The sequence below is a fragment of the Heterocephalus glaber genome, unplaced genomic scaffold (genome assembly GCF_053883595.1).
Source record: "Heterocephalus glaber isolate CG9 unplaced genomic scaffold, H.glaber_assembly_v1.0 deba00001429, whole genome shotgun sequence".
Lineage (NCBI taxonomy): Eukaryota > Metazoa > Chordata > Mammalia > Rodentia > Bathyergidae > Heterocephalus > Heterocephalus glaber.
This window is the reverse complement of record NW_028258294.1, coordinates 34,062,629-34,177,649: the sequence shown is the minus strand read 5'-3', so window position 1 is coordinate 34,177,649 and position 115,021 is coordinate 34,062,629. Positions and strand designations below refer to the sequence as shown.

Genomic DNA, 115,021 nt, shown 5'->3' with positions numbered 1-115,021 from the left:
GCTAGGTATTATTTTTATCCCCATTTTATGCTGAGCAAACCAAAGCTCAGACAGTTTATAACTTGTTGTGGATTACAAAGCAAGAACTCTAGAAAACATTTGGGCATACTTGACTTACTTGGCAAATATGTAATGTCTACTGTACTCTGCTCTAGTTTTGTGGTGGGTGCTACTATTATAACAGTAACAGGATAGATAGACCCTGTCGATGGGTTGGGGATTTAGCTCAGTGGTTTCACTGCCTGCTGCAAAAGCGCAAGGACTCGAGTTCGATCTCCAGTATAAAAAAAAAAAAGATAGACCTTGTGGAAAAGAAAGGCAATGTGGGCATGAAACAGCTGTGGGAGTGAGAGAGGGGAGCCCAAAATTCGAGCACGGTGGTGCACACCTGTTATCTTAGCACACAGGAGGCTGAGACAGGAGGATTACCACCAGGGCCACCCTGGACTACACAATGAGTTCAAGGTGAGACTGTCTCAAAACAAACAAACAAACAAACAAACAAACTCAAAACCAAAGAGAAGGGGGGGCCTGAGACAGTTTGGGAGCAGAGAAAATCTTCCTGAGCAGATAATGCCTAAGCTGAACTGACGGGTGAATAGGGTGAACCAGGTAGAGAGGACAGGCAAAGAATCCAGAGGGAGCAGCATATCTGAAGCCAGAGATAAGAGAAAAGGCAAGTCCAGAACATCAGGCAACAGAGAGGAGAGAAGGAATGGCAAGAAGTAAGACAAGGAACTCAGTGGGGGCTGAGGGAGGGATTCATGAGCCATGTTATGGATTTTTATGGATTTTCTGAGGGCATGGGAAACAATTGAAGGGTTTTAAACAGAGGAGGGACAGTATCAGAATCTTTAAAGTTTTTAAACAAAAAATGTTCTACTCATGGAAGTAATATATGCACGTGTCAAGAACAACAAAGAATACAGGAGGGCTAAATACCAACTGTCCCTCCCCCACCTCGCCTCACCCTATGCTTCTTCCTAGAGAACACCACTTCTTAAAACATTTCTTCCTCCTCTCCTTCTTCCTCTTCTCTTTTCTTGGTGGTTACCTTCATATTTCTAAGTGTATCAGTGTTATCAGTTGAGTTCTCTGGAAAACACAGCTTGAATGGAGATTTGTGTGCAGCTGGCTTGCGGAGGGAGGGCAGGATCAACACCACCCCTGAGGGAAGTGGGGAGGGTAGGGAAGTGAATCTGGGGAGAGAGAGAAAGCGAACTGCATGAGATAGCAACAGAGGTCTCAGTCAACACCATGGGAGTTCTCAGGCTATCATGGCCCTTCAGTCTTTCTGAAATGAAGCAAGGGACACACCATCCACTTGTTAGATGTGAACCGTTCCCAGAGACAAGTGTGAACTTGGGTAAGGCAGCTGCTTTTGCCTGTGACAGGGCTCAACTGTGATCCTCAGGGGACAGCAATCCCAGCAGCTGGGGGAGTGAGCGGTCCTGAGGGGGCACCTGGATGGTGCCATGTAGCATCCAAACAGTTTACTCCTGCTTTGCTGGGGTCCATTTTCTTCATAGAATAATTTCACCCCATCCTTAAACAGCTGCCTCAGGATTCTGCTTGATCCCTTTACTTGGAGAAGCTTATAAAAGGAAAGTCAATGGGACAAGTGGGACAAGTCCCACTACAGCTGTTCTGGTGGCTCCATCTGATAGTCATCACCTTTGTCCTTTGTTACTCAGTCTAGGTCACTCCCAGCCCCAGCTGGCACCTCTGCTGACCTAAGGGAAGACATAGCTGGAAGAGTCTGAGTCCCTGGTCATCACAGCCTATTCAGGCTGCAGCTACTGCTCTTGCCCACTTACCATCAGCATTGCCTGGTGGGGACCAAGAGGTGTCCAAGGAGCCCTTGGGTTCTATCTATTCTCCCAGCTCCCCGCAGGCCATTTCCTGCTGATGAGGAGAGATGCCCTCTGCTAAGAAAGCAAATCATTTTTTTGCCTTCTGGTCTTTTGGCAGAGGTGTAGCTGTGTACCATGGTTCTAAGGGGGTCACTGGGAGTAATGGTGCTCACTGATGCTCCTATTTCCAATCCTCAGTTCCTGGACACAACGGTTCCACTTTTTGGGAACAGAGTACTATATTACAGTCCTAAGTTTGAGATATACACCACATCCTGAAGGATAGTACCCATCCTAGCAGGCTGTCATTTCTAAATTGATACCTTAGCTATGTCTTTAGAAGGGTAGTCCATTGATCCATCACACTGGCAGCTTGGGGATGCTGTGGTACAGGATAGGACCAACGTATTCCACGCTCATATGTCCACTGGCACACATTTTGGTAAAGTAGCCTGTTGTTATGTATGCAAGATTCAAGGCTGACGGGTCAGACAGCGTGTGAACTCTTGGATAGTAGGGCTAGCTGAGGCCCTGCAGGCAAGAAAGCCAAACCAGTATCACAATATGTCAAATGAATTGAGCAGGCCTATCAAATGAATTGAGTCCTTTTCAGGTTTGGCTTAGAAAGAGTCCAATGTATTAATCACTTCTTGGGCTTTTGGCTAAGAGCAAGTGAAGAGTCCAATGAATTTCATTCACCAAGGGGTGATTGGCTGGCTTCCTTCAGGATGATGCCCAGTCTGGAGCCCAGCCCCTGACTCTGTTTTGGTAGTGGTAGTAGATAGATCAGCTTTGGTGAGTGGGAGCCCACTCTACCACATTCGGGTGTAGCCTCCACCATTGCCACCACAGATGGGCGTTAACCTTTGACACAAAGATTTTCACACTTTATAAGGATTCCCATAGGTCCACACGTGTGCCCCTTCCCCATCCTTCCCTGTCTCCAGTCTTTTACTATTACAAATCATTCATCACTGTCCATGAGTCTCCACATAGTCTAACATTAGGCTGCTTTCCTTTCCACATAAAGTGGATGTCTAGGTGCAGTGCCACAATGTTTTGCCCTTTGGGAGGATTCCCTTCACTAGGGCTCTCAAGGCTACCTCTGGGTAGGGCTGCAGGGCTGCAGCACTCCAATTTGGGCTTCCATTCACATACTGAGCTGACATGTGTCAAAGCTCAGGATCTGTTCCCCTCTGTTGGCTGTCCCAGAGGATGACCCATCATCATCCATGGGTTGAGATGAGAGGAAAGCAGTTTGGATAAGGTAGGCATCTGGGCAGTGCACTATAGCAGCTGCAATTTGTGTCCTTGTATTCACACCTGATCCAGATTATACTCATTACATTTTACAATGGGTTGTTGCTGTACCACCCACTTTGTGACTTGGTGCCTCATTTGTAATGGGCAGTTCTGGCTTAATGGTCAATTGATGTCCTATAGTCAGTCACTTAATTTCTACCAGTTTACCTACTCTGGTAGGTCCTTGTGGCGAAGGACTGTATAATCATTGCTGTATTTTGAACATATGTCATGGTGTTTTAATGGCCTTTCTTATGGAGGACCTGGCTTTTCTTTTAGTTGATTGGTTCTGGATATGAGAATTAGCTCAGCGCTAGAAACTCAAAAGAGAATTGTAACTTTTTATTGAGGAAGCTCACCTCAACTGTCTGCTCATTTAATCTTGGATTTCTTTTGGGAAAACATATACACATTGCCAGATACAGTATGTATAGGATGTACTTACATTAAAAAAATTATTATTTAGAGCCAGGGATTTAGCTCAATGGTTCCGCCCCCTGCCTCGCAAGCACAAGGACCCGAGTTTGATCCCCAGTACCAAAAACAAAAAAAAAGAATGCCATAGACTGTTGTAGTCATTTCCAAGATCCCTGTGAATCAGGTCTCTAAGTTGCCACTTAGACCTTATGGCCACCTTACTTTGGAAGTTAAATGTTGCCATTTCTTCTCTGGGACCCTATTGTTCCCTTTTTTCTGTTTTGTTTTAATTTTTTTTTGATACAGGGTCTTAATACGTAGCCCAGGCTGGCCTCAAACTCACAGTTCTCTTGTTTCATCCTCCTGAGTGGTGGGATTATAAGCATTTGCTACCATACCTGGCCTCATTCCCATTATTAACTAGGGAGCCAGGTCTGTGGTGGAACTTGGCCTACAGAAAGTGGCCAGTGCTGAGCTTCTCCATAATGTTGGTGCTCCAGCAACAGAATGCTCTTTGCTGATCCTCTAAGTATCTGCCAAGGGACAGAGTCAGCTGGTAGGTTTCCCAGAATTATATAGCAGATTCAATCTAGCATGCCCAGTGCTCTGAGCTTCTTCAGTCTTTTGTCCATGTTGGCATGGCAATTCTGAGTCTCTACTTCATTTAGTGTGGGCCACCACTTTCAAAAGCATAGGCCTTAAATCAACTCCCCAGAGCCTGTATCAGGTGTTATATTTCCCCGGTCACAAGAGAGTGCCTCACAGTGACAAAGCCTTCTCTATCTGGCTTTACATTCTTCTACTAGACTCATGTACCACTCAGAAGTAAACTCATCTGCTTCTTGTCAGTCAGGTCTGGCAACTACTTTGGCATATTAATCTCCCTTCCCATAGCAGGCCCAGGACTTTCTTGGTTGAGTCATCTTGAGATGTGAATCCAGTGACTGATCTGATGGCCAGGAGAGGAATGAAGGCAGATGTTAAGGAGCCTTAATGATGTCTTTTGAGGCACTTTTTTACATGAGGCCTCATGGATTAGGGAAATCTGGAGAGTCAAGGGTTTCAATCATGTTTGACTGGTCTCAGGGTCCCTGTTCTTCCTTATTATGGCCCTGACTTTGGCATAAGACACTCACAGGCTGATAATTTATTTATCCTTCTCTGAAATTCTTCTACTTTTCCAATTAGGACTTGTGCCTGAGCTCAGTATGCCTGCTGGCTGGAAGAGATGAAGTCCTCCTTAAAAACTGTAGCGGGAGATGGAGCATGTTTATCATTATGCTCTGCTTTAATTTGGTGATGAAGTGACCTGAGCCTGTCTTCCTCTCTTCTCCTTCCTCTCCTTTTCTCCTCCCTGTCCTTCTTTTCTTTCTCCTCCTTTGGTATTTTCACCCCTTTGCATTTCCAGTTAAATTCAGAATCAGTTTGGCAGTTCCACTAATGAAAAAAATTGTTGAAGGCTAGGGATATAATTTGGTGGTAGAATGCTTGCCTAGCATGCACAGGCCCTTGGTTTGATCTTCACAAGGATGTGCACACACAGACACACACACAACCCTGCAGAGTTGGAATTTCTTTTATGAATTTTGTATTAGTATTACATTGAATCTGGAAATGAGTTTGGGGAAAATTGACATGTTTAATGACTGTGTATTCCATTCTGTGAACATGGCATTTAGTACTGCTTTCAAAAATATTTTATGGCTTTCTGTGTAGAAGTTTTGCATCCTTTTTTTGGGTAGAATTAGGCCTAAGCATATTATGTTTTTGATGATATCATAAATTATATTTAAAACTTTTCATTTCCTATTTGATACAAGTGTGTGGAAGTACATTGGAATGTAGTAAATTCTGATTAGGGTTAACCACAAGACAAGAAGATTACCCCAAATTTGGAAGGCAAAAGTAAAGTAGTAGCTGTGCTTACTCTAAAGATTATGTATGTCAGGCCTTTTTGCAGCCCAACTAAATTTTTGCAGATGTGCTGGTCAGTGTGTGTGTGTGTGTGTGTGTGTGTGTGTGTGTGTGTGTGTGTGTGAGAGAGAGAGAGAGAGAGAGAGAGAGAATAGGCTCCAGTTGATCTTTATGGGTTCCAGTTTCCTTTCTTTTTCCCGCTTCATTCGATCTTTCCCTCCTATGAGCAGGTGGCCAACACCAGTTGCAGCACACATAGACTAATAGACATTTTTACAGCTCAATTGTGTAAGATTAAACCTCTAAAATAAATCCTTTATTCTACATCATTCCTATGCTTCTGCTTCTCTGATCAAACCTCAAATATCTCCACATTTTATTTCTAAATTATGGTGGGTTTTCTAGGTGCACAATCATGTCATCTGCAAATTTTTCTAATGCTTATATCTTTAGATTTTTTTTTCTCCTTGCTTTACACCTCCACTGTGGAATGATGGTGAGAATTTGTTTTTTTTTTAATGGTACCAGGGATCGAATTCGGGACCTTGCGCTTGCAAAGCAGGAAGCGGAACCACTGAGCTAAATTCCCGGCCCTGATGGTGAGAATTCTTGACTCAGTCCTGATCTCATTTCCTTATCAGATATGGTGTTTGCTGTCTGTTTCCCCTCTTCTTTTTGTACAAATATTTTTTATCATGTTAAGAAAGTTCCATTCTAAAAAAAAGTTCCATTCTATTCCTAGTTTACTAAGTAAGAGTTTTATCATAAGTAGTTTTGAATGCATTAAATGCCCTTTCTTTTTTTTTTTTTTGGTACTGGGGATCAAACTCGTGTTCTTGCGCCTGTGCAGCAGGCGGTGAAACTATTGAGCTAAATCCCCGGCCCTAAATGCGCTTTCTTTCTTTTCTTTTGGTACTGGGGATCGAACTCAGGACCTTGCGCTTGTGAGGCAGGCAGTGGCACCATTGAACTAAATCCCCAGCCCAAATGCCTTTTTTTTTCTGTAAGACAATCAATGATATTTCTACTTTATTCTGTTAGTTGGTGAAGTATATTATTTATATTAAATTTTGTTTTTAATATTTTTCATGTAATTTGTGTATGATTTTCCTTTCTTGAATATCCTTGTTAAACAAGTCTTGGTATCAAGGTTATGCTAGCCTCTTCAAAGTTAGTGGGAAAATGTTCTCTCTTTTTAAACTCTAGAAGAATTTTATGCGATTATTTCTTTCACTGACTAATTGGATTGGCTGGTGAGGCTCTCTGGGCTCTGGAATTTCTCTATGTGAAAATTTCTTTATTTCTCTATTTCTTATGTGAAAGTTCTTTCCTAATACACAAGGTCTCTGATGTTGATGGTTTGGTTTGTAATTTCTGGACTTTACAATGATGCAAAAATGATACATATGCAGTAGATATGATACTTCAAGTTTTAAATTTTGGCATTTTCCTGAGCTAGTGATAAGCAGTACCAGCCCCATGATGATAAAGCACTCTACGGTGCTGTGTGGCCAGCATGTTTTGGGTATGTTTGTATTTTCACATTCTGTATGTGTGTGTTCAGGAGATACTGAACACTGTATTATAAGATGGGCTTTATGCTAGCTGATCTTGCCATCTGCAGGCTCATATAAGTGTCCTGAGCATGCCTGAGGTAGGCTGGGCTGAGCTATGATGTTTGGTGGGTTAGGTATATTAAACATAGTTTTCCCTATATCATGTACAGGTGGTACAAATTCCCTATGATGAGTGTTATCATTATGCATATCTAAAATGTACCAATAAACGTTTCGCTTAAAAAAATACTTTTCCCTAGTGATACTTTAAATTTGCAATGGGCTTGTCAGGACATAAGTTAAGGAGCATCTTTATGTATATATTTGGACCTATAAATAAGTACTGTTTTGGCTGCATTCCATGAATTTTAATATGTTGTATTTTATTTAATTAAAATAATTCTCATTTCCATTTATTTATTTATTTATTTATATTTATTTTGGTACCAGGGATGGAACTCGAGGCCTTGTGCTTGCAAGGCAGGCGGCAGAACCACTGAGTTAAATCCCTGGCCCCTCATTTCCATTGATTTATCTTTGACCTATGAGATATTTTGAAGTAGGGTTGGGGATTTAGCTCAGTGGCATTGTGCCTGCCTCCAAAGCACAAGGGCCTGAGTTCAATCCCTGGTACCAAAAAAAAAAAAGTGAAGTATATTGGTGGAATTAGCATAACTATAGATATTTAATTTAACAGGGCACACAAAGGTTTCAGAAATAGACCCTAACACATATAACCAATTGATTTTCAATGAAGGTGCCCAACAATACAAGGGAGGAAAGGTTATCTTTTTCAACAGATGGTCTTGGAAAAACTAGATAGATAACTGTGTGGAAAAAACATGAACTTCAACCCTTACCTCAAGCCATGTATAAAAATTAACTTGTGATGAGTAACATCTAAGACTATGAAACTTTTCAAAGAAACTGTAAGGTAACATCTCTATGACTTTGGAGTAGGCAAAGATATCTTTTTTTTTTTTTTTGGTACCGGGGATTGAACTTGGGATGGTGCACTTGTGCGGCAGGCGCCAGAACCACTGAGCTAAATCCCTGGGCCTTAGGCAAAGATATCTCAAAGAAGATACACAAATAATAATCATAAAAGGAAAGGAGAATAAATTATACCTTACTGGGATTTAAAACATTTGTGTTTCAGAAGACTCTGTTAAGAAAATGAAAAAGTATTGGGTGTGGTGGCACACACCTGTAATGCTAGCACTTGAAAGGCTGAGGCAGAAGGGTCCTTGTAAGTTTGAGGCCAGCCTGAACTACATAGCAAAACCTGTCTTTAACAAAAAAACCAAAGCAAAACAATAACAACAACTATATATATATATATATATATATATATATAGAGAGAGAGAGAGAGAGAGAGAGAGAGAGAGAGAGAGAGAGAGAGATCATGAGATTAATACAAGTTACCTTTGGCCTCTAGAATTACAAGAGGTGCTCAAAGTGGTGGCCATTAGCTTCTAGACATTTATCAGTACGATGAACTGCTGCTTGGGTAACCTTGGTCACTGAGATGACTGCACATGCATTTTCAATTTCTTCTCTAAGGTTCAGAAGTGTGGTGGCTTTTCTGTGATATATGACATTCTCCAGGGTTCCCCATATGAGGGTATCACCATCTGTTGAAAAAACATCACACTTTTTTTCTTTTCCTGAAGTATGTATACATTTTTTCTGGACTCTATATACATATATATTGGAAAGAAACAAAGAGATTGCTGGGGATTTAGCTCAGTGGCACCACACCTGCCTCGAAAGTGCAAGGCCCTGAGTTTGATTCCCCGTACCACAAACAAACAAACAAAGAGATAAAAGGGAACCTACAGAATAAGATATACTTAGGAAACATTAGCCAATTACACATTTTAGACCTCATTTGTACCCTAAGTCAAATAAGTAAGCAGAAGATATTTTATCACCTTTAACACAATAAGCCTTCTGTATTGTTGGATTCTGCATCTACAGATTCAACCAATAGCTGATTGAAAATTATTAGAAAAAAAAATGCATGAACATGAACAGACTTTTCTTCTTGTTATTATTTCCTAAACAATACAGTGTTAGGGCTGGGGATTTAGCTCAGTGGTTTCGCTGTCTGCTGCACAAGTGCAAGGACCCAAGTTCGATCCCCAGTACCAAAAAAAAAAAAAGAAAAAAAAAAGCAATACAGTGTTACACCAAATAGGTATTATAAATCATCTATAGATGGTTTGAGTTACATGGGCCAATATGCATGGAATGTATGCAAATGCCATGCCATTTTGTATAGGGATTTGAGCATCTTTGGATTTTGTTATCTGGGATTTTGGAACCATTCTTTCATGGATGCAGAGGGAGGACCATAACTAGAAATTTTAATACTGGATATTTGATATATAGGAGATATTAATTCTTTTTAGATGTGATAATGGCATGGAAATGTTAAGATAATAAAATGGGAGGTTGTTAGACTGGGGTGGCTGTAATACTCTGGGTTCCTACTAAGCAAACTAAAACCTAACTCTGTTTAATTTCTTTTTTGGGGGGGGACCGGGGATTGAACTCTGGGCCTTGCGCTTTTAGCAGAAAAAGCTTTTCTTTTCTTTTTTTCTTTTTTTTTGGTACTGGGGATTGAACTCGGGACCTTGTGCTTGCGAGGCAGGTGCCAGAACCACAGAGCTAAATCCCTGGGCCCTTAATTTCTTATATATGAAAACCAGCCACTCATGGATGGCTAACTGGGGATTAGTCATATTAAACTTAAACTTCTCACTGCATGGTTCAAATAAGACAATTGCTCAAATTGTTACCAACCAGCTAATTTTTTGCTCTGTTTCCACAGTCATGCTAAACAATCCTTCTCCTTCTGCTCCTTCAAGCAGGGTACCAACCACTTCCAGCTGGGAGCTGCCCAATTCATGAATTACTGTCTGCTCAAATAAACTCTTTAACTTTTTAATGTGCCAGAATTTATTTTTTGACGTGTTTTTTTTATTATTCATTTTTGTTACTGGGGATTAAACCCAGGGCCTTCACACTGAGCTACATCCCAAGCTCCTTTTTTTGTTTTTTATTTTGAGACAGAATCTTGATTTGCTAATTTGCCTAAATTGAGTTTGAATGAATTTGTGATCTTCCTGCTTCAACCTTCTAGAGTGCTGGGATTACAGGTGTGCACCACCACACCCCCCTCCAAAAGTTATGTTTATGTGCTAAATTATATGATATCTTCAATTTTCAAAATAATATTGGGTGGGTAGATGAAGTCATAAATGAAAAAGGCTAACCATGGCTTGATGGTAATTAGGGTTGGGAATAATTACATTTTTGTTTACATTTTGTATACATTTGTATATGTTTAGAATTTTGTCTACATTTTGTATATGTTTAGAATTTTTTTGTCTACATTTGTATATGTTTAGAATTTTTCATTGTGAAAAGCTAAAAAATGCCTTTGATTTTGTGGAGCTCTGTGTGAATTCATGAGGAGGATTCAAAATAGAGAATGAGCCCCCAGATTGAGCTCTAGTTTTTCTGCTTATTTTCTAGCCAGTGTGAGCTGGGTAGCTGGGTAAATTACTTCATCTGTGTCATGCTAATTTCCCCCATCTGTAAGAGTAGTGAAAATTAAGTGATATCATGTATTCAAATGCTTTTCAAAGACCTTGGCATGGGCCGGGGATTTAGGTCAGTGGTTCCGCTGCCTGCCTCGAAAGCACAAGGTCCCGTGTTCGATCTCAGGTACCAAAAACCAAACAAGCAACAACAAAGACACGTGGCAGGTCCTATTATCCAGACTGTGAGCTCTTTGAAGTCAAACATGACATCTTTGAATATTTTCTTAGCACAGTGTTGGGCACATAACAGACGTCCTTTAAGTATTCAGCCTCGGTTTTCATGTTCAATTAAAACAGTATTTTTAAATAAATGAATGAATGATGTTCCAAATTCTGTTTCAGATCTCAACAGTATACCATCCTTGATCATTTAGTCAACAATTAAATTTACAATGAATAAGTGAATGAAAAGTAGGTGACACATTCTGAAAATTATTAATTAATGTAATAGTTTAATTTCACCTTGTTACCCTTGCTCAGATAGAATCTATTATAATATGTTATAGATTCTCTTTGCTCTGCTCCTTTAGCGGTTGTTTCTAGGCTGAAGAGAGGAAGGTGGGAAGCACTTGTTCAGTAGAGTTATCTTGAGCCAAGCCAGAGCCGGGACTGAGTTTTAGGTCTTTTCCTTGTAGCATCTTTAGGCCCACCAGAGGGAGCTCCACACTGCTAGAGTCGCGGAGGTCTGGGTTACACAGGAGCCATTCACTCATTTAGCAAATGTGTTATTGAGCCTAGCTAGTGCGCTGTATGCCTAGCATTTTCAGGTGTAAGACTTGGCTTCTGCCCTTATGGGACGGACTCAGCTACGAGCGGGGGCTGACTTGTGAATAATAACGAGGTGTAGGTGTAGCGCAGCCAGGCCTATCATAAAGCGTCACAAGGGAACGGTTAACTCTGAATCTGGAGTCAGGGAAGGCTTCGCAGAATGTGAGTTTACTTTGAAAGACAAATACAGTTTGATCAGAACACCAAGTTTTTTTTTTTTTTTTGGTACCGGGGATCGAACTTCGGTCATTGCGCTTTCGAGGCAGGCGGCAGAACCACTGAGCTAAATCCCCGGCCCCAAATACAGGTTGATCATATGGACACAGCAGATAAACAGTTAGGGCAAATACGTGGAAGGGAATACAAACAAGTAATTAGTTTGGCAAAAAAAAAAAAAAGGTTTAGGGAGCCTGGAAAATAGGGGGACGTTCATGAAAAGCCTTAATCTGTGAAAAGAAGCCAGGCGTGATGGTGCATTCCTGTAATCCCAGCATGTGGGAAACTGAAGCAGGAGGATCCTTATGAGGCCAGCCTGGACTACATAGTGAGACCGTGCCTCCAAAAAAAAAAAAAAAAAAAAAAAAAAAATCCCTGAAAAGAAAAAAGGCAGTTAATTTTATATCAAACTCAATAAGTTGAAAAATCTTAAACTTTAGAAGTTTCCTTTGTCTTATGCACAAAGTAACTTTTAAGATTCTTTTTTTTTGGTACTGGGGATCGACCTTGGGTCCTTGTCCTTTTTAAAGATATTTTTTAAAGGATCCTCAGAGACGGTTTATATACTTCACAGGATCATCATTCTGATGATTTTTGTTTGTTTGTTTGTTTTTGGTTTTTTGGCCCTCCACTCAGTCTCTTGACTTGGTCTCCCTCTTTCCACCGAGCCGGTGGAGGGCTTTGCCTTTGACTCACCTGAGAAAACTTACACCCCACTGTTTTCTCGGATACCCTGCTGCTCTCTTTCTACCCAGGAGTGCTCTGAGCCAGAAGGACTAGGACGAGTCCAACCTGCTTGCTCCCTTACAGGCATCAGGCCTCCAAGGGAGGGAAGTAGAGGGAGGCAGTGGGGCTGGAAGCCTCAGCTCACTCAGCACCTTGGCAGAGTGCTGTGAGGCTGTTGTCTCTGAGGCTTTCTCAGAAAGACTGGGTTTTAAGAACCATAGGGGTTTCCAGTCTGTAAAGTACTTTTCATCAGAACAATGGACTCTTAAAATACAAAGGGCTGGCAGGGTCCCCACCCCTTTTTTGTACTGGGAATTGAACCCAGAGCCTTTCCATCAAGCTATATCCCTAGTCTATTATTATTATTATTATTATTATTTTTTTTTTTTTGAGAAAGGGCTCACTAAGTTACCCAGGCTAGGCTCAAACTTTTGATCCTCCTGCCTCAGCCTCCCAGAGTGCTGGGATTACAAGTGTGCACTACCATACCTGTCAGTTTGAGGTTTCTTACTAATAGCGACTATGGACTATGGTTAAATTGTTTGGCTGTTACAAACAAATTCCCACAAATTCTGCATGTAAAAATACCAAAGAAGCTAACGAAACAAAAACTAAAATGGTGGTGACATTTTGGCAAAACCACTTCACTCTGGTTTTGTCAAGAAATAAGGATTTTGAGGCAAAGTGCATGCTTCCACCGTTATCCCCACAGTACTCACCTCTGTTAACTGGAGCAGTTTCCTCGCAAACATTCACTGCTGGATGTCAAAAGGGACCTGGCATTTTTTTTTAGAAGCCAATAAACTTTTAATGACTATAACTGTTTCAGGGAACTATTACAAATATTTTGTGAGAATGTCCTTTCTCTTTCCTGGTTTGGGATTCTCTTGGTTCTTGTATACTTTTATTAAAATGTAAATTGGGCCAGGGATTTAGCTCAGTGGTTCTGCCACCTGCCTCACAAGTGCAAGATCCCGAGTTCAATCCCTGGTACCAAAAAAACAGACAAACAAACAAACAAAACCTGTAAAGTCATTACCGTAAAGACTTCTTCTATTTCCAGTCAGGTTTTCATTCACACACTTGAGTATGTGACAACAAGTGTGCAATCAGATGCATTTTGAGCTAGTGAACATACCTGTGTGACATACACCAAGATCAAGAAATAGTGGTTACAGGGCCAGAGATTTAACCCAGTGGTTTCGCTGCCTGCTGCGCAAGCACAAGGACCCGAGCTTGATCCCCGGTACCAAAAAAAAAAAAAAAGAAAGAAAAAAAGAAATAGTGGTTACAGAACCCCAGGAGCAGTCTGTCCCCACTAGTCCTCATCCCAAGGATAACCACTGCCCTGTCTTTTACTACCTTAGATTCATTTTGCCTATGTGGAACTCAACGTAAATGACATTAGATAGTGGCTATTTATAGAGTTTTAAAAACATGCAAATTCATTGCCAATATTTACAGGATGAAGTATTTCATGTAAAAATCTAGAATTTCTTTTTCTTTTAAAAAATATGTGACAGGATCTTTGTGGTGATGGAAATGTTGTTTTACGTCAGTGTGAACATCTGGTTGGATGATATCACACTAGAGCTTTTCAAGATGTTGCCACCAGGGACACTGGGTAAAGGGTACTGGGGACCTCTCCAAATTATTTCATATAGCTGCATACACAGTCACATCTCAAAATTGAAAATTTAATTTAAAATAAAAAAATAATATACTAAAAAGTAAACAAAACCGACAGATGTGAAAATACTAGGGATGACTTTCTTGTGGCAACAACTGGCTGGAGCTAGGGGCCTGTGGATGGGCTCGGTGCTGTCACTCGCCACTGTCCCCACACACTGTGTCAGACCAGTCCAGCTCGAGGCATTCGTTAGCTGATTACTCCCAGGTCTGGGTCGGTGCCAGGTAAGAAGCGGGAGCAACAAATGGGCTCTTTTTTTTAGGTATGTACTATTTCAGGATTACATTTCATCAATCCATTTCCCCAAGGAGTCTTACCAGATTTTGGTATATTAGCCTTGTCTATTTGACTTCAGTTTTCATTTTATATCTTTGGAAGGATCCTGGGAGGGGCTGTGCGGAGCCCGGCTAGCTGGATAACATTTAAAATCAGAATCACCATCATGAAATCATTTTTAGTGACATTATTTCCTGATTTTTAATTTCCTATGTGCTTCCCAACTGGCAACATTTAGTTACTGACACTGCAACCTTGTCTGCTTTTTGGTACCAGGGATCGAACTCAGGACCTCACGCTTGCCAGACAAGGGCTGTGCCTCTGAGCTAAAAATCCCCAGCCCTGCAACCTTGAACAAGTCACTTTATCTCTCTGAGCGGCAACATCCTCATGAAGATTGGGGTCATCTGTGTTTCCTAAACCAGGGTTCAGGAAAGTCAAGCCTAGGACTGCATTTTTTCCCAGTCCACATTACACTGACATGTGTTGCCAAGGTCCATGGCTAGGGCAAGACTAGTGACTCCTGCCAGGCAATCTGTGACACCCACGCTCTTCCTCGCCCTGTCCCGTGAGTCCTCTGATCATGGCTTTGGATGCTCTTGCATGGTCAAATTATTTATAATAACTTTATTTTCATTAAAAAAATTTTTTTTGAGTCAGGGTCTCACTCTGTGGCCCAGGCTGGCCTTGAATTCATTGTGATCTTCCTGCCTCAGCCTCCCAAGTGCTGGAATTACAGGCATGTGCCACCCTGCCTGGCTTATAATAGCTTTAAATACTCTCCCTTTTTGTAGTTATCTCCTTGAGGGCCAGTGACATTTCCTGGGGAGTCTGCAGACTATGCTTGGGGATGTCTTGTCCCAAGTTTTTTCAGTAATCAGAAAGTTCTGGAAAGCTTAATAAGTAAGGGGTTAAAAAAAAACAACTGGTTCCACATTAGCACACTAAAGGCTATGAGAAGTACTTAGCTTCCAGCCAAACAAAATTGTTTCATTTTGTTTGACCCAGCATTTCCTCTTGAATATGAAATCTTTTTTTTTTTTTAATTCAATACGTACTAATACTGTGAAGAGTGGTGTTTGTCCTGATGCCAATTCAGGGGATGTTGGGGGGTCAGGTCTCCAGTTTCTGAAATTCTGAGAGTGTGTTCCTTGATTCTTTGCTCTCTTCTTATCCATGTTTACCCCTGGGAATAAGCCTCCCTTCTTAGTGCCTGAGTTACGGACCCCCTAGCTCTCCTTCCTGTGAAGTCAACCTGCTCATGTGCTGTCCCCCTGAGTGTCTGCAGCGCACTTTGCAGCACTCAGATGGCTGCTGTGAAAAACGTACAGAACAGGAAGAAGACTTCCAGTAAATCAAAAGGGCTGGACGAAGGCTGCTGAGGTGAGACCAGGGCAAACAGAACTGCTGATGAGGACTGCAAGTCAGATCTTGCTGCGTGCTTCAGTCAGCTCCTACTTGCAGGTAGTCTGTGAGTGGCTAATGGCACGTTCAGCGTTCCTCCAAGCGCTGATGTGTGTTTTCAAAGGTAAGCGTACTGTCTCAGTGATGTTTATGTAGCAAGATGCTGGATGGTGTTGAAAAAGTTTGAGATTTTTTTTCTGTTCTGCCTGGCACAGTTCAGCTCATGTGGAGATTGTCTTTTAATTAACCAACAGCTTCTCCTCCACCCCCCTTTCTGTTCTGATTCAGGGAGTGCTTCCAGCAACCACTTTTGCTCACCTATGCTTAAATCCTTTATGTGTGTAAAATTCCGTAATAATGCCTATTAGAAGAAAAGTAAAATCTCTTCAGCGTTACTGACAATGCTCTTATTTTAAATTTCCATCACTTGTAAGACTTTCCCTGAACTGATTAGAATTTCATGAAAAACCCTTGAAAACAATAGAGATAAAAGACTCTCACCTTAAATCCCCGGAGTTGGTGTTCTGCTTTTTACATCTTAGGCTTATTTTGTAGAAGAAGGCCTGTAGAGTTCAGAACTAAAGCCAAGCTGTACTCCTTTGTGGCTATGTGATCTTGGGCAAGTTACTAAATGTTCTTATCTCATTTTCCTCACCTGTGAAATGGAGATATTAGTAAAGTACTTTCTAGGGTTGGTGTGAGATGTAAAGATACTAAGATGGGCTGGGGGGTGTAGCTCAGTGGTAGGGCACCAGATTGGCCTGTGCTAGGGTTTGGGTTCCATCTCTAATTCTGGGCAAGGGGAGAAAAAGATTAAAAAGAAGTTGTTTAATAGCTGGCATTTATTGCCGTCCCAGGCTCTAGCACGTGACCCAGAGTTTCTGCACTGGCCTTGCTGCTTGTCCTTGACTCCACGATTTGACACAAGTGCTTGCTTTTCATTTTTCAGGATTCATATGAATTTAAACTCTTCAGTGAAGCCTTTGCTGTCAGTTCATCCTTCTTGTGCTGTTACTACCTGGTAAGTACTTCATTATGCACATCACCTGGATTTTTGTTAGTTTGAAAGTTTCTTGAGGCTACAATCTTATCATTTTTTTCACCACTGAATTCTTGAAGATAGTGCCTGACACCAGGTAGTTGCTCAAAACTATTTAAAAAAAAAAAGAGGAAGAGGAAAGAAAAAAACCGATGGGATTTTGGCAAGGTCTAAAATCCACTTTAGATAAGGTTTCCCAGTTTTTTTGATCAAACCTTTTCTTTTGGAAGAGATGTAGAGATAAGAATGTATAACATTTATTGCACTTACTTTTGCTTCAAAATCTTCCTAATTAGGGTTGGTGGTAGTGGCAGGGAGGGAAGGGGGCCTGGCTGGTCGAATAGTGGCCTGCAGTTACCAGGAAAGACTGACTGCAGACTCATTGGTAAATTCTAATGAGGAGGCTGGTGGTGTGGGAAGAGCAGAGTTGATCTGGAGTTGACTTGCAAGTCAGTCTGGCCTGGCTTTGACTTGGACTGCATCATAGCTATGGAACCTTAGTCATGCTTCTTGTTCACCAAGTTGTAGACTTTGGTCAGTTTCCTCTCTCCTTGTCAACGGCTGTGCCGGAACTCTCTCCTCAAGACTTCTGTTCCCTTATCTCCTTCCCTCACTGTGAGTCAGTGACTTTTCTTCCCCATTTATAATCAGAGCAGGAGCAATTAGATGAGAACTCCCTTGTGGAAGAGGGAAAAAACAAACAAACAAACCTCTGTAAACACACACACACACACACACACACACACACACACATGCACGCACACCAAAAACAACAAAAACCTTCAACTTTCTATCCCAATCCTTTTGTCTTCAAAGTTAGTGGTATCTGTGGCCATCCCAAGGTTCCCCTTTATTTCCACCGAGCACATGAATTCTCTTCCAAACTGTGACACTGGACTGTGAAAGAGACATTATAATGGAATAACAAGAGTGAGCCAGAATGGTCCTAAGCAACTAGAACATTCTTCATCTCTTGTTGACAGTGGAAGAGGCACACTTTCTTCTGTCTCTTGGATCATCCCTAGCAGCATGTTAACATGTGAAAATCATTCCCTTCCTAAAACCAACAAATAAACCCCAACTAGACAAATAAAACTCTTCCTACCCACACCCCCTTCCAACTGCCTCCCAACTGCTCTGCTTTATAAGGTCCATCCTTGGAAGAAGGAATTCTTTCTTCAGCAACCAGTACCCTCAATCTCCCATGTGATGGCCTGGCTTCTGGCTTTTCTGGGGAAACTGCTTTTGGCAAGGTCACCAGTTTCAAAATCTCCTGGACACTTCAATGCTCATTTGACTTGAATCTCAGCAGCAGTGGACATTTTGTGCATTTGTTAGCTTTTTGAAACACCCTTACCCCTGGCTTCCAAGATCTTGCTCTCTTGTTGAGTAATTTTCCTCCTCCTCCTTTTATCCTGGACGCAAGTATTCACTCTTTTGAGATGTCCCTCTCCTTAACCTTTAAAAAGTCAGTGGCCTCTAGATTGTGTCCTAGGACTTTGCCTTTCCCACCCTGCTCATTTCCACAATTACCTTCTAGAAGGGCAAGACCTCAGGCTGGCATCTCCAGTCCACTGCTGTCTTCAGCACCCAGAGCCACACCTCCTGTTGAGCACTCTCAAAAGACAAAATGATAACAAATTTAGTTTGAGGACCTTTTTGTTTGAAGGCTTTTGAAATTCTAGAATCTGGCATTTGATAAGATAGGAGTGTTTTAACTTTATTTTAGATTAACATGTATTAATTAATTAATATACATATTAATGGGTTTCAGAGTGACTTTTCAATGTCTGTGTACAGGGCACTCTAATCCAAACCGGCCTTCCTTTATCCTTCCAACCCCCAGCCCCAGCCTTTGCCAATCTTTGGTGATCAAAATTCTACACTGAAGTCAACTTTTTTTTAGCTTTCACATATGAAGGAGAGGAGATCAACTTTACAGGCAGAAAGAGCTGAAGAAAGTAAACACAGAACCCAAAGCAAATTGGAAATCCCTGCAGTATTTTCTTGATAGGGTTAGAACAGAGCTGACTTCTTCTGTGTGGCTCCATCGACTGCATCTCTTTTGATTGGTTGTTCTGAATCTCCTGTTGTCTTTAAACCTGGCCCGTTTTAGAGTTGAGTCTGATTACACAGCACCCTGCAGGAGTGACTCTGTGGTGGTTTGGTCTGGTCTGCGGGCGCCTAGGCAGGAGGCTAGTGCGAAACAATGGCCTCCCGTAAACCTTGTTTGAACATCTCTGCTTGGCTCCATGGGGACCTCAAAAGTACCAATTCCTCAGCTTCTCTGTTTCAGAGAAAGGCAGCCACCTCCCACCCAGGTACCTTTGCCAGAAACTGGAGAATGAGCCTTCAGTATTTGTTCTCCCTCACTCCCACTTCTGCCATGCCAATCCCCCTCCATTCTATCTCCCAAATGTCTTGCAGTTCCTCAGCTTCCCTGTTTCAGTTCAGGTCCAGTCCCACCCTGCCAGCTGGGCTGCTGTTCTTGGAAGCAGCCTCTTGCCTCACCTTGCTCTTCTCTCACTACCACATTCAATGACCTTCTGATCACTGCATTTGGTGACCTTGACAGATCTGACACTTTTCGCATAAACATTTTCAGGATCTCCTCACTCCCTTTAGGATAAACCCTTAACCCTTATCAGAGGCCTCGTAAAATCTAACCAGATTAGATCTCCAGCCTCATCTCATTCACCTTGGTCTTTCACTCTCCTTTGTTTTGTTTTCTCTCCACCCACATTTGATTTTTCTTTGGCCAGAAAGTCTTTGCTTTCTCTTCCCTCCTGGGCTTTGCACCCATTCTGTCTCCTGCCTGGAGGACCTCTCAAGTGTCTGCCTTCCATTGCCTACCTGTATATGTCTTCAGAATCTGACACAAAAATATTTGCAAGAATAGGTCATGTTGTATGCTGTTGAGTGATTGATTTATTTTCTTCAATCTTTAGAAGCACTCTGTGATGAAAGTTTCATTAGCCTTACGGAATAGCTGAAGAGACAGGGACTGAGACCCACATACCAGTGAAAGCCATCATTTTATACACAAGCTTGATGATTTCACTTTGTCTTGATGTTGTGCAACCATTATTACTATACTTCTCCAGAACTTTTTCATATTTCCAAACTGAAACTCTACACCTGTTACACACTTAACTCTTTTCTCTTTCCCTTTCCCCCAGCCCCAGGCAGCCCCATCCTACTTTCTCTCTCGATGAATTTGACTATTCTTGGTCCCCTGCTTAAGTAGAATCAGACTTACAGGTTCTGTCTTTTTGTGACTAACTTATTTCACTTGGCATAATGTTTTCAAGGTTTATCCATGTTGAAACATGGGTCAAATTTCATTCCTTTTTAAGGCTGAACATATTAATATGTCTGTGTATGCCACATTTTGTTTATTAATAATTCATACTTTGATGGATATTTGAGTTGTTTCCACCTTTTGGCTCTTGTGATTAATGCTGCTATGAACATGGATGTACAAAAAAAAATCTGAGCTTTTGCTTTCAATTCTTGTGTGCATATATTGAGAAGCAGAATTTCTATGTTGTATGGTAATTTTATGTTTAATTTTTTGACAAACTATAAACTGCTTCTATAGAAGCCACACTAATTTTACCTTCCTCCTAGCAGCGCACAGAGTCCAATTTCCTCCCATTCTTACCAATAGTTACTGACTGTTTTTGTTTTTGTTTTTTGGTACCGGGGATTGAACGCGGGTCCTTGCGCTTGCGCAGCAGGTGGCGAAACCACTGAGCTAAATCCCCGGCCCATTACTGGCTGTTTTTTATTTTTATTTTTTTTATAATAAACATTCTAATGGGTGCAATCTTTGTGATTTTGGTTTATATTTCCCTAGTGATTAATAGTGTTGAACTCTTTTTCTGTGTTTTTTGCCATTTTGTATCTCCTTTGGAGAAATCTCTATTCATGTCCTTTGACCATTTTTCAATTGGGTTTATTGTTTTTGTTGAGTTGTAATTCTTTATATTGTCTGGATAGTAATTCTTTAGCAGAAATGTGATTTGTAAATATTTCCACCACTCTGTGGGTTGCCTTTCATGACCTTTTAATGGCTGCACTGGATAAAGACAAAATTCTTTATGAGGCTCACAAGGCCGTGTGTGGTCTGGTTTTCCTTGTCTTCTGTTCTCATTTTCTAGTCACTGCCCTTTTACTCTGCTTCAGCCTCAGAGGCCTCCTGGCTTTTCTTCAAACACTGTAAGCATGCTCCTACTTCAGGCCTTCAGGGCTTCCTCCTTCTGCCTGGAATACTCTTCCTCCTCACTTCATCCAGATTTTTCTTAAGTATCTGTAAGACCGAGAGCCTTACCAAACGCTCCGAGGAGCTGACTGCAGCGAAGAACACCCGGGAAGGAACACACTGGACAAGTTGGAAAGTAAAACAGACCTTAGTCTGGCCAGACGGCACTCCCAAAGCAAAGTAGCTTAGAGAGGCGACTAGCCCAGAGTCCGAGGCTCTTTTTATAGGGGGTTGCAGAGGTAGTTAACAGGTGAAATTTACAGACAAGGAACAAAGGTTAGTGGTCAGCTGACATGTACTGATGGTCAGCAGATGTTTGTAGATTGTTCTATAGGTAGCGGTGTCCAGAACATCAGTTTCGAACAGAGTTGAGTAATTTACTTTGGGACCTTATGGCTGATACAGATCTTATCTAGTGTCCTGGAACTAACAAACATCTTTATCTATTTACTCACATTCAGTCACAGTTGGGGCTAGGGGAGTTTTATGATTACAGAGTTATGCAGTCCCACATATCATCTAATGTTGAGAGTCATTTTACATAAATTTTGGGGAAAAATGATTTCATAATTAAAGTATGACTATAGCTGTCTAAGGCCCAATGTCACCTTGCCTGTGAGCTGGCTATGGCATGTGGAAACATAACTCCATTTTGCCTCCGGTCAAAAGTTGAGGCATCAATTGTCCATGATACTGTGATACTCAAGGGGAACTGTACATCAGCTGAAGACATCCTGGTTCTTTGAGAACTGAGTAGTAATAAAAAAAAACCCAGAAAGGTTTCACCTGAGGGAAGGACAGCTTCTTTATTAGCCTGCTATCTTGGCCTACCTACTATTGTTTAAGAATATTCTCCTTACCACCTTCATCAACATAAGGTCTCATGACCTAAGATCCCCATCAGCATAAGATCCACATCTACATGGGATTATCTCTGCCCCCTACATCACCTGATACTTCCTCCAATTATTGTGTGTACCCAATAAATAATGGCTAGCTCAGAGTGTCTGTCTTTGCCCACTCTGAGGCACTGACCTCCCAGCCCCCCATATACTTGAGATTATGCAAGTCTCCATTGTCTTTTTTTCTTTAGCCCTTGCCTTCCCCCTTTCTAGGCAGAGGAATGTTCACCCTCCAATAATCTAATCAGAGAGGGCTTCACTGACCACCCCATATTCCTTTATTTACTGTTGTATTTCTTGTTGCTACGAAAATGCCCGATATGTCATTGTGCTCAAAACTTGCTTGTTAAATGAATTAATAATATAGGGCTGTGATTCACACTTCAGACCCCATAGTTCCTAATCAATTACTTTGGATGTTTACGCTTCTGGGAAGGCTCCTGAGGCTGGCTTAAAGACCCTTCTTCTGTGCTTCTCTTTTTTTTTGGTACTGGGGTCCAAACTCAGGACCTTGCACTTGCAAGGCAGACTTGGTGCCACTGAGCTAAATCTCTGGCCATGGTTTATGTCTTATACTCTAAGTACTTTGATGATAATGATGCACCGTGTAATAACTATTGTTATCCTCTTATTTGATTATGAAATTTTATTTTATTTATTTCATAAACAAGATCTCTTTATCCTCTGGGAGATTATTTAAAGTGATTTTTTTTTTTTTGGTACCGGGGATCGAACTCGGGACCTTGTGCTTGCGAGGCAGGTGCCGGAATCACTGAGCTAAATCCCCGGCCCTATTTAAAGTGATCTTCAGAGACACTCGCTCTGTCCAGCCCATGCAATCTATCTAGCTTCCCTGTAGAGTAAGCAAAGGGTTAAATTTCAATGTCTCTTCCTTGGGCTGCTTAACAATGGCCTGATACCTCTTCTCTATAATTAAGAGAGGAGTCTGAGCAGAGGCATTACCAGAGAGGTGGGTGTAAGCTGCCCTGAGGTGAGGAGGTAGGACAGTGTTCCTCCCACGGTTTCTCAGTTTCTCTGAACTCCGGGAGCCCAGTCTCAGAGCCAGATCTGCTTTGGAATATATCTAGGAAACCCGAGGTACAAGGAGCACCAATGGGAATGCACCTACTCTCAGGCCTATAGCCCACCTGTCAGCCAGGACTCTGCCTTCTTGACTTCCTCTTTCATTTTTAGCAAGTTCTCTGAAGCAGAGAAAGTTTTGAAAAAGAATGCTTCTTAGGGAAGGCTGGGAGTCCCTGAGTCTTCTGAAACTGGTACTAAATCTGCCTTTTTCATTCTGGGTCCTTGGCCAGGGGCTCATGAGAAAGCCAGGAAAGTAAGTGGTGGTTGATGTCTCAAGGCTGCCATCTTCCTCCTCCTCCTTCATTTTTCTTTTCTTCTTTTTTTGCTTAAATTCTTTTATTGGTACATTTTAGGTATACAATACATTTACATTTATCATTAGGTGCTTGTACCTGTACATGATGTATCTTGGTTCTTATTTTTTCCCCATTGCCTGTGTGCCCTTTACCCCCTCCACCCTTCCCTATTTACAAAGACTTTGTTTCCATTTTTTTCTTTTCTCATAATTTTTCCTTTCTCTTCTTTCCTTTCCCCTTCCCCTCCCACCACCCCTACCCCTTTGGACCTTTTCTTCCTATTTCAAATTATCAATTATTCATTTTAATCATTTTAATCCTTATTTATACTTTCAGTTTCTCACACTAGAGAAACTATTTGGTATTTACACATGTGTGTCCTGTTTATTTCACTTAAGAGTATGGCCTCAATATGCATCCATTTAGCTATAAATGTCTCTAGTTTCTCATTCTTTATGGCTGAGTAGTACTCCACTTTATTAAAAAACCACATTTTCTTTATCCAGTCTCCAGTTGATGGGCACTTGGGCTGTTTCCAAGTTTTAGCTTTTACAAACTGTGCTACTATAAACATGGGTGCACATATATCACTGTGGTGTGATTCTTTTAATTCTTTTGGGAAGATACCCAGCAGGGGAATAGCTGGGTCAAATGGGACCTCTAGCCCTCGTTCTTTGAGGCATCTCCATACTGATTTCCACTGTGGTTGCACCAGTCTGCACTCCCACCAACAATGGAGAAGGATTCCTTTCTCCCCACAGCCCCGCCAGCATTTGTTATTGGATGATTTCTTGATAGCGGCCATTCTTTCTGGGGTGAGGTGCAATCTGTGTTGTTTTCATCTGCATCTCTCAAATGACCAGTGATGTTGAACATTTTTTCATATATGTATTTGATGCTTTTACTTCTTTGTCTGAGAAATGTCTGTTCATTTCAGATGCCCATTTTTGAATTGGGTCTTTGAATTTGGGGGGTCTGATTTTTTTCAGTTCTTTGTATATTCTAGATAGTAGTCCTTTGTCTAAGGTATAGCTGCTAAAAATTTTTTTCCCACCTTGTAGGTTGTCTCTTAGCTCTGTTGGTGGTTTCTCTTGCAGTGCAGAAGCTCTTTAATAAGATGAGATCCCAGTTGTTGATTCTTTGTGCTAGTTCCCATGCTACTGAGGTTTTGTTCATAAAGTCTTTTCCTATGCCAATGTCTTCAAGAGTTCTACCTAACTTATCTTCCCGCAAGCTTAGTGTTTCTGTCTTAATATTTAGATCTTTAATCCACTTCAATCTTGATTTAGTGCATGGTGATAGGTATGGGCCTAGTTTTAATCTTTGGCAGGTTGAAATCCAGTTTTACCAACACCATTTATTGAACAGGCTATCTTTCCTCCAATGAGGGTGGTTGGCTCCTTTGTCAAAGATAAGTTGGCTGAGTATGTCTGGAGTTGTTACTGCATCTTCTAATCTATTCCACTGATCCTCAGGTCTGTTTCTTTGCCAGTACCATGCTGTTTTTATCACAGTAGCTTTGTAGTATAGTTTCAAGTTGGGGATTGTGATACCCGCTGCCATGTCTCTGTTACTTAGAATTGCTTTTGCTATTCTAGGTCTCTTTTGGTTCCAAATTAATTTTTGGATTGTTTTCTCTAGTTGTGTGAAGTATATTGTTGGAATTTCAATTGGCATTAAATCTATATAGTAGTTTTGGAAGTATGGTCATTTTCACTATATTGGTTCTTCCTATCCAGGAACAAGAAGAAACTTTCCATTTTCTTATATCCTCCTCGATCTCCTTTTTCAGAGTGCTGTAGTTTTCAGTGTAGAGGTCTTTTGCTTCCTTTGTTAGATTGATTCCTAGATATTTCATTTTTTTGGATGCTATTGTAAAAGGAATTGTTTCCCTAACTTCTCTCTCAGTGAGTCTGTTATATGTGTATAAGAAGGCTATTGTTTTTTGAGTGTTGACCTTATATCCAGCTACTCTACTGAATCTGTTGATTAAATCTAGAAGTCTTTTGGCTGAGTTTTTTGGGTCTTCTATGTAAAGCATCACAACATCAGCAAATAACTTCATTTTTCTTTTTAATGGTTCTGGGATATACCAAAGCAATTCCACTCTCAGTAGATCCTTCTTGGGTCTCTCTCTCTCCCCCATGTTTACTGGTTTATTATAAAGGATATTACAAGGGGTACAGGTGAAGCAGTGATGCATAGGGAAGGGAAATGGGAAGGGGCACACACCCTCTCTGATGAGCCATCAGGTCACATATTAGGCACCCCCAACTGGGATATTTGTCAGGACCAAGTCCTCACTCCTCAGATGCTCCTGTGTGTCCATCCTCTCACTGGCTTGCTGCTTCTCTCTGTGCTCTGGGGTTGAAGGGTTGCTGCTGGTCTCTGTGGATGTCATGTGCTCATCCATTTGCCCTAATAGGAAGGACTGTTTCTCCCCTGTCTTTCCAGAATTTCTATTTAGCCCTTAAGGATCGAATTCAAAAGTTACAAATATTGTAAATATTTGTTTACATACATGTTATTTCTTCCCAACTTCTTTTGATTGTTATTTTCTCCCAGGCAGAAATACCTTATTCTACTTTGTATGTCTAGCCCAGCTTATAGAAAGCATTTAGTAAGAGTCTTTTCTTAGTAGGACATATAGATAGAAGCAACATTTTTTTGTTGTTTTGTTTTTAGTACCCGGGATCGAACTTGGGACCTTGCTCTTGAGAGGCAGGTAGTGGAATCACTGAGCTAAATCCCCAGCCCGATAATAGCAACTTTTGAGTTAACAAATGCTGCATTTGAATCACACTAAACACTAAATTATTTGTTTCCTTGCTTCACAGAAAACAGATTTAATCTTGTAAAAACAAAACAAAAACAAAACAAGAGGTCAGGGATTTAGCTCAGTGGTTCTGGTGCCTGTCTCGAAAGTGCAAGGTCCCAAGTTTGATCCCAGGTACCAAAAAAAAAAAAAAAAAGAGCTCTATCAAAAACAAAGAAGAAAGACAAAATTCCATCAAAAGAGAGACAAATCATAGACATGAAAAAAAAGCAGCTTTTTTTGGGCCTAGGAATGATGTTGCAGGCCAACAACTCTTTGTCTTTTGAGCCCCCAGTGAGTTTCATACTCCCTGAGGCCTACATGGCCACTGGAAGTATTTTGGGGAAACGTGTAGTGTTGGGACAGATGAGGTCCTTTCAAAACTATGGGTATGTCACAGATTTTAATGACAATCAGAAATTTTCTCTGGAAATGTTTAAGGCAAAAGTGATAGTGAGGCATGGTGGCGCATGCCTGTAACGCCAGCATTTGGGAGGCTGAGGCAGGAAGAGGCCACAAGTTCAAGACCAGCCTTGGCTACATAGTGAGTACAAGGCCAGCCTGAATTACACAGGGAGGCCTTGTCTCAAAAAGGAAAAAAAAAGATATCTTGGAAAACTTCCCTCTTCCCTAACTCTCCCCTCCCCCCTTCCTTCTCCTTCTCTTGTAGTGTTGGGATTGAACTCCAAAACCACACACCCAGCCCTACTTTTCTTCTTTTTAATCTTGGATTAAGCTCCTCCTTCTTTTCTCTCATTTGCATAGACATCAATTACTACTTAGGCTGTATGTAGATACCTCCAATTTTTTTTTTTTTGTAGTGCTGGGGATTGAACCCAGGGCTTTGGGCACTCTAGGCAAATACTCTACCACTTTGCTGCAACCCCAGTTGATGTCTCTCAGTTTTGCTCAACTTTTTTTTTGGTAACAGAGATTGACCTCAGGACCTTGTGCTTGCCAGTCAGGTGCGGCACCACTGAGCTAAATCCCCAGCCCAATGACTCTCAGTTTTGATCAAAGTCCTGCTGCCTGGCATCTGAGGAACTCTGAGGGACAATTGTCCTTTTTTTATTTAGCATTTTCTCTTAACCAGCTCAGCCCTTGGCCTCCTTCCTCGCCCAGGGCGGGGAACAGGTGAGTTGAGCCTCTCCTGCTAACTGGAAGGAACTGGGCGTCGCTGAGCACAGAGCCAGGAACTTGACCTCTGTGAGGAATGGGATATGGGCAGCTATGCCTCTCCTAGCAGGGCTGGCAGTCGGCTCTCAGGAGGCTGGCTACTGGGATGGATTCTTCTCCCACAACAGGCAGTCTGTTCAGCTCTTCCTGCCCCGATTCCTCTCCTGCTGTGGGTTACTATGCCCCTGAGCTCTTTGGTAACTCTACCTCTCACCAAATTTTGCAATTTGCTGTAGATTTCAAAACCCTAGGCTCCACTCTCCTTCCTCTCAGGTTGCATTTCCTTGCAAAGTTGAAATCCAACCAAAAAGATCAAGTTTCCTTTAACCCTTTTTCTTTCAGACTCTTGGAGCTGACCTCTTCCAATCTACACACCAGAAAGGCTGTATCTTGCTGATCACCATGTTGAAGTTTCCCCAACATCCCAGCATACTGAGTTTAGGTTGCTCAGAATGACCTAGAAGCCAACAAAGCAGACACTCTCTTTCTTTCTTTCTTTCTTTCTTTCTTTCTTTTTTTCTTTCTTTCAGAAACACCTTGCTAGCACACAGCTCGTCTCCATTTGGGGCAGCCACTGAGCTTCTCCATTCTAACAGAGTGGATTTTTGTTGTGTCTGGTTTGGTTCCAGGGTCACATCATCTTTCTGCTGGACCTTTTTTTTAAAAAAAAATTTCTGTAATTTGCCTCTCTTTTGGTGAAATTTTCTTTTTTGTTTTGTTTTTGCCATACTGGGGATTGAAGCCAGGGCCTTCACACTGAGCTACATGACCAGCCACTTTTTATTTTTTAATTTTTAGTTTTTTTTGAGATAGGGTCTTGTTATGTAGTTCAGGCTGGCCTTGAACTCCTGGTGACTGTCCTGGCTCAGCCTTCCAAGTGCTGGGATTATAGGTGTGCGCCACCATTCCCAGTTTATTTTTTATTTTATTTTTTTTATTTGTGGTACTGGGGATTGAACACAGGACCTTGCCCTTCCCAGGCAGGGTGGGAGCCACTGAGCTACAGCTTGGCCTCTTATTTTTTTTTTTTTTGTACTGGGGATTGAACTCGGGTCCTTGTGCTTGGACAGCAAGCGGCGAAACCACTGAGCTAAATCCCTGGCCCTGGCTTCTTATTTTTAAATTTTGAGATAAGGTCTTGCTAAATTGCCCAGGCTGGGCTGGAATTATGATCCTCCTGCCTCAGCCTCCCAAAGTGCTGGGATTACAGACATGTACCACCACACCCGATTTCTTCTCTTTTTATGATGTTTTCCTTTTCTTTCTTCCTCACTTTTGCAGCGTTGGGTGGAACCGAAGTCCTTGATCATTTGAGGCAAGCACTCTACTACTGGGCCACTCACCCAGTCTAATGTTTTTTTGCTCAGCCTACTCTTGCTCTCTCTTCTCTATTCTAGGGCTCAGCTAGGAGATTTTATGAATAACTAGGAGTCCATAGACTGCTAATCTGGGGATCGATCAGGGCAACGGCATTCTGAGCAGGCTCCTACCGGGTCCAGCCTACTTCCTAACCACATGTACAGCCTTTGTTTCCCTCCCACGACTACCTCATTAATCTGTGCCTCTTTCCATACAGGGAAGCCCTTTTCAACGCTTCAGACTTCTCTGACAGATGGCTGAGCTAAAATTGATGAAATTTGAGGCACAAAACAGGTATTAAAACCTTTTTCCAGGGTCTTCATGATTAGCTATATGAACTGCTAATTTGTCCAAAGAGCAGTCAGAAAAGTTCGTTTTGCCACCCATTGGCTGTGCAAGCTTGGGCAAATCATTTACCTCCTCTGGGCTCTCCAGGTCCTCACAGGTAAAAAAGGGGTTACACCGGGCTGTGGAGAAGAAAACACGCAGGAAAGCGCTTCCCAAACTGCGCCGAGAGGGTGGGGAAGTGAGTGAAGGTGCTGCGCGGATTCTTCTGTAAATCCTTCAAAAGGGAATGGATCATCGAGCGCGGGGCTTTGGTTTGGCCGTTTATTTCAGCGAGGTCTCAGGGAAAGCGACAGGCTAGAAAACGTGCAGAAATCCTCCTAGCAATTTGGCTAAAATTCAGGGTTATCAGCAGGACGACTCCGACCCGAGGGTCCTCAGAAACTGGACGCTCGGTTTGGAGGGCTGTCGGGAACCCGCCGGTGGCCAATGTGGCTCGGACACAGTTTTAAAAGGGTGTGTGTGGGCCAAACCCAAAGCAGCCTGGGACTTTTCGGGCTGGCACCACCTCCTGCTCCCGAGGGCATCCAGAGGCCAGGGCTCTGTTGGACAATTGTAAAGTAAAGAGAGGACTGGGGCGTTTGGAACCTTTGTGCAGACGTGCTCCGGAGGGCCGGGCGGAGAGAGGCGGGGAGGCCCCACCTTTCATTCCTGCACTGAGCCGGGCTGGCTGGGCGGGATGAGTCACGGCCGCCTCACCTGCCTCGCTTGGGCGCTGCGGCTCCCTTAGGTGAAGACACAGGCTCTGCTCTCGGGAAAACAAGGCGCGGCGCCTCGCACTGGCCTTGGCAGGGTGCTGGAGCCCTGCGCCTGCCCGGTCTGGTCTCCGGGACCAGGGCTGGGCTTCCCTCATGCATGGCCAGAGCCCTCCGCGCGCGGTGCTGCTGCTCCTCTGCTTACAGCTAACAGGTAAGAGCTGGCAGGCTGCTCCTTCGTCGCCTACTCTAACCGAGATAGCTGATAGCTGATAGCTGATTGTCCAAGTAGCTAGAGTCTTGTGTGGGAGCCTGAGACCCCGTTGCAGTTTACTTCAGTCTGGACCTTACTGAAACTGCAGCTACTGGGTTGTTTGGGGGGAACTGCTGTGGACAAACAGGTTTAGGTGGGTTTGGCTGTGATTGGGGCACGGAGAGGGCTTTCTGATCTCAGGTTACACACCGTTTTAGTGCGGCCGCTCTCAGTCCCCACTGCTCAGCAGGACTTGGCGCTTGGGTTCCTGTGTGTGGGTCTTGCCTGGGACTCTCCTCCCCAGCACTGGGAAAGCTGAGATTATTAGAGAGAGACCCACTGTGGTTTTGAAACTGTCCCAGCACACACACATTCCAAATGTAAATATGTAAAACATCCCACGTGGTATAGAGGTTTCAGAGGTGCAGGCAAGCACAAACTGTAGGAACTGATTAACCCAATATCTGCGCAAGACCAGGTACAGCACGAAATATACATAACAAGGACCCTTTCTGGAACACCAACCTGCTAGGAGATCATTCTACACATAATATGTAATGCTTCATCTTAACACTTACTGTTTCATCAGTGCTATGATTTGCTTTAATTCTGGGTTTCTGCTCTCAATTTAATTTGACGATTTTGGAGTTTGTTCCTGCATTTTTGAAGTCGGCACTGTAAGGAGCTGGAGAAAGTAAGAGCAGGAGGAAGGTTCGCTGTGTGGTACTGACAGTCACCATGTGAGATGCGGGGTGGGGGTGGGGGGTGTCAAGAAGCACGGCCCGGGATTTAACTCAGTGGTGCTGGGTCTGCCTCGTAAGCACAAGGTCCTGGGTTCAATCCCCGTCCCGTAAAAAAAAAAAAGAAAAAAATTAGCGCATGAGGGAGGAGTGCGGCCTGGGTGAAGTGAGAGAGAGCTGCACGTCGGCTCTGCCCTGTGCCCTCGCAGGCATTACTTAGAAAGTGTCAGCGGTTCTCTCTACACTGCACCTGGTAACTGTTCTGCTTCCCCTCATTGCAGCTCTTTGGCCCATAGCAGCTGTGGAAATTTACACCTCCGGGGCGCTGGAAGCTGTTAATGGGACAGACGTTCGGCTAAAATGCACTTTTTCCAGCTTTGTCCCCGTGCATGATGCGCTAACAGTGACTTGGAATTTCCGTCCTCGAGATGGGGGCCCTGAACAATTTGTAAGTAGATCATTGTCATTTTTTGGGGGACCCTTGGCTAGGAACATATTAAGCCCATCCATTTCTCTTTCCCCTTCTTGTATTTTCTTTAAGCATCAATAACAGGGTTAAGTTGGGAAATCATTTCTGGGACAGGGACTGATGGAATGAGAGGCTAGTAGTGAAGGGCAAGCAAGAGATACGAAAAAGTTACAAACTGGATAGTTAGGTCTGCTGTTGTTTCTCTTCTGCTCCCACCATCCTGCCTCCTTGCCCAGGTACCCGATGAGAAAGCCTTTTGCCATTTCTCCTCTATAGGTATTCTACTACCATGTGGATCCCTTCAAACCCATGAGTGGGAGGTTCAAAGACCGGGTGGTCTGGGACGGGAATCTTGACCGGTACGACGTCTCTATTATCCTGTGGAAGCTGCAGTTTGACGACAATGGAACATACACCTGTCAGGTGAAAAACCCACCTGATGTGGATGGGCTGATAGGGGCGATCCGGCTCAGCGTTGTGCAAACTGGTAGGTCATGGGGGTGGGGGGTTGGGTTTGGGAAGGGTGAGAGGTGGTAGAAAAGAGAGGGGCAAACTTGTGATGATTCAAAGGGTAGAGAAAGGGCCTAGTGCTTCGGAGCTGAGAACTTCAGAGGGAGACTGAAGAGTCCTTGGGTAAAAAGAGAAAGGCTTTGTCTAGTTGTGGAAAGAAACAGAAAGCAAAGCAAAGGGACCCAGGGAATCTGTTAAAAAATGGCTTTGAGATGGTGAAAGGGAGAGGAAGCAACTCTGATAAAAGGCTAACAATAAGTCCGTTCATTCTCTTATTTATTCAAGATACTTATTGAGTACCTGCTCTGCGCCAGGCACTTCCAAATGCTTGTCACATCTGTCTTCTCTAATCCTCACACCACCCAAGGAGGCAGATAGCAGTCACGGTAGCTAACGTGAACCGAGTACTTCCCACATGTCAGGCACTTTACATGACACACGTTATTCTTTAGGTACCTCATCAGTTTATCATGCTCACAGAGGTTAAGTCACTTGCTCACAGTCATGTAGTTGGTAAGTGGAGTAACTTTGGACTCAAACCCAATTAACCTTTGACTCTAAAATTGTGCTCCAAACTAGTGTATTTTTAGTGCCTGCCCCTCTGTAATGGACAACCTAGAAAATGGTTCTAGGGAACAAAGAACAAAAACCACAATACTTTCAAGTTGCATATCTGGGTTTAAGTCATGGCTATCACTTACACAACTATATGTGTGAGGACAGACAAATGAACATTTCCCAAACTCCTAACTATGCTGAAAATTAGAACAGCTTCCATTATTAGGGGTAGGCACTGTATGGAACAGTTTACATGAATTATTTTTTATAAGAACTCAGGAAATGGATTGTTATCTCTCCGGGGGGGAAACTGCAGCTCAAAAATGTTAATTACCCCAAATCACACAGCTAGTAAATAGTAGAGCTGGCATTTTAACTTAGCTTTCTCTGGTATGAGCTCTTAACCAACACAGTATTACTACTAGTCCAAATGTATAAGCAGTGTACAAAGTAGTATGATTTCCTCTTTTCATTCTTTTTTTTTCTTTGGTACTGGGGATTAAACTAGGGCCCTTGCTGCTTTCGAGGGAGGTGGTGGAACTACTGAGCTAAATCCCCAGCCCTCCTCTTTTCATTCTTAATACAGTTTAAAACCATCCCTCAAGGCCCTCCCAACAGAGAGCTGAGTGACTTGGAGAAGTCACTCAAAAGTCACTGAAAGAAGTAATATAATGCCTTCAGATCTCAGTTTCTTCAGTTAGTCAAGAAATCAATGGGTTTTAAACATGCCAAGGTAGACAGAGTTGACAGGGGAGTCACTCAGGAAGTTGACAAGATGGTAGAAGACGAAGTAGGAACAGAAATCTATCAAGAAGTGGAAAAAAAAAAGTGGAGGCCACAAACGGAGTTTTGACTGAACAATTGATAGTTAATCTACCAGTGTGAGCTTACCTGTTTCTGCCCAGTCATGTACAGTGTCCACCAAAAATTAGGGCCATCATAGTTGAGGTATGTGTCTGCTGTTTGTAAAGAAGTTAGTCATATTTTTAAAAAACAAAATGTTATTTCCCAAGAATGGTTGTAAACGCTGGGCATGGTGGTGCATGCCTATAATTCCAGCATTTGGGATGCTGAGGCAGGAAGATCGCTGAGAGTTCAAGGCCAGTCTGGACTACATAGTGAGACCCTATCTTAGAAAAACAAAAAGGTTATAAACAAATTTACTTATCCAGCTATATCATTGAATTAAAAACCCCTCCTTTTATTGTCTCTTAAAAAAATCAAAATCACTACTCTGGCAGTGTAATTAAAGCCATAGCTCTTTTTCCCACAAAAAAATGGAAACACATACAACAAAACATGAATTTTGTGGGCTTGTGGGTCAAACCTCCCTCCCTTCTCTCCATCATTCTTGAGGGACTCCAGGTTGGAAACTCCTGGGCTACACATTCTCTAAGGTCATTCCTGGCTCTGAGGGGTTATTGAAGTTTAAGTCAGAAATCAAGTTAAAGGACAGGAGAACCAAGTTTCATGGGGTCTAGTCTGGTATGGAGGCTTCCCTCTGGGTTCCCTCCTTTGCCATTTATCCAGTAGATTAGTTATTGATTTATTTAACTATCTTCCCAGGGGGCAAGAGCTTCTTGAAAGTAGTGTCATTTTTTTGTTTTTCATTACTGCCACAGTGGCTGGGCATCTGAATAAATAACTGAATGAGCGACAGAGGTGAGATACAGTCAGGAGAAATGAGCTGGGCACTAGGTTTGATTAGGTGAGCATAACATCACCACACTGGGCCGTTCACCTGAGTCAGTGGTTCTCAAAACTTTAGTAGGCATCATAATCACCTACAGGACAGGTTAAAACACAGATTGCTGGGTCACCACCCTACTGTTTCTAATTCGATACTTCATTTCAAAGTTCTCAAGTGCAACTGTGTTTCTACTCCTGTTAGAATCACTAACATAGTCTGTGTGGCTTTCCTGCTGCTACTGGGGTTTACAAAGTAATGTATTTTACACACAGAAGTAAGAGAAAGGATTCTATTTACTAACAAAATGTATGCCTATTATGGCTTTAGGTTTCACTATATTTCTTTGTCTTTTTACAATCCCAACTTGATCACTTGATCTTTTTTTCTTTACAGTACAGTTCTCTGAGATCTACTTCCTAGCTCTGGCCATTGGCTCTGCCTGTGGGTTGATGGTCATCATTGTAATCCTGGTAGTCCTCTTCCAGCATTTCCGGAAAAAGCGATGGGCTGAAAGAGCTCACAGAGTGGTGGAGATAAAACCGTAAGGCTGGGCAGTTATGGGAAAGGCTCTTCCTAATACTTTCTTATGGTGACTCTTGGTATGTTGCAATGGGGCTAAAGAATTGTTGAACACATGTTCTTCCCTTTGAGTAAATCCTATGTAAAAGAATTGTGATTCACTGCATAAATAAATGAATTAGGGTGTGAAAGCTTTACAAAAGGTTTCTTAATTTTACAGAAGATTTCATCATAGGATTTCTTAACTATGTGGGATTTGATGTTATAAAAATCGGCTATGTAAAGCTTTTCTAAGATATCCCTGATTATTATTTTTTTAAGTACTAAGGCATGTAAGGCAAGTACTCTACTACTGAGTGAGCTACATCTCCAGCCTATTTTATTTTATGTTGAGACAGGGTCTCACTAAGTTGCCCAGGCTGTCCTTGAACTTGTGCTCCTCCTACTCAGCCTCCCAAGTAGCGATTACAGGCAGGTGCTGCCTCGACTAGCTAAAATATCCCTTACTTTATAGCCTCCTCCTTTTCCTTTTGGCAGCGGGACTGACCCAGGGCCTTGCACATGCTAGGTAAGCACTCTAACACTGAGCTACACCCCTACACCTTACTTTTAGTGATGCACACCTCCTCCACCCCGTTACTAGGGATTGACTCAAGGGCCTTTGCACTGAGATACACCCCCATCTCCAGGCCATTTAATTTTTAAATTTTGAGCCAGGGTCTTGCTAAGTTGCTGAGCTGCTAAGCTGGGCTGGAACTTGTTTTGTTTCTTTGAGACTTGAGTTTCAAGTTTCTTTGAAACTTTCTTTGACTCTTTGAGTCTTGCTATGTAGCCTAGGCTGGCCTCAAACTTGTGGCAATCCTTCCACCTCAGCTTCTCAGAGTGCTGGGACTACAGGTGTGTGCCACCACACCCAGTTGGCTAGGCAGTCAGCAGGATCACAATGAATCAGTGCATTAGAGTCTGTTTTGCTGATCATAGGTGCTCAATATTTTTATTTTTTTGGTACCAGGGATCGAACTTGGGAACTTGCCCTTGTGAGGCAGGTGCCAGAACCACTGAGCTAAATCCCCGGGCCCCATAGGTGCTCAATAAATGAATCTTTAAACGGAGATAAACTTTATGTACCATACAACTCACCCTTTTACTATTCACGAGATTTGCAGAAGCATTTTAACACCCACCTCTTCCTTTAGCCATTACTCCCTGTCTCCTCTTCCATTAGTCCTGACACCTACCCATCCACTTTCTGTCTGTGAGAGTTTGCGTATGCTGGACATTTCCTATAAATGGAGTTAATACAATATGTGGCTTTTTACATCTAGCTTCTTTCATTAGTATAATGTCAAAGTTCAGTGTTGTATATATTAGTACTGCATTCCTTTTTATGTTTGTATAATATTCCACTGTGGGTTTACTCTATATTGTTTATCCATTCATCAAGTAATGGGCATTTAGGTTTTTTCAATACTTTTTGGCCATTAAGACTAATGTGGCTATGAACATTCATCTACAAATTTCTGTATAGACATATGTTTTCAATTCTCCTAGAAGTTATTGTAATTACTGAGTTATATGGTAGCTCTGTTTAATTTTTGGAGGAGCTGCCAGTCTGTTTCCTCAAAAGCTTCATTTTACTTTTTATTTTTGTGGTACTGGGTATCAAACTCAGAACCTTGCCCTTACAAGGCAAGCAAGGATGGTGCCACTTAGCTAAATCCCAGCCCCTTCATTTTATCAGCAATACACAAAGAATCTTTTTCCACATCCTCACCACTTGTCTTTTTGATTATGGCCATCTAGTGGACATGAAGAAGTATTTCACTAGATTTGGATTTGTATCTTTCCAACTGTTTAATGGCCTTTTGTATATCTATCTGGAGATAAATCTGTTTGATTAGTCTGTCCACCTTAAAACTGGATTGGTTATTTGTCTTTTTATTATTTAGTTCTAAGAGTTCTTTATGTTTTGGATACTAGTCCTTATCAGATATATGACTTGCAATTATTTTCTGCCACTTTGTGGGTTGTCTTTTCACTTTTTTTTTTTTTTGGTGCCAGGGATCAAACTCAAGACCCTGCGCTTGTGAGGCGGGCCCCAGAACCACTGAGCTAAATCCCTGGCCTCTTTTCACTTTCTTGATAATATCCTTTAAGGCACAAAGGTTTTAAATTTTGATGGAAGTCCAATTTATCTATTTCTTTTATTGCTAGTGCTTTTGAGTTATATCTAAGAAACCACTGCTTAATTCAACATCATGAAGATTTATACCTATATTTTTTCCTAAGAGTTTTATAGTTTTAGCTCTTTGATCCATTTTGAGCTAATTTGTATATATAGTTGATGCAGGAATTCTGATTCATTCTTTTGTATGTGTATGTATAGTTGTTCCAACACTATTTTTAACCCTCAGTAAATATTTACTGAAATGAATATAATTGATTTTTCAAAGAGCCTAAGAAACCCACCTCTTGAGTCTGAGGGTCTGATTTGAATAGAAATATAATTGGTAAAGATAACTTCTAGGCCAACATAAAACTTTTCTTTTTTGAACAGGAGTAGAAATCAGAGCTAGGATACTAGTGATAAAGTATGGTGTATGCTTTAAACTTCTGGAGTTCTCAAATTGGAGCCCAAGTTGTAGTCCCTCAGTTCAGATACCCAGTGTCCTGTGGAGGTGTATTATCAGGTGGCAGTAATGGGTTAACTCTCTGTAACCCTGGATCTACTCCCAGGTAAAAGTAATTCTTCCTAAAACTTGGGGGAGAAGATACTTTACTCGACATGTCTCTAGGATGGATTTACCTCCTTTGCTTCTTGCCTTGTTCACCTGACATTTGGTTTCTGTTTCTTTGGTACAGTCATGAAGAAGAAAGGCTCAACCAAGAAAAAACGATCTCTGCTTCTTTAGAAGACACAGACTAATATCCCTAGATGGTAAGGTTCACAAGCAGGGTTGATCTCTTTCCTCAACTTTCTGATCTGCCTGGCCCATTTCTGAAGTGGGTCTCCCTGATTATTTTATGTGTCATTAGGTATTTCCTATAAGAAATTTCAGGCTTGGGTCAGGGAGATAAGTCTTCTGTTGGTCCCCAAAAAGCTTCTTCTTTGAGTGTATTTTGTGCTAGACTCGATTGCTGTTAAAAATGAAATTATTTATTTATTATTGATTGATTGATTGGTGGTACTGGGAATCTAACCCAGGACCTTGTGCATGCTAGGCAAATGCTCTAGTGCTGAACTACGTTCCCATGCCAATGTCTTTTTTTAACGAAAAAATTAATGATTTTCTTTTTTGGTACTGGGGATCGAACTTGGGTCCTTGTGCTTGTGCAGCAGGTGGTGAAACCACTGAGCTAAATCCTGGGCCCGAAAAAAATTAATGATTAAAAAATTGTAAACCAGTCAAAACATTAAGAGAGTGATACAATTAACATGCCTGACATTTGTTAGATCTCTTTATTTTTGGTTTTTTGAGACAGGGTCTTGCTATGTAGTCCAGGCTGGCCTCAAATTTGCGGCAATTCTCCTGCCTCAGCCTCCTGTGTGCTAGGGTTACAGGCTTGTGCCACAATGCCCATCTATCAGATCTTTTATTCTATTTGGAATTGACTTCAGTTCCTCCTCTCACTTAGTTATTGGGCTATGAATTTAGTTTTAGTAGTGTGTAATTTTGTTCAGTTTTCAGGTTTGTCAGGCTTAAAGATAGGATGACTTCCTATGCTAGGAATTCTCCTATTCTCTGAAGTAGGTCCACAGTTAATTTCTAGAGGTTGTAAATCGACATGCAAGCTGAATTTTACACTCCTAACATAATATTCTTGACATTAATAACTTTATCTTGTAAAACTCTGTTTGGCTCTCTTAAATGAGAGGAAAGTTTTATAGACTATTATTAATGTGAAGTCACATTTTTATAGGCTGACATTCCAGTGACAGATCTCAAGTATGATAAATCAGAACATGAAGAAAAGTGATTATATTGTAAAAACAGAAAACTAAACTTGTATAAGGGGATTCTTACCAAAGATTATTGTCTTTTTAAAATCAAGCAAAAAAAAAAATCTAGCAGATTCTCTAACGAGTCAGGGTCATGGAGAATAAGGATGGGGACTGTGGCCTATTTTAGAGTAAAAGAAATTTAAGAGACTAAAAATCAAGTGCAATGTGTGATCTCTGACTGGATGAATACAAGTTTGAACAAACTAAATGTAAAAAAAATGAGAAGTCTTAAACAAGTGAGGTCTTGACTATGAAAATATTGAACATGAACAACATTAGGTAATTATTGTTAGTTTCTATTAAGTGTAATAATGTTATTGTGGTTATGTAGGGAAATGTCCCTATTTTTAAAAATGCATAGTAGAGCCAGGCATGGTGGTGCAGGCTTATAATTTTGGCACTGGGGTAGACTGAGGCAGAACGATTTCAAATTTGAGCCCAGCCTGGTCAACTTATAAGACCCTATCTCAAAATTAAAAAGAGACTGGGGATGTAGTTCAGCATGAAAGCCCTGGGTTCAATCCCTGGTACTCCCCACCCCAAAAACATACTAGAGTATGTAAGAGTCTCAGTAATTTGCTTTAAAAAGTCTAGTTCCCCCAGAAGAAAATAATACAAAAAATACTTTAAAATTAGGTGATGGATGAATTCCCTCACTATCTTCTCCACTTTTCTACACATCTGATTTTGTTTATAAGGGAGGGGGATGGAGAAGGGAAAGAATGTATGAATGTGGGCTGGGGATGTAGCTCAGTGGCTCTGTGCCTGACTGGCAAGTGCAAGGTCATGAGTTTAATCCCTGGTATCACACACACACACACACACACGCACACACAATGAAGAATGTATGAGTGTGAGCATGCTGTGATCAGCCTGGTGTTCATGCAGGGCACTTAGAGGCTATGCATAAATGACACTTACTCTGAGAACCCTGTAATAAGGCTCAGGAACCTTCTTTTATTAAAATTAAATTAGGAGAGAATAAAAATATTTTCCTTCAGAAATGGAGAGTAGGGTTGGGGATTTAGCTCAGTGGTGCTGCTGCCTGCCTTGCAAGTACAAGGTTTGATCTCTGATACCAAAAAAAAGGAAATGGAGAGTAGATCATGTATGTAATTTACACTGTAAGTTACTCTAATGTATTTTTCCCAAATATATTATCAACTTAAAATTTTTGTTTTGTATTTTAGGAAGCTGAAGATTTCCAAGATTTCCTGAAGTTCATGGAAATTTCTCTTCGGTGTTTCCAGTTGTGACCTGTCTTCTGACAAGTTCTGCAGAACATACCACCGAGATAAATAACATCTCTCTGCAGGCAGCACAGAGCTCTTGAGCAGATGCCAGCAGACTCACACACAGTCTCATTGTTAAGCTTTTATTTAATTTCAGAGTACAAATACTTTTCAAATCCACATTAGCTTGTATAAACTAAGAAGCTACATTTTTTCCCTTACAACACCCCCTTATGGGGTATGACTTGTAGAAACACATACTGGCAACAAAAGGGATAAAGGCCAATTTGTCATGACATTTCCTTTCACACATTAGTATCTTGAGAGCATCACCCTTGCTGCTAAAGTTAATGTTTTCTTTCCTTCTCACATTTCCATTAAAGGGGAGCTAAACCTCTCAGCCATTTTTTAATTAACAGGAAATTCCAAGGACAAACTGTTAAGTGTGATTTTTATGGTTCTCCTCAAGTATGGGACACGCCTTTGATGAGATTTTTTGTTTTTGTCAGTTAATGTAAGATTTAAAATAGCGCAAGTCCAAATCATTCAGTAAGTGCAAAAGGTTACATAGACACTACTGTATTGGCAAATGCCACCTCAGGATGTATCATGTGTCATCTTTTTACTTTATTGGGAAAATAATTAACAGTGTAGGTCTTTCATGAGCTGTGACTGTTTAGCTTTCTGCCCTGCCCTTCTATTCAATTATCTTTAACAACAGAGCAAAATCTATGCTCGTTTGCAGACTGGAATCAGTAAGCAGTTTAATGGAAGGGTTCTGAGATAGTATACCGCAACTTTAAAAATTTAGGGCTGGTGAAGAAGACCAACTCTAAATGATGATAATTTTGTACAGTATTATACAAAGTTCAGAACTGGATGAGCTTATTTAAATATTTTCTCTGTTTATTGATTGTAATTCACTTGCTTAAGGGACAGAGAATTCGGTACAGAGCAAAGAAATACCAAAACTACTTCAACTAACTGAAACTATTCCCCCTTATATTGGTAGGTACACTTTGTAAGTGAGCTGTGGAAAGAAGAGAGCTTTTACAAAAGTGTCTAGTTATCCATATCTTTACAAACTTACACATTTGTTCAAAGGATAAAAAACACCTACAAGTTTAGGTCAAAGATAAATCTTTTTTGGTATCAGGGATCGAACTCGGGACCTTGCGCTTGTGAGGCAGGCAGCAGAACCACTGAGCTAAATCCCTGGCCCAAAGATAAATCTTTATAGCCTGATATTTTCAGTTTTCACTGATTAAGCTGCTGATACTTTTTTTTTAAACAAATTGAAATTTTCACAGGTTATATTTAAAGATGCTGGATCTTGATATTTTTCTCAATATTATTTCTTTAAAATTGGTATAATTTACATGTGAACCTCAATTCTGAAATTCATTCTATACTTATCTCATTCTGCCTTTTACACTGCCTCAAAAGGTAAACTCTCAATACTCAGTTTTGAAACTAGAAATTAGATTTGAAATCTATTACCTCTAAATAACATTTTATATTTTTCTTTGTAATTTAACTCTTAAAGGGCCGGGGATTTAGCTCAGTGGTTCTGCTGCCCGCCCCACAAGCTCAAGGTCCTGAGTTCGATCCCTGATACCAAAAAAAACCCCCAAAAACAAACTCTTGAAAATACAACAACTGGATATTTCTTCAGATGTCTTGATGATGCTCCATAAGTGAAACAAAGTAGTTAAAAACTTTTTCCAGCAATCTTATAGCTCGTGTCTTGGCTAAATACTCAAGGGGTAATATGGCCTTGTTTAGTATCTCCTTCCTGAAGAGCACTTTTGTATTGTAATTTATTTTTTATTATACCTTAAACACTATGTAAATAAGTCTTTAGTAATAAAGAATTATAAATTATACAATTTCTATGCTTGTGTGAAAATTTTACATACCAGGTTAACAGAAAACAGTTGTATGAGGTATGATCTAAAAATACAGTGAATGTTTAGATTAAAAAGTTATTACAGTAAAAGATACACTGCTATAGCCCTTTCAAAATTCACCCCCTTGCTCCCAATATAGCCCATTGTTCTTGGCGGTCGTCTTTTATGAATGTCTTTAGTTGCACTGTCCTGGCTGCCTCAATGTCCTGAATTAATTCAAAACATTCACCTTTTATGGTCATTTTGACTTTGAGGAAGAGACAGGTGTTATATGATGCCAGATCTAGTGAAGAAGATGATGACACTGAAATGTTTTTGTGAGCCTGCTTGTGCATTGGATGGCATGTGGGAGCAGTATTCAGTGTATTTTTGATCACATGTCATAAAGACATTCATGAAAGATGACTTCCAGAATTGCTTCAGAAAATAGCTCTGCATGGAAGATTCCTTCCCTTCACTGCACAGCAAGGCAGTGGAGGTCTGGCAAGAATGATGGGTAAGTGTGCTTGAAGCTAGGGGAAGTATTTTGAGGGGGATTAATGGCAATGTTTTTTATTGTAAATTTTCCTTAATTTAAATATTCAACTATTTTTTTGATTACCCTTTGTATATATTTTATCTTCACTGGAAAGTTTTCATAGTAGAAAGAAGCTGGAAATCAATAATGGATAGAATTAGCTGGATGTGGTAGTGCACACCTGTAATCTCAATACTCTGGCAGGCTGATGCTGCAGGACTGCAAGTTCAAGCCCAGCCTGGGCAACTTGGTGACTTAATGAGACACTGTCTCAAAATTAAAAATGAAAAAAGGTTGATGTAGATCCCTATAAAGGCCCTGGGTTCAATTCTCAGTACAAAAAACAAAACAAAACAATTGATTTTATTGGGTAAACAAAAACATGGATTTCTATAGAATTTTCACATTGCTTTGAAATTGGATAGCTGGAAATTGGGCATAACAATACTGCTTAGTTTGGAGGCTCTTGAAAGAATGGATCGCCTATTCCATTTGGTACTCTTGCATTATTACTCCCTCAGTTGAGCTTTCAAGTGTAATAAGGGGATGGCAGTTGAAAAATGGGAAATTAAGGGCTGGAAATGTAGCTCAGTGGCACCGCGCCTGCCTCACAAGCGCAAGGTTCTGAGTTTGATGTCTGGTACCAAGAAAAAAAAAAAAAAGGGAAATTAAATTTTCCCCAAAGCTGAAGCATATCATTATTCCCCTCTGCTTTCATTAGCCATATGGCAATTCCAGAATAGGGTGACTAAGGACTAAAGCACTATTCTGTACTTTTTTTTTTTTTTTTTTTGGTACTGGGGATCGAATTCAGGACACTGTGCTTGCGAGGCAGGCAGCAGAACCACTGAGCTAAATCCCCAGCACCACCTGTACCATTTTTTTCAGAAGTATGTGATACTCATTTAACTCCAAGTACTTTGATAACATAACTTTTCCAACCAAAACATAAACAGACTCCAGTTACCTTCACTTCTAATATATGCTGTAATGATTTGATCATTGTTGCTGTCAATAGTAATTTAATAAACACCCAATTCTGGATGCTGAAATAGCTACATAAGGATAGGAACCAAACAGACTTGAGGCACATATTGGCCACAAGGGACTAATATATATTTATTGACTGACTGACCCAATATACTCTCCTAGGTCTTTTGATTTCTAAAGTTATGATAATCTATTGTGAGTTCAACTAAAATAATCTCTAGGGGGATAAACATCTGGAATACTGAAAATTAAGATTCTTTAGTCCGGGCCAGGGATTTAGCTCAGTGGTTTCGCCGCCTACTGAGAAAACGCAAGGACCTGAGTTCAATCCCCGGTACCAAAACAAACAAACAAACAAAAAGATTCTTTAGTCCTGCAGAATTAAAAAAAAAAAAAAGCCAAATTTCCCAGAGCCTGTAATCTACTTAATTTTAAAACAAGAAAACGGCTGGGTGTGGTGTTGCACACCTGTAGTTCCAGCACTCGGGAGGCTGAGACAGGAGGATCGCCGCAAGTTCGAGGCCAGCCTGGGCTACATAGTGAGTTCAAGGCCAGCTTGCGGTACCACATTGCGAGACCTGGTCTGAAAAAAAAAAAAAAAAAAAAAAAAGCAAGACAACAACTAGCTCTAACCTGAGCGTCAAAGAAACGCTGGTTAGTGACAGCTAGTATGGTACTGGAAAGAATGCGTATCCCTGCGGCAACACGGAATTGCCATTTTAAGTGTTCTTGCTGCTTCCCATAGACGTCATTTCCGGTGTTATCTGTGTTGTTACCGGGAGCTGTAAACAAGGTGTGCAGATATCTGGAGAGCTGTCGGGATGCAGCAGAGCGGAGCCGCGGCTGGAAGCCGTGGCTGCGCTCTCTTTCCGCTGCTGAGCGTCCTATTCTTCCAGGGTGAGTGGGCCGGCTGGCGGGGCTCCACTTCCGGCCGGGGGGGGGGCGGTTAGGGAAGATGGTCGCTTTTCCGGTTCCGGGTGGGGGTTCTCAGGAAAGCCCCTGTTAGGTTTCTGAGAAGGAAGGAAAGGAGGTGTGGCAGATGTTTTCTTCTGGTAAACAGTGCCCACTGCGGAGAGTTGGTATCTTGTCAGACTTTCCTGAGCTGTGGGAGCTCAGCCGGTCACCTTGTGTTACTTGGCATTGTCTTTAGGTGATAACACGACTCTGGAACCATAAAGCTTTGGGGTGCTGTCTTGTATGAGATAGCAGTGATTGTGTGCTGAAGTTTTGAGAGCTTTATACCTTGATTTGAGGCAGGCAATTCTAATGGTCAGTAGTTTGTTCCAGTAAATTTGAGAAACAAAATCATGACCGTAATTTTTCATGTTTTTGTAAATGATTAGCAGGGGCTAACAAATAAAGTGTGTATTTGTCACAGAAGGGGTTTGATTTTATTATAATAGACAAACATATTGAAGAAAAAGTTGCCTTGGTATTTTTGAAACATTAAAAAAATATGAGAAGAAACATATTCTCTTGAAATTTTAATCGTTTAACTAATACCAGAAGTATACTATTGACAAGATAACGTATTAAATTTTGGACACGTTTGGGTTCCACGCAGTTTTCAAATTGTATAAATTTCAGTCCAACCTAATTAACTTCATTTTAGAGTGCAATTATTTCCTGGATTTTGTATGTGGCTTTTTTGAAAAGTAGAAATTAATATAGCTAGCTAGCATTAGAGTGAATTGTTAACTTCACAAAATTTCCCAATAAATAATGGGGATTTCTAAAAGCAAGCTTTAATATTTTATGATGTAAAGATTTCAGGTGCCCTAAATCTCATCAGGTAGGTCTGGGAAGTTTTTATTTATCTGGTGACTAATACGCTGCCAGCACACTCCCTGATACCTCCCAGTTGCCCGTGTCATCCAGCTAAATTCTTTTTGCAATATAGTATTTAGGCTACCTTATTGTCATTTCATGTAAACCCCTATCTCCCTACCCCGCCATGAGAAATGTTCAAATATTGTCCCGTTAAAGGAAAAAAAATTCTAGAAATGAATGTTTTTTGTTTTATTATGTTTTTTTGAGAGAGTCTTGCTATGTAGTTCAGGCTGGCCTGAACTCACTATGTAGCCCAGGTTGGCCTCAAACTCATGGCGACCCTCCTGCTTCAGCCCCCCAAGTGCTGAGACTGTAGGCATGATGAGTGTTTTCTTAAACCTAATGCCATTTCACATTGAAGAGTTCCTTCAAATCCAGTGTACCAAGTAATCCCAACATTCAAATTAATTTTATGATCTGTGTACTTGTTGAATAGATTTATATTTCACTTTTTAAAAATAAGTTTGAGATACAACTCACAAGCTATACAATTTACCCCTTGTAAAGTGTTCAGTTCAGTGGTTTCTAGGATTCAGAGTTACATGGATCCTACTACAATCAATTTTAGAACATTTTTATCACTCTAGAGAGGAACCTTGTACCCATTCCCACTTTTCCCCAGCCTTTGGCAACCACCAGACTACTTTCTGTCTCTAGAGACTTGCCTATTCTAAACGTTGCATATAAATGGAATCATCCAGTATGTGCTTTTTTTCTTTCATTTAACATGTTTTCAATCCATTTTTTAAGTGTTAGGTGATAGGCCCTGGTTTCATACCAGTGTTCATTTGCTTCCTCTCTTCAAAGATAAGACCCCTTAAATTATTAGCTTGGTTGGATTCTCCTTAAGTTATAAGCCTGGTCTCACTGTAATAGTTGTTTAAGTGTGTAGAAATGATAGCCTATGGAGCCTAGTCTTACATTTGTCTTTTTTCCATGTGAATGTCCAATTATATGAATCAAGAATTGGCCAATTTATATTTTGAAAACGGGGACGTATAAAATTGTAATCTTCATTTTATCTTGTTTATTTAATTTCTCCCATGTAAAAAATTACTTATGTTAATGCAATTCTCATTTTCAGATTAATTTTTGGTTCATTTTAATGGATATGTTTATAATTAGCATATTTACCTGGTCAGAATGCTTTCTGACTTAGGTTAAAAGATAAATAAATATCTATAAGGACATTAGACTAAGATGGAAGTTTCTGAATGACTGTAACACTGGATTAGAAAGGGGAAGGCTTGGGGCTGGGGATTTAGCTCAGTGATTTCGCTGCCTGCTTCGCAAGCGCAAGGACCTGAGTTTGATCCCTGGTACCAAAAAAAAAACCCCAACAAAAACAAACAAACAAAAAAAAGAAAGGGGAAGACTTAGAAAGGGATTTGATAGGAACTGTCAGAGATGTGGCGGGGAGGGGGGTAGATTGTATGTAATAATCAGTGTGGAGAATTGGTTGGAGGGAGATTAGAGGGATTCTGATTTGTAATTCTAACTCAGATCTCTTCTTTACTCTAAACCAGGCATTGGCAAAGCTTTTCCATAAAGGAATAGAGAATCAATGTTTTCAGGTTTGAGGCACATAATCTCTATTGCAATTATTCAGTTCTGCAAAAAGTGCAAAATGTGCCATAGACAATATATAAATAAATGCACATGGCAGTATTCTCATAAAACTTTGTTTACATAAAGGTGCTGAAAAAACTTTTTAGTTGTTTATTAGGAACCCCCTGGAGGTAATGATTGGTTTAGGCCCGTGTAGGTCACCCACAAAAAGGACAGTGCAGTCAGATATTAGTTATTCTTAGGTTGCCCTCTCTTGTGAGATCAGTTTGCTTCCATTTGGTCTGTGGGTCATAGTTCGCTGATCCTTACCCTAAACCAATTCCTTTGATATTATCCCTTGGGCATTTCCATCTCAATGACATCTAAATTCATCCAGAATCAAGTCCATGTTCTCTTGCTAAGCCTGGTACATTTCTTGTCTTCTTTCTGTCAGTGATCACCAAGTCAGAGACCTGGGAGTCATTCCTGACATCACCTTTTCTTGAATATTAACTTCCCTCATGGGTTTTTGTTTGTTTGTTTTTGTTTGGTGCAGAGATCGAACTCAGGAGCTTGCCATTGCGAGACAGGCACTGTGCCACTGAGATAAATCCCCAGTCCCTAGGCCCCTAACTTCCTTCCAGGTTACTGCATATGTGTAATTTTTTTCCCCCTAAAGGTGATACCAGCCCAATACAGAAGGGGTCATCAAGAGCAGAGCTTTTCCTGAATGCGTGCAATGTACCTATTTTTTTTGTTTTGTTTTGTTTTTTGGTACCCGGGATGGAACTACGGTCCTTGCACTTGCAAGGCAGGCAGCCACACCACTGAGCTAAATCCCAGGCCCCTGAATGCCTGCAGTGGAAAGATAGATGCAAAGGGAGTTAAGGGTGTTGGAAATACTATAAAGAAGGTGATAGGGAGAGACTGGTTGGTTAATGAGCACATTTTGTTCCCATACTAGAATTTATGGTGAGCTATCCACTTATTTCTCTCCAGTCTTTCTGTGCTTCTGAATCTCTTTGAATTTTTGCCCTGGAGGTGCTTGCATTTAATGGAGGAAATAGTTGTTATAAATTAGGTGCACTCAATGGCATATGACTGGGGTAGCATTATGTAGGAGGTATTATAAGAACATGGAAGAAAGAACCAAGAGGGAATTTGGGAAGGTGCCACAAAGTGGATCAGTATTTGAGCTGGTTTTGAAGGTATGTGAGTGTTGGGGATGTGGAGAACAGCCAGACAGTGTCAGAAGCGATGTTCTTCCAGACAAAGATATGTTCAAAGGAAGGCACAAATGCAGGGGCACAGTACATTTGGGAAATGTCAGGACATTGCAGGCATAGCGAAGGGGATTGGATGGGTAAGTGGCAGAGTGGCAGAAGTTTGAGCCCAGATTATTATTGTTTGGATTTTATTTATTTATTTATTTATTTATTTATTTATTTTTGGTACCGGGGCTCAAACTCAGGTCCTTGCGCTTGTGAAGCAGGCAGCGGCAACACTGAGCTAAATCCCCGGCCCTTGTTTGGATTTTATATCATAGCACAATAGGATATTATTGAAAGTTTTAAAGTATGTGTAGTGTTTTTAAAAATAATGATAGCTAACATTTATTGAACATTTTTATGCTAGGTGCTGTGCTAAGCATTTCATATGCTTTTTGTGTTTTTTTGGTACCAGGGATCGAACTCAGGTCCTTGTGCTTGTGCAGCAGGTGTCAAAACCACTGAGCTAAATCCCCGGCCTCATATGCTATTTTTTCTCCTTCCAGCACTGATGATTGAACCCAGGGTTTCATACTGAGCAATATCCCCAGCCTTAAAATATTAAAAATAATTTTTTTTTGAGATGGGGTCTTGCTAAGTGCCTAATTTGCCCAGGCTGGGCTTAAACTTGAAAGCTTTCTGCCTTAGCCTCCCAGAGTGCTAAGATTACAGATGTGTGCTGCCACACTCAACTCATATGTTATCTTTTAAAGTTTTATTGGATCTTCACAATGATCCAGTGAAGTAGGTCTGGTTATTATTCCCTTTTACCAAATGAAGAAATTGAAGCTTGAACAGGTTAGGTAACTGTGATCAAGGTCTAATTGCCAGAAAATAGCTGAACTAGAACTTGAGTCCAGATCTGGCCAATTCTAAATCTATACTTTAATTCTTTGTACTATACTTTTGACTTAGGATAAGGGGATGAAGAGACAGTATAGATCAGTGGTGGTGAACCTGTGTTACATGTGCCACAGCGGGCTGTTTGTTATCATTGAAAGTTCTGAAAGATTTGCCATCACTGGTATAGATTATCTGTTCATTTCCATCTTCCAGTTTTTAGACCTAGTTCTTGAGCCATGAATAAAGATTTTTTTTTCACACTGAGGAATCAGGAATGAGGGCTTGAGAGAGATTGGGGATAGAGGGATGAGGGCTTTCAGGGAGAGAAAAGAGCATTTGCAAAAGCATAGAAGAAATGACAAATTTAGCATGGTAAAGACAGAAAGGATGCTATGGAAGAAGCAGAAGTAATTCTCATCTTTGGGATGGGTTGATTCTTGTTAAAGCTCTTATTAGTGCACTCAGTCTTGGTCTCCTCCATTTAAGAGGAATGTGACCAGACTAGATTGTCTAGAGAAGAATGAGAAAATGATTCAAAGCAAGCAGAGGTAAAAGCAGAGGAGCTGGTGACTCAGAACTGTCTGTGGTAGGAAAGGTTGAGAGAGTGTAGGAGAACTGGAGAGGTGAATAATGATGATGATATCAACGTGCATTGGGTGCTTAATTGGGTTAGATGGGCTTTTCAGTGCTGTCCATGTTTTCACTCATTTAACCTTCACAGTGAACTTGTGAGGTAAGTACGACTGTAATTCCCACAGGTTCATGATAGCAAAGATGTAAAGTAACTTGCTAAGGCTGCAGAGCCAGTAAGTGATAGGGCTGGAATTTGAACCCAGGCTCAGTGGTTTAGGAGTCTGTGTGCTTGCTCACAACACCAGCCTGCTGGTGCCAAGGAACTACTGGGTATGAATGGTTTAAGAAAGAGGAGGTCACTAGAAGGTTTTAAAAATGTTACCTTATTTTTACATTTTGTTTTCCTTCCCATAATTTTCTTTAAAAGTTTTTCTTTTGTGGTACTAGAGATTGAACCCAAGGCCTTCACACTGAGCTACATCCTCAGCTTTTTAAATACATTTTTTTGAAACATGAACTTTCTAAGTCACTAAGTTGCCTAGACTGGGCTTGAACTTGAGGTCCTCCCAATTCATCCTTCCAGAGTGCTGGGATTACAGGCAGCATGTGCCACCAAACCCAGCTCACAAATTACTTTCCTTTTTTTTTTTTTTTTTGAGATACGCTCTCACTGTGTAGTTCAGGGTGACCTTGAACTCAGTATAGATGCCAGGCTGGCCTTGAACTCATGACAGTCATCCTGTCTCGGCCTGCTGGGTTACAGACTTGTGCCACCATGCTCAGCTTCATACTTTATGTTTTTTTTTTTTGGTACTGGTGATTGAACTCGGGTCCTTGCACTTGTGCAGCAGGCGGTGAAACCACTGAGCTAAATCCCCGGCCCCATAATTTACTTTTAGTATGATTCATTACCAACTTTAAGAAATAAGAGGGAAAAAATAGGAGGGAAACTAAATAGAACATTGTGGCAGTAAATCAAAAACAAAAACAAGACCAAACTGTTAAATTACTTTCTTATTTTTATTCCCCGTTCTTATCTTGCTGGTGCTTGAGGCAGTGGTAGTTTCATGCTGCAATCACGTTGTACTTGGGGTAAGTCCCTCTGACCCCATGCAAGCTGCTGTGTTCCTGGAGCAAGTGTGTGTGTTTGGGGGCTGGGGTGTGCAGGGAGATTCAGAGCTGGTGGTGGTGCTGCCTTTTAGTTTGCTGTGGGTTGCCCTGCTTGTTTGTACTTAATTTGGCCACAATCCTGTGTTTGGAAAAATGCTGGTGTGACCAGGTTTTAAATTTTTACCCAAGTGTTCTATCTATGATTTAAGATTGTAAAATGATAAATGCTCTCCTAGATTGATGCAGATACTGGCTCCTTGTCCCTTGTGGACTTGCCTGGGAAGGTATTGATTGCTCCGGCTTTTTGATGAGACCGCTAAAAATGATAAGTGGCATGCCTGTGTTGTTCACTCATATCTGTATGTTCCATGAAAAGAAATACATTTAAGTATTTGCTTCTGCTTTGATTAGGTGTTCACATTGTCATTTCCTTGGAGATTAATGCAGACACTCATGTCCGAGGTTACGTAGGAGAAAAGATCAAGCTGAGATGCATGTTCAAGTCAACTTCTCATGTCACCGACAAACTGACCATAGACTGGACGTATCGCCCTCCCAGCAGCAGTCGCACAGAATCTGTAAGTGTGCTCTTTTCAAAAAAGTTTCCTTGAAGCAAAGCTTTTGTACATGGTGGGGGGGTGGTTGGGAGGAGAGAATAAAATAAAATAAAATTTATTTTAAAAATCATTTACACTTTAAAAAAAGTATTAAAAAATTTCCTTGAGTCTTTTGGGTTAGCAGTTTTTGAATCCTTTAATTGCAAGTCACATGCACACACAAGGCCCTCTCAGAACAGAAAATGAACTTTTATGTAAATGGAAAGAGGTGAGCTTCTGCCTTCTGTGTCACTCATTTGATCATGTAGGACTTTTTATTTTTCCACATAAGAATTTTGCACATATCCTGTAAGAAAAAATTGTCAGAAACCAAGAGAAAATATGGTTTAATTTTGTTCCTTTTTTTTGTTGTTTCTTTTTTTGGATGATATTATAGTTTCATCTTTAGATTTGATATATTAAAAAGGTTACCTGCAGAACTATTGGCTAGAAAAATTCATCAGGTCTCAGTCACAGACATCCTTTCTCTTAGAGCTGCTTATTTCCTGTTGAGTGTAGTTGTCTCAATGGGTGTGTATCTGTTTGCATATCTGTGGTCTGTAGATTTATCTTGGCTTTTCCTCCTAGCATACAAACACCTGCAGTGATTTATATAGCTGCCTTTGAAGGAAATGGTGGGACTTTGTGTTGGTGACAGAAGTTGTTAGTGATAGATGGTCTTGTAATATTAGAAGCAGTATACTTTAGTCACACATATAAAACACATTTATGGTTCAAATGCCATTGTTGGCATCTAATTGAAGATTACAGTGCTAAAACAAACCTCTTTCTTTTTATAGTTCCATCAGTATCCTTAGCTCAGAATGCATGCTACTCAAGAATGTGAATGTCATAACCACACGTCTGATTGGATTTTTCAAAGTATTCTTAATTTACTTATTCTGTTTTTCTTATTGGAGAAACTTTCCCTTCATGTCAACACGTAAGCTTTGAATTCTATTTTAGGAGCTATTACTGAAGACTATGTAGCTTGGATCTAGGTAGGTGACTCTAGTGAAGGAAGGTATGCTATAGTCATAGTTCCTTTTTCTTTAGACTTAAAAATAGTTCACTTTATTCTGAGTAGTCAGGAATCTATGGTTGGCCTTATTTGGCTCTACCTCCTGTCCAAAAGTAGGGCAGAGCAAGCAATGGGGGAGCTTCTTGGGTCAGAAACATTATACACTAACAGCAGTTCGCTTGTTTGCTTGTTTTTTGTTTTGTTTTGTGTTTTGGTACCGGGGATCGAACTTGGAACCTTGGGCTTGGGAGGCAGGTGCTGGAACCAGTGAGCTAAATCCCCGGCCCCTAACAGCAGTTCTCCTATAGTATTGTTTTCTGTGAGGCTGGTCAGAACATCAGCAAACTTACCCAAGCTGGAATTACTGGACCCTTAAGGTCACACACTGTAATGATGCAGTTACATGGTTAGTCAGGATTCTATCAGGTTAATCAGTTAGCAAGGGTTTCAGTATCACTGATTTAACATGGAACTTATAGGTTAGATTAACCTTGAAGGTACACAGCAGGCCATGTTTTGTCTATAAGAATTTCAAACACTTTTAACTAATTAATTTTTGTCAATAAGGAGTTTCAAACACTTTTAATTAATTAATTAATTAATTTTGGGTGGGACTAAGGGTTGAACCCAGGGTCTCTGCACAGAGCTACATCCCTAGTCCTTTTTATTTTAATTCTTTAAAATTTTGAGACATGGTCTTGCTAAGTCACTAAGTTGCTTTGGCTAGGCTCCAACTTGTGACCCTCCTCCTCAGCACCCAGAGTGCTAAAATTATAGGCATGTACCTTCACACCTGGCAAATCCCTTTTACCCTGATGCTGATAATCAGTGGTAGGCCTTCTTTTCCTTCTTGGAGCACTCATTATGCATATTATTTCTTAATAATAAGAAGAATATAAGTTTCATGAGAGTAGGGACTATGTGTGGTTCCCTCTATATCTTTTTACTCACCATTCTGCCTAGAATATAGTTGTTGTGTACTAAATATTTTAACAATGAACTAATAAATGATTCATCATCTTCTCTGGGAAATTACAATGCAAAATTGGGTAATTCAGTGGTTACAAATGCATGATTTGCTAAGTGGGATGGTATTAAGCAAACAAAGAAAGAGGAAAGCCTTACATTTTACATAAGAGAAAAAACTTATATTGTTTTGTAGCACCTGCCTGGCTCACCTTCAGGTGTCATTAGGTGCTTTTGGTGATGAGGTATCCAGTCACCAAATCCAACATAGCATTTTAAAAAATTCAACATACATTCATTGAGTGCTTATCATACATTTGAATTGGATTTATATTAATTGCCAAGGTAGATAACTCGAGAGATACTGGATTGTATTACATCCTCCCAGTGATTTTGAGAATAAGCAGAAATCTCCCTTTTTTTTAATGCTAATTTTTGTCTTTGAGTAACTCACATAGTTTTTTTGTTTTGGTACTGGGGATTGAACTTGGGTCCTCGCGCTTGTGCAGCAGGCGGCGAAACCACTGAGCTAAATCCCCGGCCCTATAGTTTTTTGATTTTGGTCTTATTTCCCTTTTTATAAATTTGGGATAATTATACTTGCCTCATATAGTTTAGTGTTGTTATGAGCTTCTATTGAGTAAATGTGAAGAAGTCATTTGCAAACTAAAGTACTACATAAATATTAGATTTTATTTTATTTATTCATTTATTTTCCAGTACCAGAGATTGAACTCAGGACCTTGTGCTTGTGAGGCAGGGACGGCACCATTGAGCTAAATCCCTGGCCCTTAGATATTTAGAGCAATGTATTTCAACTTGTTGACACTGCGAGCAGGTTAATTCTCTGTTGTGGGGGCTTCCCTGTTCATTACAGGAAGTTTAGCAGTATCTCTGGCCTCTACCCACTGGATAACAGTAGCTCCTCTCCCTGTTGTGACGGCCAAAACTGTCTCCTACTCAGTAGCAGAGAAACAAGTAACCAGGGGCTTGTGGGTAGCTTAGTGGTATAGCTCTTGCCTAGTATGTTTGAGGACCTGAGTTCAGTACCCAGCACTGAAACAGACAAACGAACAAGGAAATTGATTTAAAAATGGGCAAAGGCTCTGAATAGGTGTTTCTCAAAACAAGAGACATTAATAGCTAATAGATGTATGAAAAATGCTAAACATCTCTACTTATCAAGGAAATACAAATTAAAACCAAATGAGAAACAACTTCATACCTTTTAGAATGACTATTATAAAAAAGACAAATGATAACAATGTTGACAAAGATTGGGGAAAAGGGAACCCTCATACACTGTTGGTGGGAATATAAACTAGTACAGCCATTTTGGAAAGTAGTATGGAGCTTCCTCAGAAATTTGAAAGCACAGTGGTAGAGCTTAGTATGTATGAAGGCCTGGTTTCAATTCCCCACAATGAAAATAAAAATCACATTTTACCCCATAAATATATACAATTTTTATTTGTCAATTAAAAATAAATAAAATTTAAAAAAGATCTCCAAGCCGGTGTGGTGGCGCATGCCTGTAATCCCAGCATTCGGGAGGCTGAGGCAGGAGGATCACCAAGAGTTTGAGGCCAGCCTGGGCTACAAAGTGAGTTCAGGGCCATCCTGAACTACATAGCAAGACCCTGCCTCAAAAAACCAAAAAATAAAAAAATTTAAAAAAAGATCTCCAGATATTACCAAGTGTTTTATAGAGAGTGAAATTGCCCCTGATTGAAGGGTATTACTTTAGATTTTACAGAGAATTTAGAAGAGATTCAAGGGTTAGGGCCTGAGAATTCTCAACAGTCCTTTTTCTAATCAGTTTTATTAACTTTTCTTTTTATGATGGAGGTGAAAAAAGCATTTAAAAATTGCCAACTGAAAAACCCATTATACAGTTGTATTTTACTTTGGACCTGCTTAGCTCTACATTTTCAGTTCACTTTCCAAATTAACTCTTTCTTTCATGGTGTTGCTTTTTAGATTTTTCATTATCAGTCTTTCCAGTACCCAACCACAGCAGGCACATTTCGGGATCGGATTTCCTGGGCTGGCAATGTATACAAAGGGGATGCATCCATAAGCATAAGCAACCCTACTCTAAAGGACAATGGGACATTCAGCTGTGCTGTGAAGAATCCCCCAGATGTGCACCATAATATTCCCCTGACAGAGCTAACAGTAACAGAAAGAGGTAAGCTGATTGCCACCAACCTTCTTCTGCGGGGCTCTGTCACTACTCTGGTGCTTTCTGGAGTACTCGCTAATAAGTGAGGCCAATTATCTGGGTAAGCCAATTGGATCGTTGGATCATTGTGTCAAAATGGCTATTTTTTTTCTATCCCAGTAAGTCTGTTAAGTTGAATTTTTGATCTTTATTTTGAAAACTGAATTTTCTCTTCAAATATTGGCATAGTTTCCCCATTATCTTTTTTTCTTTTTCTTTTTGTACTGGGGACCGAACTCGGGACCTTGCCTTTGTGAGGCAGGCGCCAGAAGCACTGAGCTAAATCCCCGGCCCTCTTTTTCATTTTAACTTCAGGTGACCAAAGGTCTTGTGTAATGTATGAAGTAAATGGAGGGTTATTACCTATGTGAAATAGAAGTCATTCTGGTTTCCCTAATGTATTCATACTCCCAGTAATGAGACAGTATTCTTGCCCATGTCTTGAAAGGGCACTCCCTCTAATGATGGGAGGTAATACATTACTTTTATGCTGCAAAAAATAGCAGCTACTTTTTAGCATGAAACAAGTGGAGAGGAAGTTAAGGACTGACCTTGTTTTCTACATTTTTCTCTTGTGACTATTAAGTGGTCATTCTAGTTCTTAACTGGATTTCAACTAGAGACTTAAAAATAAGATACAGTTGACCAGAGACATAGAGATAGTTGCTTTATCATTTCTCAGGTCTTTCTTCCCTTCTTATCTTCCTTTCTTCCTTCCCTCTTTTATTCCTTCTTCTCCTCCTTTTTCTTTATTATCTTTGTCTTTGTCATCTTTGACAGTCATTAATAGATTTTGAAGCATGGACACATTCATACTGCTGGAAAGAATAGAAATTGGTGATGTTTTTCTAGAAGGCAATTTGGTAGTAGAGATCAGATTTCTTAGAAGTATTTCCTTTGATCCCATCATTCCATTCTAAAATTTTATCTTAAGGAAGTAGAGCTAAACATGAAGATTTATGTGTTAGTTTGGTTATCCTAATGTGACTTGCAGATTCAAAGAATTTGGAATAACTTCAATGTCCACCATTAGATAATTGACTCAATGAATTATTCAATGTAGTATAATACCATACACATTAAACATCACATCCAGAAGGAATTTTTAGTTACATGAAAACATATTTATCACTGGATATATGTGCATGCCTGTAATCCCAGTGCTTTGGGAGGCTAAGGCAAGGGTATCAAAAGTTTGATTTTTTTTTTTTTTTGAAACAGGGTCTTGCTATGTAGTTCAAGCTGGCCTTAAACTCACAGTGTAGCCCAGGCTGGCCTGGAACTTGCAGCAATCCTCCTGCCTCAGCATCTTGAGTGCTGGGATTACAGGAGTGCACCAACAGGCCTGACAAAAGTTTGAGTCCTACAGCCGGGTATGGTGGCACACATCTGTAATCCCAGGCCTCAGACTGAGGCAGGAAGATTGCTCTGAGTTCAAGGCCAGCTTGAACTACAGGAGACCCTGTCTAAAAAACCAAAGAAAAATAAATAAGTAAATAAATAAATAAAAGTTTGAGTCTTAGCATGGCAATTTAGACCCTGCTTCAAAATAAAAAATAAGAAAAGGACTGGGTATGTAGCTCAGTGTGAAGGTCCTAGGTTTAATTCCCAGTACCACAAAACAAAACAACCAAACCAAAACAAAATTTAAACGTATATACCATACATTAAGTAAAATATGTTAAAACACTATGTAAAATATGATTTATATTTCTAAGAATATACACCCCACCCTCATATGCACCCTCATATGTATGCCATACCCCTTAAAGAAAGATTGAAGTGTTAAATACCTATGTGTTTTTCCTAGGTAGTAGAGTTATGGGTACATTTTTATTCTTTATTTTACTTTTGTTTATCTCCTACCTTTTCTGTAATGAATTTATCCCTTTTGTAAGCAGAACTACATGAGCGAAAGTAGAGCCTATCTCATGTCAGAAGGAGCACCTGTACACACACTTCTCTCTTCTCCCCTCAGGTTTTGGCACCATGCTGTCCTCTGTGGCCTTGCTTTCCATTCTCGTGTTCATTCCCTCGGCGGTGGTGGTGATTCTACTGCTGCTGAGAATGGGGCGGAAGGCTGCAGGGCTCAAGAAGAGGAGCAAATCTGGCTATAAGAAATCGTCTATTGAAGTTTCAGATGAGTATGTCTCCCTGCAGCCCAGAGCAGTTGGCCCATTTCCTTTTCAGCCCTACTTTGGAGGTGGCGCCTAGATGTATATCCACGCACCCTTTTTTTTTTGGTACTGGGAATTGAACTCAGGTCCTTGCCCTTGCGCAGCAGGCAGCAAAACCACTGAGCTAAATCCCTGGCCCATTCACACACTTTTTTTTCTTCAGGTTGTTTAGTTCTGTTGGTAAAATTTCCTTTTGAATAGAGAGTAGTTCTGCTGAGGAATATTAGGGGAAATGTTCAAGGTTTCCCCTTTCCCTTCTCCTTTTTTCTGGCAGTACCAGGGATTATACCTACATGCTAGGCAAGTGCTCTACCACTGAGCCACATCTTCAGCTCTTTATATTTTATTTTGAGACAGGGTCTTGCTAAGTTGCCTAGGCTGAACTTGAACTTGTGATCCTTCTGCTTCAGCCTCCTGAGTAGCTGTGATAACAGGTGTGTGCCACCGTACTCGGCTTCTCTTCTCCCTTCTTTTGCCCTTCTTGGTCGGCAGATGCTGTGAAGGGGATACGTGCATTGTGATTATCAAAAGCATTTGTTAGCTGAGTGTGGTGATGCACACCTGTAATCCCAGCACTCAGGAGGCAAAGGAAGGGTTGCCGAGAATTCAAGGGCAGCCTGGACTATAGAGTGAGTTCAAGGGCAGCCTGAACTACACAGCGAGACCCTGTCTCAAAAAACTAAAAAAAAAAACCAAAAAAACCCCAATAACATTTATTAAACACAATCAATTTTTTTCCCTAAAATGAAATCTACCTAAAAAAAGAAAGGAGTAACAAAAATCTGTGTTAAAAATCCTCTAAGTAGCTGGGCATGGTGATGCATGCTTATAATCTCAGCACTCGGGAGGCTGAAGAGGCAGGAGGATCTCTGTGAGTTCGAGGCCAGCCTGGGCTACATAGTGAGACCTTGTCTCAAGAAAATAAAAATCCTACAAGTTTTTTTTTTTTTTTTTTTTTTTTTTTGCCATGCCAGGGATCAAACTCAGGACCTTGCGCTTGCGAGGCAGGCACAGCACCACTGAGCTAAATTCCTGGCTCCTTCAAGTTCTTTATTGTCTGAATCAGGGGTTCTTAACCTGTGAGGAAGAGTCTTACTTTGATAGGGTCCAAAATTTTCATTTTGTCTTATGTATGTGCATCTATTTAATGGTGAGAGTGACTTTTACAAGGCATTTATGGCTCTAAAAAAGTGAATAACTATTGGCAAAAATACCAATGTCTATTTCTAAGCATGGTATACAAAACCCTTTATGTCCTGACCCTAAGTTACATTGTTTTCTGCCTTTTCTTCTCGTTTGCCCCCATTTCCAGCTATAGGGAGCTTATCTTTCCCCACTTGGCATATTACACTCATTCAGGTATTTCACATAGCTAGCTAGATGGATAGATAGATATTTTTCCCAGGTGCTTTGTCTTGCTCTCCTTCCTTCTCTTGCTTGTCTGGACGCTGTTACCCTCCAACCCCAGCTGAATATCCTTTCTCCTAACTCTTCCTGTGTCCTGAAGAGAGAATCAGTCACTTCTTCCCTTTTGCTGCCACAGCAGTTTCATCTTGACTCTATTGAAACATTGATCACAGTGAGTTATAACATACTTGTTAAGTTTATAACAGATCTCTCTTCCCCATGAGATTGTGAGCTCTCCACAGGACCAGTTTTTCTGTATTTTTTTATCTCCAGCCTATCATGATGCCTCAGATGGTGTGGATGCTCAGTCCTTTTCTGAGTGAATGAATGGTCGTGCCCAGCAGCTATTTATTGAACACTTACTATGTGCTGGGCTCTGTGGTGCATGTTTCACATGTATTTATTTTTATACTTACTCCTGACAACTGTGCTTTAAGGGTACATGATAGTGTCTACATTTTATAGACGGGGAAATTGTCTCCTGCAGTTAAGTTTGACCAGTAACCCAGGTAGTAAGTGGCAGAACTGGGATCTATAACCAGACTAGTGTGATTTCAAGACCTGAATTTAGAATTCAGGTCTGTTCCTCTATACCAGTGATGGCGAACTTTTTAGAGCTTTCAATGATAACAAATAGGCTGCTATGGCACACGTGCTGTTTGTTCGCCACCACTGCTCTGTACTAAGGTTAGTGACATCTGATATTTGGTTTGTGCTCTTTCTTTTTTTTTTTTTTTTTTTTGGTTTGTGCTCTTTCCACAGCACTGACCAGGAGGAAAAAGATGAGTGCATGGCAAGGCTTTGTGTCCGCTGTGCTGAGTGTCTGGTAAGTCCCTGCTAGCTTTCTGTTTACTGTTGCTTTCTCACCTTCCTGACTATTTAAGGGGATCCTCTGCCCTCTGAGGCAGCAGAACTATGCAGGTAGGCCAAACGAAGGGTTGAACCAGGCTTTTTTCCCAAAGCATTTTGGTTTCTAGGACCCCAGAAATTCCGGGCACAGTTTTGCTCTCTGTCTCATGGACACGAGGTGGTGTTCTTAGGCTAGGAAAAGAGGTGTGGAGCAGTCTCTGCTGACTGACAGAAGGTCTTGAAAGAGCAGTATCTTTTTTTTTTTTCGTACTGGAGATTGAACTTGGGACCTTGTGGTTGTGAGGCAGGTGGCGGAACCACTGAGCTAAATCCCTGGCCCAGGAGCAGTATCTTTTGCCACTGAATTCAAATTAGGAGACTTTGAATCACTGGACCCAAAACCCTGGATTTAACTTTTCTGCTGAGCCTCATTATTTTCCAGGGGGTTAAAGTTATAACCTTTTAGGTAACTTGATGTCATTTATCATTAGGAAACACCACGTTGGAAGGCCTGAGTTTTCATTTAAATTTCAAAAGTCTGTCATCCTTCCTCTTTGAGTGCTTGCTATGACTAATAGGCTTTTGTGGCTGTTCTGGGATCTCAGGAGTAAGCAAGACTCTTTGATGTGGTCCAGTTAGAAACAAGTCAAAAGCAACCTGTGATCTAATGTGAAACATACCCGTCATTGCAGGGATTAAACTTGAGCCCTCTTTGTACTCACTGTCAAGCTCAGCATTTGACCAGACGAGTGCAGCCCAACTATTCATTGCAGTGCCCTAGTGCCCTTTGTTTCTCTTTCTTTTTCCTTTTTTTTTTGGTACTGGGAATCGAACTTGGGACCTTGTGCTTGCTAGGGAGGCAGCGGAACCACTGAGCTAAATCCCTGACCTCCTTTGCTTCTCTTTCTCTCATGCACTTGAGTATCCTAGGTGAGATGACCAACCTTCTGTCAGTCAGCAGTACCAGGGGAGAGAGAGGACCTAATACCAACTCTTTGGTGTTTGAATATTTTGGTAACACAAAATTTTTAATGTTCATGTGGTTATTAACCACATTTCCTATATTAATTCACTTTGTGATTACTGAGGATCTGACATGTGCTATGTGCAGTATTTTAGCTACTCAGGAAATAGCTGTGAACAAAACTGACAAACATTCCTACCCTCATGGAACTTAATGTTCTTTACCTGAAAAATTCTTTCTCATCTTCTAAGACCCAGTGGAAATGTCACTTTTTAAAAAACTGGAGTATGACGCTGACTAAATTTTTTAAAATAAGTAAAATACACAGCATGTATAGTGTTTAATGCTATGAAAAAAAATCAGGAAAGAGCTAGGATGGCTGGATAGAGTTGTGATGTAAAATAGGATGGTTAGGAACACCCTCAGTAAGATGATATTTGACCAAACTCCTATAAGATGTAGATGGCAAACTATATAGCTATTGTGGGGAGCGTTTCAGGAAGTGGAAATTATATGGGCTCTGGGGAGGGTTCATGGTTGGCATGGGGACAACAAAAAAACACAGCATGGTAGGTAGACTGGCTCTGTTATGGTTTACATCTAGATATCTCCCCAAAGCCTCATGTACTCATAGGCAAGACTTCTGAAAGGTGACTGAATCATGGGGGTGCTATAGCTAAATGTGATGTTAGGAGGTGGGGCCTGGTCTGAAGAAGTGGATCACTTGGTGTCTTAGTTACTTCTCTCATTGCTGAGATAAAATACCCAGAGTTAAAGGAGGAAAGATTTATTTAGCTCACAGTTTGTAGAGGATTTAGTCCATAATCAGCTGGCTCCAAGGCAGGGTGGCATGGTAGACAGGCATCACAGAAGAGCAACAGTTCATGGCAGGAAGAAGGTAGCAAAGCAAGCAAGGGATGCCCACAGCTCTTTCTATCCCTTATGTCTTATCCAGGGTACTTAGGTGGGTAGCACTCACACCCTTAATCCTAGTGCCCTTGATCCTAGCATTGCACCATGAATCAATTCCAGGGTTACACACCCTAGATCCAGCCACCCTTGACAAAGCCTCACCTATGACCACATTAAACTTTGGGGAGGACATCTAGACACAAACCATTACGCTTAGGGTGTGACCTGGTAAGGTACATCTCTTTCCCCAGGTCCTCCCTTTGATCCCTGCTTCCTGGCTGCCATGATGTGAGCAGCTTTTCTCCTGCCATGACCCTCTGCTATACTGTTTCTTCTTGGCAGCCAGCTGACTGTGGACTGAAATGTGAGCCAAAATAAACTTCTCCTCCTTTGAGTTGTGAGTGTCAGGTATTTTGTCCTAGTGATGAGGAAAATGACTAAGACAGATTCCCATCCCAAACTCCTGAACTGTCCTAAACATTCAGAGGTAGGCAGGACTTTTCTTGTGTGTTGAGGCTTTAAAAAAATATTCACCAAGGAAAAGGAAACAATTAGGGCTGCAAAACAGAAATTATCCCTATAGACACATGGTATTGAGGTCCTGTGATGCTTCCCAGGAATTTAGGTGTGTTGGGTCAGTGGCATTTCACTGTTGTCACCCCAAGCCAAGTTCTATCCAGAGCAGGCAAATGTATGTCTTTGCCTAAATTCAGACTGTGACATTGTACTTCACATATACACCACACCTACTTTCTTTCCTCTCTAGGATTCAGACTATGAAGAGACATACTGATGAAAGTCTGCATGGTAGAAAAACAGAAAATATCCCATTCCACTGGCTGCTAAAGCCTCTTGAGGGAATGGAGCTGGCCTGGATAATGATGAAGGAAGATTCTGGAGCTCCTGTGTAAAGACTTTAGGAACCATTTATTTATTGAAGAAATGTTCTTTTTATATTTACAACTGTTTAAAACTCTTAGAAGAGACTCATGACTTCCCCTTTTAATATGTTATGCTCTAATGGAATGAAGAAATTCTTCTCCTGAACAGAAAGATATGTTTTGGTTCACCTTCACCCCTGAATGTATTGCATATTTTCATCCAGTTATTTGAAGGAGAATCCTAAATGTTTGCCACACTACTGGTGCCAAAATAGTATTTTTAATGAAGTGGAGCTTGACACTTCTTGATGATGTGCAATCAGACAAAATGCTTGCTTGGGATAGACGTCTCTTGTTTTTTGCTTCATGAATATTTTCAGCTGTGATTTAGTATACAGTATACATAAATACTTGATTTAATGATCTCATCATCAGTTGTATTTGGGTGACTTGGAGTTCATAACCCTAATTTCCTTAAAATTGGCAGGATTAGGCATCATTGGTTTGCTTTGATTGGATCTTTTTTTTTTGGTATTGGGGATTGAACTCGGGACCTTGCGCTTGAGCGGCATGCATGGTGCCACTGAGCTAAATCCCTGGCCCTTGATTGGATTTTTAAAGTATTAAATAAAGTGTCATTATTTTACAATTAAGAAAAGGAATGGAGAGTCAGAAATTCTTTTCCTTTCTCTGGCTAGGTGCAATTTGAGTCAAAGACTCTTAGTTATTTTACTTCCCTATCTCTGACTAATTTGTGGTTTGCTTCTTGATTTTTTTTGTGTGTGTTTGTTTTTTTGAGACAGAGTGTTGCTATGTAGCCTAAGCTGGCCTTGAATTGACTATGTAGCCCAGGGTAGCCTTGAACTTGGTGTTATCCTCCTGCCTCAGCCTCCTTGTCACGAAAGTATCTTATTTCTCCATCAATTTTGAAAGATAGTTTTGCAGGATACATCAATCTGGGTTGGAGGCTGTTTTCTTTTAGGGCTTGGAATATGTCACTCTTCTTGCCTTGATGGTTTGTGTTGAGAAGTCTGCTGTGATTCTGATGGGCTTTCCTTTGTATGTGATTTGTTTCTTTTCTCTACCTGCTTGGAGAACTTTGTTCTTCTGTTGAGTTTCTGGAATCTTAACAATTATATGCCTATGTATAGATTTGTTTTGATCAAGGCTATTTGGAGTCCTATATGCCTCACTTATCTGTATGTCAAGCTCTTTTCCCCTGCTTGGGAAGTTTTCTGCCATTATTTCTGTGAAGAGATTTTTTTATGTCATCTGCACTCTCTCCTGTTTCTTCATTGAGCCCAATCAGTCTTATGTTATTCTTTTTTGCATCATCTAGCAGCTGCTGGATTGATTTCTCATGTTCCCTTATAATTTTGAAGCAATTTTTCTTTTCCTGGTCACTAATTGCAATCTTATCTTCTATATCTGAAATTCTGTCCTCACACTGGCTCATTCTGCTGTGTAGACTTTCAGTGGAGTTTTTCATGTCCTGGAAATCTATTTGCATCTGTTTTATGGATTCCATTTGTTTCTTATGTTGGGATTCCATCATGTTCCTCAGCTTCTCTCTAGGTTTATTAGTCATGTCTTGCACTAAGGGCACAATTTCTCCTGTTATCTGAGAAATTATTTCTGATTTCATTTTTTCCAGATCCCCTTTTGTTGCCAGTTCAGTGGGTCCAGGTGGTTGAGTACCAGAGGGTTCCATCTCATTTCCCTTTGGGGTTGCTGTAGGTGATCTGGAAGTCTGGTTTTGAGACTTACTTATGTGTTTTCTCATTTCGACTGGGGGGGGGTGTGTGCTGTTGGCACCTGCACGGATTACCTCTGAGCTGGGAGAGGTGGGACAGGGGCCAGGAGCAGCGGTAGGGATGGTGGCCCAAAAGCCCTTTCCTGTGGGCTGGGAGCAGCGGGAGGGATGGTGGCCAGGAAGCCCCTTCCTCTGGTCCAGAAACAGTGGGGTGGCAGCTCAGAAGCCTCTACCTCTGGGCCTGGAGTGGTGGGAGGGATGGTGGCCTGGAAGCCCCTTCCTCAGGGCCAGGAGCTGCGGGACAGAAGGTGGCCCAAAAGCCCTTTCCTGTGGGCTGGGAGCAGCGGGAGGGATGGTGGCCGGGAAGCCCCTTCCTCTGGACCAGGAGCAGTGGGACGGCAGCTCAGAAGCCCCTACCTCTGGGCCGGGAGCTGCGGGACTCAGTACCATGGTCTGGTGGTCCGGTGTCCTCTGCGTCTTTGTAGTGTAGAACCAGGTGGCTGTACAGAGGAGCGGCGGGAGGGTGTCCAGTGGATTGTTGCCAGGGCGCAGGCTGACTCGGTGTGTTCCACTCAACTCGGGACCTCGGTAGGGCGTGTCTGTCTGCAGCGGGCTGATTTGGCGTGTTCCGCACGACTTGAGACCTTGGTAGGGTCTGCCTCAGCCTCCTGAGTGCTGGGATTATCCTTCATTTTTCAGAGGGAAGAAAAACTTTTCAATGGTTTTTTATTGAGGATTTATTAAACATTTTGGTAGTTCTTTGCCATCAAATCTTTAATATTCTTCAAAACCTTTTTTTGATTTCTAAAAGGCACCATTTATGAATGAACTATGGTATTTGCAAACTGCTTTTGCATAATATTGGAGATGAAGAAATGAGGTTGTATATAACCTGTATGTCTGCCATCTCTCAGTACCTTATAACACATTTCTCCATCCTTTTCCATCAACCTATTTCAAATTTTAATTTAAATAAGAATCTTTATCAGACATCTGATGAGGGATTGACAGTGTATATATAAATAGTCCTCTTAATAGAGTAACAAGGTTCTTTTCTCTGTTATGAGAGGCAAAAATTATCCTGCCTCCTTTTTTTCTTGTTTCAACAGGATGGCCTTCTCCGTGGTTTTTCCCTAAGGGGCTCAAAGATTTTGAGATTGTAGCATTTTATACCATGTATGTTATAAAATCACTTTTGTATTTTCTATGAAGGTCATTCATTTTGTCTTGTAGATTTGGCCTAACTTTCTGTCCAAAGATTAGAGAATCTGGATAGTTGTTAGACATTGGGGTCATGTGAGGCCATAGAAAAGGCTAGCAGGTAGGATTGGCAATTTACCTTTCTAGTGGGCAAACTTAACAGTTCTTTGGGCCACTTGTTAACTATGTGGTTGTCTGCAGCTGATCTAATGAGAACATTTCTGACAACTCATCAAGAAAATAAAACTATTTGAGCAATGAGAGTAAATAATTTGGATTCTTGGAGATTTGAAGACAAAAGATGCAATTGTGAGGGGAACTTTTTCGTGGGTTTCATTTCTGAGAGAGAAGTGGGAGACTGATATTACAGAAACCCATTTAAAGCCATATCCTATTAAATGAGGAACCAGTTTTGGCTAGGTCTTGTAATTTCCTTGCAAGCATGTTGTGAGGATTAATCCAGGTTGAGTGTTTTTCACTTTAGGTAAATGGTGCTCTGTGAATATGCAGACACATTATTTCATAGCCTTAATCATGATTTGAACCAATTCCTTCTTTTTTTTTTTTGGTACCAGGGATCGAACTTGGGTCCTTGTGCTTGCACAGCAGGTGGCGAAGCCACTGAGCTAAATCTCTGGCCCCCAATTCCTTCTTTTTTAAAGGACAGAACAATAGGTCCTTCATGGCAAGGGAGTCAGTTGGTACTTTAGTCTGCTCCGTGTGTTTGGGTCCCATGCCTCAATTTCGTTTTTCACCTCTTGCATATTTTGTTTGTTTGTTTGTTTGTTTTGATACCAGGGATTGAACTCGGGTCCTTGCTCTTGAGAGGCAGGTGGTGGAACCACTGAGCTAAATCCCCAGTCCCTCACCCCTTATATTGAGGTTAAGGTTACAGCTTTTTTTTTCTCCAAAGGAACATAAAGTGGTGGGTGGACCCCTGCTGTCTTCAAGGATGGAAGGAAAATAAAGTAGTTTGTTTTTTTGACCTAACATGTTAATGTTTTCTAATATTAACTATTAGCTATTCTCTCTCTATTTTCTTTTCCTCTTTTTTTTTTTTTTTTTGCTGCTCCCAGTGCTCTTGTCACACCATTTGGAGATCAGAAGGGGTTAAAAGCCCTTCAGATTTTTACTTTGAGGCTCCAGTCTTTTCTTGTGGTCATGTTACCTCTTGAGTTTTATGCATTCAACTCCTAATTCTGTTACAAAATGTGAACTTCTGAAGAGCTCTGTGTTTCCCCTGTGACCTGTTGCTTCAGGCCAGTTGGGGAACATATTTTTCTAAGACAGGAAGTGGTGCTTAATGAGGAAATGTTGTATGTGCTTATTTTGTAAAAGAATTCTGGAGGCCAAATCCTGACCCTAAATCTGCCACTCACTTATGCTTTTAAAGGGGAGCTTCAAAAAGACCCATAGGAGTGAGACTGCTTACCTGCACAATTGTTACCTGCACAACTCAAACTTTGTTGCCAAAAGAGGAGGCCCCATTCCTTTGACTCCAGTGTTGCACTGTTAACTGCTGCATTTCATTACCTTCTTTTTTTGGTAGGAGGGTTCGCACTGTTAGACATGTGTACAGATATTTTAAATCTTGGTATTTTTAGTCCATCATAGTTAATAAACTTCTTTGCACCTTCTGGTTACCTTTTGGTGTGTGTCTGTGTATAAGATGAAAGCTGTCATGTGGAAGACAGAGAAGGGTGTGTGGTTTCCAGCACTGAGCAAGAAGCCTGTATGAGCTGTACGTACTCCAGCAAGAACCTGCAAAGACAGTGGTGCACTGAAGCCAGCTCACACAGCAAGAGCTATTACATTTTTAGAAATGTTGTGAGCCAGTTGTTAATCTCTTGGTGGTTTGAAACAGGCCAAGGTGGGATATTTATATTACTGAAATTATTGGCTAACTAGCACACCACTTCTCAAGGACTGTGGAGTATAGTCCCTGAGGAGAACAACTGTTCATCAGCTTTGCATGTGACACAGAAACAAGTTCCATGAGATGAGTATTCCCAGGCCTAGGTCAAGCCAGTGTAGCCCAGGTTGAAGGCTTGTATATCAAGAACACTTATTTTGAAGTGGTGACCTAAGACAGAGATATCTTGATTTGATGAAAGCTTGGGTTCCTATCTCGGATGTCCAAGCTACCCATTCTCTAGGATGATGACTGGCTGCCTGCAAGCTGGAGAAACTAATCTCTCGCAGCTAGAGGAAACCTACATGACCAGGTGGTGGCTTGTAGGACTAGGCAGCCTATCTTTGGAAAAGGGGCTTGGTGATTTCCTGGCTATATTGCATGTCTGTGTTGAAAGAAAAATAAGAGATTTCTGTATCTATAACAGAGTCAAATTTTTATGGTAATCTTAAATTTATTGTTTACATGAAGCTGTTTTCTTTCTTTTTTTAGTTTGTGGGGCATTCATTTTATGAGGTTGCTTCTCCCAACATCCCACACCCACCCCAAACAACTCATTAAACAATAAATTATGGGAGCCAGGGATTTAGCTCAGTGGTTCCACAGCCTGCCTCGCAAGCGCAAGGACCTGAGTTCAATCCCCAGTACCAAAAAAACCCCGAAAAGATAAACAATAAATTATGTATTCATCCCATTAGAGAATTAGGTAAACCTCAGATTACAAAACCAAGGCCAAAATAATTTTGCAGTATTAGAATGTATTCAAGAAAGCAGGCACAATTTAACTGGATTAGATTTCCACACGGGATGACTGTGTTCCAAATGACCCTCACTGAGGAACATTACATCCCTCTTATATGTGGAAAGACAGTAGATGCATTCTTCTTAGTCACCGAGGAAGAAATTTTCTGTTTTGACAGCTAACACTATTTCTTTTTCGCTGCTCTTTTTCCTTCTCCTTTCTTTGGTTTCCCCTTTCAACGAAGCTTCTTTAGATGCCTTTGTTCATCCTTAAAATCCCAATGCTCGTCTCTGTAGAGGCCAATAAAATGGAGTGTGCCCATGAGTGCGAAATTTGTGTCATGGTTTGGATACCAGTTGTAGGCCTCCTTCCTCTTAGCCATGGGGTGCTCACTGAAAAGTTTCACCACTTTCATGGATTTGTATTCAGTCAGCCTGGCAACCTCACTGAAGATTTGGGCACTCAGAGGGCTCATGCGCAAGGCATATTCTGAAAGTGAAGACATTTCCCAAGCGGCAAAGAGCAAGACTCCCTGGTCCAGCCCTTTTTCACCCATGTGCCCTGACCCGGAAGAAGCTGTTTTCTTTCTTAGCAAATGTTTGCCTGATCCCACTTGTGAGTTAACTGTGGTATCAGCTTGAATAAGAAATACATAGCAGATTTGCACAGTTCTGGATGTGTGTGGATGACCCACCCTGGGTGTGGATGGTGCCAACCGATAGGCTTGTATCCTGGATGGGATAAAAAGGGAAAGAAGAAGGAAGTCTTGATTTTGCTTCTTTGGAAGAGCTCCAGTCTTCGACATCACCTTCGGACGTCTGTTTCCAGGCTTCCAGCACACACTCTTCGGCCTTCCAGCACAGACCCTTTGGCTTCTGATACAGACTTACACGGGTCTCTGGATTGAGCTCCAGGCCTTTGACTTTTCATTCAGTCCTTTGGAGCTCCAGTGCAGAGATGACCCTTCTGGATTCTTCTATCCCTGACTCTGCAGGCAGCCATTGTAAGCCTAGCTTGTAAAGCCGTATATTGTATGTATATATTTTTATAGTACATCTGTTCCTCTAGTGAACCCTAACTGATACAGATTTTGGTACCAGGAGTGGCTCTAGAGAAACAGAATTGTAAGGATGAATTTCTTTAATGATTTTACTCATTTCTGGAGTTGGCTCTCTAATTCAATAAGATGTAAAACTGCTATGGTGTTTCCTTCTGATAATGTACACAGTACTGATAGTCTATGGTGTGAACTGTTTAAAGTAATATGCAGTGTAGATTCATTTGATTATCCAAATTTACCACTTGTGAGATGTAAGAAATTTAGTGAGTCTATATATAATACTTTTCAATATCTTTGGCAGAGTGGGAAATATAACGATTCTGGCTGGTTGCTTTTAGCATCTCTGGACAGACTAGTAAAGGAATATCATGAGCTCCAAACATGCATAAAAAAATTTAAAGTCTTCTATATGTGAGGGCAAATTAATAATGGAAAATAAGGAGCTCAAGGATTTAAATCCCAGTTCTAGACACACATAAAGAATCTAAAAGTTTCTAAATGTATCTTTTTGTTTTTGTTTTTTTGTTTATTTTTTGAGACAAGGTCTTGCTATATGGCTTTGAACTCACTATGTAGCCCAGGCTGGCTTCTAACTCATGGCGATCCTCCGGCCGAGTGTTGGGATTGCAGGCATGTGCCACCACGCCATGCCCTTCTAAATGTATCCTGAAAGAGAATCTTGTTTCCTTTAGCTTCAGGACAGATTGCAGGAACAAACACAAGCCCAAGTAACTTGATTGGCTGAAATGCAGCATTAATTTAATGCTGTATCTGAAGTAAAAGTGAGGATGCTGACTAGAAAAGAATGGTTTCCTGTAAAATGGGATGGAGATGTTTGGGATGATCCTAACTAGGTGAGGACATTTAGCTCCTAAATCCTCATGAGATTATTTTGCCCAGGGAAGAGATTTTCCCACCCACAGTGGAGGAGCTACCTCCTCCCCACCCCTTGTGGTGTTGGCCTTTCTTGAGGAAACATACTGTGTTGCCTGATGCAGTTAGCAAGCAGGATAATGCTGACACTCTCTAGGACCCACCCTCACCACACACTTTTGCCCCAAGGCTTTAACCAGTCTCAAATCCAAGAAGGCTCCTAAAGGTCAGGTACACAGTGTGACCCATGAGAAGGGCTGCTATACTCTTAAGAACTTCCTGAGTTTTCTAACACATATAAGCAGAAGTTTGATGAACAGGTACGGGAATGGATTTTAAGAGCATGGGATAATGGTGGCAAAAACACACATCTGGATCAGACTGAGTTTGTTGATATAGATCCATTAATTAGAGGTTCTGAATTTAATGTTATAGCTCATGGAGTTTAAAAAAAGTGTTAATAGTTTATTTGGCTGGTTGGCAGAAGATCAAAAGATGGCCCACTGTGAATGAGTTCAAGATGCTTGATATTCCTTGGTTTGCTGTTGATGAGGGGATTCAAAGGCTCAGAGAAATGGGAATGCTGAATTGGATTTGTCATATTAAATCTAATTCTCCAAACTAGGATGATCCAGAAAATGTACCCTTAACTAACAGCTTAAGAAACAGATTCCTAAGAGGGAGAACCAGCATCCCTGAAGAGTCCTGTCATTGCTCTTCTGTGTATGCTAGACCTTACAGTAGAGACAATGGTAACTCAGTTGAGAAATTCAAGGTCAATAGGTTTAAATGGATCCCAGAGTGGCAGGAGTCAAGTGGCAGCACTCAACCACAAAAGACATGGTACATGTACTTACCGTAGTGGACGGTAGAAGCAGAGCAATGATTGGAATGGTCTGATATGTGTAGACCTATGGCATTGACTGATTAGCCATGGTGTTCCCAAAAGTGAAATAGATGGGAAGCCTACTAAATTTGTACTAGATTTATATAGTTGGAAAAATATAAGGGCAAATGAACAGAAACCTACCTCAAATCATAGTAACAGGAAATCATGGCCCTTCAACCAATTCCCTGATTTGAGCCAGTTTACAGACCCAGAACCCCTTGAATGAAGGAATGGCCAGGTTCCCTTGAGGAAGGACACTATTGCACTACCAAAGATTTATAGTCAATCTTTCTCCTGCCCTTTCTCAAAGGGAGCTAAGGCTTTTTACCAGGGTAACTGTACATTGATGAAAGGAAAAGGATCAGACATTTTAGGGACTCCTAGACACTGTTTCTGAACTAATGCTGATACCAGGGCATCCAAAATGTCATTATGGCCCCCCAATAAGAGTAGGGGCCTATAGAGGTCAGGTGATCAATGGAATTTTTGCAAAGGGCTGACTCACAGTGAGTCCAGTAGGACTCCGAGTCCATCCTGTAGTTGTTTCCCCTCTTCCAGAATGCATTATTGGGTTTTCTGGGGTTTTTTTTCTCTTTTTTTTTTTGGTACCAGGGATGGAACTCAGGACCTTGCACTTGGGAGGCAGGCACGGTGCCACTAAGCTAAATCCCTGGCCCCAGAATGCATAGTTGGGATATACTTAGTACTTGGCAGAATCTTCACATTGATTCTCTAGTGTGAGGGCTATTGTGGTTAGAAAGGCCAAATGGAAGCCATTAGAATTGCCTTTACCTGAGAAAATAGTAAACCCAAAACAATACTGCATCCCTGGAGGGATTGTAGATATTAGTGCCACTATCAAGGACTTGAAAGATGCATGGGTGGTCGGTCATTTCCATCATATCCCCATTTAATTCTATTTGGCCTGTGCAGAAGATGGATGAGTCTTAGAATAGTGGATTACTGTCACCTCAATCAAAGGGTGACTCCAATTACAGCTGCTTTACCAGATGCGGTTTCCTTGCTTGAGCAGATCAACACATCTTCTGGTATGTGGTATGTAGCTATTGATTTGCCTTCCTCTTCATACATATCCATAAGGCCCAAGAGAAATAATTTGCTTTCAGCTATCAAGGCCAGCAATACACATTCACTGTCTTACCTCAGAGTTATATTAACTCTCTAGGCCTTTGTCACAACTTAGTTCACAGGGATCTTGATTATCTTTCTCTCCCACAAGGTATCACTCTAGTCCATCACATTGAGATAGTATGCTGAGTGGACCAAGTGAGCAGGAGGTAGCTTGGTCATATGGCTCCTAAGTGAGCCTCCAAATTCCAGATATACCTACTAGGTGTTGTGCCTCTTTTTTGATTGTAGGAAGAGCCAGACGGAACAACTTATCTTTTCCCTTAGAGATGATATCTCTGCATGCCTCACATTACTGGACTCCTAGAAATGTCACTGAGGTAGAGAGGCTAGAATATTAGTTGGATTTATTTCCAATATTCTGGCTTGCAAATTCTTTACTAACAAGTCCAGAGTGATTGCCACTGAAGCCATAAAATCCAATGGATCCAATGGTACTTGTGTCAGTGGCAGGTGGGGGATGCTGTTTGGAGCTCTGGCAGGCCCCAGTAGGAGAATCACAGTGGAGGCCTTTAGGATTTTGGATCAAGCCCCTGCCATCATCTGAAGATAACTACTCTTCCTTTCATAAGCAGCTCTTGGCTTGCTACTGGGCCTTAGTGGAAACTGAATGCTTGACCATGGGACAACAGGTTACCTTGGAACCTGAACTGTCAATCTTGAGCTGGGTATTATCTGGTCCACCAAGTTAGAAATTTGGACGTGCACAGAACAATCATCATTAAATGGAAGTGATATATATGTGATTGAGCCCCAAGCATGTCTGGAGGACACAAGTAAGTTACATGAAGAAGTTGCCCAAATGCCCATGGTTCCTTCTGTGATACTGCCTTCTGTTTCACAGCATGCATCTATAGCCTTATAGGATGTACCATATGATCAGCTGACAGAAGAGGAGAAGACTAGGGCCTGGTTTATACATGATTCTGCACATTATGCAGGTATCATCCCAAAGTGGACACCTGTAGCACTACAGCCCCTTTCCAGGACATCCCTGAAGGACAGTGGTGAAGGAAAATCTTCACAGTGGACAGTACTTTGGGCAGTATACTTGGTTGTACATTTTGCCTGGAAGAAAAAAATGGCCAGATGTGTGACTATATACTGATTCATGGTCTGTAGCCAATAGTCTAGCTGGATGGACTTGGAAAGAACGTGACTGGAAAGTTGGTAACAAGGATATGTGGAGAAGACGTAAGCAGATAGCCCTCTCCATATTGGCAAAGGATGTAAAAATATTTGTGCCCCATTTAAATGCTCACTAAAAAGTGGCCTCAGCAGAAGACTTTAACAATCAAGTGGGCACGCCCTACCGAGATCCTGAGTCACGCCGAAGAGGCCGAATCAGCCCGCTGCAGACAGGCAGGTCTGTGCACGCCCTACCGAGGTCACGCCACTGCAGACAGGCAGGTCTGCCCACACCCTACCGAGGGTCCCCAGTCCCGCGGAACACGCCGAATCAGCCCGCTGCAGACAGGCAGGTCTGTGCACGCCCTACCGAGGTCCTGAGTCATGCGGAAGACACCGAATCACCCCACTGCAGACAGGCAGCCACCTGATTCCACATTACCAAGGCGCAGAGGACACCAGACCACCAGACCAAGGTACTGAGTCCCACTGTTCCCGGCCCAGAGGTAGGGGCTTCTGAGCCATCGTCCCACTGCTCCTGGTCCAGAGGAAGGGGCTTCCCAGTCACCATCCCTCCCGCTGCTCCCAGCCCAGAGGAAAGGGCTTTTGGGCTACCTTCTGTCCCACTGCTCCTGGACCAGAGGAAGGGGCTTCCGGGCCACCATCCCTCCCACCGCTCCCGGGCCAGAGGGAGGGGCTTCTGAGCCACCATCCCACTGCTCCTGATCCAGAGGAAGGGGTTTCCCGGCCACCATCCCTCTGGCTGCTCCCAGCCCACAGGAAAGGGCTTTTGGGTCACCATCCCTACCGCTGTTCGCGGCCCCTGTCCCACCTCACCCAGCTCAGAGGAGGTAATCCGTGCAGGCCCTAACGGCCCCCCCACCCCAGTCGAAATGAGAAAACACATAAATAAGTCTCAAAACCAGACTTCCAGATCACCTACAGCAACCCCAAAGGGAAATGAGATGGAACCCTCTGGTACTCAACCACCTGGACCCACTGAACTGGCAACAAAAGGGGATCTGGAAAAAATGAAATCAGAAATAATTTCTCAGATAACAGGAGAAACTGTGCCCTTAGTGCAAGACATGATTAATAAATCTAGAGAGGAGCTGAGGAACATGATGGAATCCCAACATAAGAAACAAATAGAATCCATAAAACAGATGCAAATAGATTTCCAGGACATGAAAAACTCCACTGAAAGTCTACACAGCAGAATGAGCCAGTGTGAGGACAGAATTTCAGATATAGAAGATAAGATTGCAATTAGTGACCAGGAAAAGAAAAATTGCTTCAAAATTATAAGGGAACATGAGAAATCAATCCAGCAGCTGCTAGATGACGCAAAAAAGAATAACATAAGACTGATTGGGCTCAATGAAGAAACAGGAGAGAGTGCAGATGACATAAAAAACTCTTCACAGAAATAATGGCAGAAAACTTCCCAAGCAGGGGAAAAGAGCTTGACATACAGATAAGTGAGGCATATAGGACTCCAAATAGCCTTGATCAAAACAAATCTACACATAGGCATATAATTGTTAAGATTCCAGAAACTCAACAGAAGAACAAAGTTCTCCAAGCAGGTAGAGAAAAGAAACAAATCACATACAAAGGAAAGCCCATCAGAATCACAGCAGACTTCTCAACACAAACCATCAAGGCAAGAAGAGCTTGGAGTGACATATTCCAAGCCCTAAAAGAAAACGGCCTCCAACCCAGATTGATGTACCCTGCAAAATTATCTTTCAGAATTGATGGAGAAATAAGATACTTTCATGACAAAGAGCATCTTAGGAACTTCATGAATACCAAACCAGCACTCCAAAGAATTTTACACAATATCCTAGGAACAGACATTGAGGACCACAACCCCAGGAAGCAAAGCAGAATGAACCCATCTGGCATGACAAGAAATTAAATGTAAAGGGGGAGAACCCAACAAAAAGAAAAAGTCATGGCAATGACAAGTCAATACGTTTCAGTTATAACCATCAACGTTAATGGTCTCAATTCACCAATCAAAAGAAATAGACTGGCAGAATGGGTCAAGAAGCAAAATCCAACAATATGCTGCATACAAGAAACACACTTCATTTAAAAGGAAACTCATAGACTGAAAGTTAAAGGGTGGAAAACAATACTGCATGCGACAGGAATCCAAAAAAAAAGCAGGAGTAGCTATCCTCTTTGCAGATCAAGTAGATTTCAAACCAACACTAATTAAGAGAGATGAAGAAGGACACTACATCCTTGTAAAGGGAAGAATACAAGAGGAAGAGATGACAATCATAAATATCTATGCACCAAACACTAGTGCACCCAACTATATAAAACAAATACTAATGGACATGAAAAGCCATATATGCACTAATACAATTGTAGTGGGGGACCTCAACACCCCACAGTCACAGATAGATCAACTAGACTAAAAATAAGTAATGAAATACTAGAACTCAATCGAACTCTTGAACAAATGAACTTAACAGATGTTTACAGAGTCTTCCACCCCACAAAATCAGAATACACATTCTTCTCAGCTGCACATGGGTCATTCTCAAAAATAGACCACATACTCACACATAGAACATGTTTAAGTAAGTGCAAAGGAATTGAAGTTATCCCCTGTATATTATCAGACCATAGTGTGATGAAATTGGAGATCCATAGCAAAAGAAACTCAAAAAATTTCATAAACACGTGGAAATTGAACAACACACTTCTGAATAACCAATGGGTCACAGAGGAAATTAAAGAAGAAATCAGACAGTTCCTTCAATTAAATGACAATGACAATACAACATATCGGAATCTATGGGACACAATGAAAGCAGTCTTATGAGGGAAATTCATAGCAGTGAATACGCATATTAGGAAAACAGAACGAGCCCAATTAAACAACCCAAGGTTGAACCTCAAGCTTCTAGAAAAAGAAGAGCAGGACAACCCCAAAGCTCATACAAGGGAAGAAATTATAAAGATCAGAGGAGAAATCAATGCAATGGAGACTAAGAGAATGATACAAAAAAAATCAATGAAGCCAAGAGTTGGTTCTTTGAAAGAATCAACAAAATTGATAAACCTTTAGTCAACCTTGTCAGAAAAAGGAAAGAAAAGGCCCAAATCCATGCAATTAGGAATGAAAAGGGTGAAACTACAACAGACCCAGCAGAAATCCAGAGGATCATCAATACCTACTTCCAGAACCTATATGCCAATAAGATGGACAACACAGAAGAAATGGACAGATTCCTAGATACATATGAATTACCAAAGTTGAATGAAGAAGACCTAAAAATTCTGAACAACCCAATATCAACCAATGAAATTGAAAACGTAATTAAAAACTTATCACCTAAGAAAAGCCCGGGCCCTGATGGCTTCACTGCTGAATTCTACAAGACATTTAGAGAGGAACTGCTGCTGCTACTGTTTAAACTCTTCAATGAAATTGAAAGGGAAGCAATACTCCCAAATTCATTCCTGGAAGCAAGCATCACCTTGATCCCCAAAGCAGAGAAAGACCCAACTGAAAAAGAGAACTATAGGCCAATCTCACTAATGAACAGAGATGCACAAATCCTTAATAAGATACTGGCAAACAGAATGCAGAAGATCATCAAGACGATCATACACCCTAATCAAGTGGGATTCATCCCAGGGATGCAGGGACGGTTCAATATACGAAAATCAATTAATGTAATACACTATATCAATAGAGCCAAGGACAAAAACCATATGATTATCTCCATAGACACAGAAAAAGTATTTGACAAAATCCAACATGCATTTATGATAAAAACTCTACAAAAAATTGGAGTAGATGGTCTCTACCTCAAACTGATAGAAGCCATCTATGAAACACCAACAGCCAATATCATACTAAATGGTCAAAAACTGAAATCCTTCACACTAAAATCAGGAACAAGACAAGGATGTCCACTATCACCACTCTTATTCAATATAGTTCTGGAAACATTAGCCACAGCAATTAGACAAGAGAAAGAAATAAAAGGAATAAAGATAGGAAATGAAGAAGTCAAGCTGTCATTACTTGCAGATGACATGATACTCTATATAGAAGACCCCAAGAACTCCACCAAAAGTCTTCTAGACTTCATAACCAAATTCAGTCAAGTAGCTGGTTACAAGGTCAACGCACAAAAATCAATAGCTTTCCTCTACACCAATGACAGACTCACTGAGAGAGAAATAGGCCAAATAATTCCTTTCACAATAACATCCAAAAAACTGAAATACCTAGGAATCATCCTAATGAAAGAAATCAAAGACCTCTTCTCTGAAAACTATAGCACTCTGGAAAGAGAGATTGAAGATGCTATCAGAAAATGGACAGACATCCCCTGGTCCTGGGTAGGAAGGATTAATATAGTGAAAATGGCCATACTTCCAAAACTGCTATATAGATTTAATGCAATTCCAATTGAGATCCCAGCAGCATACTTCATAGACCTTGAGAAAAAAATCCAAAAATTCATTTGGAACAAGAAGAGACCCAGAATAGCAAAAGCAGTTCTAGGTAACAGAGACATGGCAGGGGGTATCACAATCCCCAACCTGCAACTCTACTACAAAGCTACTGTGATAAAAACAGCATGGTACTGGCAAAGAAACAGGCTTGAGGACCAGTGGAACAGATTAGAAGATGCAGAAACAACGCCAGACACACTCAGCCATCTCATTTTTGATAAAGGAGCCAAACACCCTCACTGGAGGAAAGATAGCCTCTTTAATAAATGGTGCTGGAAAAATTGGGCTTCAATTTGCCAAAGATTAAAACTACACCTGTATCTCTCACCATGCACTAAACTAAAATCAAAATGGATTAAAGATCTAAATATTAAAATAGAAACTCTGAACCGGTTGGAACAGAGGTTAGGTACACCCCTTGAAGACATCGGTGTAGGAAAAGATTTTATGAACAAAACCTCAGTTGCCCATGAACTAGCACAAACAATCAACAAGTGGGATCTCTTCTTACTAAAAAGTTTCTGCACAGCAAGAGAAACCACCAGCAGTGTGAAGAGACAATCCACAATGTGGGAAAAAATCTTCACCTGCTCTTCCTCTGACAAAGGTCTACTATCTCGAATCTATAAAGAACTTAAAAAGATCAGACCTCCCAAATTTAAAGACCCAATCCAAAAATGGGCATCTGAAATGAACAGACATTTCTCAGACAAAGAAGTAGAAATAGCAAATAAGTACATGAAAAAATGTTCAACGTCACTGGTCATTCGAGAGATGCAAATGAAAAGAACGCTGAGATTCCACTTCACTCCAGAAAGAATGGCTGCTATCATGAAATCAACCAATAACAAATGCTGGCGGGGCTGTGGGGAAAGGGGAACCCTGCTCCACAGCTGGTGGGAGTGTAGACTGGTGCAACCACTGTGGAGATCAGTATGGAGATACCTCAAAGAACTAGGACTGGAAGTCCCATTTGACCCTGCTATTCCACTGCTGGGGATCTTCCCCAAAGAATTAAAAGAATCATACCACAGTGATATATGTGCACCCATGTTCATAGCAGCGCAGTTTATAATAGCTAAAACTTGGAAACAGCCCAAATGCCCATCAACTGGAGACTGGAACAAGAAAATGTGTTTTTTTTTATAAAATGGAGTACTACTCAGCCATAAAAAATGAGAAATTAGAGACATTTATAGCTAAGTGGATGCACATTGAGGTGATACTCTTAAGTGAAATAAATAGGACACAGATGTGTAAATACTCAATAGTTTCTCTGGTGTGAGAAACTTAAAGTGTAAATAAGGACTAAATGTATAATAGGTCATGTGAAATAGGAAGAAAAAGGGCAAAGGGGAAGGAAGTGGGAGGGCTAAGGGAAAGGATAGAAGGGAATGGGATTAATATGAGAAAATGGAAAAATAGGAACAAAATTTTTGTAAATAGGGAGGGCTGGAGGGGTTGAAGGGAGGGCTGGGCAAAGGTGAAAAACAAGAACCAAGAAAGACTATATAAAGGTGCAAATTTCCAATGATGAATGTCATTATATTGTATACCTAAAATGTACCAATGATTAGAATGAATAATCGATAATGTAAAATAGGAATAAAAGGTCCAAAGGGGTAGGGGTAATGGGAGGCACAGGGGAAAGGAAAGAAGGGAAAGGAAAAAATGATGAGAAATGGAAAAAATGGAAATAAAGTCTTTGTAAATAGGGAAGGGTGGAGGGCGTGAAGGGAGGGCTAGGAATGGGGAAAAAATAAGAACCAAGATGCATTATATAAAGGTACAATTCCCAATGAGAAATGTAATTGTGTTGTATACCTACAATGTACCAATAAAAGAATTTAATACCAAAAAAAAAGTTATGTAGGAATACAAAGGACCTAGAAAAGTTAAAAAAAAAAACAAAATCAAGTGGATATGAAGACCCATTCTGTAGGTAGCAGTCAACCTTTTTCTTCAGTCGCCCCTGTCATTGACCAATGGGCTCTGAACAAAGAGACCATGGTGGCATGGGTAGATGCTATAGATGGGCTCAGCAACATGGATTTCCACTCACCAAGGCTAATCTGCCTACAGCCACTGCTGAATGCCCAATAATCCAGCAGCAGAGACCAACACTGAGTCCTTGATATGGAACCATTCCCTGGGATGATCAGCCTGTGACCTGATGGTAGGTTAATTATATTGGACTGCTTCCATCATGTAAAGGGTGATGGTTTGTCTTTACTGGCATAGATACTTGTTCTGGGTATGGTTTACCCTCCCTGCATGTAATGTAAAGTTACCATCTGTGGACTTACAAAATGCCTTGTTCACTCTCATGGTATTCCACACAGCATTGCTTCTGACCTAGGAAAACATTCCACAGCTAAAGAAGTGAGGCAGTGGGCTGATGCTCATAGAAGTCACTGCTCTTACCATGTTCCTCACCACCCAGAAGCAGCTGGATTGATAGAAAGATGGTAGATAACAGTTAGAGCACCAGCCAAGTGACAATACCTTTCAGGGTTGGGACAAGGTCCTTCAAAGGCTGTATGTGCTATGAATCCGCATCTTGTGTACAGTGCTGGGTCTTCCATAGCCAGGGTTCATGGGTCCAGGAATCAAGGGGTGGATGTGGGAATGGTACTCCTCACTGGTACCCTTAGTAATCCTTTAGGAAAACTTTTGCTTCCTATTCCTGTGACTTTATGCTCTGTTGGCCTAGAAAGCTTAGTTTCAGAAAGAAGAAGCTAAAAGGGAGTTACAGTGTTGGCAGGGGTGATTGACTCAGGCTACTGGGAAAATTGGACTATTACTCTACAATGGAGGAAAGGAAAAATACACTGAGTGCCAAAAATCCCTTAGGGTGCCTCCTAGTATTACCATGCCTTGTTGTAAGGTCAATGGGAAACCCAATCCAGGTAGGATGACAATTGGCCCAGAATCTTCAGGAATGAGGGAATGGGTCACACCACCAGGAAAAGAACCAATACCTGCTAAGGTGTTTGCTGAAGGTCAAGGGAATATAGAATGTGTAGTAGAAAGTTGTCACAAATACCATCTCTGACCATGTGACCAGTTACAGAAACAAGTATTGTAATTGTTTGTTCCTATTTTGTTAATATTCTTGTGCACATATACGCATATATAAAGAGGTATGTTTATTTTGTTTCTTTGTAAGAAAATGTTGATAGACTTAATATTGGTTCTCAAGTATTGTTAAACCTGTATTATAATGTTTAAGTTATCAAATGTTTGAAGTAAGCATCACCAAAAGAAAAACTTTTTCTTCTGTCCTGGGGAGGAAATCAGTACATTTCCATTTTTATGCAGGATAGTTGTACCATGTTGGGCACAATTATGAACTTGCTATTGAATCTGCAGATTAAGTATGGTTTAAGAAATTGTATCTGGTTGTCAAGTTGACAATGGGTAGATTGTGATTGTTAACTGTCATGTCAACTTGAATAAGAAATGGCTAGCAAATTGCTTTAGCACAGTGCTGGGTGTGTGTGGGTGATGGATTTGGAAGACCCACCCACCCTGGGTGTGGGTGGAACCAAAAACTAGGCTTGTAGTCTGGATGAAACAAAAAGGGAAAGAAGAAGGATGTGTAATTTCTGTTTCTTTGGAAGAGCTCCAGTCTTTGCCATTGCCTTTGGACATCCAATTCCACAATTCCAGCACAGCCCCTCAGGCTTCCTGATAGGGACTCTCACATGTGACTTACATGGGACTCTGCAATGAGCTCCAGGCCTTTGACAACTGACTAGATCCTCCAGCTCTCCAGTGTAAAGACTGCGTTTTACATTCTTCCACATATGACTCTACATGCAGCCATTATAATCCGACCTTGTAAAATCTGTTCCTCTAGTGAGCTCTAATTTATACAACCACTCAAGATTCATCCCTCAGTGAGCTTGTAATCTAGCAGTGGAAATGACAACTGCAGAGGTCTAGGATGTGAGACTCACCTTGGTAAGTCAAATTCAGCACCTTTTTAAAAAATTTATTTTAAAAATAAATCTTATTTTATCCCATTCCCCCCTCAAGCCTCCTCCCCTCCCTATGTACAAAAACTTTGTTTCCATTTTTTCCTTCTGTTTTCACTTTTTTCTTGTCCTTCCTTCCTTTCTCCCTCCCTCCTCCCTTGTTCCCCTTCCCGTTTGAACACTTTTTTCCTGTTTCCCAACATCCATTATACATTTCAGTCCTTATTTCCACTTTTGGTTTCTCACATCAGAGAAACAATGCAGTATCTAAACATTTGTGTCCAATTTATTTCATTTAAGAGTATAGTCTCAAGGGGCATCCATTTAGCTATAAATGTCTGAAGCTCATCCTTCTTTATGGCAGAGTAGTACTCCATTGTATAAAAAACCACATCTTCTTTATCCATTCATCTGTTGATTGGCATTTGGGCTGTTTCCAAGATTTAGCTATTACAAACTGTGCTGCTATAAACATGGGTGTGCATATATCACTGTGGTATGATGCTTTTAATTCTTTTGGGAAGATACCAAGAAGAGGTATAGCTGGGTCAAATGGAACCTCTAGTTTTAGTTTCTTGAGAAATCTTCCACACTGATTTCAACAGTGGTTGCACCAGTCTACACTCCCACCAACAGTGAAGAAGAGTTCCTATTTCCCCACAGCCCCTCCAGCATTTGTTATTGGTTGATTTCCTTCCTTCTTTCTTTTTTTTTTTTGGATAAAGGTGCTTTTAATCTGCAATATTAGTTTTTCAACATTTAGTGTTTCAAAGTGTAAGTAAACACATTGCAACAGCTTTAAATATTTTTATACATTTTATTTTTTAATCTTATAATTTTGCAAGCCAGCAGTAAAATATCGTCCTCAATATTTTACTAATTAGCACTGTATACTTTTCTTTTCTCTTTTAAAAAAAATTTTATTTTATTGGTACCTTTTAGGTATACAGTATAATGACATTCATCATTGGAAATTTGCACCTTTACATAATCTCTGTATTAAAATAAACAAAAAAATAAATAAACATGTTTATAAAAGTACCACTTTTTAAGGATGGTATTTTGTATTAAGTGGCCTAAGGGTATTTTTTTGGGTTCCGGGGATCAAACTTGGGACCTTCCACTTGCAAGGCTGGTGGCGGAACCACTGAGCTAAATCCCCAGACCTTAAGGGTATTTTTTTGTTTGTTTGTTTGCTTTTTTGGTACTGGGGATCGAACTTGGACCCTTGCGTTTGCGCAGCAGGCGGTGAAACCACTGAGCTAAATCCTCAGCCTTTAAGGGTATTTTTTTAAACCAAAGAAATTTAAGAAATTTGGAAAATATCACACATGAACAAAAAAGTTCTCAAATGACCAATGCAGAGATATTAATAGCTGTTTACCTAAAAGTTGTTCCATGTAACATTTTGCAAAATTTCCAAAGAAAACAAGGTGGAATTCTATAATATGCCACACTGTTTATTGCAGTGTGGCCATTTTTGTGAGGGTAGGGAGGTTGATCTCAAAACAATGTTCCATTTAAGGCTCTTTTATACAGCAATTGCCATCATGATTGATATTGAAACCATCTTTAGTGTTGCAAGACTCACATGGTAAACATAAAACTTCTACACTTAGTCAGTAGTGTACATTCAACAGAAAATACAAAGGCATTAATACTGTAACAGTTATTTAAAGATACGCAGGTAACAGGAATGAACACTGAGGTACTAGGATAAACTGATGACATAGTTAATGAAACTTAATTGGCATTCTTTTCAGAGGATTAAACTCATTATGAAAAAAGTGCTTTTAATGCATAGTGTTATATCTGTGCTGCCAAGTCACAAAAAATAGGCTTGCCAAGGCAGGTGAGGTGTATGAACACTGCGCACCTCACAGAATGGCAATCATGTGCAACTATAAATAATACTGAAAAAAGTTTACCATCTGACCAGTGGCTAATACTTTCAAGGTATTCAATTAGCTTATCCTCTGCAGTATTCTTAACTAGTTACATTGATAATCACATTCACTGTACTGCTTGCAGCAAAGGAGGCATATAAACAGTTGTTTTGGCTAACGTAAGATGGGAAGGCATTCCTCGGGTTGTACATAAAAGTAACCACAAAAGTAATGGTGTTAAACAGTCTAATGGCAATCACTGACAAGCTGCTTAAATGAATGGTATCTTCTTCATTCACTGTGTTGGAAGGGTCCAGTGGAAAGGGAAAAAACAAAAAACAAAACCTAATACTATTCCAATGGACTGAGCTGGAAAAATGAAAGCCCCTTATGATCCAGATGGCACTTGACTGTCATTTTACAACGGTTTTCCTTTAAGTGAAACTACTACATTGCCTCCCAGTTTCTCTCCAAGTGTTGAATGTTCCTTAATATCATCCACGCCATTTACTTGCCGCTGGTGTTTAATACCTGTAAATTTCTTTTTAATGGGATCTTTAGAGCTAGCATAAATCATCTTGCTTTTTAACGGTGCACTTTCAGGAGCCCAAGATCTGCTTTGCTTCCTCTACAATTATTTGTCTTTTGTCGTCGCTTAAGCACAAGAGAACTGCTTTCTTTCGCTTTTTGGTCTCCTCTTGTGTAGAAGATTTCCTTACTTTCATACCATTAAAAACTTTGATATCTTCATCATTCACTGTAACTCCAGATGGCATAGTTCCCGCGCTGTGACCGGCGGCGGCGGCTCGGGCTCCGGCTCCAGCTCAATGGCACTGGCAGGAGAAGAGGAAGGGTGGGAGGCGGCGAGTGCGGAGCACTCTGGGAGCTGCAGCCCCCGGGGCGGGGCGGACTATTGGTTGATTTCTTTTCTTTTTTTTTTTTTTGAAGGTTTTACAGCTTATTTTATTTATTTATTTATTTATTTTTATTTTTTAAAATTAGATTCTTTTATTGGTACATTGTAGGTATACAACACAATTGCATTTCTCATTGGGAATTGTACCTTTACATAATGCATCTTGGTTCTTATTTTTTCCCCATTCCTAGCCCTCCCTTCACCCCCTCCACCCTTTCCTATTTACAAAGACTTTATTTCCATTTTTTCCATTTCTCAGCATTTTTCCTTTCCCTTCTTTCCTTTCCCCTGCCCCTCCCATTACCCCTACCCCTTTGGACCTTTTCTTCCTATTTTGCATCATCGATTATTCATTCTAATCATTGGTACATTTTAGGTATACAATATAATGACATTCATCATTGGAAATTTGCACCTTTACATAGTCTCTCTTGGTTCTTATTTTTCACCCTTGCCCAGCCCTCCCTTCAACCCCTCCATTCCTATTTACAAAGATTTTGTTCCTATTTTTCCATTTTCTCAAATTAATCCCATTCCCTTCTATCCTTTCCCCTAGCCCTCCCACTTCCTTCCCCTTTGCCCCTTTTCTCCCTATTTCACATTGCCTATTATATATTTAGTCCATATTTACACTTTCAGTTTCTCACACCAGAGAAACTATTCGGTATTTACACATGTGTGTCCTATTTATTTCACTTAAGAGTATCGCCTCAATGTGCATCCACTTAGCTATAAATGTCTCTAATTTCTCATTTTTTATGGCTGAGTAGTACTCCATTTTATAAAAACCCCACATTTTCTTTGAACCCTGCTCCACTGCTGGTGGGAGTGTAGACTGGTGCAACCACTGTGGAAATCAGTATGGAGATACCTCAAAGAACTAGGACTGGAAGTCCCATTTGACCCCGCTATTCCACTGCTGGGGATCTTCCCCAAAGAATTAAAAGAATCATACCACAGTGATATATGTGTGCCCATGTTCATAGCAGCCCAGTTTATAATAGCTAACATTTGGAAACAGCCCAAATGCCCATCAACTGGTTGATTTCTTGATAGCAGCTATTCTATCTGGAGTGAGATGGAATCTCAGCATTGTTTCAATTTGCGTTTCTCGATGACCAGTGATGTTGAACATTTTTTCATATATTGCCATTTCTAATTCTTCATCTGAAAAGTGTCTTTTCATTTCAGATGCCCATTTTTGCATTGGGTCTTTAAATTTGGGAGGTCTTATTTTTTAAGTTCTTTATATATGCTAGATAGTACACCTTTTGAATAGATGGTAAAATTTTTCCCACTCTGTGGGTTGTCTCTTCACTCTCTTTCTATGCAAAAGCTTTTTAATAAGATGAGGTCTGAGTTGTTTATTCTTTGTAGTATTTCCCATGTGGTCTGGGTTTTGTTCAGTAGTCTTTGCCTACTCCTGTGTCCTCAAGTGAAGCTTTTTAATAAGAAGAGATCCCACTTGTTGATTCTTTGTGCTAGTTCATGCACAACTGAGGTTTTGTTCATGAAATCTTTTCCTACACCAATGTCGTCAAGAGTTCCACCTAACCTCTCTTCCAGCCGATTTAGTGTTTCTGTTTTAATATTTAGATCTTTGATCCATTTTGGTTTTAGGTTAGTGTGTGGTGAAAGATATGGGTCTAGTTTCCATCTTTGGCATGTGGAAAGCCAGTTTTTCCAGCACCATTTATTAAAGAGGCTATCTTTCTTCCAGTGAGGGTGTTGGCTCCTTTGTCAAAGATGAGGTGGTTGAGTATCTGTGGCGCTGTTTCTGCATCCTCTAGTCTGTTCCTTTGATCCTCAGGTCTGTTCTTTTGCCAGTGCATGGTGGTTTTTTTCATCGTGGCTTTGCAGTATAATTTAAAGTCAGGGCTTGTGATACCCCCTGCTTTGCCTTTGTTGCGCAGAATTGCCTTTGCTATTCTAAGTTTCCTGGTTCCAAATGAATTTTAGGATTGTTTTTTTTAATTCTATGAGATATGCTGTGGGGATTTTGACTGGGATCGCATTGAATCTTTATAACAATTTTGGAAGTATTTTCACTATATTGGTTCTTCCTACTCAAGAACAAGGGATTATCTTTCCATTTTCTGATACCCTCTTCAATCTCCTTTTTCAGAGTACTATAGTTTTCAATGTAGAGGTCTTTTACTTCCTTTATTAGATTGATTTCTAGGTGTTTCATTGTTTTGGATGCTATTGCAGCACCATTTTTAGAATGAAAACATAAACAAAAATTGAGTAATGGGCCAGATGACTGAAACAAGAACCTCGATTTAGCGGTTCCTGTTTGTGTCTCTGCAGCTACCTTAGAAGGCACGAATGCACACATGCATGTGGTTGCTTTGAGGCTGACCCAGTGTGCTGGTAGAAGTTCTTCAGTTGAATGTGGGAACAATAGCAGGAAGATCTTGATGTGTTGCTTCTCTGGAGTCCCTTCATCGTGGGTAAGCCATGGTTTTGTATTTTGTGAACATTTTTTGAACTTTTCTCAGAAGACTGGTTCTTACTCAGAGAAAGGCTGGCTTAACTGCCAACCTTTTAGAATGAGAAGCCAGTGGCAGAATTCTCATTTTCTGCATGATGACTGTTATAAGATAGCCTGATGAGTGGATTTTAGTTTCTGTAGTGTAGTTTATGTTATGATCCTCAGAGAAAGGAGAAATATGCCTTCTTTGTGATAAAAGAATAAACAAATGGCTAGGGTGTAGCTCAGTGACAGAGCACTTGCCTAGCATGTGCAAAGCCCTGGGTTTAATCCCCAGCACTGCTAGTAGGGGGGATAAGAAAAGCAAATGAAGAAGATAATGAGGCTTCAACCTTTAAGTTGCTTTTGGCTTTAGGAAGAGCCATGAGTGGCTGTCCTTGAGAGCATGGCGGGACTTTCCCACATGGTTTTTTTTTCCTTTCATTCTAGACAAGCCAGTATTTAACTTTCTGAAGGCAAGAGCTTAGACTTTCCCAGGCAGCTAGGCTGTTGTCAGGCATATGCTGGTATAGCATTTGCCTTGGGAAAGACTGATGCAGGCTGATTTAGATATATTTTGGATGGCTGGAGGGAACAGGAGAACATGATGAGATAATTCAAATAGAGGACTGGGTGAGGTAAACTAGTCTGTGTTACAGAAGACTTGTAACCTTCCAGTCTGTATTGCATAGACTTATGGGAAATACAAGGCACATTTTGAGAGGTTCATTTCACAGAGTGGGTATGTGGACGTGTGTACCTATGAACATCTAAGACCCAGAGGTACATAGGAATATGGAAGGAGGCCGGGGTTACTTAGTGCCATCAGGGAGTGGGCATAAGTGAGGGAAGGCTATGTGTAGCTGTTTGCTTTGTAGCTGGTGGCCAGTTGTCCTTACTAGGGGCAAACAATCTGAGAGCACCTCTCCCTTATTTTGTCTTGTAATATTAAAAATTGTAATATTTAGGGGTCATTTTTCCATCCTGTGTGGTTGTCTCATTGTTGTGAATCTCTTTTCAGAAAGCTTTTTATTATGTCAACGGTATTAATTCTCCTGCACCAGTGATGGTGAACCCTTTAGTGCTCTCAATGATACAAATAGCCTGCTGTGGCACATGTGCCGTAAGTTTGCCACCACTGCCCTACACTATTAATAATAGGAAAGGGGATGCTGATAGTTACACTCTTCCCCAAAAAGTGATAGATTTTTATCAAGAGTTATATTGTAAAAGGGCCATGAGCTCAAGTCAAAATGCTTGGCCAATATATGAGATAATTTACTATGCAGAATTATCTCAAGAATATCTGCTCAGGGCCAGGGATTTAGCTCAGTGGTTCCGCCGCCTGCCTCTCAAGCTCAAGTTCCCAAGTTCAGTCCCCAGTGCCAAAAAAAAAAAAAAAAAAAAAATCTGCTGAGGATGTAAATCAGTTTGGAAAGAAAAGAAAGCAGGGTGGGCGTGAGAGTTTAAATGGCGTCTGTTGCCAAGGTGCTTAACATGCTTTTGAATGCTTGGGTATTAAAAAATTGAGATTCACTTTATATATACCTATATATGCAATTCAGAATTTTTGTATTCAGTATGTTATAAATTCAGAACAAAATATACATGATCATACACCAAATAACATTTCAATCAACAACAGTGTACGACAGTAGTCCCAGAACCATGCAAAGTGCAGGGAAATACTTAGTAACTATTTGTCAGCCAAGTTCATGATGCCTTGGATGTTTACCAAGGACATTTGAGTCAAGTTTGAATTTCCTAGTTAGTTGAGAAATATTCAGAAAATTTTATACACATATATGTGTCACTTTTTTTTTTTTGAGACAGGGTCTCATTATATGGTTCAGGCTGGCCTTGAACTCATTGTGTATTCCAGGCTGGCCTCAAACTCATGGCAATCCTCCTGCCTCAGCCTTCTGAGTGCTAAGATCACAGGCGTGCGCCACCACTCCAGGGGTATGTATCACTTATGATGATATATTCTAAGAAATGTATCATTAGGTGATTTCATCATTGTGTACACATAATAGGGTGTGCTTAATGATGGCTATAACATCACTGGGTGATGTGGACATATGAAGACCAAGGAGATGGAGTGATTTTCCCAGCAATCAAAATGTTAGCTAGGGGAAGATCTGAGCTCAGAAGAGAATATTTTCTAAACTCCAATTCAATGCTGTTTCTGCTAAAATAATTACTTTTCCATTAATACAGAGCCTTCATGATGCATTTGAGTGTTTAGGGCTAAAAATGCCCATTTCTATTCATCAGATTGTTTGGACCTTTCCTAGAATATGTTTGAAAGGGTCTGGGTGTGGCTCTGAGGGAGTTGGGTTTTGTGGGCTTGGTGACTAGGTTCAGTTACTTTTGAGTCACTGTCTTTCTTCTGGGGCAGGGTTGCAGGATACCTTGAAGCTAATTTCACTGTAATAGACATGCTGGCAGCTGTAGGTATCTATCAATATGTGTCAGGCACTTTGTAGGTCCTGTATCACAGGAATGGGGCACAGATACAAACAAGTAGCTATGGTTCTCCCTTATTAATACACAGACTGGAGTAGGGGTTGATGAAAGATATGTCAGTCAACCTTTACTCCTCTGTGTAAATGGTCTGCTGCTGGAGAATGTTCAGGTGCTGAGCACTGTTTGCTGGGCAGAGGAGGGACCACAACCAACTCCCTGGGGGAAGGATTCTTCCTGAAGGCAACAGGGATTTCAAATATCTGGATATGATGAACTAAAGTTAGGGCATGCAATAAAAGAAGCCCTTTATGACCCTCATCCATTTATGTGTGGAGTGAAGTGGGCCCTTGGAGTAAGGACAGTTTGATCTAGCTTGAGAGATCTGTGTTTTCAGGAGAGGTGCTTCTGTTTGGGGAACTCCTGGTATATTTGAATCAGTTGAATTATAGTCCACATTGGAACAGTGAGGTTCAAAATGGAAACTTAAGCTTCCAGTTCATTCTGATTCATCATTTGCCATTCTTATGAAGGTTAAAACTCAGCATCTGAAATTTCCGCTAAAGCTACACACTGATTTCTTTCAGACTTTTGGGTTATAGAAAATAGGGTCTTCTATGGTAATATTTTCTATATTTCCAAAGCACTGTTATCCACATTTCCAGATTTGATCTTTGTGTTATTATTGCTGTTATAGGAGAGTAAACTGAGGCTCACTAAGGTCAAGTGGGATCTGAGGAAGGAAATTCCTTGAACAGTTTGGCCTGATTTTCCAAGTGGAGGATTTTGTTGATTATGATAGTGATAAGGAATCTCTTAGGCAATCACTTTTTACAAGTAAAAATAGCTGCCATATGTGACAGATGTCCCAGCAGAGCCAGGTGAAGTAACTTGCTGTTAATGGACTGAAGAGGTCTTTACTCTTAGCAGATTCTGAAGTGGAGTTCCTCTAGCAGCATCGTAGCTAGGAGTGTAGGATAGCTGAGATTAGGCACAGTAGTAGGCAGGAACACAAGACTGGTTGAATTGTAACTCCTTGGTGTTAAGATTCTACTGTTCTGCAAAAAACAAAAACAAAACAAAAACAAAAAAAACTGAGGGTGGGCCGGGGATTTAGCTCAGTGGTTCCGCCACCTGCCCCGCAAGCACAAGGACCTGAGTTTGATCCCCGGTACCAAAAAGAACCCACCAAAAAACACTGGGGGCCTTGGGTAGAACAATGAGTCCCTTTTCAGGAGCTGATGAATGCAGTGAAATTAATACCTGCAGACAATACAGATGTTAGAGACTTTTGCCTATGCACAGTCTAATTTTCAATTCTACCCCACTGTTCTGCCTTGACAAGTTAAAAAAAAGAAAGGGGGCGTCACCACCAGCTTTTCATTTGGCCTCTTTTTGTCCTAAGTTTTGTTGATACTTAACTGAATTTAAAATTTTCCCTTATTTTTTAATCTCTTCTCCCACATGGGCTGAACTTTCTTCATATGTTTAAAAGTAACAATTCTGATTTAGTTGGAAAGGTAGGTGAAAATGTCAGGCTGAGGATCTTCTAACTTTATGTTTGTGTGAAACACTCAGGTTGTGGAATCTCTATGGTTGTCATCTCAAGGGCATCCTGCAATCCCTTGATTTTTCTTTTTCTCTTGAAAAGCAACTGTCATGTAACCTGCCCCTATGATCCATCTAAAGCACCCCCCAAGTGAATCTGTAAACATCACTCTGTTTTGTTTCATCATAACACTGACCAACATCTGGTATTTTCTTGTTCATTCATTCATTTGCTTCTTTTTGCCCATCCTCCCTAGCACGTACACTGTGGTGAAGCTGGAGCCTTGTCCTTCCTGTGCAGTGCTGTGTCCCAGCACCTTGGAGAGGCTGGCCCGCACAGGCATGCTAAGTGAACAAACCCCTATTTATAAGATTTTCTGATTTTTTTTCCTGTTGAGATTGAAAAGTTGTGAGCAGCATGTTTTGTCCACTGAAGCTCATCCTGATGCCAGTGTTGCTGGGTAAGTGGAAGCCTAGGGTTGGAGCATGGTATTTGATTTCTTGGTTTCTCATGTCTCATGCATTTTTATTTTATTTTGTTTTTATTTTTGGTACTGGGGATCAAATTCAGGACCTTGTGCTTGTGAGGCAGGCGCCAGAACCACTGAGCTAAATCCCCGGCCCTCATGCAGTTTTAAAAGTCAGCTTTACATATTTTCAGTTCCCTTTGGTTTGTGGAGGATGGAGACATAACCTGCAGCTTTATCAGCTTACTGAAACAGGTGTTTCAGGAGCAGATGCCCACTTTCTTGGAGAGGGGAAACTTTCTCTGTTTCTGTCAGACACAGAATGTCTTCAGGTCCTGACTGTATTCCATGACTTTCTTGTGTGCTTTAAAGAGAGCTTCCTCTGTGGCATTTCTGTACTTGAAATTGTTACCTTTAATGATTTTTTTTTTTTTTTGGTATCGGGGATGGAACTCGGATCCTTGTGCTTGCGAGGCAGGCGGCGAAACCACTGATCTAAATCCTTGGCTCTTGAAATTGTTACCTTTAAAATCACAGCTAGTCTCAGATCTGGAACTATACTACCAAAGATAGGCCCAGAATTCCACCCCTCTCCTTTTTTTTTTCCAGTTTTTTGACAAGTTTCCAGTTTTTTGAACTCTCTATTAGTTCAGACTGGCCTTGAACCCACTATATAGGCCAGGCTGGCCTTGAACTCATGGCAATCCTCCTGCCTCAGCCTCCCAAGTGCTGCTATTACAAGCATGCACCACCACGCCTGGTGCTCCCTTTATTGTTTTCATGCTTTAGCTATGCTAGTTCTCTTTTGCACTGAGCTCTTTCCTAATCTGTGGTGGTTTCCTTTGCCTGGAACCTTCCCTCCCTCCCTCCCCTCAGTCCCTCACTTTATCTCCAGATTTCCTCTGAGGCTCCACTTCCTTCTGTGAAGTTTGCTCTGGCCTTCTGCTCAGATCAGGTTGGAGTCTCCTGAACATACCTTTCTCAAGTTCTCAGGGCTGCTTCCTGCTGCTCATCACTATTTCTTTCTAATTTTAAAAACTCTCTTTTTCTCCCTGTCTTTCTCCTTATTCCATGGATACAACTCTGTAGGAAGAAGAAATTAATTAGGTACTTTGTTCTCGTAGCCTTTTATTTTTCTCTCTACTATTATTTTTGGAACTGTGGACAATGAACTAAACACTGACTCAGGATACAAAAATGTGTTGCCATTGCATGAAGTTCAGCAATATGGAGTGTGCACAAATGTACACACACACACATGAAAATTTTTTTCACAGAAGCAGGGTTGTAGCTATCTCAGAGGGAGTTTAAATACTCCCAGAGAGATCTGTGAAGCAGCTTGCAGAGTTTTGCCCTTCCATCCGGGGAGTTTCCAGTATAACATCTGTGGAGTTTTGTATGTTTTTGAGAAGTGTTCCTTCTCTGTAGAATGTCTCATTTTCTTTAGCCACTTCTCTACCAGGAAGCCCCTCAGAGCTTCAGACCTCAGTTTCTCTTTGCTTTGATTGCTGTCATTGCTTCCTGGCAGTCCTTCATTTTATTCTACAGGCACTGTTCTTAGTATTAAATGAAATTCACTTGTAACTTCAGCCAAACATACAACTGCTCAACTTTTCCTCATAGGAAAATTCCAAGTAGTTGTTGGAGCTAATTTTGATTTCTTTCAAAATAACTCCCTCCAAAGGGTTTGGAGTTCATGTTTTCTTTTCTGTCCTCCCTACTGTGTGAACCTGCTGTTGGGCAGGAAGTTAGCTCTCTTCTCTCAGGAAAACAGCTTGGATGAAAAGACTGGCACATTTTCTGTTCATTCCCATATGCGTTCTCTTGGCTCTTCTTTGATATGAACTGGGCAGCCTCTAAATTTGTCTCTCTTGATTTTGTTTTCTCTGCATGGAGTATATCTTATGAAAGCAGAAATATCTATGTAACGGTTTGGTTTTTTAGTGATCTATTAAAGTTTCTTGAGCAACATTCAGATAATGGGGGAGGGTGGTCCCTGTGTGCAAAAGCCTAGAGGCTGAAAAGCCAGGGTCCATGGCAAAAGTGGGGGTGTGTGTGGGGGGAGGCAGGAGGAGGGCAAACACAGGGGAAATGGGAAGGCTGTGCTCTGCTTTGGCCTACCTACAAGCACCTGCACTATATCCAGAATCAGCCAGCAAATGCAGATATAAGCTTTTGTGAAGGAACTAAAGAAAGGGAGAAGAGGAAAAAAACAAAAAATACTGATGAGTTGGCCATTCAGATAGGAAACCAGTGGGAAATTTAAGAATAAGAAACATTCCATTCCATGTTTACGGCAAGAGCATGCAGGTGTCTAAGTTGATAATCAGAAAGGAGGATTTCAGGGTTTCCTTTTCTTCTTTAGAAAGGTTAGAAAGAGGAACTGTAGGAAAGAGGAAGAGACCCTTTAGGAGAAGGGAGCAAAACCAAACAGCACTTATTGGAGTATAAAGATTTCAGAACTCTTCAAACTTGAGCCATGCAGATGACCAGAGGATATTTCTCCTATCTTTGTTGATGCCATGCTGGTTTTAGTGAGGGCTGAGTGCTTGGTTTATGTTGAATCATCAAGGGGAATGGGCTGGGGATTTAGCTCAGTGGTTTTTCTGCCTGCTGCACAAGCCCAAGGACCCGAGTTCGATCCCCAGTACCCCCCCCCCCAAATATATGAGTGAATCATCAAGGGGAGGTGTACAGTACTTAATGATTTTTATAGTTGAGGGTATTTGTCTAAATGATGTGTGTTCTTGCCTTCGATTACTTTAGATTATTCCTTGGGCCTCAGTGACTTGACTGCTTTCTACCCTGAGCTAACAGTCCATGTGGGTGATTCAGCTCTAATGGGATGTGTTATCCAGAGCACTGAAGGAAAAAGCGTGACCAAGGTAGACTGGATACACTCACGGGGACAGCATGTCAAGGTATGAGAAGGACTCTTCACTGTGTAGTAGAACCCTTGACTGATGGTGTCAGAGTGTGGTGAGGATAGGGCAAATCTGCCTTTGGGCACCATGAGATAGTTTTGCAAGAGCTTGGGCTTTAGAGGGCATGATAACTGGGATGCCTCCTGGAGCAACCACCTGGGTATGCAATCAGCAGAGAAGATTACCCAACCTTTCTGAGTTCCAGCTTCCTGAAAAGTAATTATAATAATGGCAATACTTACATTTCAGGCAGTTGAGAGGCCCATATAAGACATGCACATGAAATTCTTTTCGTTTCTTTCCTCTGTCTCTTGCCCTTTGTAGAATAGAGAAGGTGGGGGAGAGGGATAACTCCTGTGGTCTAGACAGAAGAGTAAGAGGCTAGGCAGAAGAACAACATCACCATTATTTTGTGTGTTGGGGGTGGGATAGCAGATTCTGTCCACATTCTACTGCTCTGAGAGTCATCTTTTTCTCTTTTGCATCTACTTGAAGTGTTGGGACTTGCAGGTGCAGCGTGGCTGGGTGAGAGTCTCTTATGGAGCTCTTTGGAGTAAGAAGCCAAAGTATTAAGCCTCATCAGAGATTCTGTGGAGACACTTGGATGTCAGGATCATTTGTGAAATATGTCCCAAGTAATTTGCTACTAGTGATAAAACCCCAACATTTACAAATAAAATATTGTTTTTGTAGCTCAGAGCATATTTATTGTTATCTCTGTAATGCTAATGTCAGTCAAAATTTCATTGCTATTTATTATATGAGGGGTATAGTTTTGGTGTAAGCAGAAATAAGAATTCCCCAGGGCTCCCCCTCCTAGCCTGTAACCATTTCCTGTCGATGACACCTTCTTTTGTGTTATGATGTGCTGGCTGGAGGAGGACAGAGATGAGAAGGAGTGGCAGCAAGCATTCCGGGAAGACCAGCCCTATGCCAGGGGGATTAGATCATGCATTTGATGCCATCTAATCTGGCAGCCATGGCAGGAAACGGTGAAAGTGAGAGATGATTTCTACAGATTGTGATTTTGAATCCCCAGAGTGATCTTCAGAGTGGGTGTAACGTTTTCCCTTAAGTTATAAGCAATAGAAATGTATGCACCCAATTTCTCCATTTGTCTTTGTAGAAATGAATCACAGCACCTTGTGCAGGCTAGAAAGTGGCCTGGCACATTATTATTATTAACCAGATATGATCATTATTAACTGGGTATTATTAGTAATTTTTTGATGATGATAATAATGGGGATGACTATGCTGCCTCCACTTAACTGGGCCTTTTGAATCCAGACTCTTGGATTGGCTTCTCTTTTGATTGCCTCTTGTTGTGCTACCCTCTAGGATGAATATGTGCTATACTATTATGCCAACATGAGTGTGCCTGCTGGACGCTTCCAGAACCGTTCACACTTGGTAGGCGATGTCTCTCACAGTGATGGTTCTCTCCTGCTCCAAGATGTGCAAGAGGCTGATCGGGGAATCTATACCTGTGAACTCTACCTTGGAAAGGAGGGCAAGGTGTTTAAAAAAGCAATGGTGCTGCATGTGCTACCAGAGGATCCCAAAGGTAGGGGAGGAACCAAGGGGCAAGAGATTCAGTGTGCAAGAGGGAGGGGAAGTGAGTTTGTTGAGCAAATCAGCCTTTGTGCTAAGTACTCACCACGGGGCAAGTCTTCAATAAATGATGATTATTTTATTAAATAAACATTATGATAACTATTGTTACAAATGTATTTCCTTCCCCAAACAAACAAAAAAAGCCTGTGAAAGACATACTGTTCTTTCCATGTTTTAGAGGAAGGTAACTGAGGCTTAGAGAGGGTAAGGGGCTTAACTAAGGCTAAAGGGTTGCTCAGTGACCTACTGATACTGAGACCGTGGTACCGCCGACAAATTCTATGTTCTTTTTTACTGTACTCTGATACTTCCTATCAGTTATCCACATTGCTCCATATCCATGTATTAAATGTATCTATGGTAGATAGTCTGGGTTATAAAAAATGTAAACAGATCTCTCTAACTTCTTTGCACCTCATTTCCCCATGTGTAAATGGAGGAAGCGGCTTCAGTAGATCTGTGGTTTTAAAATTGTCCCGTTTTAGGGCCGGGGATTTAGCCCAGTTGGTTTCGCTGCCCACTGCGCAAGTGCAAGGACCCGAGTTCCATCCCCAGTAACCGCCCCCCCCCCCAAATTGCCCCTTTTTAGAAACCTTAAGCTCTAAGGAATCTCAAATAGCCCAAAAGGCTAGAACAGAGTAGAAGTCTGTAGAAAACCTACTCAGATAAGACCCCAGTCTTCCATCCCCATTGCAACCTTCGTCCTTTCTTTTTTTCCTGTTTTTTTGTCTTTTGTTTAACTGGGCTCCTAGCTCAGATTTTGTTTGAAGAAAAGATTCTTCTGCTTTAAAACAGTCTGAAAGTGAGAGTATGAGCTGAGGGAGCCTGAGTCATGCCGAGACAGCCTTGGTTCCTTCCTCTTTGACCAAGTATTAGTTGAAAGGAATGTAGCTGAGATTTTAACTAAAAGGAAGTATTATGCTTCCAGAAAAATCTCAGAAGTGGGGGAATAGCTTAGAGGTAGAGCATTTGACTGCAGAAAAACCTCAGAACAAGTATTGCAAACAAGAGAGGTAGCAGTTCGCCTGGTCTCTGAAGCAAAGGGTGGAGAGAATCAACCAAGAGGAGGAAAGTTGGTGATAAATCCTTCTCCTGTAAAACAGTGGTGGTGAACCTATGGCACACATGTGATTGTGTTTTTCTTTTAAGACAAAAGATGTTAATTTTTTCTAAACTAAAAATTTAGTATTCGGGTTTTTTTTTTTTGGTACCGAGATCGAACTCGGGACCTTGCGCTTTTGAGGCAGGTGGCAGAACCACTGAGCTAAATCCCTGGCCCAGTATTCGGGTTTAATTGCTGTGTTGGCACTATAATAAATAAGTGGGTTTGGGGTTGCAGTTTGGGCACTTGGTCTCTAAAAGGTTTGCCATTACTGCCTTAGAACATAAAGGGTAATTTTAGTTAACAGGGATGGTTTCTTATTTAGAGATGGTGAAATTCTAGGTGGAATGAAATACTTCACTGCTGAAATGGCATCACCTGATGTTACTCATTCCACTAACGTTCTAAAATCTTTCATCCTATAAACAATTTCCACATCTATCCTTTATAGTAAGCTAATGATATCCAAACTAATGACATCCAATGTCTCTAAAAGTTCACTGTATTGATGTAAATGTTTCCAAACAAAAATATGTAAATAAAAAATGTTTGAATGTTAGAATTAGATGCATTCTCTAGTGTGGAATAGAAGGAATAGTCTCTGGTCTCAGGGAAGCTTGCTGTCTAGTTAGGGGACTAGACTTTGGGACTCCACTCCCCACAGCCAGTGTACTTAGCCACTCAGCTCTTCGGAGGAGCTCTTCTGGAGCATCCTGCCTTCCTCCTTCATGACACTCATCCCACCCATTCAGCTGCATTTTCTACTCACTTGGGTCTGTGCCCTTTGTCTCTGATCAGCTCTGGGGATAGTGCCTAGTACAGAGTAAGTAATCAATATAATTTATACCGTAAATGATTTTTTTTTTTGGTACCGGAGATTGAACTCGGGACCTTGTGCTTGCAAGGCAGGTGGCGGAACCACTGAGCTAAATCCCTGGCCCTTAAATGAAATTTTTTAGTTAGTGATCTTCACTTGAATCTGATTTCTAAGAAATGAAGTTGTAGCAGGTGGCCTCTGGCACCTCTCCTCATTTTCCCTATTTCTGTTCTTTGTCTTTTTTCTCTTAAATCCAAAGCTGTGGTTCCCATGAAAAGAAGCAAGTCAGATGCCTGTATTTCCCAAGGATTCTCTCTGTGCTTCCTTTTGCTGCCTTTGTTCCCTAATGCCATGCCTGAGCACTTGTCTGTCCAACCATAGCCTACAAAATGGATGCCCTCTCTTGCTTAGGAGAGGCATGGAGGGAACCAGTGGGAAACAATGTTAAGAGCTAAAGAAGCCATAGAAATAGACCAGGAGTACTCAGGTATTTCCCAGTACCTGTTAGGGAACTTGCATTTATTTTTCCCTTCCAGCCAGAATGGGAACAGATCCAGCCCCTAACAATTTTGGGCTCAGTGGAAAGTTGTATAATTGCTTTATGGAAGCATATGGAAAGTCATTTATAATTTTCTCTACAAAGTTTGCCCTCAGTTTACAATTTTTTTATGATTCTACTTATTCACTTCTTTTTTTTTTTTTTTGGTACCGGGAATTGAACTCCGGTCCTTGCGCTTGCGCAGCAGGCAGCGAAACCACTGAACTAAATCCCCGGCCCTATTCACTTCTTTTTAAATACTTATTTTAGGGCCGGGGATTTAGCTCAGTGGTTTCCCCGCCTGCTGCGCAAGCGCAAGGACCCGAGTTTGATCTCTGGTACCAAAAAAACCCAAATAAATACTTATTTTAAACAGTATAGATTTAAAAGATAATATCAACTTTTTCTTATGCTCTGGAAACATCTACTTTTTTTTTTGCAGTACTGGGGTTTGAACCCAGGGCTTTCACGCTGAGCTATATCCCAATTCTTTTTATTGTTATTCCTACTATTTTCTTTCTTTCTTTCTTTCTTTCTTTCTTTCTTTCTTTCTTTCTTTTTCTTTCTTTCCTTCTTTCTTTCCTTCTACAGGGCCTTATTTATTTATTTATTTATTTATTTATTTTTGGTACCGGGGATCGAACTCGGGACCTTGCACTTTTGAGGCAGTTGCCAGAACCACTGAGCTAAATCCTTGCCCCCCCCCCACTGGGAATTGAACTCATGACCTTGTCCTTTTGAGACAGGCGCGGAGCCACTGAGCTAAATCCCCTTCCCAAAGCCAGGGTCTCATTAAGTGCCTAAATTGCCCAGGCTGGGCTCAAAATTTCAAACCTCCTGCCTCAGCCTCTCAGAGTGCTGGAATTATAGGCGTGTGCTACCATACCTGGTTCATTCTTCTGTTTATATGAAATGATACAGTACGGTGCATGAGAAAACTTAGGCTTTGTTTTTCCTCAGACCTTGGGTTGGGTGCTAACTCTGCTTTTAGTGGCTATATGACTTTGGGCTCTTCTGTAAAATGGGATAGTAATATAGTATATACCTCAAAATGTTGTAATAACTAGGGCTAGATGTAATAACTAGGGCTCAGGGGTAGGGCTAACATGAGTGAGGTCCTAGGTTCAATCTCCACCAATTAAATTGTATATATACTGTGTGTATATATATGTAATTAATACACATATATTCATTATATATTATATGTGTATTAATCCCCATGAATCAAATTCTATACACTGTACATATATATATAAAATCAATACAAATACATATATACATATATGTATTAATGACTGAAAAACTACATATACAGTGTTTAGCACATACTTGGTGCATTAAAAGTACCCATAATACTGTTATTATTATTGCATTTAAAAATATAGTTCAGTTCCCTATGCATGGATGGACTCAGAGGTTCTTTCCCTACTGGTATTCTTTGAAGTGAATTTTCATTGCTTTTAAAATAATTCCCTCCATTGACTTTAGAGTTTATATGTTTTTGGCTTTCTTTCCATTGTATACATCTGCTGGGCAGGAATCTCATGTTCTCCCAGGGAAAGAGTTTTGATGAAAGATTGGCTTATGTACTGGATTTAAGGAATGTTATCTAGTTAAGACTTAGGCTGAGTTTCCCTGTGTACCCACCCTCTTGCCTTTTGTCTCTCAATTAACTTTGTGATTGATTTATGCAGGGTGTTAGGGAAAAATCAGAAATGCCCTTGTACTTGTTTTCTTTTAAGGGACCTTTTGGATCGACTTTTGCAGTAAACATATGGTGGGGCAGCTGATTATACAAACAGGCAGGAGGGAAACCTAGGAGTTGCAGAGCCAGAAGCCAGGGAAGGGAAGCACATGGAAGGGGGACAGGATTAGAACAGTAAGAGGAGTTGTGGAGAAAGCTGTCTGTTGTCTTGTCCTAATTAGCAAGAAGTCCTGTGACCTGTACTGAAGCCAGAAGTAAGTCTTAAACAAGGCCTAAGAACATGTAAGAAGAATAATTTGAAGAAAGTTGCCCATTATTCGTATTTTCAGTTAGGAGAACCAGTGGGTTAAATATAAGAATGAGAGTTTTATAACTTTCCACTTCCTGTTTATGCTACACAGATGTGGGTATCAAGTTTGATGAATAGAGAGCAGGGGCTTCAAAACTTTCCATATTTTCTGTAATACAGACTTGATGTGGAGGTTGGAGTTCACAGGAGGAGTACTGGAAAGGGGGAAAAAGAAAACTGAAGGGGACTACAGAGAGTTTGTTGCAGTATGAAGACAGCAGAAACTTTGTATGTGGTATTTCTAGGCACCTAGAGGCTATTTCTTGACCTTGGGAATGCCATGTTGGTTTAAATGAAGAGCCTCTGAGTACTTCAATCCCATAGAATCATCTGGATATTTTATTGATGGGTTATGTGCAGGGCTAGGTAGTGCCAGTAATTTTTGCTCTTGAAGGTATTTGGCTAGTCACTATGTCTTCTAGAAAGTCTTGACTTCCATATATTTTACTTTGGTCTGACTTGGTTTACCATTTTATCCCTAGAGCTCATTGTCCGCGTGGGTGAGTCAGCTCTGATGGAATGTCATTTCCAGAGCACAGAAGAGAAACGTGTGACCAAGGTAGACTGGATGTTCTCTTCAGGACAGCATGCCAGGGTAAGGAGGAAGAAACCTCACTGTGTAGTAGAAGCCCTTGGCTGGGGTCAGGATAGAAGTGGGAGAGGGAGAATCAGTCACAAAGTGGGTAGTTTTGCAAGAGCTTGGGCTTCAGAGCCTAACGGACACAGCCTTCTATCTCAACCACTTGGCAGCAACTCTGGCTTCCTAATGGGTACGTGACTAATGATGGAGAAGGGGAGGGAGGGAGGGAAGGGGCTTAACTTTTAGGATTGTCAAGACACTGCTATAAAATCATACATATCAAGTTTTTTGTACATGACTCAGCTGCTGGATTGGGGTTTCCTTCCTTCTTCTTCTCCTCTTTGTAGAGGTCATGAGAGAATGGGGGGACAATTTTTGTGGCCTAGATAGGAAAGCTATAGCCAGGCATAAGAATATAGTTACATTCTGATGGATCAGGATGGGATATTTCATGGGAGCTCTAAAGTGGTTGACAGCAAGTTAGCCTACTAGACTGGTAGCTCTCAACCATGATGAGGTGAAGTATTTATGGGTCAAGGAGTGTTGTGAGGGATGTTCTAGGTAATTTATTATTATTATTATTATTATTATTATTATTATTATTTGGTACTGGAGATTGAACTCGGGACCTTGTGCTTGCACAGCAGGCACTGGAACCACTGAGCTAAATCCCCGGCCCCAAATTGATTATTAATGAAAGTTAAGGTACAAAGTTCATAAAAGATTTCATTCTTATGAAGTAAAATGTATTCTGGGTCATCCTTCTGAAAAAGAAAATCATTTGTGGACCGGGGATTTAGCTCAGTGGTTCCACTGCCTGCCTCACAAGCGCAAGGACCTGAGTTCAATTCCTGGTACCAAAAAAAAAAAAAAAGACACCTGGGGGCTACCCATTTTCCGGCCCCCCTTCTGTCTCTCTTAGGCAGAAGCCTTCTTTCTCCCAATAAATTTTTTCTACTCTAAAAAAAAAAAAAAAATCATTTGCACTCAGTTCTCCATACTGTTTGAGTAGGTCAGAGAAGATAGTGTCATGGTGGAACATGGGGAATTATATGTGAGCCCAAGGGTACTGAGAGTTTGTCATTTTTTTGTTTTGTTTTGCTACTAGGGATTGAACCCAGGGCCTTCATACTGAGCTACACTCATAGTCCTTTGTCTTAGTTACTTTTCTCTTGTTGCTGAGACAAAATACCCAACACCCAAAGTTAAAGGGGAAAGGTTTATTTACTTCATAGTTTGTAGGGTTTCAGTTCATAATCGGCTGGCTCCAAGGCAGGGTGGCAGAGGGGTAACAGTTCGAGGGGGTAGAAGATAGCAAAAGCAGCAAGAGAGTTTAACAGCGTCTTTCTGCCCCTTTTATCTTATTTAGACTACTTAGGGCAGATAGCCTCATGGCCTTAATCCTAGTGGCCTTGGGCCTAGCCCTACCATGAATCACACACTCCAGATTCAGCCACTTCTGAAAGCATACGAGACTTTGGCAAGGAGCATCTAGACACAAGTCATAATACCCTTAAAAAATTTTTTTAAATTTTGAGACAGGTAAGTCACCAAGTTGCTGCCCAAGCTGGGCTTGAACTTGTGATCTTCCTGTCTCAACTTCCCACAATGCTGGAATTACAGGTACATGCCACCATGCCCAGCTCTCGTCATACATTTAAAATGTTATCCATCAAACGATTCACAGCAGAGACCAGGTTAGGTCTCTCCATTTGTATTTATGTCTGTATATCTATTACCTTTTCTTAAAAGTGTTAAAAAATCTATATGCCTTCATAAAAAATTCTAGCACTCATTCACTTAACAAGTTTTTTTTAAAGCATCTGTTATGTGATGAACAGTCACAGCCCCTGTCCTGATGGGGGACTTATAATCAAGATGGAGGATAGAAACGATAAAATAATAAAGAAATAAATGTATAATGTATCAGATAGTAGTAAGAGCTGTAGAGAGCCATAAAGCAGCGTTTTGTGGTTGTTGTTTTATGTAGGTGATCAGGGAGGCCTTACCAATGTGATGTCTGAGCAGTGGTCTGAAGGAAGTGAGCAGTGGTCTGAAGGAAGTGAGGGGAGGGAACCATGTGCTTTTCTGAGGAAGGGAGAGAGTTCCAGTCATAGGGATTAGCAAGTTCAAGGGCCCTGAGGCCAAGATTTAAGGAGTGGCAAGGGGGTTTTTGTGACTGTGGCTGGTGAGGGAAGATCAAGTAAAGACAAAATTCCAGAGTGAAAGAGGACCAGGACAGATCATGTAGAACCTTGTGCTTTCAGTGGAAACAAGAGGCCATTGAAAGATTGTGAGCAGAGAAGTGTGGCATGATGTAGCTTACATTTTTAAAGGTTCATTTGCTGGCTGAGTATAGATTGTAATGAGAAGTAAACAGGGAGACAAGTAAGAAAGCCCCTGAGGAATACAGGGGAGAGGTGAGGTCATGGTCTGGACCAGGATTGTGACATGGGGAGGTGAGAAGTGGCTGAATTCAGGGTGTAGTTTGAAGGTAGAGGTGACAGGATTTACTGAGGCATTAGATGTGAGTTGCTACAAGGACCCGAGTTCAATCCTTGGTACAAAAAAAAAAATTCCCATAGATGTGAGTTGCTCAAAAAAGAGAATTAAGAATAATTTTAACCTAAGCATTTGGAAGAAGGCACTGCCATTTGCAGTGGACTAGAAGAAACTGGCTTAGGGGAACAATAAGGAGTTCAATTTTAGACATGTTTCTGGTGCTTGTGGAAATCCAACTGGAAATGCACAAAAAACAAAAGTACACCTTTGCATATATATATATGAGAAATATAGGCATGTGCTCTACTACTGAGTCATACCCCCCCCACCCCGGTCCCCTTTTAAATTTTTATTTTATTTTAGGTTAGTTTTTATTTTTTTGTACTGGGGATTGAACTCAGGACCTTGCACTTATGAGGTAGGCAGCGGCACCACTGAGCTAAATCCCAGGTCCTAAATTTTTATTTTATTTTGAGACAGTGTCTCACTAAAATACCTAGTCTGGCCTCAAAGTTGTGATCCTTCTGCCTCCGCCTCTCAAATAGCTGGGATTATAGGGCTGTGTCACCATACCTGGCTAAAAGTCCTTTATTCTTATTTTTAGAAAATCCCCATCTTCTACTAGAACAATTATTCATGGTTTAGTGATATCTTTCACGGATACACGTACATATACACTTGTGTGTACACAACTTTGTGTTATCCACCATTCTCTTTGTGATAATACTTTTCCTGTTTTCATATAACAGGGCCTTGTGAGTCCTGGGATTTTCCTACCCCCTCTCCTCCCTATACCTCCTTCCTGCACTCCTTGAAATCTCATGCTTTTTGCCTTTCTTTTCTAGGAGGAGGTTGTTTTACTCTATAACCTCAACAGGCCTATGAGGTATCCCCAGTACCAGGGCCGCTTCCAGAACCGTGTAAACCTGGTGGGGGACATTGCCCACAATGATGGCGCCATCATGCTCCAGAGAGTGAAGGAGTCTGACGAGGGAAACTACACCTGTAGAATCTACTTGGGGAGCCTGATGTTCAGGAAAACCCTTGCTCTGCATGTGATCCTGGAAAAACCTCAAAGTAAGTATCTAGTATTCGGTTGGGAAGGGATGAGGGACTGTAGCTTGTCCAGGGCCAGCCTTGGAGTGAGTCCAGAAGGATTCTTGGGTCACATAGTGGCAGGAAGCATCCCCCTCGGGTGCTGATGTTAGGCTTGCAGCACCCTAAGAGTGATATGTCCCTTAGCCTGGCTTCTTAGCTGCCTAGCTTGCTCCCCCTGCTTCTGGCACTGCTGGTGAGGGAAGGGGAGTTACTGTTTGGTGACCCTTCTGTGGCCCTACTCAGAGCCAATGTGATCTACTGCTGTAATGATATGAGAGCTCAGAGGTAGTCAGAATTGAGTCCTAAGGGGCAAGGGATTTAGCTCAGTGGTTCTGCTGCCTGCCTCACAAGGGGAAAGTCTGGAGTTGATCCCTGGTACCAAAAAAAAAAAAAATCAGACCTTCTAGAATTGGGTCCAAAGTCATTTTTACTTGGCATCATGGGACTTATTGTGTACCCTGTTGTGGAAGGGAAAATGGTCCTGAGTGGGTGAGGGACAGCAAGGAACAGAGAGAAAACAGAATGGCACCAGAACCAAAAATGGGGGCTTTTCTGATTGAAGGTTCTATATTCTGGCAAGCAATGTACATCAAGGCCAGTGGTATGTGGGAGAATAAAGATTCAGTTGTGTTGGTAGAGAGTGGTTGACAAGTGAGGGGTTAAAATTAAACCGTAATGCAGTTAGCAGTCAGGATGTGGCCTGTGGACTTTGCCCCTCACCAGGGCCTTCAGCAGTTGTCTGTGGTTGGCTGGGGAAGGCAGGGGAGTAGTGGGGGTGGGAAGGAACCCACCTCAGTACCTCAGGCCAAAGAGTTCAGTCTATGGGTGTGCCACCCGTTAACAGCAAAGGGCCTCAGCTGAAGAGGGAAGTGGGACAGATGGATTTCTTAGAGAACTATTGTCTCTGTGTGCTTTTCTCTGTCTTGTCTCAACTTCACAGAGAAAAGCCGTTGTGGAGTTCACTCAATTCTGATTCTTCCTCACCCACAGACCCCCATTCTTATCTCCACCTGCCATCCTGAGGCAGGGGGGCTCCCTTCTGCCCTCCTTTTATCTGGCATCCTGTGCTCTGGTGTCAGGCTGTCCTCCTCCTCAGGAATCTCCCATCATGGCTCTTTAGGCTCACACTTTCTGTTGGTTCTACCATTCAACAAGCCCCAGCATTTCTACTACTGACTTTTGCAGACATCTTCCTTCCAATCTTTATTATCACCGTAGTTAAAGACTGTCTTCCTGTCAGGCGTGGGCCTCTTACCAGCCTCCACTTCCATTCTTAGACAGTGCTATCTCTCTAAATCACAAGTCAGACTTTCTATTCTACTGCTTTAGTCTTGCAGCAGTTTCTCCACTGCTTACAGAAAAAAGCTGACCTTTTGGAGATGATAAAGTTCCTTCCTGATTCGCATCACATTATCTCTCCAGCCAAATCACACCTACCAAACTATTTCCGGATCCTATAACTCCCTCCGGTCAGGCCTCCAGACATCCCCTCTCCCTTTTCCCATATTGTCTCTTCTTTCTTTCTTCCTTCCTTCCTTTCTACCGGGGATCGAACTTGGGACCTTGTGCTTGCGAGGCAGGCAGCGGAACCACTGAGCTAAATCCCCGGCCCTTGTCTCATGTTTCAAAACTCACATTAAACTGTTGTACTTTTGGTGGCAGATTCTCGTCTTTTCTCTGCATAGAATCAGGTTTCCTTTTCTCTCTGTCCCTGTGTACCCCATATAGACATCTGCGGTAGCACTTGTAGCAGCCAGTGGTTTTCTGTTTCCATGTTTGTCTCCCTCCTTAAAGGCAGGGACCATGCATCATTTGTCATTGTTGCCATCCACTATTACAGTGATATCTGGCACTGAGGAAGTGTTTGAGAAGATACGTATTTAGAGTGACTAGAGTGGGGGGTTTAGTTCAGTTGCTGGGGATTTAGCTCAGTGGCACCACTCCTGCTTTGCAAGCAAGGTCCTGAGTTTGATCCCTTGTGTGGGGGGGATGGTGACAGAATGACTAGAGGAGATGAGTGAAGAGTGCCATCCAGGCAGAAGTGACACTGAAAGCCCCATTGGCATTGTGAGTGTTGTGGCATGTATTTTTTTGAAAATAGTCACTTGCCCATAGAAAACTCAGCAACCTTTAAAATACCTGTTATTTCTAGGTCATTTGGTAAACCAAAATTGAAAATAAAATTGTTGATGCAGAAGGGAACTCTCCTACAGGTGAGTTCCCACCCACTTTCATATTTTAGGGATAAACATGGAGGTCAGACTTTGGTCCTCACTCTGATGAGGACAGTGTCCCCTGTAGCCCAGTATCAGGTGGAGTCTGCCCTTCTCCCTATGCTTCCTGACCTGGCCACTGCTACTTGGCATAGAACTGATGTGCGGCTCAGCTCTTTTCTGGAGTACTGAGACTCTCTAATTACTTTTCGCCTTTCCCAAACATTGGTGATTCCAGCAACCTCTAGACCTGAGGTCCTGGGAGGAAATCATGTGGTGATCATTGTGGGGATTGTCTGCATCACTCTCCTGCTGCTCACTGGTTTGATACTGATTCTGAAGAAGACTCACAGGAATGAGAGGTACAGGCAGCCCCACCCCTTGGGTTGGGAGGCTGGGGATGCAGGACTGGGACTGCCTCTAACTCAAAGCAGAAGAGAGTGAGGGAGTCCTAACTGGGGGCATTTTTAAATGGAATCATTTTGATTATCACATTAGATGTCACTGCAGGTAGCTCTGTCCTTTTTGTTCATTATATCTCTGAAAAGATTTGGCCATTCCTACGTGGTCCTCATTTACTTTGGTAATATATAAACTTTACAAATGTAGGTTTAAGTGGAGTATAATTAAGAACATAAATCTTATGCAACAATGATAACAATACTATTCACTGCCTGAGGGAACTGATTTTTAATTTAGCTACACTGAATGATGTGTAAAGTTCAGATACTGAGAGCTGCCAGTGGTTTTATTTAAAGGACTACATCCTAGTTCTGAGAAGCTTTTTGAATGGACATGGTTCTACATGAATTATTGTTGAAAAATGTTTTTAAAGGCCTAATTTCATCAGTTGTTCTCCCAGGGTCTCAGAAATGCCCAGATGCTCTGACATAGATCCTAGAGTTTCTTTGGCTGTTGGAAAGTCCCAAATATTTGGTTTACCCAACTATTGATGAAATATGTTGGTAGGGCAAGTGCATTTTGTTGTTGTTGTTGTTGAAATCATGTTAATGGGAAAGGGTCCTGTGGAACTAAACAATGCTGAGGTTTTTTTTTGTACTGGGGATCAAACCCAGGGCCTCACACATGCTAGGCAAATACTCCACCAGTGAGCTCCCACTGAGTCAGTCCTGAAACACTGACTTTGGGTGACCTTTCCCAAGGGAGTCTAGATTCTACAGAAAGCACTTGTGGCTGCTGGGTTGGCAGTTCCGGTTCCCAAGTTTCTCTGATATGGCCTGAACTTGGTTGGTCTCTGTGAGGGTCTTTGCTCTGAGCATGCTAAGAGCACAGAACTCAGAGCTAGACGATGTGGGTTTCATTACCAGCTTACTTCCCCTCCTCTGGGCCTTGTTTCCTTCACAATGATGGGTGGTATTTCCATGTCCAGTAGTTTAAAGAAATAATCAGACTGCCATGTTGAGATTCATCCATAAATATGTTTACCTATAATCAGAAAGTAGAATCATTGTCAGTGTCTGTCAGAAAGACTTGAGTCAATGAATAGGTATTTCATTCAATGAGATACCAACAAGCCTTTATAGAAAGACATGAAATGATACCTAAGGGGTAGTGATATAGAATATGTAGTATGATCTCATTTGTATAAAAAGAAAGTAATGAGGTGCTTACTTTAGGAGCATATATGCTAAACATGTTTTGTGTGAATTTACTTAAGCCTGCATTGAGAGAGTTGCAGAAGGATAATTCTAAATTATTAATAGTGGTATAATATTTAAGATAAAGAAGGTAGATCCTGTGAGGGTGAAGGGCTTATTGGGAACTTCAACTTCCAACTTTCTAAATTTCTGTATTATTTGATTATTTTATAATGAGGATGTATAACTTTACAATCAGAAAATATGACATTTCTACCTCGAGACAAAAATATATGGTTTCTGCTGGGCATGGTGGCACATACTTATAATCCCATAGTTTGTAAGGCTGAGGCAGAAGGATCGTAAGTTTGAGCCCAGCCTAGGCAACTTAACCAGACCCTGTTTAAAAGTTAAAGGGTAAAGAGTTCTGGGGATGTAACTCAGCATGAAGGCCCTGGGTTCAATTTCTAGTACTGATAAAATAGTTTATTTCTAGCTGACTTTCTTCCCTCTCTCCTTTCCTTCCTTCTTTTCCTTTTTTCTCTTTTTAAAGCCCCTGCCTTAGGGTCCAGGACAGCAAAAAATAAAAAAGAATGAATGTCCATTTAGTGGTGAATGTAGAAAGCAAATGGTCAGGTCAAAGGCAAAGGGCCCCTGGGTGGAGTGTTAGGGTAACTGGGCTTAGCCCTGCCAGGGAGAGGACAGGAGCCCTTGGAATTAGAGGCTTGCTGCCCCCTGTTGGTTCAACTCATCTTTCTGGTCCTCAGAAATGTAAAAAAGGATGATAAAGTCAAATCCCATGTCCCCTCTCTGTTCACTCAGTTAAAATTATACCTTTTACTATGGACATAAAATTGTTAGAGTGACAATAGAGAAGTTGAAGCTGTTTTTCATCCTAGTGGCTTCTTGCTCTCCATTAGAAGTGAAGTAGCTCCAACCCCGGGAACTCTCTCTTCACAAAGCCACATGGGTCCCATGTAGGCACATTTAAATAAACACAGCTGGCTGGTTAATTCCATGTGCTTTTCATGGCGTGCAGTTCAGGATGTTCTACGACCTTGATGAAAACTCTGGAGGACACAAAGAAGGCTAATCCAGAGGTAAGAGAGCTCTGTCTTTTGCTCCTGCCCTAAGAACACTGGGTAGATGCAGGGTAGCACCCTTCTTGCTTCCCTGGGATCTGGGGCTTACTTTTGGTGTGTCTCAGCTCAAAGGGCAGTGCCTTGAGTATGGCAGGGACTCAGGAAGCCCTTAGCACTGCAGCAAGGGCCTGATGAGTGTGGTGGGGCAGGGTGGGCTGAGCCAGACCAGTCCTGGACAACAGATCCTGGTAGTGGGCCAAGGAAAGAGTGCTAGACATGAACAAGGAAAGCTTTTCCACATCCCTGAGCCTCATCAGCAAAATGAGGATAAGGGTGAAGATATCTTCCCTGACTGCCTTTCTGTACTGTTACAAGGCTCAAATGAAATGATGATAGCAAGTGCTTCATAATCCATGGGGCACTGAGTAAATACAAGGGAGAATTACAATGCCTTGGGTAGTTGAGTTAATGGTTAAGATGAAGTGTTCAGGGACTTTTAGAAATAGCTGACCAAGAAGGACTTCTTCCTCCATATTCATTTGTAATGGAGTTATAAATAAGGATTGGGAAATATATTAATTTCCCTTCCTCTTCATCGCTTCCTTTCTCTTTTTAACTTTAAAGAACTCCTTTTTGAACTGTTTTTATCCCAAGAGTAAGATTCCCACCCCCATCATCATGCAGGTTTCTTTGGAAGCCCCCAAATTTGTCACTGGATAATATTGCTTTCCCAAAGAGTGACAGGACTGTGAACCACAAAGTGCCACCGACCTCACAGATGTGAGGTTCAGTGAGGGTTTTCCCTGCCATATAAACCCTCCCAGAGATGGTGATTAGCTGCTGATTAATGCCATCATGCCATGATTCTAATTAGGAGGAAATGTCTGGGGCTGGGGATTTAGCTCAGTGGTTTAGCCGCCTGCTGCACAAGGGCAAGGACCTAAGTTCGATCCCCGATACAAAAAAAAAAGAAGGAAATGTCCACAGAGTACAAGTAATTTAGCAGGATAAGAGTTCCCTGATGCTAATTCAATGCCCATGGAAACAAAGATATTCAGCTTTTGATTTTTATGCTGGTGATCTTTGCGGCTGAGTTGATTTCAGGAAGCTGGAAGACTGAATTACCATTTTTGACAATAATTCTCTAGCACTCAGTAACCCTCTGAACTTACTGGTTTTGGTGGCTGATGCCTATGAATGGGAATAGGAAGACTTTTTCTTGATGTATGAGATTTGCCTAAGTTTTAGGAACTTTGTACCATTTTTTCGTCCTCTAGAAACATGTTTACTCCTCAATAACTACATGGGAGATGACAGAAGAACCAAGTGGAAAACCAGACAGCACCTACATGATCATGGTAAGGATGAATCTAGGCCCCAGCTGTGCCTGGTATCTAGGGGTAGGAGAAGGAGCTGGGAAAGTTTGGTGGGCATAGCTAGTTCACCTGGCAAGGCTCTTTGGTGCAGGCTGAGGTTTTCCTCAGTGGTAGGAAAGTTGGTGAAACTAAGCTTTGCTGGATAGGAGAGTATCATCAAAATTGCCTTTACAACCAGTCTTGTGGATTAAAGTCATTACTAGAAAAAGAAGATGAAGAATGGGCTTCATCAGGAGTAGAGAGAGGTCTTTGCCTTATTAGCACAAGGCCTATTAAAGAGAATGTGTTAGGATCACAAATCTTTTACTGCAAAGGGCTGTTTTAGTTCTATTAGAAGGTCAAAGTAAGATTTTTAATTCTGTACCTTATTAATACTTTCACATAATCTAACTGCCATGCAGGCAGAACAGCATGGAGTATGACTCCTATTCTCTTAGCTCACACTTCTGTGGTTTACCAGTAAGTAAAGCACCCATAAAAGGAACCTGGCCACACAGTGAGTAGGGGTATGGACAAAAGGAGCTGGTTGGCAATAGTTCAATGCTCTTTGTGGACTGATTATAGGTGCTCATCCCACAAAGGAGCAGTGTTCTTCTAGGTTCAGGAAGCCTGGGCCTGTGCTTATAGAATGATGGGTTGTGTTTGTTCCTGCTGTACAGCACAGAGGACACATGACTCCCAGCTGACTGCAGCAGGGGAAAGTCTGCCAGGGAAGTGTAAGATCAGAGACCTGGCCTCGATCCACCAAGTGAAACATTAGTCTTGCTCTGAAGTTGTTGTTGAATAGAGTCATTTTCCCCTACATCCTTTCCTCATTATTGCCACGTGATGCTCCAGTGAACTGCCAGGCTCATTCTGATCCTTACAGAGTGAGTGGCTGATGTGGCTACTGGTGGATGTGCCAGCAGAGTTGGAGATGGTGTAGGAATGATAATGCCCTCCACAGCCCCATTCCCCACATGCAGTGCCAGGTGTTTGTGATGCAGCAGCACCTCTGTCCCTTTGAAACAGATCCAGGCCTAGGCCACAAGCTCAGAGGCCATCGGGACTAGTCAAGGTTTTCAAAGTTTTAAAAATTTTTTTATTTTTTATTTTTAATACTATGTGCCAGGTTAAATAAGCCTGTGGGGAAATCCTGGACTTTAGGCCACTTGTTTGAGACCTCATTTACAGAGGTGATTTCTGATGGATGTAGGGGCAAGGAGCAGGAACCTTTGATTTTTGTTGTTACTGTTGTTGACTTTATTAAATTTACTTAAATGTATAATTGGCCCTTGTATCCAGGACCATATTCTGTGTCTATGGATTTAACTAACCACAGATTAAAAATATTTGGAAAAATATTGCTTTTATAATGAACATGTACAGACTTTCCGCCCTTGTCATTATTCCCTAGACAATATAGTATAACACCTATTTGCATAGCATTCATATTGTATGAGGTATTATCAGTAATCTGGAGATGATTTCAAGTATACAGAATGTGTGCAGGTTACATGTAACTACTATACCATCTTATATAAGGGAGTTGAGAATCCATGGGTGGTAATACATACAGGGTTCCTGGAACCAATCTTCTTTGGATACCAAGGGTCAGCATGATGCTGGGTCCCCTTTCTAAGCCTGTGCACACAGTGGTTAAGATCACAGGCTTTGGAGTTGGACCTGGGCCCAAATTCTGACTCTGTGACCTATCATCTAGATACCAACTTAGAGGCAGGTAACTTAGCCTCTCTGAGCCCCCACTTCCTTGTTCTTACAGTGGGAATAACAGCACCTGTCTCCCCAGGGTGATGTGTGTGAAATTTAGTATTGAGCCAGGCACGTGAAAAGAGTGAGTGGCAGCTGATATTGCTATTGAACTTCCTTTTTTTTTGTTTGGTGCTGAGTAATGAATCCAGAGCCTCGAACATGCCAGGCAAGTGCTCTACCCGTGAGCCACATCTTCTGCCTTACACTACTTCTTATAAGTATGTGTCTTACAAGTATTTGTGTCTTTCCTCTCTTTGCTCACAGCACCCAGTTCAATCCTCTCTGACGTCAGATCCAAATAACCTACTTGGAAAAAAGACAAGTTGGGAAATTCCCAAAACAGACCAAGCTTTTTGAGAAGAAAGAAGAGTTCTCTTCATCTTATGGTGGCAGGGAGTCTGTCTTGTGTGTGTCCTGAGCCACTGTACCAGTTACTTCAGATGTCTGCCTCCTAGCTGTCCTTGGCTTCAGTCAGTGGATGGAAGATGGAGAGTTTGGAGCCTGGCAGAAAGACTGGACAGCTGTGGAGGACCAGGACAAATGAGAAAAGGGGCCATATGGACTTGGCCCCTTGGAGTGGGGCCATGGCCCCAGGCAAGCTGGCTGAGCTGCTGCAGTGGCCTCAAGCACTCTAGCAGACCAGACCCTTCATGTGGACACTTGTTTGTGAATAAACTGCTAAGAAGAACCAAGCCAAATGATTCTTTTGATAAATTATCTCTATATAAATGTAGTTTATTTTTAATGTGGAAATTGTCCATTTTTATGCCCTGGCTGTGGGGCAAGTGGAGCTTGGGTGGGGAGTTTGCAGCATGGAACTCCTGGGAGAATTGAGGTTGCTGGGGGAGAGCTGCACACTGATGCAACATGCTGGGGCTGGTTTTGATCCTAGGAAAGGGTTAGGGGCCGAACATGTTAGAAGTGGGATATGAGCTCTGGGATTGAACCCAGTGTTTCTTCCTTCCAGCTGGGCACTGCAGTGCTGGTGACTCCTTGCGGGCCTCACCATAGGCCTCCTGATTTGGAATTCCTGGGTGAGAGCCTTGGTGTCTGTCTTTTTCAAAAGTGATACTCATAAGTTGCTAAAGAGGACAGCCACTGATTTAACTTGTGGTCTGAAATATGACTTTCCTATACTTTTTAGTTACTATCGTAAGTCTTGATAAGGTTGATCTTAAAGATCCTTTTGTTCTGAACTCTGTCTTCTAGCTTCTAGGGATCAGCCTGGATTCAGCCAGGGTCTCCTTTCCTTAATGACCACAGGTCTTTCTCATTCTCTGCATCCCTTTTTTCCCACTTTGCCATTCAGGACCCAGATAAAGGAGATCTTTGCTGGGTCTCTGATCTCTGATGTAGTTTCAAGCTCATTTTTTTTTTTTTGTACCCAGGATCGAACTCTGGTCCTAGCACTTGTGAGATAGGTGGTGGAACCACTGAGCTAAGTCCCAGGCCCCTCAAGCTCATCTTTGAATGATTCTCAAGCTCTCCAGACATCATGGTCCTCTTGTAACATGCCTGTGGTTGATGAATTCTCTCTTTTATCAACTGTTCTTGGGTAGCCATGGAGAAGAGCCACTGAATGTTCCTGTTTTGTTCTTGGTTAGCCATAGGACACTTGTTACCTCCAAATAAAAAATATGTCAATATGCATACTGAAGGAAATATCCTGTCCAGGACATACCAAGGGCACATGTTGGCATGGTAGGGGGAGGGAGAAGGACTCTTCGTAGCTGATATATTCGTAGAGAGGAAGTGGCTTCATTCCTGGGCTATGGTGTAACATTTTCCATGGGCCAAGGGGCCCCTTTCTAATTCCTCAAATATTTCATGCATTGGAGGATAGCCTTTAAAATACAGGATTATACAGGTGATGGGAGGCGATTTTACATCCATTGTCCTGGGACTAAGAGAATAACGGATAAGAGCTGGAGTGTGGGCTGACAGCTGATCCACATAATCCTCACAAGGCACTTTGATGTGGAAGTGTAGGTGTGCCCTAATTTTAATTTGATTGGTTCAAAATCTGGCTTCCATTCTGGGTTCAGAACTGGGACTGAGGAGGAGGAGGAAGAACACACCCACCTCTCTCTCCCAGCCTTGCTTCCCCACTAACTTTCCTCTCATATGTAGTCATGAAATCAAAATCGAAGGTAGAAACTCCAGGTGTAGAACTCTAATTTTGCCTAAAATCAAAACAGCCCTGGGGCCAGGGGTTTAGCTCAGTGGTTTTGCTGCCTGCTGCGCAAGAGCAAGGACCCGAGTTCGATCCCCGGTACCAAAAAAAAAAAAAAATAGCCCTGCAGGGGACCATAAGAAAGACCTGATTTCTCTCTCATATCCTCCTAGAGAGGATCATCTATGAAATCTAGTGACAGGAAGATGAACAATGTAGGGAATAGGCTTCAGCTTCACATGACTTGGCTCAAACCCTGGCCCTAGCTCTTACTCTTCAAAATTTACTTAGGTTATTTGAGGGTGTTTTTCCTACACAGATTCTCTTCAAGTCGGATGGGGTTACATCTGTTCTGAAAATATTGTAAGTTGAAAATGGATTTAATACACCTGT

General features: G+C 41.3%; 3 protein-coding genes and 2 pseudogenes across 8 annotated transcripts; 3 read left to right on the top strand and 2 right to left on the bottom strand.

Moving 5' to 3' along the window:
• The first annotated feature begins 29,125 nt into the window (after positions 1 to 29,125).
• Mpzl2 (myelin protein zero like 2) lies at positions 29,126 to 41,574 on the top strand. Its single transcript, XM_004856695.4, has 6 exons — positions 29,126 to 29,921; positions 30,982 to 31,148; positions 31,446 to 31,656; positions 34,321 to 34,468; positions 37,309 to 37,384; positions 39,640 to 41,574. Exons 1-5 carry the CDS (start codon positions 29,864 to 29,866, stop codon positions 37,370 to 37,372), a joined length of 648 nt encoding a protein of 215 aa, XP_004856752.1. The 5' UTR covers positions 29,126 to 29,863; the 3' UTR covers positions 37,373 to 37,384; positions 39,640 to 41,574.
• A 2,195-nt stretch (positions 41,575 to 43,769) lies between these two features.
• On the top strand, positions 43,770 to 66,863 carry Mpzl3 (myelin protein zero like 3). Of its 3 annotated transcripts, none has more exons than XM_087212448.1 (6): positions 43,770 to 43,995; positions 50,218 to 50,252; positions 50,682 to 50,848; positions 54,834 to 55,044; positions 59,424 to 59,487; positions 62,153 to 66,863. In XM_087212448.1, exons 2-6 carry the CDS (start codon positions 50,228 to 50,230, stop codon positions 62,295 to 62,297), a joined length of 612 nt encoding a protein of 203 aa, XP_087068574.1. In that variant the 5' UTR covers positions 43,770 to 43,995; positions 50,218 to 50,227; the 3' UTR covers positions 62,298 to 66,863. The 3 variants fall into 3 exon arrangements, with proteins under 3 accessions (XP_087068574.1, XP_012932017.1, XP_004856750.1); XM_004856693.4 differs by lacking the exon at positions 50,218 to 50,252 and adding an exon at positions 57,056 to 57,221 and having other exon boundaries at positions 43,796 to 43,995; XM_013076563.3 differs by lacking the exon at positions 50,218 to 50,252 and having other exon boundaries at positions 43,777 to 43,995.
• A 1,092-nt stretch (positions 66,864 to 67,955) lies between these two features.
• LOC147827936 (small ribosomal subunit protein mS33 pseudogene) lies at positions 67,956 to 68,379 on the bottom strand (annotated as a pseudogene).
• A 15,246-nt stretch (positions 68,380 to 83,625) lies between these two features.
• Positions 83,626 to 84,198, bottom strand: LOC110344324 (cofilin-2 pseudogene; annotated as a pseudogene).
• Positions 84,199 to 86,559: 2,361 nt separating this feature from the next.
• Positions 86,560 to 113,200, top strand: Jaml (junction adhesion molecule like). Of its 4 annotated transcripts, none has more exons than XM_013076565.3 (11): positions 86,560 to 86,702; positions 88,605 to 88,684; positions 91,135 to 91,197; positions 93,970 to 94,124; positions 95,468 to 95,693; positions 100,737 to 100,849; positions 104,182 to 104,413; positions 106,886 to 107,009; positions 109,285 to 109,345; positions 110,605 to 110,685; positions 112,720 to 113,200. In XM_013076565.3, the coding sequence occupies exons 3-11, from the start codon at positions 91,155 to 91,157 to the stop codon at positions 112,810 to 112,812; spliced, it is 1,128 nt and encodes a 375-aa protein (XP_012932019.1). In that variant the 5' UTR covers positions 86,560 to 86,702; positions 88,605 to 88,684; positions 91,135 to 91,154; the 3' UTR covers positions 112,813 to 113,200. The 4 variants fall into 4 exon arrangements, with proteins under 4 accessions (XP_012932019.1, XP_087068573.1, XP_004856749.1 ...); XM_087212446.1 differs by having other exon boundaries at positions 86,636 to 86,702; positions 88,556 to 88,684; XM_087212447.1 differs by lacking the exon at positions 91,135 to 91,197.
• Positions 113,201 to 115,021: the final 1,821 nt, after the last annotated feature.

Bases quoted from the DNA above. Each gene is read 5' to 3' on its own strand.
- Mpzl2 (XM_004856695.4), top strand. From the start codon at position 29,864: ATGCATGGCCAGAGCCCTCCGCGCGCGGTGCTGCTGCTCCTCTGCTTA. The intron at 29,922-30,981 runs GTAAGAGCTGGC...CCCTCATTGCAG, and splicing joins CCTCTGCTTACAGCTAACAG to CTCTTTGGCCCATAGCAGCT. The intron at 31,657-34,320 runs GTAGGTCATGGG...TTTTCTTTACAG, and splicing joins GCTCAGCGTTGTGCAAACTG to TACAGTTCTCTGAGATCTAC.
- Mpzl3 (XM_004856693.4), top strand. From the start codon at position 43,920: ATGCAGCAGAGCGGAGCCGCGGCTGGAAGCCGTGGCTGCGCTCTCTTT. The intron at 43,996-50,681 runs GTGAGTGGGCCG...TGCTTTGATTAG, and splicing joins GAGCGTCCTATTCTTCCAGG to GTGTTCACATTGTCATTTCC. The intron at 50,849-54,833 runs GTAAGTGTGCTC...GTTGCTTTTTAG, and splicing joins GCAGCAGTCGCACAGAATCT to ATTTTTCATTATCAGTCTTT.
- Jaml (XM_013076565.3), top strand. From the start codon at position 91,155: ATGTTTTGTCCACTGAAGCTCATCCTGATGCCAGTGTTGCTGG. The intron at 91,198-93,969 runs GTAAGTGGAAGC...CGATTACTTTAG, and splicing joins CCTGATGCCAGTGTTGCTGG to ATTATTCCTTGGGCCTCAGT. The intron at 107,010-109,284 runs GTACAGGCAGCC...CATGGCGTGCAG, and splicing joins AAGACTCACAGGAATGAGAG to TTCAGGATGTTCTACGACCT.